This window comes from Corylus avellana, chromosome 11 (assembly GCF_965113065.1).
Source record: "Corylus avellana chromosome 11, dhCorAvel1.hap1.2, whole genome shotgun sequence".
Lineage (NCBI taxonomy): Eukaryota > Viridiplantae > Streptophyta > Magnoliopsida > Fagales > Betulaceae > Corylus > Corylus avellana.
In genome coordinates, this window is record NC_142500.1 from 16,965,726 (window position 1) to 17,087,670 (window position 121,945).

The following is a 121,945-nucleotide window of genomic DNA, read 5'->3' on the forward strand; positions in this document are numbered from 1 at the left end:
ACCACTGTGCAACGCCGCTTTCCTCCTCAAAGCTGATTAGGTTTTTAGATCTAGTTTTGAGAAAACTAGATCTAGCCTCTTCGGTCAGTTTCCCACCATCACGAGTCAACTCACCTCGTTTCTTGGCCTCTCAACTTCCCAACACCACCTCCTCCTGCCAGATTCGACCACCACGTGCCAACGCGTGGATCTCACCTACAGGCGCGTCTGCTCCACGCGCTTGCCAGTGTTTGCCAAACTCCGCTCCCCGGCCGTTACTACTATTTTCTAGTCTTTTTGTTGTTTTCTTGTTGTTCTTATGTACTGTCGTATTTTGTTGTTTTTGTGTTTTGTACGTTACTGTCTCCTAGCTTTTTATTGGTTTGTTTATTTAGTTGAGACTTTTGTAATTGAATTTGTGTTGATTCCTCTCTTTACAACAGTCCTGGTAACGGACTCTAGCAGTGCTTTTATCACTTTAGCCTCTTTCTGGCTGTTGTTGCTGGTTACAAGTGGGGGTTTAGATAGGTTTGTCTTAATCTGTGCCCTTTTGCTTCTAAAACCACCTTGCGCGGCCCCTTGAGAAGACCGGGTCACTTGTTTGTCCCATTTCCTACGTTTTATAATTATTTCCGCACTGCTTTAGTTTGTTTTTGGTCTATTATTGGGGAGCCCACCCTTTTTTCATTTTTAGGATCGTCTCCTCCTTCTTCCTTTCGGATCAGGAGTAAAAATGATCATTCCTTATAACTATTTTCTTATTCAATTAGAAAAAAATTAAAAATTAAAAAAAAATAAGTGAAGACTAATAAAAAGGAAGACACTTTCCTTAAGCTTCCCATGTGATTACTTTGTCGGTCCAAGCACATTCGGTTAACGACGCTATATAAGGGTGAGTCCTTCGAGTGATTGATCGTCAACTAGGGGGCATCGGCACATTAGGCCACCGGCCTCTAAGGATCGGATGCTCTGGATATGTTTGGCAAAGGGCTTAAAAAAGGAAGTTGACCAAAATTGTAGCAGATTTGATTAATGTGAGAAAAAAAATAAGAATGTTTTGTACAAAAAAGTAAAAAAAAAAAAAAATTATTTTGTAATGATTTTTTTAGTTGAATAGTAATAAAAAGTTATTGATATGATGTAAAAAATAAGAATATTGGAGTTGATTTTGAGAATAATTTTTCAGTCTTTGGGTCCGGTCTTGACACTCCTTTGTCAAACACACCCCTTTGCCAATGACAAAAAAAAAGAAAAAAAAAAGGCCTTAGACCTTTTCTCTCAAAATCGACCTCCAACATTATTATTTTTTACTTTACATAAATCACTATATTCATACGAAGTATTCTTAATTTTTTTTTTTTTTTTTTTTCATATTAATCAAATCCATTACGATTTCTACCCACGCCAATAGCAAGCAGAGGGGAAGGTTGCCAAACCCTAAGGGGAGTTTGTCGGTCAAACTCATGCACCCTCGAGATGATGCTCTGTTTGGCTTGTCCGACAAGCAAGTGGGACCCTAATGAACATGAGAGTAAAGTAATAGACTCGATGGGCCCCATTGGTTGAATGGTACTTCAAAGCCATTACATAGAATCCGCAACTAGGACTTACAAACTTTTATATATATATATATTTTTGGATGAATTGGACTTTCAAAGTTGATTCCGATTGTGCTCATATTCTTTATGTTAGTCTTGTTTGAGAAGATAATTCTTCTCAATTTTTTTGTTTTTTCTCTGTTTTAGTTGATTTAATACTAATAACACTTAATTTAACTCAAAATTTTTAACTTTATTCAAAATTTTATATTTTTTAAATAATCAAAACATAATCTTAACTCTTTTTTCTCCTCAATATTTACAACTTTGAATTTAGTTTATAGTAGAATAGAAAAAAATCGCAAACTCAAAGTAGCGGATTAATAAATCTGAGTCCACTTGCAATTTAATAGAGTAAGTACCGATTCTGCCGTAACTGATTTCTCCATCTGAAAAAGAATAAGAATAATAAGAGGCATACAAATGAGTTTATTTCTTTCAAAACTCATCGAGTACAAAACTTAATTTGCTTTTCTGCTAGAGCATCAACAAGAAGAAGTTAACTATCCATGGACCATGGGCGTCCACTCATTAGCCCCTGGCTACACTTCTCGGCAAGGAAGGAATTGCAGTGATAGAAAGTGCAGCATCTCAAGGAATAACGTAGACCGAGGGTTCAGAGCTGTCAGCCATATGTCAGAAACTTTCAAGGTCGTCCAAGGTCGTCTTATGGAAAATGTTAGAATGCAATAAATTTCCCTACAATTTTTCTATCAAATGCTGAGGTGGCAAGCTCACTTATAATATTTTATTATTTATTTTTCAAATAAATTAAAATCGAAGTAAAAATAAAGAAAAGTTAATAAAAAAACTTTAAAAAAATAAAAGGGGTGACTGGCCACCTCAGAATAGCATAGAGGTGGCTTCGGCCACCCCATGGCCTTTAGGGGTGGTTTCGGCCACTCCCAAGGGCCAAACCTACTTTTAAAAAAAATTCTGAGGGGGTGGCTTATGCTATTTTGGGGTGGCTTTTTAGTTTTTTAAGTTTTTTTATTAATTTTTCTTTTGATTTTAATTTATTTAAAAAATAAATAATAAAATATTATAAATAAACTTGCCACCTCAGCATTTATGAGAAAATTATGAGAAATTAATTGCATTCTAGCATTTCCGTCGTCTTATTTCTTTTCAAACAAGAATGCATTAATATAGAAGGATGGGTGCAACAACCGAACAAGTACCCTCGGAAAAGACATTATTAAAGTGTAGTTAAAAACATTAAAAAAATAAAAATAAAAAATGAGAAAATAGCTAGACCAAATAAATGGTCGAGTCAAATGATTTCTTGGCTTGCAGGCTAAGAAATGTTAAAAGTATATATGGCAGAGTCAGGAAGGAGTGCAACTAAGCATTCTAGAGACAATATCAAATCAGCAGCCTTGATATAATCCAAGCAAGGCAAGAGATCCTAGTTGCATACTGAACAGAATTACCAGAATCCTCAAAGGTCCATGCAGCTCATTGTGCAAGCAGATTTAGAAGGAAAGTAATGAAGCTCAGGAATGCCTTGCACACAAGGAGATACTCGCACCATATGAAAAGTGTTAACTAAGTTTCCGGTCACGGAAAGGTTTAAGCAAAAACATACAGAGCAACTAAATAACATAGATTAATGGGAACACAAACAAGGGTTCACATAGAGAAAGGAAGGAGAAGATAGCTAGGTTTAATTTGAATATGCTTCATGTTCTCATTAAATGGATTTTCCTTTTATACATGTGCGCGTTACACGGTCAAAGACCTACAGGGTCATATAATCGGACAACCCCTAGCAGTCCTCCATTATCCAACGTTCAACCTTCTTGGGATCAGCGTCGATTGCGCTTTGCTTAGGCCGTGACACGTGGATCGTTGGAAGCAGGTTCAGCGTGGTCTTTGTAGAAGGTGGGCCCATCACTGCATGTGTGGACATGGCACCCATACCTTATGCAGAATGGGGCTTGCTGATTGGATGTCCTGTTACTGTGCAAGGACGTGTGCCCTGTACAATGTGATCATTACTACTGTCCGGATCAGAGATTTGGTGGGAAGAGCACAGAGTGTCTTAAGGCCTTCTTGTATGGTTTGTTGTATCCAAGAGATGGCTTGCTAACCCGAGTCATACTGGGCTAGGCAGCTTCCAATGTTCGGTAGGGATATGCGTGAAGAGGTTCGGTATCGCGGGCCTTGAGGGTGGATTGGTTAGCTTGACGAACTAGAGGTCTTGACAGTTGTCCCTCTCGCGGGCCTTGAAGCGAACCCAACTTAATCCTTGGCGATGAACCCTTCGTGGGGAGGTGTTACATTTGACAAAGCCTAACTACCAATTTTCTCCCTAACAGAAAGGATCAACTTAATTATATTATTGTATTTGTTACCATGTATTTAGCTTTGTTCATTGTGTATATAAGAACCAATATGATCAGAGACGGAGGGAGGGGGGGACTGGAGTAGGCCATGGTCCCCCCCAAAATAAGGGAAAAAAAAATTTATAAGTAAAAAAAAAAAAAAGTTAAGTTAATTAAGTTTTAATTTTAGTCATTTGACCCCTCTCAAAAAAAAAAATTTGCCATATTTTTAGATTTTTTGGTCATATCCAATAAAAATTTTTGGCCTTATTCTTACTTTTTTTGGGCCATACCCATTAAGTTTTTTTTATTTTTGGCCATTACTTTCAAATGTCTACTTTTTTTTTTCCCTTACTTTCAAATGCTCACTGTATTTTGCCCTAGCGGTAGTCTTTAGTTCATAAAAAAAAAAAAAAAAAAAAAAATTTAATAAAAAAAATGTTAAAGAACCGAAAAAAAATTTTGACTGGCCCCCTCCCATAAAATTTCCTGGCTTCGTCCCTGGATATGATGCAATTGTTCTTTAAGACTTTTGAATAAAACTTCACAAAAGTTTTCAAGAAATGATTTGAAGCAATGCAGTAAATAAGCTTCCTTGAAAAACTCTTACTACAATGGCCGCAAGATAGCTTGGAAATTATCGTAGGGAAGACAACATTGATAACGATTTACCAAACGAGTTGCATATATGATCATGGATGGTTATCTTCTAACCCCCCTCCTAAAGAAAAAGAAAAAAGAAAAAGGGAAATGAAAATGAAAGTGTAAAGAGTGGTTTCATGATCAAAACTTTATGATATGGTCAAATGGCTTTTATCTGTTGAATTTCTTAGCGTAAAATTAACTTACTGTTAACTAGATTTGACTATCTTCTAAGAATCTCTTGGATGTTTGGACTGATGCTCAGTTAAACTTTCCACTAGATGTTCACGCGCGTACATTAAAGATAAGATATACTTTACAAAAGACAATACGTAATGAATGACAACACCAAAATGAAAGCGACATAATTGTTTTTGTTTTCAAGCCAGGAAAAACTTGCTGATATGTATCAGTATATAATTGAAGCCACGTATATTAACATGTGTTAACAAAAAAATTGTCTAAATTCTTGCTTGATCAAACCGCAAAGGATCTTGCATTTTAGAAGAAACTTTTGTGGTCTGTGTTGGATTGATATAATATGTTTTCTTGGTCATCGCTATCCATTAATGTATAGTATAAGAGAAGAAGCAAGAGATCGAGTAGAGAGAGAAAAAGGGATTTCTTCCATAAAGATTAATTAATGGATATCTCGGTGTATGTATGGTCAAAGGTTCTCATTACTCCTAGTCAAACTTTTTTTTTTTTTAAAGTACTCCTAGTCAAACTTAATGCACTCAGGCATTAACTTCTCATTGTCTCTCATGCTGGTTTGGACAACCAACATCCACATGGGTGTCGGGTGGCCAATCTTTCATTATTATTTTTCTATGGAATATAAGAAAAAAGGAATTATAAGGAATTTTTCCATTCATACTAACAAATGGATGATAAAATGGAAAAAACAACCCATTTAGCAACTTAACGTGTTTGAAAGTTGATACATCTAAATTTTTTTTAAGGAGTCGGATATATGATAGAAGCACAAGACCAATATGAAATAAGACGGGTTTTGTTGATAGACAAAATGGTGACCTTCAAGAATAAGGGCTGCATGACCTTAATTCCCCATATTAGCCTCCATAGGAGGAAGCCTTTAGTTGTAGCTGCCAGGATGTTACCATCATAGTCACTCAAAACGGGATCAGCAGTGGAGCAGTGGGGTCTAATTGCCTCATAATTAAATCCAAATTCTGTAGAGAGTGGTTTCAAAACTTGGCTCTATTCCTCAAAACACTTTATTAATCAGAAATTAATTGCCTTTGTTTTACTTCCCTTTCTGATTCACACCTCGAGTCAATTTTTTTTTTTTTTCAGTAAGTCATAAGTGCTCGAGTCAAGTCAAAGCAACCACCTCGAGCGTTCTCCAATTCCAGAATTAATTATTTGATGGTCCACTAATTAATAATATCACATTACCTCTTATTCTTATAGAGGCTAATAATTAATGCTATTTTTTTCTTTTTATTTCCAAATTGTAGGACCCTCCAACAAGACCCAGTAGTAAATTAATTAATATACCTACACCATTTCTATTTTTTTTTTTATTAGCAAGATCAGAATATATGACATCATCATCCTAAGAGTATGATCTACATCACAAATTTAAGACGAAAAATGCGAAGGATTGCAAACACACGATACCATGGTCCATGAATATGTTGTTTTAGTTAAATTAATGTAAGCCCAACCATTTTCTGTTTGGTCTGCAACAGAAATCGTCCTTCGGCTCAATAAAAAAAGCCCAACAACCCTATTTGCCAGGACTCTGAGAAATAGCGCGGGCAAAGCACGAAAGAGACGGATGTCTGACCGATTGAAAGAGTCTGTCTTGAAAACCAAAGTATTGATAGGAATACTAGGGGTTCAAATCCTTCTCCATCCGCGAAGTAATAAGTTTTTCTTGCCAATCATCATTTTGATGCTAATGTGATACTCATGAATTGAATGAACTTTCTTGCCGATCATCATTTTGATGCTAATGTGATACCCATGAATTGAATGAACTTTTATATCTTTTTAAGAAAACATTATTCTTCACACTAAATGATTACATTAGCTTCACACAGGTTGATGTAAATTTTAAGTGGTTAGCACTTTTAATTTTTTGGGTTAAATATTATTCAAATACTTGTAGTTTGCATCAAAATCAAATAGTCACATAAGTTTTTAAAAATATCATAAATGGTACTTGTAATAAGCCAATGAACCCACCTGGTACGTCTGTTAAGATTCCGTTATGTTTTTTAACAGAATGTCACATCATATATTTATTTAAATTTTTTTTTTTTTTTTTAAAAAAAAAAATTGGGGGTGGCTAAACCACCCCATAGGGGGTGCCCAGCCACCCTGTTTGGCCTGAGGGTGGCCAAACCACCCCCAGGGCCCAAGGAAGTGGTTTAGCCACCCCTAGACGACCGGTTTTTGGGTGGTCAAACCACCCCCTAAGCCCAAGGGGTGGCCGAATCACCCGGCCCCTTAGGTCAAATTGGCCGTTTGGGGCCCCCAGGGCCCAAGGGGGTGATTCGGCCACTCCCAAACAACCGGCTTGGGGGTGGCCGAACCACCCCCAGGCCAAACGGGGTGGGCGGCCACTCCCTATGGGGCGGTTCGGCTACCTTAGCATTTTTTTTTAAACGAAAAAAAAAACCAAAATATATATATATATATATATATATATATACATGATGTGTCACCCAAAAATTCAGGTACCATGCCACGTGTAAGGGTGATGTGGCGTTCTGTTAAAAAACTTAACAAAATCTTGACAGATGTATCAAGTAGGTTTATTAGCTTATCACACGTACTATTTGCGATATTTTTGAAAACCTAGGTAATTATTTGATTTTAGTACAAACAACAGATACTGAAGTAGTATTTAACCCTATTTTTTTAAGTGGTTATTATAAAAAATCACTTAAAAACACTTGAAATCAATCCGTGTAAAGTTGTTATAAAAATTTAGTGTAAAGAATAACTAGCATTCCTCTGTCTTTTAACTTTAATTAATGCTTGGTTTTTAGGCTTGAGACTACAATTAAAGATATAGGCATACTGTCCTCCAACATAATTATTTAGATAACGTGACATAATATACATGAGTAGGTGTAATAAAATAAAAAATTTGACCGTAAAATAAGTATTTCCTATATTACATGAAATTGAGAGTGGTGCAGCAATTGATGGACTCCAATACAAATTCTTCGGTAGGTTGCCGACAGAATTGTCGCATGTGGAGATAACTTTCATCAAATTAAAGTTGGTTGATTGTAGATGTCTTGGAAAAAGCTAGTAGTGTCCAACTAGAAGAACACTTATCCTTTATTTTATCTTATCTTGTCAAAATGTGGTTGAAGTATATATAATTACAACCACTAAGTCTTTTCCATTTATGTTATTCCACTAATGTAATAGTTTTTTTTTTTTTTTTTTTTTTTTTTTTTTTTTTTTCAAAAAACACAATGTAAGGGTTCGTTTGGCAAACCCTTTCCCCCCTTTTCTACTGTTCACATAACTTTTCTCCAAAAAAATCAACATTAAAACATTTTCATTTTTTCATTTTTTATTATTATTCACATAAGAAAATTACTACAAAATATATATATATTTTCACTTTTCAATGCAAAAAATCCAAAACTTTATACCACATCAATCCACATCGGCTACGGTATCTGCGGCAAAAAATGGTTTGTCAAATGGACCTAGAGAATTTTTTTTATTTAATGTGTAACTCATTTTTTCTTCAGTTGTGAGAATACATCAACCTTTATTATTTGGCAATGAAACTCTAATTCAACTTAAAAAGGCCACCATGTTAGGTGGGAGAAGAAATTTCTATCATTATTCAGTGAGACTCTCAATTAGCATGAGATTATATATATATATTTTCTTTTGTTTTTTATTGTCCTTCAGAGAGGATTATATTCCACCAGACAAGAGTCAAGACCATCCTTTATCATTTTTCACCCTCTTTTCTTCTTCTTCTTCTTCTTTATTTTATAATAATAATTTTTTTTTATTCATCTCATAAAATATAAGATGTTGCTTTAATAAACTAATATCATAAATACATAAAAATATTTCACAAATTTAATAATAGCCGAAAGAGAAGCAGTGTCTCTTCTTAATATTACCTACGTATATAAACTTTTTTTTTTTTTTAACAAACCTATGTAAATAACTTATGTATGGGAACAAAAGGCCCGGGACTAAAGAAGTAGCCGTTAGAGAGATCCGATGCTCGGTCTAAAACTCACCCACCTCCTCAAACGCTTTCCCTCCTCTCTTCCATTCTCTACAAATTCAACTTCCAACTACCTTAACGGTCACTTCAACTGCTTCCTCTCTAACCAGACCTCAACCCTTCAATCTCTCCTCCACTCCCATGCTCTCATCATCACAAGTGGCAATTCGAACAACCTCTTCCTAGCGTCGAAGCTCGTCTCTCTCTATGCCACTCTCAACGAACCCACTTCTTCCACCAAAGTGTTTCATTCGGTGTGTCCCAAAGACACTTTTCTTTGGAACTCCGTAATCAAATCCCACTTCTCTAATGGCAATTACTCGGAAGCCCTTGATTTTTATCTCCAAATGCGAGCATCTGATACCCCACTTGACCAATTTACCATTCCGATGGTTGTTTCTACGTGCGCCGAGTTGTTGTTGCTAGACCATGGCAAGAACATTCATGGGTCAGCTTTGAAACTCGGGATCTTTGCTGGGAATTCCGCTGTTGGATCTTCGTTTGTGTATATGTATGCCAAGTGTGGTCGGATGGAGGATGCGTCTTTCATGTTTGATGAAATTTGTGTTAGAGATGTGGTTGGTTGGACTGCGCTTGTGATTGGGTATGTGCACAACGGTGAGAGTGAGAAGGGTTTGGAGCGTCTTTGTGAGATGCATAGGACGGGTGGAGATGGGGAGAGACCGACTTTTAGAACATTGGAAGGTGGGTTAGAAGCTTGTGGGAATCTGGGTGGTATAGTAGAAGGTAGATGCTTACACGGTTTAATGGTAAAAACCGGAATTGGGTGCGCACCGGTTGTTCAATCTTCGCTTTTGTCCATGTATTCCAAGTGTGGGACCCCTGTAGAAGCGTACCTTTCCTTTTGTGAAGTAACAGATAAAGATCTTCTCTCGTGGACATCGCTTGTTGGTGTTTATTCGAGATTTGGATTTATGACTGAGTGCTTAAGTTTGTTGTGGGAAATGCTGGAGAGTGGAATACACCCAGATGGAATTGTGATTAGTTCTGTGCTTTTGGGTTTTGGTAATTCCACGAGTATCTCTGAAGGAAAAGCCTTTCATGGATTAATTATAAGGCGACATTATGTATTGGATCTGACAGTTTATAATGCATTATTGTCCATGTACTGCAAGTTTGGACTATTAACTCTTGCAGAGAAGCTCTTTGGTAGAGAACCTGAACCGAACAAAGAGTCTTGGAACACTATGGTTTTTTACTATGGTAAGATAGGACAGGAAGCAAAGTGTATAGAATTGTTTACGGAGATGCTACGTCTCGGCATTGAACCTGATTCAAACAGCTTGGTCTCTGTGGCTTCTGCATGTTCCCAACTGGGAGCAACTTATCTTGGCCTTTCACTTCATTGCTACATAATTAAATGTTCAATGTATGAAAGCATCTTGGTAACCAATTCACTTATAGACATGTATGGAAAAAGTGGCAATTTAAATATTGCATGGAAAATATTTTGTGGGACACAGAAGGAAATTATCTCATGGAATGCATTGATCTCATCTTATACTCATAGTGGGCATTATGCTGAGGCCGTAGCGCTATTTGATAAAATGATTTCAGAAAAATTGAAGCCCAACTCAGAAACATTGGTAACAGTGCTTTTGACTTGTTCTCATCTTGGATCTCTGGAGAAAGGAGAAAGGATTCACCATTATATTAAGGAGAGTGGGATTGAGTTTAATATATGTCTTGCTACTGCATTGGTTGATATGTATGCGAAATGTGGGAAGCTTGAACAAGCTAGAAAGTTGTTCGACACAATGAAAGAGAGGGATATTATATCTTGGAATGTGATGATCTCAGGTTATGGAATGCATGGACATGCAAAATCTGCCATAGAGATATTTCAACAGATGGAGAAATCAAACGTTAAACCAAATGGACTTACCTTCCTTGCTCTTCTCTCAGCTTGTGCGCATGGAGGACTTGTTGAAGAAGGGAAGTGTCTATTTAATAGAATGCAAGAGTATTCCATTGAACCCAACTTGAAGCATTATGCTTGTATGGTAGATCTTCTAGGGAGGTCAGGTAATCTGCAAGAAGCTGAAACATTGGTTCTGTCAATGCCGTTCTCTCCTGATGGTGGGGTGTGGGGAACTTTGTTAAGTGCTTGTAAAACTCACAATGACATTGAGACGGGAGTAAGGGTTGCCAAGTGTGCTATTGAGTCTGACCCAAAGAATGACGGGTACTACATAATGATGTCCAACATGTATAGTTCCGTTGGGAGGTGGGAAGAGGCAGAAAGGGTGAGAGAAATGATGAATGAAAGGAATGTGGTGAAGAGAGTTGGTTGGAGTACACTCTAAGTTAGATGAATTGCTTTTGATTCTTGTTGGGAAATCTCTTTCTTTCCCTTGGACTTGACAATTATAAGGAACTTCGGGATCTAGCTCAATTCTTATGGCCAGTGACAGAAACGGGAATACATTAATCCACATGGACATGAATTTTTCTTTGAACCAAAATCTGGCTATTACTGCTGTTGTACTACTGTGGCTCACAGGTAATCTTCCTATTCACTGTGTTCTAACCCCCAACCACCCCCCTCCACTGGCGCTGTAACAGGCATTTCTATTTCTGTTCCCTATTTAGAGGAACATGGTGTCTTGCAGTCCAAAAGCGAAGATTAGTTTGATCTTTTTGGGTTTGAGTAAAGGGTTATATGTTTGTATTTTTATGTTAGAATCCTGTTTTGTTGTTTGGTATGCTTGGATTGGCTTGAGATGCAAAAGCCTAAATTAGGGGTTCAGATTCATGATCTTCAATTATGTTTTTCTTTGTTGAGACTTGAGGTTTTTGTCTACTTTGAGGGCATTTCAATGTGCTTTCGCACTTGGGGTAAAGGTAGGCGGGAGTGTAACTCTTAAGCTTGCGACATTTTTTCCCTGCTAAATTTTTGTTTGGATTATCATTTTGCAGCTTGATTTTCGTTTCTGTTAGAGAGAGTCTCATTTTTCAACTTGTTATATTCATATGCATCAAATTGTGAGTGGAAAATCTTCAATTTCATGACAAAAATTAATTCTGCGCCCAGGTTTTTTATTTATTTATGCTCTCTATTCTTTGCATTTTGATTTTTGTTTGTTACATGTTAGGACTGTTATGGAGAGGATTTTATGTAGAAACTAGATAAGTTATGTGGCAATTCAAGCAAAAGATCCAACCTCTCGACATTCATACCGTCCACTCCCTACAGTTTTAGTTTTATGTTGTTATCTAGTTATTCTCTTCTCCTGGTGTTACAATCGTCAAATGTTGGAGCTTATGATTAAATTAATAATTCTAACATCTTCTACCATTGTTTCCTATGTAAAGAGATTAGCAAAAGGCAAACTGGACTTGGTTTGTAACTTGTTTTGTGCTGCATTCCTACATAGATAAAAGGTTAGAGCAACCCATGCTCATTATTCTCACTGTAGATAATCTTCATTTTTGTCTCCCAATAGTTGTATCTATGTCAATACTATCATTGTGGCGCTTCATTTCCCCCTTTGATAAGAAAATTGATGGTTATTCTTCATGTGTACATTGCTAATGCATGCCTCTTGTGCTTGTTTTCTTTTTCTATTGTGTTCCTTGATCTAACCATAATCCGATTATCATTGATATCTCTTCTTGCAACGAGCAGTGTTAATATGGAGGAACTCAAAGAGAGACTCAGCGAATTATCGATTGGATTTCATTCTTGCATCCTGTACTTTTTACCAATTGATGATGAGCGGTTGCTCGCCTGTTACCAACCGGCTGGAAAAAGCTTCAAACACCATTCTCAACGCTATAACTTTGAGGTCAGTTTTTTCTGTAGCCCATGTTGTAGCTATGAATTTATTGTTATTGGCAGAATTAACTTTAAGCCCTTTGGTGGAGCATTGTTGGATAATAATGAGAATAGAAATAACGAAGTCACTTGGACTACCATTTCCCGATTATTGTTAGAATACAAGCAAATCTAGAGTCGTTTTCCTTGCCTGTGAAAAGTTTAGAGAGTATATAGAGCTTTGTAGCGTTAGCGTGCCATTTGAAAAGGTGCGGGTACCCTAGAAAGGATGGGGGTGGGGGGTGTCTACTCTTATATATATATGCTTAGGAAAATAGGTATTTAGCCCTAACAGATTGTTTAGACCTGATTTGGCTTAGGTGCTGTAAAAAAAACTTATATATGCTTAGGTAAATAGGTATTTAGCCCTTGTAGATTGTTTAGACTTGATTTGGCTTAGGTGCTGAAAAAAAATTACAGCTCAACTTTTGTATTTTTTCAACAGTCCTTATTTAATTTCAAGTTTTCTATGGGAAAGAGAGTGAGGGTGAAATTAAATATGGACCATATTACATATATATACCACATCAAAGCCGAATTTGGGATCTTGTTGGGTGTTTTTCTCTTGTATACCTCATGTGTACTTGGATTGCATAGTGCATTTTAGTAAATTTGGTTTACCTATCAAAAAATGTAAAGGAAAAAATTGGAAAGATATGTCGAGTATCAACCAATTATGGGTATACAAGGCAATGTAATTTTTAGAGAGAAATCATATTTAGCCCTTAGATTTTCATATGATTTGAATTTAGTTCTTGAGTTTTCAATTTCAAGTATTCTGTCCTTAGGTTTTGCTTAAATTTAAAATAGGTCTCTTTGTCACTTTACCGTCAAAGTTAACGATTTTTCATCTGCCCTATGTTTTATTTGACATGTCATAAACACTTCAATGCAAGTCTATGTTAAAAAGTGTAAAGTCATTTACAAAAAAAAAAAAAAAAGATCTAACAGAGAATTTAAATAAACACAAAACTTGAGAACCTAAAGAACAAACCCACAATAACAAAAAAGACTTTGGTTTCATTGGTGTGGCTTTGCATCGGGGCATTGAGATGGATAGTGACGTGTCAAATGAGACACATGTTGTAGATGACAAACGGTTAATTTTGACGGTAAAGTGAGAGAGTGACCTATTTTAAACATGGGCAAAACCTAAAGACCTTATCTTTGAAATTGAAAACAAAAAGAACTAAATCCAAATTAGATAAAAACCTAAGGACTAAATATAATTTTTATTTATTTAGGATCTAAATTAGGGTTGACTCGAAAAATTTTAAAACTTAAGGCGGCAAATTTAAGTGATGCTTTTTCTTTTATATTTAAATATTAATTAAATAATATTTATTTTAGTTTTGTAATATATTTCATTTGTATTTAAATCAAACTATAAATTTTTGTTCATCTTTCTTTATTTTTATGTCTTGAAAGAGCAAAATAGCAAAAGACATATAAGTTATATTAAAGTTTGAGTTTATGAGGTAATTAATGTTATTATTTCCATTAATTAAAAAATTGTTATTTTTAGGGGTTTTTTTATTTGTCAAGTGCCTTTTAAGGATGTCTTATATCCTTCGGGGCCTTAAGCGGCCACCTTAACTTAAGTTAACTTAAACTACCTAGCTTTTAAGCCGCCCCTAATTTAAAGTAGGGGAACGTGTTCATCCTTATTTAAACATCTAAGCATCCCTAATAGTAGATCTTTACCCTAGCTAATGGCTTTAAAATAAATTTTTTTTAAAAAAAAACTTATACAATTAGGCTAGATATTAGCAAGTAGGCATTAGGATGGGGACCAATCCCTAATAAAAAACAAGTGAAATTTGATCACAGAATTCTGACTTGAAAATCCGGTGATAACTAACAAAGCTACATCACATGTTAATGTCAATCTAACTCTTAGATATTTAAATAAATGTACTCTTGTCAAATTATTATTATTATTTTCTTTTTTCTTTTTTGTTTTTAAGTGATAGCTCAGCTCACTGTCTTTGCTCAGCAATCCTCAACAGTTAGTTAAACCATTACGCAACACTAAATACTGATGCAAAGTTCTTGGCCGTCCTTCGAAAAGGAAAGGGTACAAAACCTGTTCTGGCCTTTCAAATCAACACTTGTCGCTTACAAGCAACAAATATTCCTCTTCAATTGTTTTTATTAGATAATATTCTTCGAGCCTATTTGAGATTGTGTTTGACAAATAGAGTTTTTAAGTCAAAATGAACTTTTGAGCAAAAACTTAAAAGTGTTTTTTTTTTTTTTTTTTTTGTGGCTATTTTTAGGTTTTTTTTACCTTTAAAAGCGTTTTTAATTTTTTTACTAAACGGGTATTTTTTTATTCAAATGGGTTTTTTGAGTATTAAAAACATTTTTAGGCCCATCAAACTCAATCCCAAACAAGCCATTCGTTTATATAGTAATAGTTGGGTAACCATCATGGGTGGTGGTTCACATTAAGGCAATTCTTATGTGATTAAGTAAAAATTAGGATATTTGTTCGACTTTCACAATTAGAATCCTCATGCTTTACTAGTGTAAATTACCTTATGTCCCACTGGGCCGTGATGAGATTGAGTCAGGTTATGACTTAACTGGGTTTGATCGAGTGCCTACAGTTTCCATCATCTAGGTCCCTTTTGTCATTAGTTCCCAAAGAGCAGGCCCTACAATGGTCACGCGTAGATAGAGTAGCCACTTTGGTTGCCTTCTCCTCCTCCCTTTTATTTTTTTATTTTTTTATTTTATTTTATTTTATTTAGACGGGAAATTAAGGACTCTACCATCTTGTAATCAAACTCGAAGATTGGAGTGTTTCATCAATATCGGTAGAAAATCCTTCCTTAAAATAAATGGTAGAAAAACTTCCAAAGGAAAAGCACTCTTAAACAATTTAGGAAAAATATCTCACTCTATTAGCAATAATGCTTACAACTCTTACATAGTTTAGCAAAGTAGTTTCTTCTCCTATATTTATACATGTTGCTATAAAAAATTAATTAGGTAGGATTATTTGAGATCTTTATATCTAATATAGTGTTGGGTCAATTTAACCCTAGAGATAGATTAATTAATCCTCACCCACTGTTGCCTACCAAACACTCACACATGTGGCCAAACCCAAACTTATTGAAAGATGTGCAAAGTAAACTAGTAAAGACAAGCATTAGGATCCTTTTATGCACTAAGAATGCACATGCAATGAATTCACTGTTGATGAATAAGCATTACGTTCACAAAGGGGCTTGAGCATTCAGAAAAGGAACCTCCCCATATTATTATTTTTCAAAAAATATATAAAAAAAAAAACTCAAAATAAGCATGATAAACATCTTTTAGCAAGAAGAGCTTTCTTTTGACCGATCATTGTTCATTATTCGAAGCCTTGATCTCCCATGTTCTTAGGGGTACATATACAGTTCAAGCTAAGGGGGTCAAATTATATTTTTCTGCATCCTTGAATCCTCGCCAAAATTGCTTTGAGATGGTGTCAATCTGTTTGCAAAATGGATTTTGGCAGCAAAAACATGGAGATGGAGATGGAGATGTGAGATTGGAGGTCCTTGACGACTGAGTTTAATTTAATGTCATGTAGATTATTGAGAGATTCCTTCTTGATAATTCTTGAAAGAAAATCAAACACTAGGATGAAGAGGAAGAGGGATAATAGATCTCCCTGCCTTAATCTTCTATTAGGACTAAACTAATCATTTGGAGAGCCATTTATGAATGAGTAAAGAGAAGGAAGTAGTGGTGATGCATTGTTCAATCTAATTTATCCATTTTGGATTAACCCGAGAAGAGAAATGATTTTTAACAAGTAATTCTTCAATTCTTGGACTGTCTCAAAGGTTTCTAGATATGTCAACTCTCGAGCACACTTGGTTGCAAAATTGACCGCTTTCCACTTAGTGTTTCGAAGCATTCCTGACAATTCTCATTTTTCTTTCGGCTTTAAGAATTATGAGTGGCAAAGACCCTCCCTTATAATTTGCTTAGTATTTTAGTTTGTTTCTCTTTCCTTTTTCCCGAAGTTGAATAAAAAAAAAAAAAAATTTTTTTTTTTTTAAATCACTCTATGAAATCAAGTGCCTTCTCTATTTCCAACTTAATTGTAATTAGGCCCATTCCCTATGTTAAGTTTGAAGGTTAAATGATTAGAAATGTTATTATTCACATTTATTTACTATACTTATGTCACATCGGTTAACATGACGTACGTGTTTTCAATGACTTTTCATGTCACCTATATAAAAAAATTATAATCCACGTAAAATAGTAAACTAATATAAAAGGAATTATAAATAAGCATCAAGAGTAACGTTACTCTAAATTATTTAACACAATAATTACAAATTGGTGTAATTATTGATTGAGTTATCAAATCATATCTCACGCGTTGAAAAAAAAAATCATATATGTCTCATTCCATAAATTGGACCACAAAACATATGAGTGTGGCATGTTAGAATTATAGTCATTTATTAGTAAAGATAAAAAAGGTCAACTTGTAATTAACCAAAATTATAATGGAAATAAGGTGGATTTGGTACCAAATTATTATTAAAATCAGAAAAAGAAACTATTATGCTTAATAATAATAATTAAAAATTAATTTAAAAAGTGGAGGGTACTTTTTACCAACTCCTTTTTTGTTTTTTTGTGTTTTCCACATAAACTAATAATAGCCTTTCACAACCCCAAACGTTCTGTCAACCTTCTAATCGTGACCATTCTCTGAGAGTCTGAAGAACATCCTCTCTTCAACTCTTTTCGCCGGATACACCAAACTCCGGTGATCTGAAAAAATGCCGAAGTGCTTCAGCTTCACGGCCACGAGGGATTGGTTGCACCGGCAGTCCTTTTCCAAGGCGGGTCTCAGGTCCACCACCACGGACCTCGGCGACGGCACCGTCATGCACTGCTGGGTCCCCAAGGCGTACAGCCACTCCAAGCCCAATCTCGTCCTCATCCACGGCGTCGGAGCCAACGCAATGTGGCAGTGGGCCGACTTCATCTCCCCTCTGATTCCACACTTCAACGTCTACGTGCCGGACCTGGTCTTCTACGGGGACTCCTACACGGTCCGGCCCGAGCGGTCCGAGGCCTTCCAGGCACGGTGCTTGATGGGCCTGTTGGAGGCCCAGGGGGTGGTGAAGACCGTGAACTTGGCGGGGATCAGCTACGGCGGATTCGTGGCGTACAGCATGGCGGCGCAATTTAGGGAGCGCGTGGAGCGGGTGGTGCTTTGCTGCGCTGGGGTGTGCATGGAGGAGAAGGATATGGATGAGGGGCTTTTCACGGTGAAGAGTGTGGATGAGGCCGTTAGCATTCTGTTGCCGCGGACACCGGAGAAGATGAGGCAGCTCATGCGCCTGACGTTCTTCAAGGTCAACTACAAGGGCGTCCCCTCTTGCTTTCTCAACGATTTCATCCATGTAAGTCGCCCTTTGGTCTCTGCCGAGCTAACATGTTTGATTTGGCGGATAAAACTAAAAAAAAAGAAAAAGATTAGGGGTAAAAGTTTGATTTTAAAAGAGTTATGGGGTATTTTAAAAACAATTTGAGATAGGTGAAAGATCGATGGGACGTAGAATTTGTTTTGAGTTATATTTTTCACATTGGATTTGCGACTTGCCAATTAGGCAATTACCATCTTTTGCATATGGAAAGCCACCTCTAAATGATCTCATTTCAAATCAAATCTTTTCTTACTTTTTGAATTGAAGAATGATATAAACAACACTAGAGTCCTTTCAGACTTTACCTCCATATATCATTACTTTTTTGCCAATATATTGCAGTAATATTTTTCACATTGGATCGAGACTTGCCATCTTTTGTTTGTTTCCCTTTCACCATTAGGACTTGTCTTTTTTGGTTTTAGTTTTCCATCTTTAAGTGATTCTCTTATCTTTAAAATGTTTTCATTCCTTTTTAAAACTTGTTTGGGATTGCGTTTGAGAAATAGAGCTTTTAAATCAAAAAGTATTTTTTGGCAAAAGCTTTATTTTTAAGCTTGTACCAAAAGTGCATTTTTGCTTTTTTTTTTTTTTTTTAGACCTTAAACTTTTAAATTTTTTACCAAACGAGTATTTTTCTTCAAATAGACTTTTTGAGTGTTAAACGTACTTTTAAGCCCCTCAAATGCAATCTCAAACAGACCCTTAAACGTTTGGTTAATGTTATAAGAGAATGGTGGATGTATAGTGAAAGTTAGTTTTTGAATATTAGTAAAATTTCGAATTTCTTTGCTTTATAAAAATGGGCAAAGATTTTCACGGAACTCAATCTATAAAAATGTCATGTATTCATTTTAAAAGTTAATTCATTTTACCTTTTATGCAAACGCCCGAGTGGAGGCCTGTATTCTGTGTGATCGGAAGTCAAACATTGCAATACACAGAAGATGATTTGGATGGTTTGTGATAGAGAGTGGATTTTGGGATGGCTTAAACGTTTATACTCTGTTTGGTTCACACATTCGTTTTGTCTTTGCATTTTTTCCCCGAGTGGTATAATGGTAAGAATTGGCCGAATTGTTCATGTAATATACAGTTTGTTTCTTTGACGGAAATCTAAGATCAATTTGATGGACATAGGTTGATCATATACTTAATATAATTAGTCGTTTCTAGTTCTTAATTGTTTTTTTTCTTCTTCTTGTTGTTGCTGCTGTTGCGTAGCATAAAGTTTATAGCTAGTTTTCGTTGAAACTTGTTTTTGAAATTGTTTGCACTGGCAGATGATGTGTACAGAATACCACCAAGAGAAGAAAGATCTGATTGAAGCATTGCACAAGGATAGAAAATTGTCTGATCTTCCCAAGATAAACCAGGTTTATTTCAGTCTTTCAAGCCTGACCCCGTTTCGGAATAGTTATATACTACATTTTTATTCTACAATTATTTTGCAATGTTGACGGAATAGTCTCAACTAACTATTGGATCAATCATTATTAAAAAAAAAAAAATTAAGAGTTGATTGGAACTGTCACGTCAGTATTATAGAATAGTTGTGAGATAAAAATGTATTACATAGATTACTTATATTTTAAATGCATAATTTCTCCTTAATGCAGCCTGCACTACTAATCTGGGGAGAACAAGACCGGGTATTCCCTCTGGAATTGGCGTACAGATTAGAAAGGTAAATTTGAAGACTTTATTAAGTTGAGGAAAAAATACAAAATTAGTCCCTTTGAGATTAATTTCACCCATTTGCAAATAGCTTCTTGAGGTTAAAAAAGTTGACTTAAACCTCTCTAGGGTAAGCAAAAACGACAAATATGTGAAACCCTAGAGAGCTTTAAGTCAATTTTTTTACCCCAATCAACTATTTGTAATTGGTGAAACTCCGAAAACAGGTTTTTTTTTTTTTTTTTTTTTTTTTGGAACTTTTCAATTTTATTATTCATATTTTGTTTTTGCAAGCGATAAGCAAGAAAATCTTTAGCTATAAAGTTCTTTACAAATTAATGTAACATTTCAATATAACTATAAATTTTCGAATCGATTTATAAATAATTTTGTAGTAAAAGTTGTACCGCTACAAACATTTTTCATTAGGACAAACCTAGACAGTTGGTTTTTAAGGTTTGAATTAGTGATATAATTAATTTGTTCCACTGCACTAAACAGGCATGTGGGTGAGAATGCACAACTAGTAATCATGAAGAATGCAGGACATGCAATCAACATTGAGAAACCCAAAGAGATGGTGAAGCATATCAAGTCCTTCCTCATTCATCCACTTCCTTCAACTACTAAGCAAGTGAACCACAGCAATGGCAGCAATGGCTGCAAGGTGGACTGAAAGCCCTATCTACCAGAAAATATGGAGATAATTCTGGAGATGTATGTAGGTTCTACTTAGATGGCAACATTTAAACCTCTGTTTGATTCTTAAAATTTTAGTTTCAGTTGTCTTGCTTTAAAAACAAAATTAACTCAAAACATGATTTTTTTTTTTTTAAAAAAAAGAAAAAATTAAATAATTAATTTTACCTTTATGTCACATTAATTTCCTTTTTTTTTTTTTGTTAAAAAAAAAAAAAAAAAAACCCAAAATTCATTAACAAATAAAACTTAAGTTTTCTCTCTTAAATACTGATATATATTGAAGGAGTCTTGATTTTAGGGTCTCTAAGAAAACAAAAGATATGATAAGGGTCAGCCCCAAGGGCCCCTAAATCTTCAAGCTCAAGCAAGAAGAAGAGACTATATATCTTTTGCAAAATATATTTCCTAAACTAAATGTGGTTTTTTTTTTTTTAATTAAAAAAAGGTAGGAGGGGTGACCAATTATAGCTACTTTATTCGGGCGTAACCATAGTAATACTTATCTATTGAGAATCAATGACATGAGAGACCTTAGGTTGTGAAAATTGTAGGTGCTCTTATAAACTTGTTTGAGTCATAATCTGACCAATTTTTACTAAAGCTTTAAGTTCATTGTGAGATTTTGTTGACACAGATTTACATGATTCGGCAAGGTGCCTACGTCTACAGGAGAAATTGACTTCATTTAACTATTATTGATTCAGAATTACAACATAACATATTTATAAAAAAAATCTTAATTATACGAACGTATTTTCTCTTTTCAAACGGGAAAGAGGAATATAATAGATGTAGATAGGTGTACATTAGTGCATAAAAGTACAAATTATTGTCCATCACTACTAAGAAAGTTAGCTGATCATCTGATTACACTACATTTGTGAAGGGCAGGTGAGCACTTGGTTTGAAATTTTACATTAAAAATATAAGATATTATAAATTAATTTGGCTGGTCATTATCACGTCCCACATTGCTGACTGATGTGGTACCAATTTGTTGAAGCTGCTCACTAATTTATTGTACGGTTTACAACGTTTTATTGGAAATAATTAATTATGCTAGAAATTGTCTATTATGATGATTAACTAAGTTTTGGCGTTTTGGCGTTTTGGCCATCGCCATTCGAGAGGGACCCAACACCCACTTACTTTCTCTCATTCTTTATTTTAGTTTATTTTTGTCTTTTTAGAGTGCGGTTTACATTTTTTAATCTTATTAAATCTTGGCCAATAAGGAATGCAAGAGGCAAGAAAAACACCATATGGCCCCCAAAAACTCTCAAATGCTGCATTTTTTTTCTCAAGAACTAATCAGTGGAAGAAAATGCTCGAAGTTACTGCTTTTATTACAACTTCTCGTGACAGTTCATATAAAATTATCACTCCAGTTATGATCAGATTTAAATTATTTAGTGATTGATATGATACTGCGCCATGCAAACTTACAAACTGATAAGACAATCACATAAGAGATATGATAGGGGTTCAATTGAACCTCATTCAAGACCCAACTTTTGTGGACATATGTTTTAACTTTGAGAAATGCTAGAATCTAATAAAAACTCTACATTTTGTCATAAAAGTCCACATGGCAAGATGTCATATCATTTTTTTTGGAGAATGGTTGGCTTCATTAAAAAGTCAATCTTTTGGCAATTTTAATCCTAGGCGGCATAACCCATTTTAAAATTAATAGATTTTAAACAATAAATGCAGGAAAATGATAAAGACACAACTTAAACCCAACTTTAGTCCAACTTTTCTCTTAAGTTTTTTTTTTTTTTTTAAAAAAAAAAAACTGTCTGTGGAGGGAAGAGAGAGCCTTAAACTAGAGAGGGAGAAATAACTAGAAGTTTGCCCAAAATTGGGTTTAAGTTGTGGCTGTATCACACCTCATACATTAATAGATTAATTTCTAAAAAAAATGGGTCATGCTACCTAGAATTAAAATGGCCAAAAGATGGACTTTTTAATAAAGCCAAACATTTCTTTTTTTATTTTATTTATTTTTATTTTTTTGTTGTTGTGGAAGGGAAAAAAAAAACAAAAGAAGATGATATGGCATCTTGTCACATAGATTTTTTTGGGTAAAATATGGAGTTTTTATTATATTCTAGCATATCTCTTTGATTTTTGTCTATTTTTTGAAATTTCAATTTTGAGCCTAACACAACTGTTATGTGACTTTGTATCACGTAAATTAAAGTTAGGTCTTAGATAGAGTTGAGTTGAACCCTTATCATATCTCATAACGTAATACTACTATATATATCATGTCAGCTATAATTAAAGTTAATTATTTAATAATTAACGTAATAGATATGAAAGTAAGATAAGGTTTGGCACATTGCAATAGTCCACACCACGTGGATGTGTCACGTTCATGCACAAAGGAGATGCTTGTGCGTTACCTCCTTTATTCCTCTCTTCTTTTTCATGTCATAATTTCAGCCTACTTTACAACTTTCCCATTCCAAAAGGTCCCAAAGTACTCACATTTCAGAGATTTCCACTACAACATAAGAGAGTTACTTACTCCAGCTAAAACCCCCCCACCCTAGCTAGTAGCCTACTCTCTCTTCTCAAGTAAGTAACCACAAAATCAGGCCTGCCAACAATCCAAACCAAATTTCCCCTGCAAAATTACCAAAAACAAATTAATAAGAAATATAGAAATCATATACCCAGATTTTACTTCTTTTTTTTTTTTTTTTTTTTTTTACATATTCTCACAAGGCGAGAAAAATGGGGAAGGAAATTCGAACTAATGATATCTGTTTCATGAAGTCGAGTTCCTAACCGATTGAGCTACTCTTTGAAAACATACCCAAAAATTACTTAAGATCAATACAAAAGTAGGCCTAAGCATTCACGCCTTCTAAAATTGGATGTAAATTTGAGTGAAAATTCTACATATATCCACTTGCTATTTAACAAAAAAAAAATTGAAAAATAATATTTAAATGAAATAATAAAAGTTTACAGCTAAAATAATGAGTGAGAATTGAAAACGTGGATTGCTAAAGTAGAAAAAATGTAATTTTTTTTAAAAGTTAAAATGGAGAATTTTTTTTTGTTGCTAAATATGCCTTTTTTATGCCCAAGAAAAGCTACCCTTTGCATCATCCACACTGGAATATTATATTAATTACCAAAAAGCAAAAGAATGAAGGTATATGGACATATTCCAGCCTGGACAGCAAAAACATACTTGAAATCAAATTGCAGTTTGATTCAAGCGTAAGCATCTACTACTGCACGTACACTGTCACACCTTAATCTTATCTTAAGCCACTGAAAAAAGCAATAATAATTGATGAACAAAAAAGAATCCCTGCAGATTACCTGTTGGCGAAGAAGCAGCGCTCCAAAAGACCCCCTGATTCTGAGTGCTACTATAGCAATCCATGGTTGTATTGTATCCACCCTTGCAAACGCAGACAAACGAATCCCCGGCCTGCGGCGCGTACCCGCACACGCCGCCGCTCATCTCGCAAGTGTTACACTTGGTGTCAATGATGTTGTTATCCAAAACCCCATTGACATACTTCAAGGCCACCCCATACTCCCATTGCGACGGATCAGTAGGGTACTCCCCCATCGACACGACTGACGCGTACCCGTCGCACTTTAGAGCCCTCAAATCCAATTCCCCCTTGCCGTTAAGGTTTGCCGGAGAGTACACACAGCACGTGTTCGTCGGCGGAAACAGTGGCAGGCCGGCCGAGACGACGGCGGGGCAGGTGTAGAGTGAAGCGCAGAGGTGAGAGTAAGAAGGGTCACATAGGGTGAGGGACGATGTTGGGGGTGTGCATGAAATGAGGATGAAAGTTGATGGGCCGAGCTGGAATGGACTGGCCCAGTCAAGGCCCAGGATGGAGGAGCACCGGTGCATGGATAAGCAGGTTGACATGTCATAGGGGGAGATGGTTAGGGTGGAAGTGGTGTAGGATATGGAGGTGATGGGGTATGAGCCTGTGTGGGTGGTGAGGAGGAGCTGTTCTCCGCCGGGTTTGCACGTCACGTAGGGCTGGAACCGTGGCGAGCCGCATCCATCGCCGGTGCCGAAAGGGTACTTGACTTGTAGGGTACCGCAGGTGCTTTGGCATGCAGGGCCTTGGGCTATGGTGAACTGGGGTGTGAAGAGGATGATGAGGAGGAAAAGGTTGAAGAGGATGAAAGATAGAGGATGTTCCATTAGCCTCTCTCTCTGCTTCTCTCTGATATGAGAGTGGATGGTTAAGTATACATGTGTTTTGTGTCTTGGTTACATTTGTAAACACAATTCAATGGATCAAACAAGAAGCAACCAGATATAGTACAACCATTTGCCAAATGACCAAAAGGTTTTTTATTTTTTATTTTTCCCAATTGAGTTAACCTTTTCCTCTCTCAAACCTTTTTGCCCTTGCTATTGGTCTAGTTAATTAGGCAATATCCAAACTTTTTTTTGATGATGTTTTTATTTTTTTATTTTTTATTTTTAAAAGTAACATAAATATGAAAGTAGTTTTAAACATTATGTGTTTGAAATTCTTTGTTAATACTTTTTGCTTTTTCACTAAAAAGTAAAAAAGCTTATCCAAAAAGCGTTATTAAAGATAGCCAATCTTATTAATTAAAGAATTTAAACTTCTCTTACTTTGTCTGAAGAGAGTCTTTCCTGTAGGTTGGGTTTTTAGCTGGCAAGCAAAACCCAGACCTAAATTGGGAATTTTCAAACGAATTGCCTATATATATATATATATACACTATGGTTGGGGTTAAAACACAATTGGTGGGCATTAGATTCTTCATGATAAAGAAGGAATATAACTTTGTCGTATATATTCTCCACAATCTACATTATTTAGTGTGTTTATTACAATTTCTTATTGATCAAATTTCAATCCAATCTCCCACAATCAAACGAGCTAGCGACCTAAAGATGTCTGCAGGTACTCCCGCTGCAGTCCAGTTTACCAATCAAGCTAAGGTCGGTTGTTTCATGTTTCATGTTCTTCTACAAAACAATAAATGACCAATGAAATAAAATGACAAGAAAAACATACATGTTTTATTTGGGAAAGCCTAAAACACACGCTTTACCGTTGAAGCATTTCTTAATCAAGTTGGGGTCATAATAGTGAATGCCAGTCAAAGTCGTCAATATTCAAGTTTCGGTCATCATAGCTGATGTTAGCCAAAGTTGCCAATGTCCAAATTTTGGCTATATAGTAGCCGATGCCAGCCAAAGTTGTTGATGTTCAACTTCTAGTTTCTCTGCAGTGCAATGCTTTCACTACAACAAACATTTAATAGTGGTTGTTGTTTTTACCGTAACAGGCTCTTCACGAAGTTTGTTTGCAAATTGTACCGCTCTGTGCGGCATAGGAAAAGGCCCGGCTTGCTTATGGTTCTTCTAGGACCATTGTCAATCACCATTGCCTATTGTTTGGTCATTTTGGACTAGATCCAGAATTTGTTCCTGTATTTGTACTGCATTTTACCTTTTGGGCGCTGTTGTTGTGGTGCCCTCCCCTTTTGTGTTTGTTTCATCATGTAACCCTCCTTTCCCTTGCTTGATTAAAAAAAAAAAAAAAAAAATCCTAGTTATAGTAGTTGTTGACTAGAGTCACGGGTGTCCAAATTTCGGCCATAATAGCTTATGTTCGAATTTAGGCCACAATAACCATTCTTCAGCCAATTGATGTTCAAAATCAACACTCGTTAATTGATCATTCATCTTGTAGAGGCATGATAAAAATATAAATCCATTATGATAAATGATGATTTGGTTACCTTAAATTAAATGATTTAGTTACCTTAATTTAAGATATTTTTTCTTTAAAAATAAATTATATTTAAAATTATTCAAATAACTTTTAAAGCTCTATAAATAGATTATAGAGCCCTATACACAATCAAAGAAACAAAGAGAAAAAAAATACGACATATAAGGCTTTCATATGTAGATATAAGTCATAAACGGAATCATGTAATTTCTGCATCTTTCTTTTTATGTCTTTCATCTCTTTAGTTTTGGTAATAAAATAATAATAATAATAAAAAATTAAAGCAAGGGCAGAGTAAAATAATAATAAAAAACTAAAACTATCAAAATAAGCATATGTTAATTTAATTTCACACAAATTTAATGGTATATATATTACTATATGAATAAAATAGCTCATTTTCATTTTACTTATTTTATTTGTTTGTTTAAATGATCTGGATAAGTAATTATTTGGCTTTTAAAAACAATTTGCGAAAACCCTAAAAAACCTTTCAAGTTTCTAGAACTGCAGAAAAAATATGAATAAGTTGAGCCGTCCACCTCAGCTCAAATAAGGTATCAACATTTGGCAGGCTGGTCCAAGCAGTCAGATCTGCGAACCCCCGAGAATAAACGAGAAGCGAATCGTGCGGTGGAGAAGCGGCTAGACACCAAAGGATTAGGTCAGGGAAAGCAGGGAATTGTACCTCGAAAGCTACTCAAATACTGTATTATCAAGTAAATGTCGTTCGCCAGTTAGAGCGCTCTAGAGCCTCTCATCCTCTGCAGCGACACTCCACACCAAACCCCGCCTCTCCGTCCCTCTCATCGTCAATACCAGAGCGCGCGCACGCGAGAGAGAGAGCGAAGCGACTGTCTAAGAATTCAACGAAGAAGAGCGAAGCCAAACAGGTTTTTTTTTTTTTTTTTTTTCCCCTCTCGTTTGAGTTAAGAAATGCCCTAAATCTTTCACTTAGTGCGCGCAAAATTCGCAACTGTGTTATTTTTTGTGTTGCTATGATTGTGTTGTTATCAGTCTGCTTGGTCTTGAATTGAGAAAGAATTTGCTGGTTCCATATTGTTATTGTTTTCATTTTGTTTCTTAAATTTTCTTGGTGAGCAGTGAGGATTGGTTTGGTTGTTGTTGTTGTTGTTTAGGTGTGGTCTGGTGTTGGTGGATGTGAAGCCCTAGTGGCTTAGGGTTTTGGCATGGTTTGGTTGGCGATTTTATTTTGGTTTGAAAAAGCCAAAGTAGCATAGGAAAGGCAGTTGCTGCCAGAATGCTAACCAAACAGCACTGTAGTCTTACACCCAAAAACCTTTTAAAAAATTGACATTTGGGGTCTGAAAATTGCCAAAAGAAGTGGGGGATGTTATTATGCATTTGGGTGCCAAATCACTACTTATCTCAAAAGCTTAAACTAATAGGAAATGCTGAATTTAATCATTTAATTAATATTATAATACTCTTTTTAATGTGTAGACTCAAACTCTCTCTTAATAAGTGAAATCTTAATAAGTGAAACCTAACATGTAGAATATTAATTGAAATGGGGGTGATGGCGGAGACAAGGTTTAAACTCAAGAATTTTGCTCTGATACCATGTTAAACCACTATTTATCTCAAAATGTTAAGCTGATAAGAAATGATGAAGTTAATTATTTAATTAATACTTTAACACTCTCCATCAAGTGTGGGGCCAAAAAACATGCATAATATTTTTAATTGAAAATGGAGGTAGATTGTGGGGTCAATGTTCAAACTTAAGATCTTTGTTCTGATAGCAAGCTAAATCACCACTTATCATAAAATATTAAGCTGATAGGTCACTCATTAAGTAAAGCAAATTGCCATTTGGTTGATGTTTCTGTCCTTGCTTAGAAAAATAATATACAATGTTTGGTAAAGTAACGAGAACAAAAAGTATGTTTTTGACGTCGAGGAATAAATATCATTTATTTAATTCTATTTTATATTACTCAATTTTTATGGAAATGTTTCCAAAGCCAAACAAAGTTCTAAGGTTGGCAAACTGCTTGGCTTGTGAAATTCAGTTTGCAATTGTGGCCTTTGGTCCTTTTCTTTAATGGTGAGTTGTGAACGGGGAGTGGGTTAGGTCTTGGGTTTTGTATCTTGCTGAGCTAAAAAGAAAATTCAATGTATTATGTTAACATTTGTTGCTGGTCTGGATATGAAAAAGATATATATTGCAGTTCCTAATGGCGAAATCAAAGGTCACACACTATCTGCTGCCTTGCTACCTCTGATATTTTAGACTTGTCTGGTAATATTAGGCAAAATTGTAGAAGTTTGTGCCTGCACTTACTCGGGAACCAGAGAGACCATCCCTAAAGTTTAGGTTTGGAACTAAATGATTCGTCACTTCTTGCTCGTTTGGAGTAACTTTTTAACCTAGGGGACTCCCACGTACCGTTCTTACCATGTCTAAATGACTAAATGTGGACCAAATGCCAGTGGAAGTCATGTTTTGTTGAAGATGTGTTCAAACATGCCTGGAATTTTGAATTTTTTGATTGAAAGAATTTTGTTACTTACAAGACATTGTAGGACTGTAATTATTACTGTACAACCATTCATCACATTATGTTTTGGCTAATATATTACTCATGTTGATTTGCAATTTCTCCCTTATTGGATTTAGAAAGAGCCAACAATATGTGCCATATGTTAATGGATCATTAAGGGAGCAAACAGAACAAGTCTTTGTGTGTCCAAACTCAAGGGGGTTGTGTTGCATACATGATTATGCTGGGTGTAATATATTCTTTCTTCCTTTTTTGAGTTTAATCCATGAATTCAAATTCTGTTTCTAAAATTAGCTGCTTTCATTAGTGAGTATAATTTCTTTTAATGTATGATATTCACCAAAAAAAAAAAAAAAATCTTTTGGTGTATGATAAACTATATCCTGAATTGTATGTTTTACTTCTGGAAGAAGTCCATCTGGTTTTAACTCATAAATAGTTATTTTCTTAGCCAGCAATATAGATGGCGATTATACCTTCTGGAAGTACATGGGTTGCTCAATGGGGTATTCGCCCTCAATGCATGCTGAGGTCCTATGTCACAAACAAGATCCCTACATCCCGGTATTGGTAAGTATCACTCATATATGTATAAGTTATCATCAATAGATTATTCTTCCTAAATAATTGGATTGTACAAGGATACCTTTCTTACGTTATTTCTTCAAAAGTTAACATGCACTCGAATACTGGTGTGGGTTTTCTTTTCTTTTTGTTTAAATTGATATTAAGCAAGAAAAAAGGTTGGATGTGAGGTTCCCACCACCCAAAAAAGAAAAAAGAAAAAAATAGAGAAGAAGAAGAAATGCACAAACTAATTGTGATAGCAAGTTGTCACATCTCTGAAGTGTGAAGAAAAGACACCCAGCTGAATTGAAGAGCATTTTACCTTGTTGATGAATTGGTGAGACTTTATTACACATTCCTAATTATGCATAGGAACTGTCCCAAATGAGATTCTCCTTGATCGAGTGTTGCTCTCTCAAAGTTATCCTAGGACCTTCACAAAGAGGTCTTCAAATATAGATGAATAACTCCTAGATCGACCATTCAAGATAGCACAAAGGAATGTAATTTAAAGCACGAAATAATTGATGAGGGGTGATTGTCTCGTCTTTGGTTAACACGTAGTAGTTCAGCAAAACTATACCTTCTCATGTCCATCAGGTCCAGGTGGCTTATTGTGACTGGTATATTAAATATTTTGGTGTCTTCTCTGATAATGTATCTGGTCGTGTTTAGATTTGTTTTTGAAACCAAACTATTTTAGTATATGTTAACCAATATTTTCATATATAGTAAACAGTGGAATTGTTTCACGTGTTTATATCAACTACTTTGCAGTACTACAGGCAAGATAAGCTATTTGTCAGCATCAAGTTCAAGCTTATTTTCTCGGGGTTCCTTAAATGTGCTATCATATCCGGGGACATCTCAAAGTTCACATCGTAGTAGGCTAGCTCGTTTCACAGTCAGAGCAGATTCTGTGAGTTTAAGCTTGTCTTTTTTCATTTGCTTTCAAATGATAATTGGGCTAAATGGGTTCTTCAATATTTATTTTTATTATATTAAAAATATGGTATCGGTGTCTCACTTGTTTTCTATTGTGATTAGAATGAATGTCAACAACTATTTTGTCTGTCAGATTAAGGTACTAATATCTATTAATTTACAGGATTACTATTCGGTTCTTGGGGTGTCAAGAAATGCCAGTAAATCTGAAATTAAAAGCGGTATATACACCTTTTACCCTTTTTGGCAGATTGTTCTATGAGCTCCTTTGGTTTTCTATGCTTTCTTTATTAGATACTTATATAAAAAAAAAAAAAAAAAGATGCTGTTTCATCTTTTACAGTGGTTTTACAACTAGTCATTTTATGGCTTTATGATGAACCAAATGCAGAGGCCAATCAGATTAGAATTCTCCATGTTTATTAGCAAAGCAAATGCTTTAATATTATGCTGTGCAACTCATAAGAATCTTATCTGAATCCTTATTTATTTGACTTTTGGTGCTTTGGAATTGTTTATGGATCGCCCCTCCACATAAATTGGGTAATATTTCCGGCTTTATCAGTAGGCTGTATGACACCCCGATCCCATATTAGGAAGATGAGGAGTAGCGCACATAGAGTGAGTGGTTTATAAAGATAGTCAAAAGTGCTAAGTTCCGGATTGCCTAGTTACTAGGTGAAATTGAGCTTTATGAGGGAGAGTTTATAACACTCTGGTCCCATATTGAGTAGTCCACATAGAGTGAGTGCTTTATTAAAGATAGTCATGAATACTAAGTTCAATATTGCCTAGTTATTATGTGAAATTTAGCTTTAGAAGAAATTTTAGGGAAGTTCCAAATTAACTAGTCTTTTTGAGGTCATAGCGCAAATGTGGCTAGCGCTTTTCCTTAGTCGTTGTAGCCAACCAAGGAATTGTTTGCACCCAAGTGGATTTGAACCTTAAACTTGATGAGAATGCCACCAAGACGAAAGCCCTTACAACTTGAGCCAATCTCTTGGGCTTAAATATGATCACATATAAGTATATATACGATCATGATTTTTTTTTTTCTCGGCTGATTATGTTACAAATTACAGTATGACCTGTAGTGGATCACATGCTATGTGTGTAAGCAGATGCTTCATGATTTTAATGATGTGAAGGCATTCCTTTGTAAGCAAGCCTTTCTATAGCGACTAAACTTGTTTGTGAATTTCTGGGGAGCTTTATTAGTGCTTTCAGATTGGAAAAATGTATGTTTGACTGCTGTATGAGATCATTGAAAATCATTGTCTGACACTGCTAAATCAGATATAAATGTTCACATGATTCTCAGAAGCTCATTTTGACATCTTCAACTATTATGATCTGAGTTGATGATGAAAATGCCTGGCTGTGGACCCCAGCATTAAGCCCATTTGCTCTCAAGTTTTATGATGTTTTATTTCATTTGATCATTTACAATTTTTCTCCCTAGTAAATTTTAAATGAAAGCCAAAATAGCACCTGCATCTAGCTTTGGTACCTCAGATGTTTAAGAAGTTAAGATTGTGATTGTGCCATTAATGCACTTGAAATTGTCATCGAGCTTTCTGTATTATGTTGATGAATGGGAACAGTTTAGAACAGGTGTCATTGATTGAGCCTTGGTTGCATAAGTTTCAACTCCATAATGGAAAAACTCCACAATGGATACACTCTAGAAAAGATGTGATAAATTTTAACTTTTGTAGATGGTAAAAATCTTCCGATCCAAATTTTAATATGGTGTCCAAAGACTTACTTATCAAAAAGAAAAAAAGTGTAAAAAAATGACATTTACGAAAAGGGAAAATATTATTTCATTATAAAAATCTATAAATAGGACAGGTGCAGAGAGTATGTGGAAGATTTTGTTGAAATTATTGACGAATTTTCCATCGGAGCTCATAGATACATGAAATATTATTTGGTTTATGATGACCCAAAACTGAAATATATGTTATAGTTTTATATTTTCCTTGATGCTTTGGCTACCAAACTTTAGTGATTTCTGGTGGTTGCCATCACCTGTTTCATTGATTAATGTCATGGTATTCATCATATGCTTTTCACTTTTCAGCTTATCGGAAGCTGGCTAGGAGTTATCATCCAGATGTGAACAAGTGAGTGGATTCTCCCTTTTTCCTTTTCCATAATTTTGATCTCTCTCCCTCTCTCTCTGTCCTGTGGCAATGTTAGTATGCTCGGCAGGGTTTTTTTTGTTATGAGTGAATAGCTTGTTATTTGTAAGAAAAGTATGTGTACATGATCATATTTCATTTGAGAATCTGTTACACATGTTGGTTATTAGATTGTAGATATATATATTACAAGCAAGGGTTTCCAAGGGCTCCCATTTTCCCCCCTTTATGCCACTATGGCATGTTGATAATTGTTACACAATATGAGGGCAGAGCTGATATTTAGGCAAATTCAGTGGGCTAATTTGTTTGCTTTATCTTTCAGAGATTAGTCAAAATGGGGTTTTTTGGGATTTGTACAAATGTGATATAGCCTTATGGTCAAAGCACCAAAATCTATATAAAAATAGATTTTGTTTGAATCTTGCGTTTTTGGAAGCTAGCACATTCTTATATTTTAATGTTCACAGTCCTGCTTTTTTTAGGGTCTGTAAATTTAAATTGAAGGGCCTAGTTGTCTGTAGGTAATGGGAAGTCCATCAGGATTTGGGAAGATTGATGGATCCTTTATGCACTCAGTTATTTTTGTTGTTAGTTACCTTAGGAAGGTAGTTTCCGTGAAATGTTTTTATGTAAAAGAGCTCTCATTTTGCTTTAAAAATTGACCACCATCACCTTATGGTTAGTATTATTCACTAGTATTTTCCATCCAATTTATTGAAACTTTTTCTGAGTTGAGATGTATTGACTGATAACCACAAATAGATAGTAACTTATGGAGGAGCTGGTTACATTCTGGTAACTGATCATGAACCCATTAAACTAAGAAAAACAAAGAATTGTGTCATGTTGCAATCTTAGGATTCGACTTCAACTATTGACTCAATTATGTCAAGACTGGATTCTGCTATCCTGGAAGTTATGTTCTATGAGGGCTTGATAAAAAAAAATAATAATAATTTCAAGTTCTACAATAATAATGATTGGAGAGCATGGGACTTTTACCAAGGTCTGTATATGGATTTTTTCAGGTTTGTCTTCACAGAAGATATAGAAGATAAAACAATAAATTGTAGGAGCTTTTCATAGTCAAATTTTTTCAATGAAGTTTACATTAGGTTGCCATTTAGGTTTGCAGAGTCGCACTGGCTTCATTTTATCCTGATCTATTCAGTTGATATTGCATATTTTTATTGACTTTGTTTGTAACTATCCTATTTTATGCTGCAGAGAGCCTGGGGCAGAACAGAAATTCAAGGACATTAGCAATGCGTATGAGGTAAAAGTACAAATTTGAGATTCATCATTCAGCTGTGGTAGTTAGCCATGATCTGAAGTAATCACTTCTTATATGAATTGACCTGTTTTGCAGGTTCTGTCAGATGATGAGAAAAAATCTCTATATGATAAATATGGAGAAGCTGGACTTAAAGGTGCTGGCATGGGCATGGGGGTAAGTAAATCTCTGATGATATTGAGAAAGAGAAATCTTTTTATCACGTCTTCTACCTTCTCACAGTGGGATAAACTCTATGACAGGATTTCAGCAATCCTTTTGATCTGTTTGAGTCATTATTTGAAGGCATGGGTGGTATGGGTGGCATGGGTGGCATGGGGGGCAGAGCTTCTAGGAATAGAGCGGTTGATGGTCAGGATGAATATTACAATCTTGTCTTAAACTTTAAGGAGGCAGTTTTTGGGGTCGAAAAGGAGATTGAGATAAGCCGACTAGAGAGCTGTGGGACTTGCAATGGTTCAGGTGCTAAACCAGGGACCAAGCCATCCAAATGTAGCACCTGTGGTGGGCAAGGCCAGGTTGTCTCATCAGCAAGAACCCCATTAGGTGTCTTTCAGCAGGTAATGACATGCTCTTCTTGTGGTGGGACTGGGGAACTGTCTACCCCTTGCAACACATGTTCTGGGGATGGCCGGGTAAGAAGGACAAAGCGGATCAGTCTGAAAGTTCCGGCTGGTGTGGACGCTGGCAGCCGTTTAAGGGTCCGAAGTGAAGGTAATGCTGGAAGGCGAGGTGGGTCTCCGGGTGACCTCTTTGTAATTATTGAGGTTATGCCAGACCCTGTACTTAAACGTGATGACACAAACATTTTGTACACCTGCAAGGTATCTTACATTGACGCGATCTTGGGGACTACAATAAAGGTTCCCACGGTGGATGGCATGGTTGATTTGAAGATCCCATCCGGGACGCAACCAAACACGACGCTTGTTATGGCCAAGAAAGGTGTTCCACTTTTGAACAAGAGCAACATGAGGGGTGATCAATTGGTTCGCGTGCAGGTTGAAATCCCAAAAAGATTGAATGCTGACGAGAGAAAGCTCATCGAGGAACTCGCCGATCTAAGCAAGGGCAAGACTGCAACCAGTAGGAGATAGTTGTCTGTGGCATCATTTTGCATCCATCTATTTATTGCTGATCTCAATCAACTATATTCTCCCTTTGTGGTTGAACCCTGATGGACAAAGAGGGGAATTCAGCAGCCCTCGATCAGTTGAACTCTGGACAGGGCAAGCAGGTGTTTGTAGCCGTAGGTAAATTATATTGTGATAAATTTTCCCCACATACTAAATGACAGGAGGTAGAAAAGGAGGTGAAAATTGAGGGTATATCACTCTTTCATAATCTGTATTTAAACATAGAACTTTATTCTTTGAGATTGAACAAAAATTTGAGCTACAATGTAGTCGTTTGTTTTTATTTAAAAATTTTGAGGATCTCTGATGATAATTGTATCACATTTTTATGTTTTAAAAGGTTTTCTTTTCCTAACCTTACCAGGTTTTGGAATTCTGTTTTGGTTGTTGGTAATTGTTCTATTTGGTCTTCTTTTAGGTTACAAAGTAACAGCAATATCATGTGTTCTTCCTTCCCTTAGTCAAGTGGTTGTAGGGTTGCCTCGCTGGGCCTCTTAGCTTACCGCTAACCTCCACATTTTTATTTATGGACTCGGTACTCTTTTAAGCATTCTTTTTTCTGCTAAAAATATTAATCCAACTGATGATGTCAAGTTCTTTCCACAAACATCATTGACTTCACTAAGAAACTGTGACGTATTAAGAGCACTCTCACCAGCTTTTTTAAAGCCTGTTCCTTTTTTTTTTTTTTTTTTTTTTTTTTTTAAATATAGGAAAAATCTAAAACAAGTTACATCAATCTTCACTATCCATTATTTTAATACAAAATATATCTCGAAATTTTGTAAAAAAGGTAAGGGTATATAGGAAAAGAGCATCGAGTAATATTGGGCCCTGTGGGCTTGTTCTTATGGAGGGCCGAAGTGCCTGTGCCAGTAAGAAAAGCCAGCTAAAAATTCCAAGCGGAAAAAGAAAAAAAGTTGTCGTGGGGTGAGAGAGGCTCGAACTCTCGACCTCAGGATAACTCAGAAGCTATGAGACCTACGCGCTAGCCAACTGCGCCACCACCCCTTTGATGAGTTGTTTCATGGCTAAATATATTTAGACCTTATAGTCCTTTCGCATGATTTCTATACCCATTTTAACCATCAGCCCCTCGATAGTTAAAATTTCACATTTGTAATTGAGCTTTTTACCTTTGATATTCAGAAGTATAGTCTAGATTCCGTATGCAGGAGTTAATGGCATGCATTGGCATATATATCTTCACAAAAGGATCGGCAAGAGCGGAATCAGAAATTTTAATGATAAGCCCTTTGATCAAAGTCTTAATTAAGATTCACTTATCTTATTTATTCGGTAGATACGACGAGGAGACACATCGTTAGTTAATTAATATCTCGAGGCATTACATCAACATATATGCATGGTTGACGTCATACCAGGAAACAGAGTTGGGTTCACACCAAGAAGCAAAGTTATAATCTCAACTCAACAAGTTTTATTATAAATCAACTTTCATAATTATTCAATTGGAGTACATAAGCTTTTCAATAGCTAGACACACACTTATTCAGTAAAATAGATAGATAAGATAATGATGCAGCGTGACTTAGTGGGCCGCAGCGAAGAACATTAATAAAACATCGGATATGTATTTCTAGATCTTGATTCTATCAATGATCTAAGAAATCTTCTTGACAAAAGCTAGATACTCTCTAGGTTTTGAAAGAAAAGAGAGGAATAAACTCAACTTTGAGCATTCTCATTAATCAAAATCAATAATAAACAACAACTGCTTTTCTAGAGGCTATAAGCATTTATTTATAGCCTCAAAACTCATAAACCTAATAAAACACGAAGTATAGACTCATAAAACCCTAACCCTAATTTAATAACGAAATAAAGTCGGTTTAAATAAGTAAAATGCAGAAAATAACATAACGTCCCGTGTGCTCTCGATCGCAGGAACAAGGGCGATCGATCGCAGTATCAAAGAAGGGTGCGCTCGATCGCAGTCATAGGGAGTATCGAGCGCAGAACCAGGGACCAGGTGCGCTCGATTGCAGTACCAGACGCCACGACCGTGATCCAATCTGCATCAAATAAGAAGTAGAAAATATAATCGAATGACCACTGCCAACTAACTACTATGACTAGACGTATTGTAAAACAATGAAACATTAAGGCTACATCTGGTATTGCAGTTCTTGGATGAACTCATGCTGGAATGGACTTATTCTCTTGCTTATTTCCTTACACTTCAAATAATTATACTATTTAGTTGCTATATGGAGCATAGAGAGCCTCCTCAATTAACCTTTCAAAACTCTTGTACGATGAACCTCCGATATCAGTGGCTTCCACTGCTTTCTTCTTCCATTCTTCTGCCCTTTGCCTCATCGCCTTCCCCTTATCCCCTTCCATCATTTCTTTAACAAGTGCTTCAATCTCATCACGTTTTACATCTTCGTTGACCTCCATACCAATCTCCCAAGTGGTACAAGCGTACCGACAATTTGTTTGTTGCTCAGCAAAAAATGGCCAGCAAATAATAGGAACACCCCCACATATGCTTTCCACAGTAGAGTTCCATCCACAATGTGTTAGGAAAACCCCTGTTGATGGGTGTGCTAGCACTTGGTCTTGGGGGCACCAATTTGCTAGAAATCCCCTTTCCTTAGTCTCCTCATAAAATTCTTCATTCAAAATTGCTGAATCTCCCATTACCACGTCCGGTCTAACTATCCACAAAAATGGGTGCTTGCTATTTGCAAGCCCCCATGCAAACTCTTTCAAATATTGTTCGGTCATCACGGTAATGCTTCCATAGTTTACGTACACAACAGATCTAGGTTCCTGTTTATTGAGCCATTGGAGACATTTAAAGTCTTCTTTCCATAAGCTTGAACTTAAAGACTTGAGTTGGCTATTAGGCACATGTCGACCTAGTAAAGGAAGGGGACCTATATTGTAAATGCGAGGGAACATGGCTGAAATTTCTTCGAGTACTTCATATATATTCAAACTCATCAAATGTGTTGAAGATGATCGCAGAAGAATTTAAGCAATTTTGTGCTTCTGATCCCAGAGAATCGAACATGATTTCGTTAATATCAGTGGTTCTAATGAAGCTAGGAATGTCCTTGATTCGGATGTTTTCATGCCCGGAATCCAATCGATTGGTGTGTCAAGTGTGCCGTCATCTTTGAAGCTTTCATCTATAATATGTGGTACAAAAAATTATGTTCAGGGAATGGTGTCGAACTCATGCTAAATATTGCAATTTTTACAAACTGAAATCATGTTGATATATGACAAAATTGCATGCATGTCCCAATGTTTTACAATATTGAACACTTTTTCATATCTATTTTCAACATAAATTAATTAACTTGTGAATATTGAAAGCTTACAAGATATGCTTTTACTATGTTTTGGTTGTCAAAATATATATGCTTTCACAGTTTCACTTCTATTATTAGCAGTTGTGGGGTTACAACGACTTTCTTCTCTTCCGCAGGCGAGGAAAAGACGTTTTATATATTCATTAAAAAAATAAAAGAAGAAAAAACGTTTTACTTTAGTCATCAATATATTATTATCTATTCATTTCTAATTATTTTATTTTAACTTTAATCAATAGAAATAATCATACAAAAATAATTTTTTATTTCTATTTATTAAAATTAATCATAAATGAATATATTTATCCTTTTTTAGTCACTTAAAATTTTGAAATAACTAATAATTTAATATGCTATTATAGCAAAAATTTGGGAAAACTTCACTTATAACCCATGAACTATTACACATTTTGAGAAGATCCCTAAAATTTTAAAAATTCTAAATTTCACCTACTGAACTTTCAATTTGATGCAATGTACCCCTCCGTCAAATTTTAAACTTTAAAAGTGATAAAATGACCTCTATATCCCTGATTTATTTATTTATTTATTATTTTTATAAAATTTCAAATTTACCCTTAATTTCAAATTTAAAAAAAAAAAAAAAAATTAAGGGTAATTTGATCTTTTTAGTTATTTCTGTTAGGAGTTAACGGCTGAATCTAACGGAGGGGATCAATTGAATCAAATTGAAAGTTTAGGGAGTTAAATTGAGGGTTTTTGAAATTTGAGGAGATCTTCTCAAAATACGTGGTAGTTTATAGGTCTAAAGTGAAGTTTCCCCTAAAAATTTTGAATTCGAACCTCGATTTTGTTTTTCTATAAGTTCATTTAAGTAAAAGATCCAACTGATCGCGATTTAACAATCAACACAACTAAAACGAACAAAGCAAAACAAAGAACCAAGAGATATATATCTTGTGGTTTTCAATCAAATTTCATACATATATATATATATATATATATATATATACACTAGCTACTTTACGCTCGACAAAGAGAGAAGAATGAGAAATTCATGAATATAAGGAAGCTACATTAATTAGTACATGGACAACCAAAGAAAACAAAAAACAGAAACAAAATCTTCATGCAAGCTTTATAAGTGAACAAAAACAGCCCAAGTAGATATACCTTTGAAAGGAACAATGCCTCTTTTGATGAATTCATTGTAGCTCAGATATCCCATGAACCCACAAGCAGAAGCCGTCCAAAATTGAACCTCCGGGATGCCCAGCTCTTTTCCAGCTTTACTTCCAAAACCCATAACTCCATCCGCAACTATGCAAGTGATTGGAGGCACCTCAGTTGATGAGTTAAGCTTAAGCAGTAGCTCTTTAAAAGGGGCCAAACAAGTCTTTCTTGTGGAATCACATAGGGCTGGGACATCCTGGGTTGCATCACGGTCGGATGGCGGCAACCCGTCTGGTATAGTTTCAAACCGGAAGTCCGGCAGCCCCTTTATGTAGTCGGGTCCTTTGGAGCGGATTAGTCGCATGTGGTTGAACTCGGTGTTGACAAAGGTTATGTGGAAGCCCCTTGAGTGTAGGAGCTTGGCTAATCTCATCATGGGGGTCACATGCCCTTGTGCTGGGTATGGGACACATACTGCATGGGGTTTACAGGCTTCAACTGAACCCATTATCTTCAGCAAATTAAGCTATTCCTAGCTAGCTTTATATATATGAACAAATATCTTGCATCAGCAAAGTTTCAAGGCCTTGTGATTGCTTCCTTTAGGTTTGCTCTATTTATAGATAAAATGCTTCACTATTAACCGTTAGATGGACACTATATATGATGAGATTGCATAGATATCTTCACCACCACTGTCTATAAATTAATTAACAGTGAGCTGAATGATTAATTATTTTGTTTATTAGTTTGTAGGAATATACTCAAACTACTGAGATGGCATTTGGCAAGACAAATCAATGTGCAATTCTAAGAGTCGTTGATTTCCTCAGCAATTGATTATCTTATTATTATTATTATTATTTGTTTGTTTTTTTGCCTTCTCCCTGAAGAATAGGAAAAATGCAGAAAATATATTTATTTAATTTGGATATCGTTTGGATGGAAAAATTACCTTTATTTGGTGTGGATTGAGATTGACTGCAATTTGTTGACTGAATTGTTGTCAGTTTGAGCATCTAATTATGAGAGAAGACTTTAATGAGATTCATTTGCTGTGCAGGTGTCTAGCAGCTACGAGACTCTTTCTCATTAACTGTTCAAATTGACAACAATTTGGCCAGTTGAATTGTAGTCAATCCCCATCCACTCGGTGCAACCCGAGGAAGGCTTTAAAGCTTATATCAAACACTACATTTATCTCTGACACAGTACCATGCAACCTTTGCCACATTGCCCATGCCCTAATTTTAATTGAACTTTTGTTCAAGGACATATTGCCCATACCCAAAACCGTTAGATAGGAACGATATGCATTCATAATAAATCTATGACAAGTCCCTTTCTATATATGTATAAAGGGACTTGTCATAGATTTATTATGAATGCATATCGTTCCTATCTAACGGTTTTGGGTATGGGCAATATGTCCTTGAACAAAAGTTCAATTAAAATTAGGGCATAAGTCCACAAAACAACTTATGTTAAAAGACAAACATTTGAGGAGTAGTATATATAGCCATGTAAATGATGTAATGGTAGATTTACACGTGAGAAGAAGATTGAAAAAGCTATATGTGTATACAATATTTCATGTGAATGGTTAAGTCCCACATTAGACGCGCGACTATCTCTTAGTGGTGTTTATTCATTGGTATCTGTAGCAAGTAATTCTCTTGAGTAATTATTTTGATCATCTCTAATAAATAAGATCTACGTCATTTTGATATCCATTTCTTAATAAAAAATCTGGTACCCTTAGCATTGCTCAACATAATTTTTAATCCACGATTCTTTGACAATTTCTTTTGTTTGATTGTTAAAAAAAAAATGCTACAATGACATACAATTTCAAACAAAAATTTCAGCTTAAACATGTATTTCTCTCCCCGTGCTGTCATTTTGTGGCAAGGTGTCAAAGGAAAGGTTAATTAAAACACTACCAGACGAGTCAAGACAAGTTAAATGATCACGATTTCTCTCTTTTGAAATTAACTATGAGAATAAAATGTTAAAATATTATTGGGTATCTTTGAAAATATAGTCCTGATCGACCAATTATTAGATTATCTTAATATAATTGTATTGGTTTTACGAGTTGTCTTTGGCTTTGGTCACGGGCGAAAGGGTGAGAGGGGAAAAAATGCCCCTCTCGTCTGCCTTAAAGCATCGACCGTCAAAGCATCGATCATCATGCTTTTGGAAGTTATTCTCTGTTGGAAAATGACTTCCAACCAATTCAATATTTGTAATACCGAGAAAATAACAGACAAAAACATATATTACTATCAAGTAATGAGCATTAACAAATGATCTAGTACATCGAGCTTGATGTTGCTGAGGCAGTGGCGGCATTGAAGGCTATTCTTTTTTGTGGTGAGTTAGGCTTTCTTTGGGTGATCTTGAAAGGCGATGCACTTCAAGTGATCTAGGCATTGCGGAAGAAAAGAAAAAATTATAGTCGTTATGGGCATATTATAGAGGAGGCTCTCAAGGCTTTAAATGGCTTGCAATCATGGAAGGTAAACCATGTCAGATGACAATTAAATGGTGTAGCCCATGGCTTGGCAAAAGAAACTTTATCTTTGAGTATGGAAAATGACCTTATTGAGGAAGTTCCCATTTTTATCTTTGATATCATCTCTGTAGAGCATTGTGCTTAAGTTTGTTTATTAATACAATCCGTTCGATTTCTCTCTAAAAAAAGAAAAATGATATTGTAGATCGCATATATAGGAGATGATAATTACTTGCAGAATTACCATTATGTCCTAAGGAAAAAAAAAAGAAGAGAATTCTAGGGAGTGATAATTAAAGTCCCTTTTTTTTTAAAAAAAAAAAAAAATTATTTCCCCACCCCAATTTTTATAGGAGATGACAATCCGTTTAATTAAGAAAATTCTGTTGCTTGCAACTTTTTTTTGTTGTGTTTGGTTACTTATTTCTTCCTCGTTGAATTAAAAAAAAAAATTAGAGATTTTTGAGTATTTGCAAGTTTACTATATATTGATTTATTTTCCTCTTTACTATTAAATAATAAAATTATCTACGTAAACTTTTATATCTAGATTATATTAAAGTATTAATTAAATGATTAAATTTACCTCTTCCTATTAACTTAAGCTTTTGAAACAAGTGGTGTTTTAACATGGTATCAAAACCAAAGGTCGTGAGTTTGAACATTGACTCTATCAATTCACCCCTATTTCAATTAAATATTTCACGTGTTTAACTATTAAATGATTAAATTTACTTCTTTCTATTAGCTTAAGCTTTTTGAACAAGTGGTGATTTAATATCCTTAAATTAATGTGTTGAAATATAAATATATAGATTTCTATTTTATATTTTAATATTGTTTGAAACATATAATATTACTATTTAATATTTTATACTAATTATTTTAAATCTTATCTTTTAACATTGCCCCTTTGAACCAATTTCTTGCTCTGCGACAGGTCTTGATTGCCGGTTGCTTGTTCTTTGTTTTTTTCTTTTCTTTTGACCGACTGTTTGTTCGGCAACCTAGTTTGATTTGGTCTCACCTTCATGTTGTTTATTTCTTCTCAATATTTTTTTATTCATTAAAAAAAAAAAAACACCATAGCTTAATATCAACACGTGCGTTGAATTCTCTACCTTATTTATCATTTAACTCTGACCTTTATCATTTACCTCTATGCACGTATAACAGATGCAGAGGATCCGGTTCCGGCCGGAATAAGACTACGGACTACCACCCGAGTCTGGACAGAATATACTTCGGTTCAGTCTATGATGCCACGTGTTATGTTTTGATTTGTTTTTACATTTTTTATTTCTCTTTTGGTCACTAATTTACGTAAACAAATGCCACGTGTTGTACAGTAGCGCAGACCTTTGACGGTCCTTTTTCATCGAACTAGACTTTCAGGTAAGGGGACAAAGAAAAAGGGGGGATAAAAAATTAATTTTAGAATAGTTATCTTATAAAAACATATTTTTTTTTGGGCTTTTTAAAATTTTCTATTAGGTGCTCTAGAATAGTGAATCAGAGAGGCATGTAGATTCAAGCTAAGGGAAAAAAAAAAAAAAATTACAAATGAGAGAAGGAAGAGAGTAGTGAGAGTTGTAATTTTTTTTTTTTTTAAAGAGAAATGCTATAGGGCAATAAAAAGATCATTTTTGGTTCATAAAAGTCTTAGATGATAAGATACCACAGGCCTCATCCGTAGTTACTGTAGCCCCACCCATTGATGAGGCATGTGGCCTTCTTGTCACTTAGGACTTTTATGGGCAAAAAATAGTCTTTTTATTTCACTATAGCATTTTATTTTTTTTTAGGCCCCATTTACTTCGACGTAAAATGGTTTCTTTCGTAAAATATTTTCAGAAAAGCCATTTTCCCTGAAAATATTTTCCATCGAAAACATTTTACGGCGTTTACCTTGCACAAAGAAAATAATTTTTTTTTTAATATCTTTTTTAATATATATTTTTTTCCAATAAAGTCCCCCGCCGGGACCTGCACGGGACTTGTTCGAGACCCCGCAGGGACCTGCCCGGGACCTACCTGAGACTTGACCAGGACCCACTCGGGACTTGCCCGGGACCTCGCCTGGACCCGCCTAGGACTTGACCGGGACCCACCCAGGACTTGCCCGGGACCCTGCTGGGACTTGACCAGGACCCGCCCGGGACTTGCCCAGGACCCTGCCGGGACCCGCCCAGGACTTGACCGGAACCTAACCGGGACTTGCCCGGGACCCTGCTAGGACTTGACCGGGACTCGCCCAGGACTTGCTCGGGACCTCCCCGGGACTTAACCGGGACCCGACCGGGCAAGTCTCGGGCGGGTCTTGGACAGGTCCGGTCAAGTCTCAGGCGGGGTCCTAGGCAAGTCCTGGGCGGGTCTCGGTCAAGTCTCGGGAGGGTCCCGGTCAAGTCGCGGGAGGGTCCCGGTCAGGTCCCGGGCGGATCCCGGTCAAGTCTCGGGCGGATCCCGGTCAAGTCCCGGGAGGGTCCCGGTCAAGTCCCGGGCAAGTCCTGGTTAGGTCCCGGGTGAGTCCCGAGCAAGTCCCAGTCAAGTCCCGGGCAGGTCCCGTCGGGGTCCCGGGCACGTCCCGGGAGGGTCTCGATCAGGTCCCGGGCGGATCCCAGTCAAGTCTCTGGTAGGTCCCGGGCGGGTCCAGGTCAAGACCCGGGCAGGTCCCAAGCGGGTCCTGGTCAAGTCCCAGGTAGGTCCCGGTTAAGTTTCGGCTGAGTCCCGGGCAAGTCCCGGACAAGTCTCGGTCAGGTCCCGGTCAAGTCTCGTGCAGGTCCCGTCGGGGTCCCGGGCAAGTCTCGGGAGGGTCCCAGGCAGATCTCGGGCGGGTCCCGAGCTGGTCCTGGGCGAGTCCCGGTCAAGTCAGGGGCAACTCCCGGGCGGGTCCCGGGCAAGTCCCGGTTAGGTCTCGGGCGGGTCTTGGTCAAGTCCTGGGGAGGTTCTGGGCAGGTCATCGCAAGGTCCATCGATTTAAGAATGAGATGCTCATAGTCGGAAAATGGTTTACGGTTTTCAAAACCGTAAACCATTTTCTCAAAATTAAAGAAGAATTTTCGGTAAAAAGGAAAATATTTTCCGTAGATCACTATTTTAGGTCGAAGTAAACACCGTAAAATACGAAAATCATTTTCTGGAAACCATTTTACGTCAAAGTAAACGGAGCCTTAAAGTTCTATTTGCTTTTTACTAGAAGTATGGTTGTAATTAAGTTTGAGAAAACAAATTAGCAGCTTTCCATATAGGGCATAATTATTGGGGTACAAAAGATCTTGGACCTCTCAAATGTTTTTGGGATTTGGAAGTGGATACATCCGCCAAGGGTTTGTTCCTAAACACAACAATATTGAAGATTTCATTATTTTGGTCGTATTACAAAATCATACTCCTATAATAGTATGTCACTGATACAGAAAAAAAGAAGTAAAATGTTGCATTTTCAATCAGTCAATTGCAGTCTATACAGAGGTGGTGCAAGTCTAGAGCTGAAAGTGACAATTCCCACCAAAAGGTAAAAAAAAAAAAAAAAAAAAAAAAAACCAAGTTGGAGGAAACAAATTGAAAGGTATTTTCGGTTCTTCGTAAAGAAAGAGGGAGTAAAATTAGAAGAAAAATTTTGAGGGGGGACAAAAACATTATTTTGGGGGGACAAATTTATAAAAATAACATATTTTAAGGGAAATTTTGAAACTTTTGAGGGGACATTTGTGCCCCCACCCATCCAAGTGAGGCTGCCCCTGTTTGTCATGAAAAATAACTTATTTTTCAAAGAGTTGTACTTGTGATTAATCTTCTAATTTCTATTACAATTACAGAATGAACATTTTCGCCTTTTTCGGCCATTAATATTGTTAAAATTAGGCTTTCCACAATAACAAAGTGAAAATGAGTTTCTAACTAATTCTTTGATGTTGTATAGCGAAAGAGAAATTATTGTGAAATTTAGTACATACATATTCAATCATAGACAAATTGCTGTGAAATTTACAGGATTTAAAGGAAATATGGGTTTCATTTTGATAGGTATTTGAGCTAAAAGTTAAAATGTATTATGAAACAATTATTTTGAATATTTTCTAGTAGGATGCTTGCAATTGTTTCTTGTTGATTTCTCTACCATAATCCATATTCCACGTGTGATCCATCCTACTTTTGCTTGATTGAAGCACGTCATACCCTTATAAATAGAATTAGGATAATCTCCATAATATCCTGTTAGTTATATTGGAAGGGTATTTTTGTCTCATCAAAAAATAAAAAGACAAAAATTAATCTTCCAATATAACTAACTAAATATTATCCTATTCAAATAAACTAGAGAATATCATGTTTCTTATAAATAAGGTCATATCACAGATTGTGACAAATACAACAATTTAATATCAGTGTAGCAGTCCCCAAGAGGTAGCTCAATCGGCTAGGGACTACGCCTAATGAAGCGGAGGTCACTAGTTCGAATCTCCCATCTCCCCTCTTGTACGGACATCTAAAATATATATATATATATATATATATATATATATATATATATATATATCAGTGTAGCACGATAGTGGCTTGGGGTTGATTCCCTATAATGCGTACAAGATGCACTCGGGTTAACGGGCTGATTTTAGGCTTAATGTGTGGACCAATGGACCATGTTGGTTTATCAGCCCATAACCCAACATTTTTCAATATTATCTATCATGAATATTAACAGCAAACAGTTTTTTACAATCTTGTGGTTACAAACATTCAATATCTTTTTTGTTTAGGGTTATTCCATTAAGTAATCTAATACTACAGAAAACACTCAAATAATTACTTAAAAGAAAAATAATTTGATGAAATCTAGGAATTACACAACACAATTAAATCTCAGAAAAATAATAACTAATTAATAATTGTGGAAGATAGAATATGACATAGATATAAGACCATGGAAGATATGCTTAAAGCAGTTGTACTTTTTAGTTGCCTTATGGATCATGGAGAGCCTCCTTAATTAACCTTTCAAAATTATTGTAAGATGAACCTTCAATATCAGTAGCTTCTACTGCTTTCTTCTTCCATTCTAGTGCATTTTGCCTCATCACCTTCCCTTTATTCCTTTCCATTACTTCTTCAACAAGTTCTTTAATCTCATCACGTTTTACATCATGATTGACCTCCATGCCAATTCCCCAAGTGGTACAAGCGTACCAACGATTTGTTTGTTGGTCAGCAAAAAATGGCCAGCAAATAACAGGCACACCAAAACATAAGCTTTCCAATGTAGAATTCCACCCACAATGTGTTAAGAAAACCCCTATTGATGGGTGTGCTAACACTTGTTCTTGTGGGCACCAACTCACTAACAATCCCCTATCCTTAGTCTCTTTCACAAAATCTTCAGGTAGAACTGCCGAATCTCCCATTACCACATCGGACCTAACAATCCACAAAAAAGGGTGCTTGCTATTTGCAAGCCCCCATGCAAACTCTTTGAAATGCTTTTCGGTTATCATGGTCACACTTCCATAGTTTACGTACACAACAGATTTGGGTTCCCATTTATCAAGCCATTGGAGACATTCGGAGTCTTCTTTCCATAAGCTTGAACTTAAGGACTTGAGTTGGCTATTAGGCACATGTCGTTCTAGTAAGGAAAGGGGACCTATATTGTAAATGCGAGGGAACATGGCTGAAATTGCTTCTAATACATCATATTCAAACTCATCAAAAGTGTTGAAGATGATCGCAGAAGAATTCAAGCAATTTCGTGCTTCTGATCCCATAAAGTCAAACATTGTTTCATTAGTATCGGTGGTTCTAATGAAGCTAGGCAAGTCCTTGAGCCGAATGTTTTTCATGCCTGGGATCCAGTCGATTGGTGTGTCAAGTGTGCCATCATCTTTGAAGCTTTCATCTGTAACATGTGGTAAAAAAAATACGTTTAGGGAACGTTATCAAACTCATGCTAAATATTACATTTTTTTACAAATTGAAATCGTGTTCATATTTGGCAAAATTGCATGTATGTTGCAATACCTTACAATATTGAACACTCGTTTGTATTTACTTATTTAGTTTAACTGAAAAGGCAAGAGGGGCGATCATAATGACTACTTTAGCTGCACGTGATTATAATAGCACATGTCCACTGGACATCGCTCAATAAAGGCTTAAACGATAGAAACTGTAAGTACTTCTTCAAGATTGAGAGATAACTGAACACTAGCTCTATTGAAGACTTAACAGCACCTAAGCAAATGAACAAGCTAATAACCCTAAGCGCTTCCCATTCTAAGATTCGAACTTGAAATCTAACCCACACCGATACAGCTCGAAATCTATAGACCAAAATTAACCCCCAAACCGTTTGTGGTTTTTATTTTTTATTTAGCTGCAATTATTATATTTCTTGGATATGTCCCCCTGGTAGTTGGTTTCTCTCTCTTAACCATAATATACCTTCTTTTTTTTTTTTTTTTTGGCATAACAATATAACATGATTGATGATTAAAAATAAGATAAATTTAACTTTTGAGAAATCCAACATGTTATGTTGTAAATTTTTTTTTTTTTATAAAATTTATCTGTAAACTTAATTTTTTTTTTTTTTTTTTGGGGGTCAATTCTTATCAGGGAAAGGGAATGGAAGTGGATATGATAGAATCAATAATTCTCACGAAGGAATCCTTACAAGATATGCTTTAGCCATCAAAATATGCTTTTACTTCTTTGAGTAAAATACTTCTGCTTTAGTAAAAGCATATTTTGACATGACCTTCCTCTCCTTCTGGCAGGAAAGAAAAAACCACTATTATTGTCTTTTTCCGGGACATGGTCACATAACTTAGAAGTAATAAGTAATATATATATATATATATATATATATATATATATATATATATATTTTAAAATTTCTATTTATTAAATTTAAAATATTAATAATAAAAAATTAAATTTATCATTTTTATTAAATTAAAACTTTGAAATAACTAATAAATAGAAAAAATCTCAAATTGAAACCTTGTTAATTAATTTATACTATAGTTTCATTTAAGTAAAAAATTTCATGTACCTTTGAAGGGAATAATGCCTCTTTTGATGAGTTCAGTGAAGTTAAGATATCCCATGAAGCCACAAGCAGAAGCAGTCCAAAATTGAACTTCCGGGATGCCTAATTCTTTCCCAACTTCTCTTCCAAATCCTGTAACCCCATCTGAAACTATGCAAGTGATTGGAGGCACTTCATATGAGGAGTTGAGCCTAAGCACAAGCTCTTTAAACGGGGCCAAACAATTCTTTCTTGTGGAATCACATAGGGCCGGGACATCCTGGGTTGCATCACGGTCGGACGGAGGCAACCCGTCCGGTATAGTTTCAAACTGGAAGTCCGGCAACCCCTTTATGTAGTTGGGTCCTTTGGAGCGGATTAATCGCATGTGGTTGAACTTGGTGTTGACAAAGGTTATGTGGAAGCCCCTTGAGTGTAGGAGCTTTGCTAATCTCATCATGGGGGTCACATGCCCTTGCGAAGGGTATGGTACACATACTGCATGGGGTTTTCTGGCTTCATCTGATGAACCCATCTTTAGCAAATTATGCTCTGAGAAGGAATCAAATTTCGAGGGCTTCTGATAGCTTACCTAGATTTATACTATTTATAGAAAAAGTGCTTCACTATAAACCGTTAGATTGGGCACTTTATATGATGAGCTCCCATAAAATATCCTTCGCCACCACTTTCTATATAGAGTGAGCAGGAAATGATATATCCAATCATATATTATTTGGTTAAATAGTTTGTAGCTAGGAATATCCGAGTTGGCATTTGGCAAAACGTACAGTCAATCATGTGTCCCTCTCATATTTAGGCCACATTAACTTTCTAGTCACACCAAGTGTCGTGTTCTCAGCTCTATTGTCTCTTTTTTCTTTTTTATTTGTTGGTTTGTTTCTTTGTATATCCATCATATATTATTTGGTTAAATAGTTTGTAGCTAGGAATATCCGAGTTGGCATTTGGCAAAACGTACAGTCAATCATGTGTCCCTCTCATATTTAGGCCACATTAACTTTCTACTCACACCAAGTGTCGTGTCCTCAGCTCCATTGTCTCTTTTTTCTTTTTTATTTGTTGGTTTGTTTCTTTGTATCTCTCTCTACAATACGTAATATAATAGGGATAAGATCGCATTGAATTCTCCACCTCTATCATTTCACCATGACTTCACTCAAAGCTTTTGTCTGCATTGGAGTAGCCAAGCCACCGAGTTGGAAATTGAATCATTTCAATCATAGCTATTGTTCTTTCACATGCGTGCCTGCACCACACGAGTTTGAAATTGAATCATTTCAATCATTTGTACATTTGATTTTGAATGTCAAAAACATTCATGATGGTGTACCTAACCATGCATGCTGTGTCATATTTAAGTTCCAGTGGCCCTTAAAGATTAATGTATCAAGCAGTCACTTACAAGTTATAATTTTTAGAAGCCAATCTATAATTCAGTTAGGCTCACGAAATTAAGAAGTTATTGGTGTACCCAATTTTGCTGAGCTCATCAGGCCAGCTATTCTAGCGCCCTTAGGTCCAAACACATCCCAAAGTCTTTTCGATGACTAAAGATCACATGATGTTTTGAATAGCTAAAATAGCTGGTATTGTTAGAAATGCTCAAAGTAGCTAGATCACCGACATCCAAGAGGAGGGCGATTTTTTATGGGTTCCAACCAGAATTTTCTAGGTTAGAATCATAATTTTTGTTGCCCTTCGGTCACAATTGTGGATTGAAACGGGTAATGACTGGGAGATGACATCCAATTACATCGGAAAATTGGTCGTTGGATGTCAATTTGGTGTCATTACCTTAAAACTTGGACCAGAAAGTGATATTGAAAGTGCCATATATTGCTAAATAAATGCTTATTTTATCGCGTGTCAATTTATAGGCATAAGAGTAAGTTGGCTAAGAAAAAAACAAAACAAAAAACAAAAAACAAAAACAAAAACTTAACCTCGGGGAAAAGAAAAAACCAAAGATTAGGAGGAAAAAGAAACAAAAGTATGAATGAATTTCCAGTTTGTATAGGGAAAAAATATATGAAATATAGGATCATTGCTAGGAAAATCCACGCAATATTGTACTGATATTGGGCATATTTTCCAATATGATCCATCAGGATACTAATATTACTGAAAATAATCGAGTAATTACTTGAAAGAAATATTATTTGATGATCATCTTAGACATAAGAATTAAATTTAAAAAATAATAACCACTAATTATGCATGAAAGATAGAACATATCAAAAATAGAGCTGAAACCATGATAGTTACCTAGCGCTTAAAATAATTATACTATTTAGTTGCCATATGCACCACAGAGAGTCTCCTTAATTAACATTTCAAAACTCTTGTACGATGAACCTCCAATATCAGTAGTTTCCACTGCTTTCTTTTTCCATTCTAGTGCCTTTTGCTTTATTGCCTTCCCCTTATCTCCTTCCATTACTTCTTTAACAAGTGCTTCAATCTCATCACGTTTTACATTATGGTTGACCTCCATGCCAATTCCCCAGGTGGTACAAGCGTACCGACAATTCATTTGTTGCTCAGCAAAAAATGGCCAGCAAATAACAGGTACGCCAAAACATATGCTTTCCAATGTAGAATTCCATCCACAATGTGTTATGAAAACCCCTATTGATGGGTGTGCTAGCACTTGTTCTTGTGGGCACCAACTCACTAGCAATCCCTTGTCCTTTGTCTCTTCCAAAAAATCTTCAGGCAAATTTGCTGAATCTCCCAATACCACGTCCGGCCTAATTATCCACAAAAATGGGTGTTTGCAATTTGCAAGCCCCCATGCGAACTCTTTCAAATGTTGTTCGGTCATTACGGTAATGCTACCATAGTTTACGTACACAACAGATTTGGGTTCCCTTTTATCAAGCCATTGGAGACATTTAGAGTCTTCTTTCCATAAGCTTGAACTTAGAGACTTGAGTTGGCTATCGGGCACATGCCGACCTAGTAAGGGAAGTGGACCTATAATGTAAATGCGAGGGCATATGGCAGAAAGTGCTTCTAGTACTTCATATTCAAACTCATCAAATGTGTTGAAAATGATCGCAGAAGAATTCAAACAATTCTGTGTTTCTGATCTCACAAAATTGAACATGATTTCATTAATATCAGTGATTCTAATGAAGGTAGGAAGGTCCTTAAGTCGCATGTTTTTCATGCCCGGAATCCAATCGATTGGTGTGTCAAGTGTGCTGTCATCTTTGAAACTTTCGTCTGCAGCACATGGTAGATAAAATTCTGTTTAGGGAATGTCGTCGAACTCAAGCTCAATAATATTGCAATTTTTACAAACTGAAATCGTGTTGATAAATGACAAAATTGCATGCATGCTTGAATGTCTTACAATATTGAACAGTTTTTTCATATCAATTTTCAACATAAATTTAAATCATTAATTATTCCTCAGAAGAAGTTAATTTCTTTTATTTTTTTTATTTTACCTGCAATTACTATATATATTACTGCTTTGTGTCTCTATTATTTGGTTTCTCCTTCAGACTAGACCATACAATATCATCGGCAACGGAGAACGGAACCGGATATGATAGCTAGAATCAACAATTAAACCAATCCTTCGAGATGAATGGTCAGTACGTGGTCACATAACTGTGAAGTAAATCAGTAATTAGTACGAGAAATGTTCATATGAAAACAATTCTTCATTTTTATTTATTAAATTTAAAATATTAGATATAAATAATTAAATTTATTATCTTTTTACTAGCTTAAATTTTTTAAATAACATGATATTATAGTGTAAGTGCAGAATTTGGGATATTTGACTTAATTTATACGATAATTGCATTTAACTAAAAAAAAAAATTCACAGTTGGACCAACTGAGCTCATGATTTAACATTAATTAACACACCCATAACTAACAAAACAAAAACAAAGTGTTGAGGTGTAATAATGTCACTCTACTAATTTGGACGGCTCTTAAAATATGCCTTGCGGGATACAATTTCGAATGTCATAAAAGAATTTAACTTCTTTCACTGGACACCAATTAATTTTTAAATAATATGATTAAAGGCCCGATCCAACACAAGGAATTAACCAAGAGTCATCATGTGGTTTGCAATCAAACAAAGAATTAACCAAGCTACTTTACTCTCCACAAAGTGAGAAAATGCAAAATTCATGAACATGAGGAAGTACATAGACGACGTATGATGTAGAAAGAAAAGAAAAGCAAGTCTTGGAGGAGACAAAGTATGATCTAGATCAAGTAGCTAGTACTGTTTCATTTCATGAAGAAGTTGGGAGAAGACACTGGCTTTCGTACATGTCCGACTAAGGTGTTGCATCACATGTGTCGTTTGAATGAGACTTCATCTGATTAGAATGAGGATAAGACAGTAATTTGTAGGGTGTTCGATCGAGAAAGTGTTCGCTCTGTACAGAGGTCAAAGGGTGTTCGACCGAGAGTAATTTGTAGCTTCCAAGTTATGTTGTATTTTTCATCCCTTTTTTGAGTGTTTAATTCTCTCTTTTCCCTACAAATCATGTGAGTTTTCTTGATTAAATATTTGTAAAAGAATTGTGATTGTTGTTATTGTTAATTGTGCGGCCCATTACACCCATATTACATCAAAGTACCACGAAAGCTTTAGCAAACAAAAAAAGGTAGCCCAACTACATACCTTTGAATGGAATAGTGCCTCTTTTGACGAGTTCATCGAAGCTCAAACTTCCCAGTAAGCAACAAGCTGAAGAAGTCCAAAGTTGAACCTCTGGGATGCCTAACTCTTTTCCAGCTTCACGACCACAACCCATAATCCCATCCGAAACAATACAAGTGACTGGAGGCACTTGATTAGACAATGAGTTAAGCTTAAGCACAAGCTCTTTAAACGGGGCCAAACAATTTTTTCTTGTGGAATCACATAGGGCCGGGATATCCTGGGTTGCATCACGGTCGGACGGCGGCAACCCGTCCGGTATAGTTTCAAACCGGAAATTCGGCAGCCCCTTAATGTAGTCGGGTCCTTTTGACCGGATCAGTCTCATGTGGTTGAACTCGGTGTTGACAAAGGTTATGTAGAAACCCCTTGAGTGTAGGAGCTTGGCTAATCTCATCATGGGGATCACATGCCCTTGTACTGGGAATGGAAGACACACTGCATGGGGTTTTTTGGCTTCAACTGAACCCATGATCGATCTTTATCAAATTAAGCTCTACGACGGAATCAAATCTCAAGGGCTTGGGATAGCTTCCTTCCTTTAGCTTTGCACTATTCTATAGAAAAAAATGGTTCAATATTAGCCATATGTTCGATGGGCAATATAAGTCTATAATGAATGAGGTTGTGTAAATATCTTTCTATAAAAAGTGAACTGTTACTGAGTTGGCAATTGGCAAGACAATGAAATGTACGTCCATCACGTATTTAAGTCACGTTGATTTTCTAATATGTCTTACTAGACGGACCTTTAGTATACCCTCAGTGGGTTGGTTGATGTAACTTTCATGGTCAAGAAGTACTGACAACTCTTGGTTGCTTATAATTAGTACTCCATATATACTCCATGGAATATTGGGTATTAATTGATTCATTTAATAATTTAAGAAAATGAAATTTTGAATCTCTCTCTCAATTATCTCTTATCATTTTTCCCTCAAATGGCATGTATGTTGTGGGCTTGTGTGTTTTGTTCTTTTAACATTCTTGACATTAAGGTTGTACATGCCAATAACCGCATCCGTATCCGCATCATGTGGGTATCAATTTTACGTAACTGCATCCGCTTTCACACATCATACAATTACAAGTCATTATCTGCTCGGTTGTTTCGGTTATTAACCGCAATTCGCATGTTAGGTAATGGCAATTTTGGGCTTAGCCTTTAAAGCCTCCTTTGAGTCTCTAATTAGACTGTAGACAATATTTTCCCTATTGTCTAATCTAATTAGAATGCATTGACCAAGTGATGAAATGTTTGTTTGCTGGGAGCCTAATTATTCTTTATCCCTTTTATTTATTTATTTATATATATTGGGAGTGTAATCTCCCCAAACAAATCACATATTTTGTCCCATAACTCATAAATCTGGACATCAAACCAACAATTTTGTTAAACACAAGTAAGCGCATATATATATATATATATATATATATATATATAAAAAAGTATGCGAATGCAATTAATAACCACATCCACATGTGGTTGGTGGTTTCTGTTAACCACATACGCTATCGATTCTATATAGCACCTGCTGGCTAAAGCCATGATCAAACAATTTTACATTCTTACAGTCATATACAATCAATATCCCATTGGTTTTGGGTCATTCCATTAAGTAATCTAATACTACTGAAAAATAGTCAAATAATTACTTGAAAGTAATATAATTTGATGATCATCTAAGAATTACACAATAGAATTAAATCTTAAAAATAATTACTACAAGTTATGCATGGAAGATAGAACATGTCATAGACATAGCGGTAACCATATATATATGGTACCTATGCTTAAAAGAGTTATACTATTCAGTTGCTATATATATGGACCATGGAAAGCCACCTCAATTAATCTTTCAAAACTGTTGTAGGATGAACCTCCAATATCAGTAGCTTCCACTACTTTCTTTTTCCATTCAAGTGCCTTTTGCTTCATTGCCTTCCCCTTATACATACCCTTCCATCACTTCTTTGACAAGTGCTTCAATCTCATCACATTTTACATCTTGGTTGACCTCCATGCCAATTATTTCTCAAGTGATACAAGCGTACCGACAATTCGGTTGTTGGTCAGCAAAAAATGGCCAACAAATAACAGGCACACCAAAACATATGCTTTCTAATGTAGAGTTTCATCCACAGTATGTTACGAAAACCCCTATTGATGGGTGTGCTAGCACTTGTTTTTGTGGACACCAACTCACTAGCAATCCCCTATATATCCTTAGTCTCTTCCAAAAAAGCTTTTGGCAAATTTGCTGAATCTCCCAATACCACGTCTAGCCTAACTATCCACAAAAATGGGTGCTTGCAATTTGCAAGTCCCCATGCGAACTCTTTCAAATGTTGTTTGGTCATTACGGTAATGGTGCCATAGTTTACACACACAATAGATTTGGATTCCCATTTATCAAGCCATGGGAGAAATTTGAAGTCTTCTTTCCATAAGTTTGAACTTAAGGACTTGAGTTGGCTATCGGGCACATGTTAGCCTAGTAAGGGAAGTGAACCTATAATGTAAATGCGAGGGAATATGGCAGAAATTGCTTTTAGTACTTCGTATTCACACTCATCAAAGGTGTTGAAAATGATCGCAAAAGAATTCAAGCAATTCTATGTTTCTGATCTCACAAAATCGAACAAGATGTCATTAGTATCGGTGATTCTTATGAAGGTAGGAAGGTCCTTAAGCTGCATGTTTTTCATGCCCAGAATCCAGTCGATTGGTGTGTCAAGTGTGCCGTCATCTTTGAAGCTTTCGTTTGTAGGACATGGTAGATAAAATTATATTTAGGGAATGTCGAACTCAAGCTCAATAATATTGCAATTTTTACAAACTGAAATTGTGTTGATATATGACAAAATTACATGCATGTCCCAATGTCTTGCAATATTTTTGTTTTTGAAGTGAATCTTTCATATTCATTCATTGAAAAAAGATCAAGAGCATAAAGTTCTGATAAATCATAGCCAAAGTTATGAGGTTACAGTGTCATAGAGACAAACATAAAAATCTTACAATCAAGTCCTATCTATGGCTTCAATATTCGCTAACTCATGTACAAACTTCAGTTATAGAACATATATGTTCCATGCAGACTTAATCTAATATATAGGTAGCCCATATTCTTAACTTTAATTTTCTCTGCCATGGGAGTAAAGCTCTCCCATCGAAACAAATCCTCCTTGACTCAAAGGCCAGGATAAAAGCCTTCACCCCAAAAATCGCTCATGAAAGTAGATTTAAGGAGAAGTTAAACCCTTATTCAAAAAATAACAAAAACACAATAAAAAAGCCAGCAAACAGTTACAATAGCTGGGGTGACGGAGGCAAAGCACACTGGCCGGCACGTGGTAGACGAGAAGGAGCCGTTTTACGCCGATGGGCAGCTGAGGAGCCGGGGAGCATGGTGGGCCAGCGTGTGGCTAAGCGAGACCAATTCAGGAGACTAGATCTAAATTTGAAAAAACTAGATTTAAAGCCCAACCGATTCCAAGGAGATGAAGAGCGGCGCAACACGGTGGAGGGCGGATGGAGCTAGTGCAGCATAAGCAAAGGGATGGCTGGAGCAATTGGATTGGTCGGAAAAACCAAAAAAATAAACTGAAAAAAAAAAGAAAAAAAGAAAAAAAAAAAAAGAAAAAAAAAAAACAAGAAGGGAAAGGGGAGGAAAGAAGAGAGGAGTAGGGGAGAGGAAATGAGGTTTTTTCTCTCTAGGGCCGGCTATTCACAACAGCTAAAAAAAGTTAAATCAACACTTATTCAGCGAAGAAGTATCTATATAGTGTTTCATCACATTCTCATTCAAACGAGAATCAATCCGCCCGGACGAGGTAGCGGCCGATCATTTTTATTTCTTCTTTTAGTAGGGTTTACCTTTTTATTTATTTATTATTATTAATAAGTAGTATGACTGAAGATGCTAGCTAGATCACTTACATACGATAGAAGAGCTTCTATATTTGGAAGGTGATTTTTGATTGGATCCAAACATAATTTTCGTGGTTAGAGTTGTAGTTTTTGTTGTTCTTAAGTCACAATTAATTGTGGACTGAATTGTCGTTGTGACGGGTCGTGACTGGGAGATGACATCCAACTACATCGGAAAATTGGTTGTTGGATGTCAATTTGGTGTCATTACTCAAAACTTGGACCAGAAAGTGACATTGAAAGTGTCATATATTGCTTAATTTATCAGTGTCAATGTATACGTGCCTTTTATAGGCATAACTAAGTGTCGGACCAAGAATTTTGGTTTAGGGGGGCAAGATTAAAATAAATAAATTTTGAAAAAAAATATTGATTAAAAATATTAAAAATATAATTAACAAAATTCGTAAATAATTTAACTATTGTTTAAAACATATAAACGTAACTTTTAATTTATATTTTCATGCCTAAGCTATAAGCATAAAAAAAAACGTAAATTAGTTTTCAAATAATGTATTTTTCAAAAAATTATTTATGTATATTATTATAATTAAGGGTGAAAAGGCGGTTGCGGTTAGCAGTTATTGGTTAGAACCGCTAACCGTAACCACCTACGCGGTTAGTGAATTTCACTAACCGCCTCCGCTAACGGTTAACAGTTATTTAAACGGCTAACGGTTTTTTAATGATTTTTTTTATTTTTTTATTTTTTTAGAAATTTGAGCTTGGCTTGGCTCACCAAGTAGAATTCCCCGTGCAAGCTCGGCTCACCAAGTTTCATTTAAGTAAAAAATTTCACGTACCTTTGAAGGGAATAATGCCTCTTTTGATGAGTTCACTGAAGTTAAGATATCCCATGAAGCCACAAGCAGAAGTAGTCCAAAATTGAACCTCCAGGATGCCTAATTCTTTCCCAACTTCTCTTCCAAATCCCATAACCCCATCTGAAACTATAAATGCAAGTGATTGGAGGCACGTCATATGAGGAGTTAAGCCTAAGCACAAGCTCTTTAAACGGGGCCAAACAATTCTTTCTTGGGAATCACATAGGGCCGGGACATCCTGGGTTGCATCACGGTCGGACGACGGCAACCCGTCCGGTATAGTTTCAAACCGGAAGTCCGACAACCCCTTTATGTAATCGCATGTGGTTGAACTCGGTGTTGACAAAGGTTATGTGGAAGCCCCTTGAGTGTAGGAGCTTTGCTAATCTCATCATGGGGGTCACATGCCCTTGCGAAGGGTATGGTACAGATACTGCATGGGGTTTTCTGGCTTCATCTGATGAACCCATCTTTAGCAAATTATGCTCTGAGAAGGAATCACATGCCCTCTTTCTCTCTTGGGCCAATCTTCTAAAGCTTCAATTATGGGCCGAAAGCTAAGGTCTTTTTTCGTTTAGTTTTGGCCCGTAGTTGTCCTTTTTCTTTCTTCTTATAAATTTCCATCTTGGGCTTGCGCTTGTAGATAGATCAATGAATCTTGCCGTTGGATTTAAGGGCTTGTTGCCGGCTTGACGAGGAGGACCTGGAACAACTGGATTTAAGGCTAAGGTTGTTCACTATGTTTAGGAGAGAATATGTTTTCTGTTTTCTATATGTTTCCTCACTTAACATAGCCAATATTTCAATTGAAAAAAAAAAAAAAAAAATTCTACTTATTGGGCTGCATCTTTCCTATACTAAATTTCTTCTTTTCACCTCTATACTAATTATTACACTCATTTTTTTCTTCACCAAACATAAACAGTGCCGTGGCAATAGATGTTGTTTGCCAAACACACATGATTGGTGGTCACTTGTTAATTGATTGCCACTAGAGGAAATGCAAATTAATTGAGGTGTCCCTACTAGTAGCCATATCGAGTACTTGTGCATGCTTTTGTATATTTTTATTGAGAACCATCCTAGCCGGGAAGCCAAAAATTCCATATGTAAACTTTTGCAACATTTTCACTTAGGGCCCGTTTGTGAGTGCGATTTTAATAAGTGCGATTTTAAAAATTGCGTTTTTAAAATCGCACAGGCGTTTGGTAAAACATGCTAAAAAGTACTTTTTTTTATCAAATGAGTGTTTGGATAACATTAGCATATAATTGCGGTTTTATGACCAAATTACCAATAAGGATATTTCTTTATAACAATAAAATAACTAATATTGTCTATAAGCCTCCATTTTTAACACCTATGCAAACAAAAGTATGACTTATAATTTGACATTAACTTTGAGTTTCCTACTTAGGCAATTATATATTGCTATATTACTTGTTTCTATATGCTTTTTTGTTTTTGTATTTTTTTTTTCTTGAAACATATTCCAAACAGACATATAATAAAAAATACAAGAACAATCCATCAAAATAAACTAATACTGTTTATCAAATTTAATTGTTACATAATTCACCAATAATTTAAATTAGTACTTGATAAATCACCAAAAAAACTTAAAGGACATTAAAAATTAGCCTAAAACATAAATAACAACGCACTGTTTACAACCCACAAACGGATCGGGCTATATTGTCACAAACCACTTTCATCTCCTCGTCATGTATATTGTCAATGTTTTCCTGACTGTTACTCCTTACATCATCATCATCATCATTATCGAAGTTATCTTTATCCCACTTAAACCCCTTATCCTTTCTGTCATGTATTCTAATAAAATTATGAAGGACCGCGGTAGCAACCACAATGAGCATTTGGTTGTTAATATCATAAGATGGCATTTGCCTTAAAATATGCCACCTATTCTTCCACACACCAAAAGTTCGCTCTATAACACTTCTAAGTGATGAGTGAACATAGTTAAACCTCTCCTCTATCCCATTTCCTCGACCAGCTCGTCGAAAATCGGGAAGGTGATATCTCTCCCCTTTGTAAGGTGTCAAGTACCCTTTCATTAAGGGGTATCTAGCATCAACTAAATAATATTTTCCTACACACGATAATAATAACCATATATGAGATGTACATAAACAATATGCATTCATAATCAATAAGATTAAAAAAAATACTATACCTGGTGGTGGTTTAGGAAAGTTTGCAGATGGTTTACGAATAGCATCTAAAAAAATACGTGTATCATGTGCCGCACCTTCCCATCCTACCATAATAAATGTGAAAAGTAAATCAAAATTACATGCCGCCATCACATTTTGAGTTGGTGTTCCTTTCCTTCCAATGTATGGAATTTTCTTATCCTCTCTAACTACAATTGGGATATGTGTTCCATCAATGGCACCGACACAGTCCTAAAATACACATGTCATTAAATTTTAGATACTTATTAAGCTACTTTAACAAAATGTAAGCACACATTGAGCAATATTGATAAACAAATAAAATAAGTACCTTAAAATGTGGCCAATACAATGGATTGTGCCGAATTTTTTTGGGAACTTCACTGAAGGTGGGATCAGAAGGTTTGATGAGATCCATTGCCATTAGGTTAAGCGCTTTCAGAACTGTATGAAAATGTCTATGTATAGTCTCACCAGAATGTTGGAACCTTTCTTGAACCATTCTATTACATGATCCTTGTGCTAGAATAAACAAACATATACCTACTGACTCTTCTAGTCTAATATGCCTCGTGTGCTGAAGTCCATATGTATGTTGCAGAACATTACATAATTGAAAGAAAATACGTGGTTTCATTCTAAACATATCATGACATATAGTCTCATTTCCAGTCATCATATGTATCAACCACCTATATCCAGTTTCTTTAGAATTTCTACAAGGTTGTTTATCAATGTATTTAATGGCATACGTCACTACTGCACGACATCCAGCAAAAACAAGATGGTAAAATTCATCATCACTATTTTCATCATCATCATTCTCATCATTATCATGAAAATGATCATCATTACCATAATCCATATAATCATCATAGTCCATGTGAGTGATACCTAAAAAATATTAACAATTAATAAGATAAAACACATAAAACTATCTTTTAAAGAAATTGTTCAACAATCACATTTATCAAATTTGCATTATTCAAATATAAAATAACATAAGTCATATCAAGTGGATAAACTAAAATTACATTGCCCAAATGTAATAATAATAATAAAAAAAAAACACATAGTTCAAACATCCCAACACCGAAAATAACAAGTGTCTTATTGCAAATTTATCCACTTGCTAATCAAGTAAAGAAATGGCGGTTGTCTATCAATTTCGCTTCATCTTTTAGAAACCTAAGTTACAAATGTGGTTTTTCCAACACAGCGAACACCTCTCTCTTTTCTTTATTCTGAAAGATATGTGCTGCCATACGATGGAAATCAGAACCCTCCTCAACACCATCCAAGGTGCACACACGCTTCAAGACATCACGAATACTATTACTTGAATTTGCTTGACTTGTGGCCTTTAACTCAACAGCATTATTTATTTTGCTGAGCTCGTGTAGCAGCTTTGACACAGTTCCTGCTTTCTTTCCTTTACTTTGCATGACAGTACCTACTCGCTTCTTTCTCATTTCTTGGGGAGGCTGTGTAGGATTAGGTGGTTGTGTAGGATTATGTGGCTCTGTAGGTTTAGCTGTTTGTGTAGAATTAGATGGCTGTGTAGGATTAGGTGTCTGTGTAAGACTAAGTGTCTCAATATCATCATGATTGTATTGAGGACTCAACTCACTAGACGAGTCATCTGACACCTCCACAGGAGTCTCAAAATTTGTAGGTTAACAACCTGAAGAGGGAGTCCATGCACTTTCTCCAGTAGCCGCAGTGTCTCTGAACATTATGTCTAATAAATGAAGGTTATCTAAACCTTTTTCCCGGAATTTTGAAGCCTCAGGAACCTCCTACATAATTAAAATACTTATATTAATAACTAAAAATACAAACTATTACTAAAAAAATCATATTAATTGATGATGAGAGACACACCTTTAACTTCCTTTCCCACCATTCATTCGTTGCAACTATTGTTCCTTTGGTTGCGTCCCATCCTAATCCAGTTTCACTTCCTTTCAATTTGTTCCAAGCAATCCAATCTTTTTTCAATGTGTCCCACTTATTCTTGAACTTACGATATTCCCATGACTTACCGGTCTTATTTCTAAATGCTACCTCAATATTCTTCCAACCATGTTTTGTAAAGTGGGTATTTGGTTGATTACCTTGAAACACCTCATCCACACAGAGTTCACAAAAGATTGTAGTAAATTGTGATGTCCAAAGAGCTCTAGCATCTAAGTTACTTTGTTTTGATTCAGGTTTAGGATTGGATATCGTATTTTGTTTATCCATCTACAAAATTATAATTTTAGAAATCTAGTAAGACACTAATATATTAACCATCTCATATACCAATAAAAGCAAAAAGAATTATTAACATAAAAGTATAGCATTCAACTATATATAAACCATCAAAGCTTTATTTTAGTCTTTACTTTTGTCATTTTTTAGCTTTACGTTGCCACAAGTTTCTTTAATATATAAATAATGTTTGAATTTATCCTTCACTATATTTCATATATGGACATGTGGAGTTGATGCTAATATTGAAACGAAACAGCACTAAAAAAAAAAAATTAAAAAGTCAATATTTTAAATTGTTACTGTGCAATGCACAGTAACGGATCACTGTGCACTGCACAATAATCAGTGCACAATAATCCAGAAAAATACTCCGGTCTCTATGTGCACTGCACAATAAAAAAATTAAAATAAAAAAAATCACAAAATTTCACTGTTTATTACCCATTATATATATATCACAAACTAGCAATACCCATTAAAAATAACACCGAGAGATGGAGAGAGAGGTCCCTCCATTTATACATAGAAAAAATAGACGGTATATATATATATCACAAACTGGCAATACCCTTTTTTTTTTTTTTGTGGGATGTGTGTAACACCGAGAGATGGAGAGAGAGGTTCCTCCATTTATACACAGAAAAAGTAGACGGTATATATATATATATATCACAAACTGGCAATACCCAATATCACAAACTGGCAATACCCATGTATATATATATTTTTGTGGGATGTGTGTTGTATGTGAATTTTGACAGAATTATTTGCATATCACAAACTGGCAATACCCTTTTTTTTTTGTGGGATGCGTGTAACACTAAGAGATGGAGAGAGAGGTCCCTCCATTTATACATAGAAAAAATAGACGGTATATATATATATATATATATATATATATATATATCACAAACTGACAATACCCATTTTTTTTTTTTTTTTTTGTGGGATGTGTGTTGTATGTGAATTTTGACAGAATTATTTGCTCCATCTCTGTTTGTTTGGTGGGAAAAATAGAGAAGAGAATGCAACACATATATAAAAAGGCACAGTAATCATACAAACCACATATATAAACAGTGGAAAGTTTTACAAAAGTAAATAAGTTATATACAGAGGAAGAAAATATTAAGGTGAGATTATTACCTGGTAGAGGGGCGGAGAGATGAACAACAGCGACGCACACTGCTACTGGGCGGAGAAAGGATGAACGAGACAGAGAAAGAAAAAAAAAAGAGAAAAAAGGGTTTTAATATATTTTAGGTGGGTATTCTTGGTATTTTTTTCATTCCCGCTCAAAAAAAGGTAACTATTGCGCCAAATATCTTTTTTTTAGAAATCGCGATTTTGTTTTAAATTCGCACTTTTTCAAAAAAGCACCATCTAATCAGCTTATGAAAATCGCAGATTTTTTTGCGATTTTAAAATTTACGTTTTTAAAATCGCAATCCCAAACACCCTAAAATTGCGATTTGGTTTAAAATCTCAGATTATTTTTTTGAAATCACACTCCCTAACGCACCCTTACTCTTGTAAGATATTTTGTATTCCATCTTGAATTTAAGTTTTTGATTCCAGCTTCTCAATTGTTTTAATTTAAGCTCTTTAATTTCATTATATTATTGTCATTACCGCCTCATGGCTGGTTATATATATATATATATACGTTTTTTGTTTTTTACTTTTTGACACATCACCAATTTGGTGACGTGTCGATATTGGCACGTCATTAATTAGTGACATGTCAACATTCTACACATCACTAAATCCCAGTAGTACCTCCTAAATTTTTGACATGTCACTCACGTCACTAATGACACATCACCATCCCATTAGTGAAGTTTTGGGGCCTTAAAATGTCACTAATGGGGAGTCATTAAAATTTTATTTTATTTTTTGCAATGGTATTAGCTTAAATTTTAAAAAAGTGATTTAACATTGTGACAACAAGTGTCATAACCACTCTAGTTGTGTGAGTAAAACTTGTGACACATTACAAGGAAATAAACAATTGGGTCTTTTAGTTTTATTAAGCGGTAAATACTAAATACCCCATTGGGGTTTTACTTAATTTTTTTTATCCCCCTTAAGGTTTATTTTGTATCACAAGAGGTTCTTCTGGTTTTGATAAAAGACTAAATTCGTTCTTTTGTCCATTGACCGTTAGTTGACCTAACGGAACTCTACGTGGACTAATTGGAAGCTGACATTTAGCATAAGTGGCCACATCTTCAGTAATGACATAGTACCTAATTAAATTATTTATTTAAAAAAAAATTAAAAAAATATATTTTTTCACTGAAAAAAAAAAAAAAAAAAAAATGGGTGTTGGCCGAAACCACCCCAGTGGGTACTGGAGGTGGCTCGGCCACCCCCATGGAGCCAAGGGGGTGGCCGAAACCACCCCCAATGGGTACTGGGGGTGGCCGTACCTTGGCTCCAAGGGGATGGCCGAAACCACCCCCAAATCACCATTCGGGGTGGGCGAGCCACCCCCACATATATATATATATATATATATATATATATATATATATAATGAAAAAATATATATATTTTTTAATTTTAATTTAAAAAAAAAAAAATTTAATTAGGTGCAACAACATCACTGATGACGTGACTACTTATGCCAAATGTCAGCTTCTAATTGGTCAACGTGAAGTTCCGTTAGGTCAACTAACGGTTAATGGACGGAAGAACGAATTTTGTCTTTTATCAAAACTAGAAGGACCTCTTGTTTGTAATACAAAATAAACTCTTAGGGGAAAAAAAATTAAGTGAAACCCCAGGGGAGGTATTTAGTATTTACACCTTTTATTAATTAATGAGGTTATTGGCATATTTTTTTTTTTTTTGGTTAATAACTTTTTTGAAACCTGGGTTTTAATATTTTTATTTTTTTCTTCTTAGGTTTTAAAATATGACAAAACTAGTACCTCAGATTTTAAAAAAGTACCGAATCAGCACTTCCAGTTTGAAAAATTCAATGGGGGTGGCTGAACCACCCCCAGGGGGTGGTGGCCGGCCACCCCCAGTTTGACCTTCTCAGCCACCCCCTTTTTAGCCCTTGGGGTGGTTCGGCCACCCCCAGACCAGCCGTAGGAGCCACCCCTAAGGTCAGATTGGGAGTGGCCAGCCACCCCCAGGGGGTGGTTTGGTCATCCCTAGGGAGTGGTTCGGCCACCCCCATAGAATTTTTCAAACTGAAGGTGGTGATTCGGTATTTTTTCAAAATCTGAGGTACTCGTTTTGTCTTTTTTAAAACTTAGGGGGAAAAAAATAAAAACATTAAAACCCAGGTACCAAAAAAGTTATTAACCATTTTTTTTAATCATATTGGGAAAGGGTTAGAAGTGATCAAAATACTGAAAAGGGTTGCGTTCCCCTACAATAGACCAAAACATAGAAATAAACAGGTAACCAGAACAAAGTAGGAAATTCGCCAAATAATTTATGGGTGTCAATACGGTGCAGCGGTTATTGCTAATAACCGCTAACCATAACCGCCTTAGCGTTTAGTAGATTTCACTTACCGTAACCGCTAACCGCTGGTTAGCGGTTAGTGAAATAGGCAACCGCTCGCTAACCGTTTTTTCAAAATTGGGCTTTTTTTTAGGCTTTTTTTATTAGTGTAGCATTTTTTACCTTCATTTGTTTTTTGTATTTTTTGTGTCTTCTTAGGCCCAATTGTTATAAAAAGAGCCCATATTGAAAAATCAAAAATATTTGACCCCAAATTTACATTTACTTGTACTTTAAAAAAATTTCTTAAATATTAAATCATAACTGGTTCACTTTAAAAAAAAAAAAAAAAAAAAAAAAACACACACATACACACACACATATATATATTCAACACAACATATAAAAAAAGTTCAACACAACATTTAAAAGAAGTTCAAATAAAACATATCATATACATGATTATATGTCATATTATATATGATTATTTGTATTATTTGTTATTATATAATCATTTGATTTAATGATCAATTCATCATGTGATATAATTATATCAATTATAGTGATAATATTACTAAAATTAGAATGATAAGACATTAATACTTCAATTGTGTTTATAAGTAACTAATTGTTTAATTCAATGTCAATTACTTAATTTGATATTATACGAATTACATTATCATTGTACATTAATAATATGATTCACTTGAATAAAGTATTTGAATTGTCATTTAATCATATGATTAAGTATTGATATTATACATTTATATTATTCATATGCATATATGTATAATTATAATTTATAACATATATAGACTTATAAGTTTAAAACATACATTGGAACTAAATCTCTAGGTACTTAATTGTTGTATTAGTATAAATTGGTATACTTATGACTTATGTCATATTATATATGTATACTTTGTTATTATATAATCATATAAATTAGAATGATAATATATTAATACTTCAATTGTGGTTATAAGTAACACATTATTGAATCTAATGCAAATTACTTAATTTGATATTATACGAATTATATTATCATTGTACGTTAATAATATGATTAACTTGAATAAAGTATTTGAATTGTCATTGAATCATATGATTAAGTATTAATCTTATACATTTATATTATTCATATGCATATATGTATAATTATAATTTATAACATATATAGACTTATAAGTTTATAACATACATTAGAACTAAGTCTCTAGATACTTAATTGTTGTATTAGTATGAATTGGTATACTTATGAGTTATGTCATATTATATATATATAATTTGTTAGTATATAATCAAATGATTTAATGATTAATTGATCATGTGATATAATCATATAAATTATAGTGATAATATATTAACACTCAAATTGTGATTTAACTATCTAAAAAAAAATTGTGATTTAACGATCAAATGATTATGTTATATGTATAAATATTATTATAATTATAATTATAAAAATATATTATATAAAAAGATGCTTAGCGGTTAGCGGTTACGGTTAGTAAACCCAATAACCTCTAACCGCTAGGCGGTTAATGGTTAATACGATTAAGCGGTTAGCAGTTAGTGGTCATAGCGGTTAGCAGTTAGTGGTCATAGCGGTTAGCAGTTACGGTTAGTAAACCCAATAACCTCTAACCGCTAGACAGTTATAGCGGTTAGGCGGGTAATGGTTAATACGGTTAAGCGGTTAGCAGTTAGTGGTCATAGCGGTTAGCGGGCAGTTTCTAACCGCCCACATTGACACCCTTAAAATAATTAGCCTAGTCCTCTCCAAAGGACCGCATAAAGCGGTTTTAAAAGTAAAAGAAGTGCATGAAGAGTCATAAATCTCATGAGGTTTACAAACCCTAATTACAAGTGTAAGAACCCCATGAGGCAGTGGCGGATCCAGAAATTCATTCTATCGGGGGCGTCAATAAAATATAATAATAAAATAATTTTTTTTTTCTCTTTATATATTATATTTTTATTGTATTATGGTAAATATAATTAAAAAAAAAAAAGAAGAAGAAGAAATTATATCACAATATATGTATCACAAAAAGCATATTTATTCGACTTCATAAATATATGTTAATTTGATATATCAGTTACCATGTAAGCACTAGTACAAAAGTAAAGGGAAAATACAAAATACAAAGGGCCTAAAATTGCATTCTACGCGGCCTTAGAGCAACAAAATCATCAAGTATCAAATCTGAATCAAAGCTTTTAGTAATTTCCCTTTCAATGTAGACAAGTAAACTATCTCCAAGAAACTCATCTTCCATTTTGTTACGAAGTCTTGTTTTGACAATTTTCATTGCTGAAAATGCTCGTTCGGTAGTTGCTGTAGACACCGGAAGAGTCAAAACAAGACTAATCAATCTATCAATAAGATAATATGTATCTGATTTTCCGGCCTCTATCAATCCTCGACATAATTCCGCAATGGGAAGACAATTTTTGTAGTTTCGGATGATTAAGCATATCAACTTCAAAATGCTTCAACTGAAATCTCAAAATAATGCTTGACAAAATCCCAAAATATATAAAACACACCTTACAAAAAAAATAACAATATTGTTTTTATTAGAATAAGATAAACAAAATGATGAAAATAAGAGATATATCACAATTAAAATGCTCCATAAATTTCGGTCAATCATATTAGAGTTTGCATACTGCCCAATTAAAAAAGAAATATGCATCTACAATGGAAGCGCCCCACTACAATCTATAAAATGAATAAATAAATAATAAAGTTTTTGAATTGGGGAAAGAAAAAAACAAGCAGTATTTTGAATCTTTACCATTCTTTGATTCTTTAATTTTTATTTTTTTGTGAGTCATTCTTTAATTCTTAGTTATGAATTAATGAATTATGACAAATTTGACCAATGACCATGTACAAAGAACAAACACAATGAAGGCAATGAAGGCTGTGGGGACCGTGGGTCTTGGACTCTTGTGCTGCTGTGCACAGCCTCTGCAGCAAGCAACAAACAAACTAAAAAGTATTCTATTCTTCCACTTTCTTCTTTCTTTTTCACTTTTCTAAGCGCTACCAACCAAATATATTTATATCCCCTAGGAACTGCATATATTTACAAACAATAAAGGCATAAAGCAAGCTAGCAACTGTTAAGAGGAGAATACTCACAGAGACTACAGAGTCGTCACTCTCCCACTCTCGATCTCAGACTCTCAGATCTGGACAGCCACAGCCAGGAGTAGGACTGGTTATTTGTCGCTAATCGGTGAGCAAGTGAGTGAGTGCTGCACAGTCCACGGTTATTAGCCTATTACAGTGCAAGAGCAGAGGTTTTGTTTTTGATTTTGGAGGGAATAACAATCCCCACACTTCAATGGAATTGGATTTCTCAAGTTGGTGATTTGTTTCGACAGCCGGCAAGTCTGAAAAGTGAAAACGAAACGCTCTTGAGCCGCAGGATAGGTTGGAGTCGGGAAGAGGGGTTAGGGATTTAGGATATAGATTATTATTATTATTTTTTTTGTCTTCTTTCTTTTGTTTAGTGTATTGCCTTGCTGGACCGCTGGTGTTGAAGAGTTGAGTTTTGAGAATTTTTTTTTATTTTTTTAAGGTGGTAAAAATATTTTGCAGGGCAGTAAGGATTTTGAAATTTCTTACCAGGGGTGTCCTTCAACTATCGACTTAAAATTACTTGTTTTTTTTTTTTATTTTTTTTATTTTTTTTATTTTAACCTGGGGCGCCCGCCCCTGGGTCGCCCCCCTTTCTCTCCGCCACTGCCATGTGGTCCAAACCTATTTGCGCTCCCAGCAAAGAACACCTCCCGAAGGAAGCCAATATAGGGAAGCCACTAGTCAGGGAAGGGAGTACTGTCTCCGGAAGCACTAGTCTCCGCTACAAAATTAAGCTGTAATCCAGGTGGAGACTAAAACCCATAAATCCCAAACAAAACAACAGGAAATACATGGAAACAAAAGAAAACATAGAAAAATAAATACAACAAGCGGAAATACAACAAAAAACCAAGCAAGTGGCGGTGAAAAAGGTGGAGGAGCGGTCGAAGGGGTGCACTATCCTGGGGAAGCGAAACACGCACCGGCGCGTGAGGTCCACACTCACGCTCTGGCACATGCAGTACTTGCAGCAGATCAGATGGTGGTGGTAAAGAGTTGGGATGACGGTGGTGGCAGTGGAGGAGCGGCAGGAGGAGGCTACTGCCCAGGACATGAGGAACACGCTCCGGTGCATGAAATTAAGAGCTAAAGTCTTATTTTGTATATTAATAAGAGGCTAGACCCAAAATCAGTCAAATTAAGGGTAGAGTTAGGGTTTAAAACTCTATAAAATTCTCATTGTCTTTAAATTGTGTGACTCAATCTCTTACCTTTCCGCTTTCCTCTGTCGTGCATTAACTTCTTTAGGGGCCGGAGGTGGTGTGGACCGATGATGTTTTTAGTTCCTTTCAAGAGTCTCACGGCAAGGAAACCAGATTTGTCTTTGTCACCGACAAGTACTGGTTTGCTCTTAAATATCCTTTAAATTTGACTTATAATGCACGGCCTAGACTTTTTGATTAGTATTTGAAAAGCAATTGTTAGCTTCATGGAAATAAACTGAGTGTGGAAATTGGAAATTTGCTTACAAAAGCAATAGAAGTTCTTTCCCCGCAAGAGTTAAATTAATAGTTGGGGCCAAAGTGGAAGAACGTGCCTATTACGATCCATGGGCACGTCTATATCTATTTAATCAAGGAAGAATTGTAGCAAATATATATATATATATATATATATATTGGCCATATTTGATTACACAATTGAAGAAAAATTGCAAGCTTTTCTTAATGTCACTCTTTAATTGTATGCTAATATGGCAAATTGGAAGTTGTATTTCCTTCATCTATCTAAATTGTGTTTATGTTGTTTTTTATTTTTCTAAGTGCTTGGGACATCTCTCATGGTCCAAATTTCATTTTGTTTTATCTAAAATTGTAAATACATGGCAACATATATACAATTAGATCTGTAAAATCTATTTTGTATCATGAAATAATTTTTCTCCATTTTAAATGAAATGAATTAGGACAAGTTTAAATCTAATGTCATAGTAACTACTCATATTTATGAGATCTTTTCAATATATGACATAAAAAAAATAACTAATAAAAACTCTATATTCCAATAGGGTACTTGCTCAAACTAAGACAATCTCAAATTTGGCTGGTTATGGATGGTGAAATTATTTATAGTAAATACTAGATTATATACGTGAAACACTATTGAAGAAACATACAAGTCATAAGGAGAAGTTACGTGGCAAAAGAGAACCCACTATTAGGGTTGAAGTCACTAGCCCTCAACTGGACGTCAGCCCTAGAGATTATTCAAAAATACAAAAGATAATACTAGCATACATGGCCTCAAGGTCCAACATTTTTATTTACTGGATGCTACCAGAATGCCAATTTGTTCTAGTTGCTTGTGAGCTCGCTAATGGTCATTGTGTCCATTGGGTAGGAATTGCAAGCTTGGGTTCGAGCTGACAATTTTTGTGCCACAAAATGCATGGTGGGTCGTGACTCTGGCGTGTCACTCATGCAATATAAGGCCATTGTCACCACAAATGCCACATCATGCGCAATTTGGCCAGTTGGTTGTGGGAGTCTTTGGTCTAGCACATCTTTCAAAAGAAATTCTGCACTGTCTGAAATTGGAGTTGCTTTTGTTGATTTGGATGATGACAAGAAAGATAGGAGCTCCCTAGGGTGCCTACCCATCATAACTTCTAATGCCACCACTCCAAAGCTATAAATGTCGCATTTATCCGTAACTCGCATCGTGAATGCGAGCTCTGCGTATCCATAAAACAAAATCGACATCCGTATAAGGATAAGATAAACAATTCCTAATATGAGAAACTCTTTCTTCTTTGAAGGGTTTCTCCTACTCCACTAAATAAGGATCCCCTGAAATTTCTTTTCTGGATTCTAAGGAATTCAAGAGGGAATTTCAGGGACCCGATCCTACTCCATTACTCAAACAGCTACCTTTCTTTTAAAAACTATTTTCATAATTATTAAAGTCTATCCTAAAACAAAAATCTAGAAACTAGATTGTTAGCTTACCTGGAGCCATGTAGCCATAAGACCCAGCAATTGTTGTCCAGTTAGTTGTATTTGAACTCAACAATCTAGCAATGCCAAAATCTGAGAGCTGCGGTTCGAACTCTCACTCCAGCAAGATGTTGTTCACCGTTATGTCTCGGTGCACAATTGGAGGAGAACAATCATGGTGCAAGTAAGCAATTGCATGAGCCACACCTTGCACGATCTTCACCCTTCTACCCCAATCCAGTTCTGCATTCCCTTCCACCCCATACAGTACATTTCCCAAACTGCCTTTCTCCACATATTCATAAACCAAGTACATGCACCACCGACTGGCACGGAACCCATAAAGCTTAATGATATTGCGGTGCCTAACTTCTGTCAACATGTGAATCTCATTCTCAAAACTCTTATGATTGGCAACTAAGATGCTACTGGATTGTGACATGTTAAATCTTTTAATTGCAACAATTTGACCTGTCGGCAATGCTGCTTTGTAAACGCTTCCAAATCCTCCTTTTCCAATACAATAATTCTCATGGAAGTTTTCAGTGGCCTTCACGATATCCCCGAATGTAAATTTACCCTCTCTTCCCCATATCAGTGACTCGTCCTTCTCCTCACACTCTAAAATTGTTTTATTTTCTTCAACCAGGAGTTTGGTCTTCTGGTTTAGGAGTCCAGCAACAATGGTTGCAAGCAGTACTAATAGACCGCAGACAGGAATGAGGACAGCTAATAGAGTCGGATTATAATGCTTTTTCTTTCTGGAACAAAGAGTTTGTCCTTCTGCATCTCCACACAAACCAGAGTTTCCAACATAAGCTTTTGCAGGTGCATCTTTGAAAATGGTACTACTTGGGACTGGACCTGTTAAAATGTTGTAGGAAAAATCGATGGAGCTGTTGTTTAGACAAACCATGCGGGAAAATGATGATGGGATTTCCCCTGAAAGTTGGTTATGTGACACATTAATACTCTTCAATTTTGAAAGCTTTGCAAGGCTTTCAGGAATATTTCCTGAGAGTTTATTGCTGCTGAGGTCCAACAATGACTGCAATTCCTTTAAGTTACCAAGCTCGGATGGTATTTCACCTAACAGGTTGTTGTTGCTCAAGTCCAAGCTCAATAATTTACCACAATTCCCAGGTTCCTTTGGTATGTCCCTAGTCAAACTGTTTGTAGACAAATCAAGATAGCCAAGCCCACTCAAACTGCCTAGACTCTGAGGAATCTCTCCTGTCAACTGATTCCTGCTCAGATTGAGCTTGTACAGTCGGCTTAGATTTCCAGGTACAGTTGGAATTTCCCCAGACAATTTGTTGGAGCCCAGATTCAAACTTTGTAGTTGTGTCAACTTTCCAAGCTCGACTGGGATTTTTCCAGAAAGCCGGTTTCTGTCCATCTCCAAATTGGTGAGAGATTCACATTCTGCCCATTCCACTGAGATTTGACCAACAAATTGATTGTCACTAAGTGAAATGAAACTAAGATTTGAATGAACTCCAAATACATATGTAATGTTTCCACTGAATCGGTTCCCATCAAACCGTACTCTCTTTAGTTGTGAGCATTTTCTCAAGCACTCTGGCAATGACCCCGTGAAGTTGTTGCTATTCACTGTGAAACTTTTAAGACCAAAGCTATTGCACAATTCAGGTGGCAATTCTCCATAGAATTTGTTGTGGGAAAAGCCAACATCGGTCAGAGGACTATACTTCCCAAAGTCACTCGGAATAGTGCCAAAGAATTTATTGTACATAAGAGTAATTATCCTTAAATTACCGAGCCGAGAAATGGTGTCTGGCAACTCACCTTCAAGTTGGTTATTGCCGATTTCAAGTTGTTGCAGAGATCCCATATTTCCAATCTCCGGTGGGATTGTACTATTAACATTGTTGGAGAAAAGTATTAAGGCTTGAAGGTTTGTGAGCTTCCCAATCTCGGATGGAATTGAGCCATTGAGATTGTTGGAGAAAAGTTGTAAGACTTGAAGGTTTGTGAGGTTCCAAACTGTCTGAGGAATTGGACCAGAAAGTTGGTTGTTTGAAAGTTCTAAGTGCAACAATTCTTTCAAGTTCCCAATCTCGGACGGAATTGAGCCAGAAAGCTGATTATAATACATATAAAGATAATTGAGCTTTGTCAATAGGCCTATTTCCAGTGGAATTTCTCCAGTGAATGAATTTTCAGACAAGTCCAAGAGCTTGAGGTTTGTACAAAACCCAAACTCATAAGGAATTGTAGAGTTCAAGCTATTCATGAATAGGTCGAGTCTCGAGAGGCCTTTGAGCTTGCCTATTGAAGAAGGAATTCTCCCTTCCAATGAATTGTTGAACAATCCTATAGTTTGAAGATTGAATAATACTCCAATATCCTCAGGAATTAGACCACTGAACTGGTTATCTCCTAGATGAAGATATTTGAGCTTGGAAAGGTGTGATATCTTTGGTGGTATTGTTCCATTGAACTTATTGTAGGACAAATCCAAGAAGGTCAAGTTATGACAATCAAGTATAAACCCTGGGAACCCTGAAGTGAGTCCATAGTTGTTATAAAAGGAAAGGTTGGTCAACAAAGGCATGGCCGAAAACTTAGACCAGTCAGAATTTAGTAAGAGGTTTGATCCAAGGTCTAAGTAGTGTACCTTTTGAAGATTGGTGATCTGATATGGGATTTTCCCATCGAGATGGTTGTCGAGAAGACTCACGTATTGCAGTTCCGTTAGCCGGCCTATCTCCGACGGTATTGGCCCGGTGAGATAGTTGTGGCTGAGGTCGAAGCGGGTGAGGTTAAGGAATGGAGTGAAGTTGAAGTGGGCTAGTGTTCCACTGAGATTTGCACCTGAGACGGTTATCTCGGAGACTGTTCCAGTTGCGTCACAGACAATGCTTGTCCAATTACAAAGGTTGTTGAGGTTGGCAAGAGACCATAAAGTGAGAGGAGAACGAGGGGGAAGAGCGAAGAGGGTGGTTTTCCATTTGACAAGAGCTTCTGCTTGTGCTTCTGGTGATGCTGTGATTTGCAATGAAAGTATGGAGAGCATGACAACGTGAAGGAAAAGAAGAGGAGGCTCGGTCTTTGCTGCCATGCCTGCCTTTGGACTTTTCACGTTTCATTGGTTTTCTTATTCAATCTATTGAAGCAGAGAGTGATGGTAGAACATAAGACACGTCGCCTGCTCTTAAATATCCTTTGAATTTGACATGCAAATTACAAAATAGGGTTACATGTATGAAAGGACATGTTTAGCTGGATAGCACTCAACTTTCAAGGAAAATAATTTCAGTATCTTTATTTGACCCTATTTTTATCAAAAGTAGGCTCACATGTATGAAAAGACATGTTGAGATGGACTTTCACGTTTAATGCTAGCTAGACTTTTTGGTTTGGGGGTCATGATTGAGAGCACGCCCAGCGTGCTTCACCAGGCTAAATTTTTTTTTTTTTTTTTTTTCAAAAAAATTAAAATAATAAAATAATAATTAAAAAAAAATCACGGCCGGCGTGCTCTATATCTTTACCCTTTGGTTAATATTTGAAAAGCAATTAATTGCTTCAGTGTGGAGCTTGGAAAAATTTACTTTCAAAAGCAATAAAAGTCCTTTCGACGTCAGAGTGGATTCACATTGGATTAGATTAGCTAAAGGTTATTTTGATTAGTCCAATAAATTTGGGTGAAAATTTATTTAAATGTCGTTTGTTATTTTAGCAAACAAATTGTTGAGTTGCTACCGTCTTCATCAAATTCGATGAGGATTGTACACTCACCAAATGTAATATATATATAATATATTTATTTTATAAATATTTCACACTATTAATGTTACAATTCTAATCAACTATGAGTGTAAACCGCACTATATAATTGGTTCGCTTTCCGTTTGTTAAAGGCTTTAGAGGTTTTAGTGGAAATATATTTTTTTGATGTAAAAAAATATATATAAGATTTTTTTTTTTTTGGAAAAATGAAAAAGTTATGGATGTTTTGTATGAAAAAGTGAAAAAAAAAAAATTTTTGTAATGATTTTTTTATTTTATTTTAACAATAATAAAAAATAATTGGTGTAATGTAAAAAATAAGAATGTTGAGAAAATGAAAAAATTAGATAATAGTATCAAGTCTCAAAGGCCTTTGCCAAACAAAGCCTAGGAGTTGTTTGTTATCAATTTGTGAAATAATAATAATAATAATAATAATAATAATAATTAGTATAGAAAAGTAAAAAAATGGTATTGAAAAGTGAAAAAAATTTTGTTTTGTAATGATTTTTTTATTTGAAAAATAATAAAAAAAATAAATGATATGATATAAACAGTGAACCATGTTATATAAAAAGTGAGAATATTTTGATGTTGATTTTTTTACCAAAAAAGTGAATAGTATTTAGGAGATAAGGAAGGGAGAGAAAGTTATTAATGAACACAACTTTTTTCTTGGAATAGACTATTGTTGAATGTGCAAAGGACATGGAAGAATTGACCACTTGCAACTTTTTTCTTGGAATAGACTATTGAACACTTAAGACATCGATTATTTTGACATAAAATGATTTTTAGAAAATATATATTTATATTTTTTGGTATTTGGTGTGATGGAGAGTAATAGTCAACATAAAATATTATTTGTTTGATCTAAAAAGTTTCTTTAATTTCGTAAAATAGTTTTCATTGTTTAACATCATAAACCATAAACAATTTTTTGGGTGTTTGGTTCAATAAGAGAGAGTTGTCAATTCCTTATAAAAATGTCCAAGATCTTGTCTACAGGTAATGTGAGACTATTTCTCAACACCTTCCCTCATGTGTAGACTAATTTTTTCTTGGTCCTTGTCACGGAATAAGTAGTGTGGGCTCTCATTTGTCTTGTGGTAGGCTTTAATACCATGATGAAATTTGTGGGCCTAACTTATCTCATAAAATCGGTTCAATAAGAGAGGATTGCCCATTCCTTATAAACATGTCCAAGATCTTGTCCACAGGCAATGTGGGACCATTTCTCAACACATTCCCTGATGTGCAGGGATATTTTTCCTAGTCCTTGTCACAGGATAAGTAGTGTGGGCCCCCATTTGTCTTGTTGTAGGCTCTAATACCATAAAAAAATTTGTGGGGCTAACTCATCTCATAAAACCGGTTCAATAGGAGATAGTTGCCCATTTTTTATATACAAGCCTAAAATCTTGTCCACGGACAATGTGAGACTATTTCTCAACACCAACTACATAAAAAAATTGGTCGTTGGATGTCAATTTAGTGTCATTGCGTTAAAACTTGGACCAGTAAGTGATGTGTCATTGTGTTGTGTCCATATCAAACCTCTTATTAAAAAGTTCATCTTTTGGCCATTTTAATCCTAGGTGGCATGGCTCATTTTAAAATTAATAGATTTTAAACAATAAATTAATATATTTCTGAAAAATAAGGCATGCCACCTATGATTAAAAAGGCCAAAAGATGGACTTCATAATGAAGCCAAGCATTTCTCTTTTTTCTTTTTTTTTTTTTTTTTTTTTTTTTTTTTTTGTGGAGGGAAAAAGATAGAACAAAAAGAAAATGATGTGGCATCTTGCCACATGAACTTTTATGGATAAAATATGAAGTTTTTATTAGATTTTAGCATATATATAGTGATATTATGAGAATATATTAGCATTGATTGTAATTGATAAAATCAAATATTCTGATTTGATTTTATCTATCATACCATTTTGTATTATCTCTCATCCCTATAAGTAGTGACCATTTGTATTATAAAATTATTCATTGAATAAAAGCATAATGTAGCCCTTAGGGCTTTATCTGTGGATGTAGGTCATAGACCGAACCACGTAAAATTCTTGTGTCTTATTATATTATTCTGTAATTTATCATTTGATTATGAATTTCTTCATCGTATCAGAGCTTCAGGCTAACGCCAGATTTCGATCCTATGGAATTTTACTTTTACTTTATTTTCTTTCTTTTTCTCTTCTCATCGTTTTGTGTCTTTCGATTTTATTTGATTTGATTTTTTTTTTTCTCTCTCTTCTCATAGTTTTTGTGTTTGTTCCTCAAATATATCAAAGAACAAATCGTTCTATGAGTGTCTATATTTCCCTTTTTAATTCTAGTTTCTTTTATCCTGACTCGGTCTTTTTCGATGGAGCAAAAAAAAAAAAAAAAACCAGATTTTCTTTTGGCATTCTCCTTTGCTACCCCACGTGAAAAGCAGTGCAGACCCACATGTGTGTCATTTGTATTATTTTCTTTTGGGTTTGTTATGGATTTGAGTTTTGTGCGTTGTCTAGAAGACGGAGCTTCTTTGAATTTGCCAAGATCTGCAGAATCTTCTCTGGAATCCTAGTCGCCGGAGACTTCTCCACCGACCTCGTTTGAGTCGTCTCCTTTAGCCTCCGGTATTAAACGACGTCTTCTCGGGAGAATCCACTTGTTTTCATCCTTCTCTGATCATCGTGGGCTCATAGTAAGTCGACTAAGGTGCCAAAAAAACACAAAAAGTTAGCCTCGGGGGAAAAGAAAAGGCCAAAGATTAGAAGGAAAAAGAAAGAAAAGTATGAATGAATTTCCAGTTTGTATTGGAAAAAAAAAATGAAATATAGGATCATTGCTAGAAAAATTCATGCAATATTGTACTGATATTGGGCATATTTTCCAATATGATCCATCAGGATACAAATATTACTGAAAACAATCGAGTAAGTACTTGAAAGAAATATAATTTGATGATCATCTTAGAATTACATAATAGAATTAAATTTAAAAATAAAAATCACTAATTATGCATGAAAGATAGAACATATCATAGATAGAGCTGAAACCATGGTATCATAGATAGAGCTGAAACCATGGTATATAGCTACGTAGCACTTAAAATAATTATACTATTTAATTGCCATATGGACCATAGAGAACCTCCTTAATTAACTTTTCAAAATTCTTGAAAGATGAACCTCCAATATCAGTAGTTTCCACTGCTTTCTTTTTCCATTCTAGTGCCTTTTGCTTCATTGCCTTCCCCTTATTTCCATCCATTCCTTCTTTAATAAGTGCTTCAATCTCATCACGTTTTACATTATGGTTGACCTCCGTTCCAATCCCCCAGGTGGTACAAGCATACCGACAATTCATTTGTTGCTCAGTAAAAAATGGCCAGCAAATAATTGGCACACCAAAACTTATGCTTTCCAATGTAGAGTTCCATCCACAATGTGTTATGAAAACCCCTATTGATGGGTGTGCTAGCACTTATTCTTGTGGGCACCAACTCACTAGCAATCCCCTATCCTTAGTCTCTTCCAAAAAATCTTTAGGCAAATTTGCCGGAGCTCCCAATACCACGTCCGGCCTAACTATCCACAAAAATGGGTGCTTGCTATTTGCAAGCCCCCTTGCAAACTCTTTCAAATGTTGTTCAGTCATCATAGCCGCACTGCCATAGTTTATGTACACAATAGATTTGGGTTCCCTTTTATCAAGCCATTGGAGACATTTCAAGTCTTCTTTCCATAAGCTTGAACTTAAGAACTTGAGTTGCCTATCGGGCACATGTCGGCCTAGTAAGGGAAGTGGACGTATAATGAAAATGTGAGGGCATATGGCAGAAATTGCTTCTAGTACTTCGTATTCAAACTCATCAAATGTGTTGAAAACGATTGCAGAAGAATTCAAGCAATTCTGTGTTTCTGATCTCACAAAATCGAACATGATTTCATTAGTATCAGTGATTCTAATGAATGTAGGAATGTCCTTAAGCCGCATGTTTTTCATGCCCGGAATCCAGTCAATTGGTGTGTCAAGTGTGCCATCATCTTTGAAGCTTTCATCTGCAGCACATGGTAGATGAAATTATGTTTAGGGAATGTTGTCGAACTCAAGCTCAATAATATTGCAATTTTTACAAACTGAAATCGTGTTGATAAATGACAAAATTGAATGCATGTCCCAATGTCTTACAATATTGAACACTTTTTCATATCAATTTTTAACATAAATTTAAGTCATTAATTATTCCTCAGAAGAAGTTAATTTCTTTTATTTTTTATTTTACCTGCAATTACTATATATATTATTGCCTTGTGTCGCTATTATTTGGTTTCTCCTTCAGAGTAGACCATACATATAATCAGCAACGGAGAATGGAACCGGATATGATAGAATCAACAATTAAACCAATCCTTACAAGACACGTGGCATTGATATCGTTTAATTATCAAATTAATAAATTTTCATATTTTGGCAGGACTGTTCTCTGCAACTACTAGTATTGTGGCAACTACTAGTATTGTGGGGGACATGCATGGTCAGTGGTCACATAACAGTGACCTAACAAGTACAAGAAATGTTCATATGAAAATAATTCTGCATTTCTATTTATTAAATTTAAAATATTATATATATATATATATATATATATATATAAAACTAAATTTATTATTTTTTTACTAGCTTAGTTTTTTTAAATAACATGATATAAAAGTGAAAGTGCAGAATTTGGGATTGACTTTATACGATAATTGCATTTAACTAAAAAGAAATTCACGTTTGGACCAACTGAGATCATGATTTGACAATTATTAACACATCCATAACCAACAAAACAAAACAAAGAATTAACCAAGAGGCATCATGTGGTTTGCAATCAAACAAAGAATTAAGCAAGCTACTTTACTCTCCACAAAGAGAGAAAATGCTAAATTCATGAACATGAGGAAGTACATAGCTTGTGGCTTCATGACATGTGTCGTTGGAATGAGATTTCATCTGATTCGAAATGAGGACATGATAATAGTGTTCGCTCAGTATAGAGGTCAAAGGGCATCCGACCGAAAAAGTAATATGTAGTGTGTCATTGCATTCTCGTTCGAACGAGAATTAATCCGTCCAAACGAGATTGCATTTGATAATTTTTACTTCGTTTTTCAATAGAGTTTAGTTTATGACTCTTTTCTCTCTATACAAACTAAATAAGAACCGCTTAACTTCCAAGTTATGATTTATTTTCATCAGTTTTCAATAAGAAACTCTTTGAGTGTTTCTCTATTTTTCCCACAAATCATGTGAGTTTTCTTGATTAATTTTTTTTTTTTCCTAATTGAATAATGAAGGGATTACAGGAAAAAATCATTTTCACTCCTGATCCGAAAGGAAGAAGGAGGGGACGATCCTAAAAAGGAAAAAGGGGTAGGCTCTCCAACAATAGACCAAAAACAAACTAAAGCAGTGCGAAAATAATTACAAAACGTAGGAAATTGGTCAAACAAGTGACCCGGTCCCCTCAAGCGGCCGGGCAAGGCGGTTTCATAAGCAAAAGGGGCATAGATTAAGGCGAACCTATCTGAACCCCCACTTGTAACTAGCAACAACCGCCGGAAGGAGACTGAAGCGACAAAAGCATTGTTAGAGTTCGAAACCAGGACTGTTGTAAAGCGAAGAACCAACACAAATTCAGTTACAAAAGTCTCCACTAAAGAAACAAACCACTAAAAAACTAAGAGACAGTAACCCACAAAACACAAAAGCAACAAAATACGACAGTACATAAGAACAACAAGAAAGCAACAAAAAGAACAGAAAATAGTAGCAACGGCTGGGGAGCGGAGTTTGGCGAACGCTTGCAGGCGCGTGGCGCAGACGCACCAGAAGGTGAGATCCATGCGCTGGCACATGGTGGTTGGATCTGGCCGGAGGAGGTGGCGTTGAGAAGTTGAGAGGCCAAGAAACGATGTGAGTTGACGCGTGATGGTGGGAAACTGACCGAAGAGGCTAGATCTAGTTTTCTCAAAACTAAATCTAAAAATCCAACTAGTTTTGAGGAGGTGAGCGGCGTTGCACAGTGGTGAATGGACGGCGACGGAGTGGAGGCTGATCGGAGAGGATGAAGGAGGCCTAAGCTCCTGGTCTGGTCGGAGTGCACAACAACAAAAACAACAGGAAAAAACAACAAAACTATGAAATATAAACAGAAAAGAGGGAGTAGGATGGAGAAAAACTCCATATCTTCTCCCCGGAAAAACCTCACTAAGGAGGCGGCTGCTCTCACCAAGGAGATGAAAGAAGAAAAAAACCTAGGTTTTTAAAATTTTTCTAGAGAGAGGTTAGAGCCTCTCTCTCTACCTTTCGATATGTGGTTTTGTTATATCGACTCGTTTTCTTGATTAATTTGTAAAAGAATTGATATCATTGTTATTGTTAATTGTGCGACCCATTACAACCATATTGCTACAAAATACCACGCAAGCTTTAGTAAACAAAAATAGGTAGCCCAACTACATAACTTTGAACGGAATAGTGCCTCTTTCGATGAGTTCATCGAAGCTCAGACATCCCATGAAGCCACAAGCTGAAGAAGTCCAAAGTTGAACCTCAGGGATGCCTAACTCTTTTCCAGCTTCACGACCACAACCCATAACCCCATCCGAAACAATACAAGTGACTGCAGGCATTTGATCAGACGATGAGTTAAGCTTAATCACAAGCTCTTTAAATGGGGCAAAGCAATTCTTTCTTGTGGAATCAAATAGGGTAGGAACATCTTGGGTAGCATCACGGTCGGATGGCGGCAACCCATCTGGTATAGTTTCAAACCGGAAATCCGGCAGCCCCTTTATGTAGTCGGGTCCTTTGGACCCGATTAGTGGCATGTGGTTGAACTTGGTGTTGACAAAGGTTATGTGGAAGCCCCTTGAGTGCAGGAGCTAGCTTGGCTAATCTCATCGTGGGGGTGACATGCGCTTGTGCTAGGAATGGAAGACACACTGCATGGGGTTTTCTGGCTTCAACTGAATCCATGATCTTTAGCAAATTAAGCTCTACGATGGAATCAAATCTCAAGGGCTTTTTGTGATAGCTTCCTTTAGCTTTGTACTGTTATTGAAAAAATGCTTCAATATTAGCCATATGTTAGATGGGCACTGTGATGATCAGGTTGCGTAAATATCTTTCCATAAAAAGTGAACACTTACTGAGTTGGCATTTTGCAAGACAAATCAAATGTCCCTCGCATATTTAGGTCACGTTAATTTTCTAATATCGATCTGTCTTAATTACTAGATGGGCCCTTAGTATATACCCTTAGTGGTTTGGTTGGTCTATTGGTAATGTAATTTCATGGTCAAGAGTTGTAGTACTTCTTGATTCACAACTCTAGGTTGCTTATAAAGTACTCCTTATATACTCCATGGAATGGGTATTAAATGATTCGTTTAATAATTTAAGAAAATGAAATTTTGAATCTCTCTCTCAATTATCTCTTATAAATCACATGTGTTATCCATTCTATATAGCACCTGCCGGCTAAAGCCATGATCAACAATTTTCCATTCTTACCGTTATATACGTTCAATCACTACAAGAAATCTACTCATCAGGGGCGACTTATTAGTGGCGACTGTGAAGTCGACACTAATGCTTACCTATTAGAGTCGATTTTTGAAAGTCGCCCCTAATAGGTGAGTATTAGCGTCCACCTTGAAGTGGACGCTAATAGTCGACCCAAAAGATAAATATTAGTGTCCACTTTACAATGGATGCTAATAAGTCGACACTAATATACTAGCGGGAATTATACCAGAGGCAAAAAAATTATTAGAGGCGACAGTATAACTATTAGCGTCCACTCTTAGTCGACGCTGATAATTTAGTATTAGCGTCCACCAGTAGTGGACACTAATAGTCAAATATATAAATAAAAAAAAAAAAATTAATTGTCCTCAATAGCGTCCACTTTCAAAGTGGACACTGATGATGGAGCATTAGCGTCCACAAAGTTGATACTAAAAGCTCTTATAAAAAAATAAAAAACAAATTAAACTAAAAGCTCAACAGCATCCACCAAAAGTGGACGCTGTTGATAGTGGACGCTAATAATTAAGTATTTTAGTGGACGCTAATGGTATTGTAAAAAAATAAAAAACAAATTAAACTAAAAGCTCAACAGCGTCCACCAAAAGTGGACGCTGTTGATAATCATTAGCATTCACTCTCATAGTGGACGCTAATAATTAAGTATTAGAGTGGACGCTAATGGTCTTGTAAAAAATAAAAAAACAAATTAAACAAAAAGCTTAACAGCGTCCACCAAAAGTGGACACTGTTGATAATCATTAGTGTCCACTCTCATAGTGGACGCTAACAGTCTTGTAAAAAAATAAAGAAAAAAAATTAAACTAAAAGCTCAACAGCGTCCACCAAAAGTGGACGCTAATGATACATCATTAGCGTCCACTCTCATAGTAGACGCTAATCCTCTTGTAAAAAATAAAAAAATAAAAAACAAATAAAAGTTGAAGATTATAGGTTCAATTGAACATCTAAAAATGATAAAATGTCCTTTATACCCTCAAAACTTTTAGAAAATTATAAATTTTCTCTTAATTTGAAATTAAAATTAATTTTAAAAAATGAAAAAATAAATTAATTTCAATTTATTGTAGTCATGCAACAAACTTGACACAAATTGAAGATTCGATTTAACATCCAATCAATCCTAGTGAATTAGTTCGATTGATCGTGATAAGATCAAATGATCGATCAAACTTGATACAAATTGAAGGTTCGATCAAACATCTGATCGATCCTAGTGAATTAGTTTAATTTATTGCGATAGGATCAAGTGCCGATCAAAATTGAAACAATTGAAATTAAAGGTTCGTTCAAACATCCGTTTGATCTTAGTGCATTTGTTCGACCGATCATGATAGAATCAAATGATCGATCAAACTTGAAACAATTGAAATTGAAGGTTTGATCGAATATCCGATCAATTATAATGAATTATTTCGATTGATCGTGATAAGATCAAATGATTGAAACAATTGAAATTGAATGTTTGATCAAACATCCGATTGGTCCTAGCTAGTGCATTTGTTCGATCGATCGTGATAAGATCAAATGATCGATCGTAAAAAAAATAAATATTTATTTTTTTCTTTTAAATATAACAAATTTTCCTATTAAATTAAAACGCTTAGAATTTTTTTTTTTTTTTTTTTTATTATAAACTACAAGCCACCACCCATTGAAGCAAGAAATGGACTATTCAAATATTAGGTGCTTAATTATTCTAAAAATTTTGTAAGTATAATTAAAAAAAAATCCTAAATAGCGGCGACCAATTTTGTTACCGCTGATTATGCTCAATTTTTGCGCCAACAAGTGGCGCGTGCGGTGTCTGAAATTTTCGAACCAAAAATTTCAGACACCGTGTTTTTTTCCCCAAACCCTCAAAATCACCAAAATCCCTCAAATTTCTGAAATTTCTGCCTCTCCCTCTCACTCACCTCCCTCATCACTCTCACTCTCACTCTCGATCTCTCTCTCTCTCTCCCTCACTACGGCGCTCGTCTCTCTCTCCGACAGCTCTCTCTCCGGCGCACCTCTCTCTGGTACGTACTCGATCTCTCTCCACTCTCAAATCTCCCTCACTTGTTCATTCTGGGACACTCTATGAAAAGGATAGACAAACATTGTTATTTAGGCCATATAAATAAATTTTAAGACGACAATTATTTGTTGATTGCTCAATACCGATTATTTAGGTCATATAAATCTTTTTTTTTCCAGCTGGGGCTTGGGGTTTGGGGTTTGAAAGAAGATATATATGCTTTGAAACGTTTACAAGGTTTGGGGTTTGGGTTTTCGTTTAGGTAATATGGGATGTTCAGAATTCTCGGGCTTTAGTTACATTTTTGGGTAGTTTTGCATTGAATTTGTGGGTTTTGTGCGCTGGGATTGTGTATTTGTGTTTAGAATTCAATTGGGTTTTGTGTTTTGAGTGGCTGTGATGAAAATTTGAGTTTCTGGTTCGGTGTGTTTTTTTTTCCCTAAAGTTTAAGTTTTGGTGGTTTGTGCTGGTGTTATAGAGGAGAGAATGCAACTGGATTTTAGAAGTTTAGCCTGAATTCCTGGGTTTTGGTCAATCTTTTTTGTTTGTTTTGATTGAATTTGTGAGTTTGGGTTTAAAATTCAACTGGTTTTTTGAGTGATTGTGTTGAATTTTTTTAGCTTTTTGGCTGAAGTTTGTTTTGGTGGTGTGACAGTGGAGAAGATGCATTTCTAACTTCTTCTCTCTTTTTTTTATTTTTTTTTTATTTTTTATGTGGGATGCTGTGCTGGCTTTAGAATAAGTTGGGTCTTATGTGTTTTGGTCATCTATTGTGGATACGGTTTGTTGTCTAGTTATTAAAGTTTTAGTGGTATAATGGTGGTGTCGTACATAATTTTGATACTGTGATATTGTGGATTTGGTGTTGCAGAAAAATATCTTGAGCAAAATGGCCATTAGGAAACCTGGTTTAATTGCTTTATTTGATGTGGATGGGACCCTTACTGCTCCAAGAAAGGTACCGATTTTCTTCTCTAATTCATTTTGTTTGTTAATTTTGTTCCATTGTATTGTTTATATTATTATGGTCACAGCAGCATAGGATATATGTAAGCAAGTTGTTATTTCTTAGATTTATTGCATGGAAGTAACATTTCCATGTATCCGCTTGAAATTGTCTTTGATGCATCTTTTTCCACTCAAATGCTAGGTGGTCACTCCAAAGCTGTTAGAATTCATGCGGGAACTTCGAAAGGTAATTGCTTAGCTATAAGAGGGGATTTTATGGGACTCTTTCTTGTATTCTCTTTTACCAACACTCAGAAGGCATTTGATGAGAGATATTTCTGGCTGCAGGTTGTGACAGTTGGAGTCGTGGGAGGATCTGACCTTATTAAAATATCAAAGCAGCTTGGGAAGACAGGTTTGCTCTATCTAGCTCTTAGTCATTGGCTCATAAGAGAAAGTGAAATTAGCTAGGAACCCAAAATCTGTTTGATTATTCCATTTGTTTCAACATGATCTAAAAATATACTTTGGTTCTTAGCTTTCAAATGTATTTTTCATGTGAATATTCGTCATGAACCTTGACAATCAAGCATTATATTTTCTATGGATTATAAATGAGTTTCAAGTCTAACCTTTATAAGCATTATCTGATTGGTTTTCAATAGTTCTCAAAATCAGGGCCAAATGCAGTTGTCTACTTCACAATTTTTCATATGTACATGACTATACTATTAAGTGTCTCTTTTCTCTTTGCAGTTATTGATGACTACGGTTATGTATTTTCTGAGAATGGTCTTGTGGCTCATAAAGATGGGAAGCTTACTGACACCCAGGTACTGTTTACAGCATAAACCCAGAATACAAAGAAAGCAGTAACATTTGAAACTGATGTTTATAAATTTAGATATCCACAAGAGACTTGAGCTAGAAGTGTCAAGATGGTTTTATTTAACTTGGTATGCTAAGCTTCAAAAAGCAATTGATGCTTGTATACTAGTCCTTTGCTGACCTTTAACCCTTCCCATTGACTTGTAATTTACTCAGAAAAAAAGAGTCCTTTGCTGACCCACTGTGTACATCCCCCATGGAAGTGTTTGTTATTCTGGACAATTATGTATCACCTCCTGGTCATTTTGTTATTCCACATTACCTAAGTTTGAAAATGCCTTTGGGTTGGTTTTGGCCTTTAAGGTGCTTGCCAACTATAAATTGTTTCCTTGGGAGTTGTAACAAAACTTTATTATCTTTTGCATCCTTGTTTCTTAGTTTGATATATATTACCTTGATGGGTTTTGTTTCTTCATTTGTCCAGAGCTTAAAGACATTTCTTGGAGAAAAGAAACTCAAGGTAATGACCTTCCTGTGTTCAATAAACAAACTGTTCAGTTTCTTATTTGGAAAATGCCCAATGTTTTATACTCTTAGGATACCTAGGATGGGTCTCTTGCACTTGTCCTTACATTCTCAGGGACTAGAACAGTTAATTTCTCCCATACATGCTTGCTTGCATGCAAAGAACTCTTCAACAATGACTAGAGGCATGTTATTAGTTGTTCTTCTGCGAGCCTATAGTAATAATTGATAGTGAGAATGGCTATGGGTGTAGGTTATAGAGTTGTATGGTAGACTAAAACTCTGTACAAAACATTTTCTAGCATACTATATTTATCAATTCCTTGTCCTGATGGATTGAAAATGTGCAGGAATTTATCAATTTTACACTCCATTATATTGCTGACTTGGATATCCCTATAAAAAGGTTAGTGTTATGAAAGCCTAAATATGTTCGTGTATGTATTTTAAGCTTGGTAAGATTTCCTTTTTATATATGTTTTTAGGGGAACATTTATAGAGTTCTGAAGTGGCATGGTCAATGTATCACCAAGGGGGAGAAACTGCAGCCAAGAAGAAAGGGATGAATTTGAAAAGTATGACAAGGTAAAGAATCTTTGGTTCTTTTTGTTTCCCCCCCAAAATATCAAATTCTAAATTATTCTGTTATCATAGAATAACTTTTATGCGTTTGGGTATGTAATGTGGAAAAACACATGAAAATGTTGTTTCAGGTTCTCAACATTCGCCCGAAAATGGTTTCTGTGCTTCGTGAGAAGTTTGCTCACCTTAACCTGACATTTTCAATAGGAGGGCAAATAAGTTTTGATGTGAGTTGTACTTAAAGATTATACTTTATCTTCATTATGTTGTGATGAGTCTTGATTTGGCAGTAAATCAGAAGGCAAGTGGAAGTGCCATTGAATCTAATTTAGGTGCATAATTCTTGTAACAGGTTTTCCCTCAAGGTTGGGACAAGACATACTGCTTGAGATACCTGGATGATTTTCATGAGATCCATTTCTTTGGTGACAAAACTTACAAGGTTAGCCCTTTAGTCTCATCATTTATCTCTTTTGATTATTCTGATAAGTGATTTTGTTGCTTTTCAATATGGAGTTATGGTTCGATCCTGTTATATTGGACAAATTACTCCTTAGTCTCTCATAAGAGAGATGTAGATATACATCCTGCATGACATAGGGGTTCACGCATTTTATTTCTTATTTTTGCATATACAGAAATCCTGTAATTCAAAATGTTGATAATCTTTTTATGAAACTTGGTGGTATTTTCATACTTCAGCCTTTAAATTTTGGTCGATCAACTCTTTTTGGCATTTAGATATATATATTTTGCTGCAAGTACTTGGCCACCTACAATTTTAGCCTCGAAATCGACCAGTAGTGTTTTCATACCTATTATTTACCGTGCTTCACTTTATTCTTCCTTTGTTCATACTAATGGAAGAGTTTTGGTTTTTTGTTCATACTAATGGAAGAGTTCATTTAAATATATCTCAGGTAATTTCAGTTTGCAGTTAACATACATAATTTTGTTGGGTTTGAAATACTGTCCAATTTGAAAAATTAGTTGTTTTCTTAGTCGATGACCCTATACAACTTGTACAATAGGGACTTTCCAAATAACCCTACCATTCATGACCCAATTCACATCAAAAAGGGAAAAAATAACACATCATATCTACAGGCACTGTATGAAATAGCTTCAATTTATGTTGATAAATGCTAGTGCATAAGCATGTAATTGTGGGATTCGAGTTTGTCAACTAAATTGCTACATCGAAAATAAATCACCCATTACTGCTCGTCCTCTATTTTCAGCACAATTATGTATTGCATCAATGCTATTCTATGATTCACACTTACATGTCACCCTGTTAATGTAAGAGTTGTTTGAGTGTGTACTGGTGCTTGTTTAGCAAACCTGCTGATACAAACAACTAAAGAGGTCTCTGAAAATAGGCATTTACTTTGATACCCATTCTGTTAATCTGATATTAATTCTATCAATTCAAATTCATTGCATTTCTTTGGTCTTTGGATTATAACTGTGTTGTGAATATTCTTTGTTCCTTAACTTGCTTGCTTGATCACAGGTTGCTAGTCTTAGAGGATCTATAAATTGCTTTCAAGAGCAAGCAAGTTGCAAAGTTAAAGTTCCTTCGGTGGCAGTACCATACAAGCTTTCTCAGCCTTTTACCCTGAAAATGTGTCCTAGTCCACTTAAGGTTGGTTCTCAGAAAGGACTATTTCAAACCCAACAAAACAATGTTTTCTTAGTTGTTATCTCAGGTAATTTCAGTTTGCAGTTAAAGATAAAGATTCACTTTATCTTTATTAAGGTTTTGGACATTGTGAATTGTAACGTTCATATTTCTCTTATTGGCAGACTGAATTTTTGTATTTGTAATCATTTCATTTTAGATTTTTCAATTTGATAAGCAATATGCATGGCTAGAAACTTTTCGTTGTCTTTTTGGTATTCTTTTGTCATGACTTTTTTATTGTTTCTTTTCATTAGGATCATTTATATATATTTTGAATGACCTCATCTTTTAAAATTGCTTTTTTTTTTTTTTTTTTTTTTTTTTATTTTTTATTTATAAAAAAAATAATAATAATAAAACATTATTAGGGTCAAATTGACCCTAATAATGTTTTATTTTTTTTAAGAATGTCAAACCCATTTAATGGACGCTAATAGTACAACCATCAGCGTCCACTTTAGTTTAGACGCTGATGGTTATTTTTTTTATTTTTTTTTTGGATCATTAGCATCCACCTTAATGGACGCTAATAGTCAACCATCAGCGTCCACTCTACTTTGGATGCTGATGGTTGTTTTTTTTTTTTTTTTTTTTTTTTTTTTAATAACCATTAGCGTCCACTTTGAGTGGACGCTGATAGTGGAGCACTAGTGTCGACTTTGTCTTCGTTGACTCCAGCTTCAGCGACAAAAATCCACGACTTTTAGCGTCCACATTGTCGATGCTAAAAGTAATCATTAGCGTTCACTTATAAGTGGACGCAGATAATCACAAAGTTGATCATTAAGGTTGGACGATTAGCGTCCAACCTATTAGCGTCCAAAAGTCGACGTTGTTGTTAACAGTGTCCACTTTAGGACTTTTAGCGTTCAAATAATGTTGCTCCTAAAGACTTAATTTCTTATAGTGAATATCCCATGTGTTTTGAGTCATTCCATTAAGTAATCTGATACTACTGGAAAATAGTCTAATAATTACTTGAAAGTAATATAATTTGATGATCATCTAAGAATTACACAATAGAATTAAGTCTTAAAAATAATAACAAGTTATGCATGGAAGATAGAACATATCATAGATATAGCGGTAACCAACTAACCATGGTACCTATGCTTAACAGAGTTATGCTATCCAGTTGCTATGTATATGGACCATGGAAAGCCTCAATTAATCTTTCAAAACTCTTGTAAGATGAACCTCCAATATCAGTAGCTACCACTGCTTTCTTTTTCCATTCAAATGTCTTTTGCCTCATTTCCTTCCCCTTATCTCCTTCCATCACTTCTTTAACAAGTGCTTCAATCTCATCACGTTTTACATTATGGTTGACCTCTGTCCCAATCCCCCAGGTGGTACAAGCATACCGACAATTCGTTTGTTGGTCAGCAAAAAATGGCCAGCAAATAACAGGCACACCAAAACATATGCTTTCCAATGTAGAGTTCCATCCACAATGTGTTACGAAAACACCTATTGATGGGTGTGCTAACACTTGTTCTTGTGGGCACCAACTCGCTAGCAATCCCCTCTCCTTAGTCTCTTCCAAAAAATCTTCAGGCAAATTTGCTGAATCTCCCAATATCATGTCCGGCCTAACTATCCACAAAAATGGGTGCTTGCAATTTGCAAGCCCCCATGCGAACTCTTTCAAATGTTGTTCGGTCATTACAGTAGTGCTACCATAGTTTACGTACACAACAGATTTGGATTCCTTTTTATCAAGCCATTGGAGACATTTGAAGTCTTCTTTCCATAAGCTTAAACTTAAGGACTTGAGTTGGCTATCGGGTACATGTTGACCTAATAAGGGAAGGGGACCCACATTGTAAATGCAAGGGAACAGGGCTGAAATTGCTTCTAATACTTCACTTTCAAGCTCATCAAATGTGTTGAAGATGATCGTAGAAGAATTCAAGCAATTTTGTATTTCTGATCTCGTAAAGTCGAAGAAGATGTCATTAGTATCAGTAGTTCTAATAAAGCTAGGGAGGTCCTTCAGTCGCATGTTTTTCATGCCTGGGATCCAATCGATCGGTGTGTCAAGTGTGCCGTCATCTTCGAAGCTTTTGTCTGTAGCACTTAGTAGATAAAATTATATTTGGAGAATGTTGTCGAACTCAAGCTCAATAATGTTGCAAATTTTACAAACTGAAATTGTGTTGATATATGACAAAATTACATGCATGTCCCAATATCTTGCAATATTAAACACTTTTTCATATCAATTTTAAACATAAATTTAACTTGTGAATATCATTAATTATTCATTGCTTTGGGAGAAATGGCTTTTGAAATCCACAACATAATCAACAATGCTCATTCTCATCTCTCTAATTTTGAATTCTTGATTCTCTTATTTTTTATTTTACCTGAAATTACTATATTATTGTTATGTGTCGCTAGAGTAATGCTATAAGATTAGAGCTCTTTTAAATGTGATATAACTTTTAAAATTATCATTGAATTTAAAATAATCATTATTAAATTGTTCATATATTAATAGTTTTAAAAATTACATCAAATTTAAAAAAAAAAAAAACATTTAACTTGTTAGCTATTATTTGGTTTCTCTTTCAGTCTCGGTCCCAAAACATATCATCACAATTAACTGAGAATGAAACCGGATATGATAGAATCAACAATTAAACGAATCGCTACAAGACACATGGCACTGTTATTGTTTAGTTATCAAATTATCATATTTTGACAGGACTTTCCTCTCTTCTGACCGGGGAAGAGCAACGACTTGTATTGTCTATTTTTGGGGGACATAATTTTGATGTAATTAATAATTAAGTATGAGAAATGTTCATATGAAAATAATTATTTATTTCTATTTATTAAATTTAAAATATTAGATATAAATAATTAAATTTACTATTTTTTCACTAGCTTAATTTTTTTTAAAAAATTATATTACATTACAGTAAAAAAGTGCAGAATTTGGGCTTGACTTACATTTAAATAAACAAAATTTTATGTTTGAACAAGAATTAATGGTAATTTTATGTTTGGACACTATATAGTATCTATAGTGTTTCATAACATTCTCATTCGATCAAGAATTAATCAGTCCGAACAGATCGCGGCCGATCATTTTTATTTTTTATTTAGTAGGGTTTACTACTATTTTCTCTTTACAAGCTAAATAAGGATGGCTTAACTTTCAGGTTATGACGTACGTGTTTTCATTTGTTTTCAATAAATAAATAATAAAAAAACTCCCCAAAATTTGGTTTTTTCTCTACTTTTCCTACAAATAATCGAGTTTTCTTAATTTGTAAAGAATTGTGATTCCCATTATTGTTAATTTTGAGATCCATTACACCCATATTGCATCAAATTAAGTAGTACACAAGCTTTAGCAAACAAAAATAGCCCAATCACATACGTACCTTTGAATGGAATAGTGCCTCTTTTGATGAGTTCACCGAAAGTCAAGCCTGCCATGAAGCCACAAGCTGCAGCAGGCCAAAATTCAACCCCCGGGATGCCTAGTTCTTTTCCAGCTTGACGACCAAAACCCATAAAAACATCCGAAACAATGCAAGTGACTTGAGGCACATGAGACGTTGTGTTAAGCTTAATCACAAGCTCTTTAAACGGGGCCAAACAATTCTTTCTTGTGGAATCACATAGGGCCGGGACATCTTGTGTTGCATCATGGTCGGACAGCGGCAACCCATCCGGTATAGTTTCAAAGCGGAAATCCGGCAGCCCCTTTATGTAGTCGGGTCCTTTGGACCGGATTAGTCGCACGTGGTTGAACTCGGTGTTGACAAAGGTTATGTGGAAGCCCCTTGAGTGTAGGAGCTTGGCTAATCTCATCATGGGGATGACATGCCCTTGTGCTGGGAATGGAAGACACACTGCATGGGGTTTTCTGGCTTCAGCTGAATCCATGATCTTTAGCAAATTAAGCTCTACGATGGAATCAAATCTCAAGGGCTTTTTGTGATAGCTTCCTTTAGCTTTGTACTATTATAGACAAAATGCTTCAATATTAGCCATATGTTAGATGGGCCCTGTGATGATCAAGTTGCGTAAATATCTTTCCATAAAAAGTGAACAGTTTGTCAGTTTCTGAGTTGGCATTTTGCAAGACAAATCAAATGTCCCGTGGACCACTGCTATCGCTAAGTCATCAGAGGAGCATTTACAAAAAGCAGATTTTCACGTGGCTTTGTTCTCTTCTGGCAGATTTTCACATGGCTTTGTTCTCTGTTTGGTAATGGGGATGAGGTTGGTCTAAATACTGTTCATCACCATTTTCTAAAAAAATCAACATCAAAACATTCTAACTTTTTCACTTTTAATATCAAATCATTCACTTTTTATTATTATTCAAATAAAAAAATCACTACAAAACAAAACTTTTTCAATTTTTTATACCACTTTTTCATTTTTTTTACACCAAACATTCTTACTTTTTTTCACATCAATCTACATCAACTACAATATTTAGGCCATCCCATTTGCCAAACACCCCCTTAAAAAAATGAAAAAGTGGTATGAAAAAGTGAAAAAGTTTTGTTTTGTAATAATTTTTTTATTTGAATAATAATAAAAAGTGAATGATTTAATATTAAAAGTGAAAAAGTTAGAATGTTTTGATGTTGATTTTTTTGGAAAATTGTAATGAACAGTATTTAGGCCAACCTCATCCCCATTACCAAACAGAGAACAAAGCCATGTGAAAATCTGCCAGAAGAGAACAAAGCCACGTGAAAATCTGCTTTTTGTAAATGCTCCTCTGATGACTTAGCGATAGCAGTGGTCCTTCTAACATTTCCATGATTTTGATGTAATAAGGACGAGATTGTGTTTGGTTTTTTCCTTTGCTAGCTGGATACTTTTTTCTGCTTTCCTTTTCTCTTTTTCTATTGACAGACCTATTCCTCCCCATTATTGATGGCCGTGTTATACTCAACTGACTTCTTTTTGTCCTGTTGTTTAAACCTACAGGAAATCGGGTGGAGTTAAGAATATTTTGAAGAACAACAAAGGGATTCCCTGAATCGGGTGGAGTTGAAGACTATTTTGAGGATCATACCTGTGTATGTGGAATTGAGATTTCCGGCTGCCAACCAAGCGTCGGACACCTCTTTCCTTTCTTTTCTTTTCTTCTTCTTATTCTTCTTTTCTTTTCTTTTTTTCTTTTTTTTTTTTGGATTAAATACTTCAGACCCTCCTTGGGGTTTCACAACTTTATTTTTTCTCTCTTGAGGTTTCATATTTATCACAGAAGGTCCCTGTGATTTTGATAATAGACCAAGTTAATCCTCCGTCAATTGACTTAACAAAATTCTACGTGGACCAATCAAATAGTGACACGTAGTACCTACTTAAAATTTTTTTTTGTAAAAAAAAAAATTAAAAAAAAAGTATTTTCGAAAAAAAAAAAAAAAACAAAAAAAATTGGGGGTGGCTCTCTTGGCTCCAAGGGCCACCCCCTTGGGCCAAAACCACCCCAAGTGGGTATTGGGGGTGGCTCCCTTGGTGCCCAAGGGGGTGGCCCCATCCGGCCAGATGGGGGTGGCCGGCCACCCCCATGGCCAAAGGGGGTGGCCGAGTCACCCCCAAATGGCCAAGGGGGTGGCCGAGTACTGGGGGTGGTTTCGACCACCCCCAGTGGGTACTGGGGGTGGCCAAGCCGCTCCCAATTTTTTTATTTTTTATTTTCGAAAATATTGTTTTTTTTAATTAAAAAAAAAAAAATTAAGTAGGTGCCACGTGTCAACATTTGATTGGTCTACATGGAATTCTGTTAAGTCAACTAACGGTCAACTGGCAGAGGACTAACTTGGTCTATTATCAAAACTATAGGGACTTCCTGTGATAAAAATAAAACCCCAGGGGGAAAAATAAAGTTGTGAAACTTCAGGGGCGTCTGAAGTATTTAACCTTTTTTTTAAAAAAAAAAAAAAATTTGAAGAAGAGAGATATTAAAGGGAAATTCAAATTTGAGGTATTAGCACTAAATTTATAATGATAAAATCCCTTTTAAATGATGTCATCCCTAAAGGGTTAACCTTCCACCCCTAGGTTTTAGTTTTAAATCCAAAAATAAATTTTGAGGCATTAGAAACTAAATATTAACTCATAAAAATTTAACAAAAAAAAAAAAAACAAATCTAGCAGGACTAGGAAGAGAAAGATTTTTCTACAATTTTTATTTTAATAAAGCTACATCAGACTTTGGCAGACATTTGTCTGACTCTTGGCAGCCTAATAGCAAGACTCCTGTCTGTGTTCCCTGCTTTGGAGATTTTGGTAAGGTTAAAAGGTTTACAGACGGTTACAACCCCTTTTCGCCCCCTGTTGGTCTGTAATTTGTTTCATTTACATAACTTTGCCTACTTTAACCGTTTTTTTTTTTTTTTTTTGGTTGAATCAATTACTTTGATGGACAAAGTTTTCCTCCAAACTAGGTTGGAGGAAATTCCTCCAACCTAGTCTCTAAAATTGACATGTGTCTTCAAACATGTGCATCTCACATGGTTTTTTTAATACCCTAATTTTCACAAACCATAGTTAACTCCACCGTTAGTTTCTCTCTCTCTTGTTCTCTCTCTCCAAAAAGAGGGCAGGTTCTAAATTTCAGCAAACAATTGATAATAATAACTCTACTATGCATTTTAGAAAGCAATTGATGTGCAAAAAAAAATTCTTAAACTTCAATTGCCATTCATGCATTTCAACAAACACGTTCATACAACACTTTTTTGTTAAAAAAAAGAAAAAGAAAAAAAAGAACTCTCAAATCCTCTTCGGGTAAATTTCTCTCAATACAAACAACAACGGTATAAAATCATCCCCACACTTCCCCTGCAACCATGATTCTTCTTGCTTATCATAGTGGCGAATCTCCATCTAGATCTAGTCACAGAATCTCAAAAATTGATCACAGAAACCATATTTGAGAGATGGGTTGACGTCGATTGCTCCTTCAGATTGGTCAAATCTGAAAAGTCGGCAAATGAAGACGTTGAGGCTTCGAGGACGCGAGGGCAATGAAGACATTGAGGCTTCGACGACACGAGGGTTGATGAAGGAGTGCCGTGCTCTTCTGTTGCAAAGACAGCTTGGTCTCGTGCAGGAGGGGAAGGAGAGAAGAACATGAGAGAGAGAGAGAGAGAGAGAGAGCGTGAGAGACAGAAACTAACGGTGGAGAGTTTGTGGAAATTAGGGTATTAAAAAAAACATGTGAGAAGCACATGTTTGAAGACACATGTCAATTTTAGAGACTAGGTTGGAGGAATTTCCTCCAACCTAGTTTGGAGGAAAACTTTGTCCTTTTTTTTTTTTCTTTTCTTTTTCCTCCCCCAAGTTCCAACACACCGTAGTGTGCACGTATAGTACCCTGCAATTTTTTTTTTCCCTTCTCTCTCTGCACTCTAGCTTCTAGCTATCTTCTTCATTTTAATTTTTTTTTTTTTTTTAATTCCCGACGTGCTGAAACTAGCACGTCAGAAATTTCTGACGTGCTAGTTTCAGCACGTCAGGAAGCTGTAAAAAAAAAAAATTGAAATATATATAATATAAACATATATTTTTTTATAGATTGCTGACATGCTAAAAATGGCACGTCAAAAATTTATGACGTGCCATTTTTAGCACGTCAGAAACCTGATATATTAAAAAAAAAAAATTGAATTTAAATTTCCTGACGTGTCAAATATTGACACGTCAGGAAATACTGACGTGTTGAATGTAACACGTCAATAAATATTGATGTGTCAAATTCAACACGTGAAAAAAAAAAAAAAATTGTTGATGTATCAGTTTTGGCACGTCAACATTTACTGACGTAGCAAAAAAATGGTACTGTTTGCCACGTCTAAAAATGACATTTTTTTTGTAGTGGTTGTTCTTAAGTCACAATTAATTGTGGACTGAATTGTCGTTGTGACGGGTCGTGACTGGGAGATGACATCCAACTACATCGGAAAATTGGTTGTTGGATGTCAATTTGGTGTCATTACTCAAAACTTGGACCAGAAAGTGACATTGAAAGTGTCATATATTGCTTAATTTATCAGTGTCAATGTATACGTGCCTTTTATAGGCATAACTAAGTGTCGGACCAAGAATTTTGGTTTAGGGGGCAAGATTAAAATAAATAAATTTTGAAAAAAAATATTGATTAAAAATATTAAAAATATAATTAACAAAATTCGTAAATAATTTAACTATTGTTTAAAACATATAAACGTAACTTTTAATTTATATTTTCATGCCTAAGCTATAAGCATAAAAAAACGTAAATTAGTTCTCAAATAATGTATTTTTCAAAAAATTATTTATGTATATTATTATAATTAGGGGTGAAAAGGCGGTTACGGTTAGCGGTTATTGGTTAGAACCGCTAACCGTAACCACCTAGGCGGTTAGTGAATTTCACTAACCGCCTCCGCTAACGGTTAGCAGTTATTTAAACGGCTAACGGTTTTTTAATGATTTTTTTTTTTTTTTAAGAAATTTGAGCTTAGCTTGGCTCACCAAGTAGAATTTCCGTGGCTCACCAAGTAGAATTTCCGTGTAAGCTCGGCTCACCAAGTTTCATTTAAGTAAAAAATTTCACGTACCTTTAAAGGGAATAATGCCTCTTTTGATGAGTTCACTGAAGTTAAGATATTCCATGAAGCCACAAGCAGAAGCAATCCAAAATTGAACCTCCGGGATGCCTAATTCTTTCCCAACTTCTCTTCCAAATCCCATAACCCCATCTGAAACTATAAATGCAAGTGATTGGAGGCACGTCATATGAGGAGTTAAGCCTAAGCACAAGCTCTTTAAACGGTGCCAAACAATTCTTTCTTGGGAATCACATAGGGCCGGGACATCCTGGGTTGCATCACGGTCGGACGACGGCAACCCGTCCGGTATAGTTTCAAACCGGAAGTCCGACAACCCCTTTATGTAATCACATGTGGTTGAACTCGGTGTTGACAAAGGTTATGTGGAAGCCCCTTGAGTGTAGGAGCTTTGCTAATCTCATCATGGGGGTCACATGCCCTTGCGAAGGGTATGGTACACATACTGCATGGGGTTTTCTGGCTTCATCTGATGAACCCATCTTTAGCAAATTATGCTCTGAGAAGGAATCACATGCCCTCTTTCTCTCTTGGGCCAATCCTCTAAAGCTTCAATTATGGGCCGAAAGCTAAGGTCTTTTTTCGTTTCGTTTTGGCCCGTAGTTGTCCTTTTTCTTTCTTCTTATAAATTTCCATCTTGGGCTTGCGCTTGTAGATAGATCAATGAATCTTGCCGTTGGATTTAAGGGCTTGTTGCCGGCTTGACGAGGAGGACCTGGAACAACTGGATTTAAGGCTAAGGTTGTTCACTATGTTTAGGAGGGAATATGTTTTCTGTTTTCTATATGTTTCCTCACTTAACATAGCCAATATTTCAATTGAAAAAAAAAAAAAAAAAAAAAAAAAACTACCTATTGGGCTGCATCTTTCCTATACTAAATTTCTTCTTTTCACCTCTATACTAATTATTACACTCATTTTTTTCCTCACCAAACTTAAACAGTGCCGTGGCAATAGATGTTGTTTGCCAAACACACATGATTGGTGGTCACTTGTTAATTGATTGCCACTAGAGGAAATGCAAATTAATTGAGGTGTCCCTACTAGCAGCCATATCGAGTACTTGTGCATGCTTTATTTCCAGGAACCATCCTGGCCGGGAAGCCAAAAATTCCATATGTAAACTTTTGCAACATTTCAACTTAGTCAAAAGTCAGATTGCGAGCAGCCATAGAAAAAAAAGTAATATGAGACTCTTTAGCTCATATTGTTAATAAAGAAAAGCCAGTGTCAAGGGGGAAAAAAAGGTTCATAAACAAATAATGGGATGTGATTGACTAGAGGGGAAATGGGTTAGGAAGTCGTGTACTTTCTGAGAAGGAAAGGGAGGGAATAGGTAGAAGAAAAAGTCTTTGGGTAGATTGAAGAGATTAACGTATTAGAAGTGTTTTTAATGAAATCATAATATAATATATAGGGATATTTCTCATGATCCAAATACTTTTTCAAACAAAAATAAAAAAGCATTATATAACAAACGCGCATATTTGTATACATGCGGCCTCAAGGTCCAACATTTTCATTTACTAGATTCTACCAGAATGGGGGGAAAAATTTTGCACAATACATTCTAGACCTCGCTACAGCTCTACATCCTAATCAGAGCGCACCCTACAATGCCAATTTGTTCTATTTCTTAACGCTTGTGAGCTTGTTAAATTCTAGTGGTCATCGTGTTGATCGGGTAGGAATTGCAAGCATGGATTCGAGCTGATAGTTCTTGTGCCACAAAATGCATGGTAGGTCGTGGCTCTGACGTGTCACTCACACATTGTAAGGCTATAGTCACCACAAATGCCAACTCTTGCGCGATTTGGCCTGTGGGTAGTGGTAGTCCTTGGTCCAGAACATCCTTTAGAGGAAATTTTGTACTGTCTAAAATTAGCGTTATTGTTGATTTGGATGATGACAGAGAAGATAGGAGCTTCCTTGTGTGTCTTCCCATCATAACTTTTAATGCCCCTACACCAAAGCTATAAACATCACATTTATCCGTTATCCTCATCATGAATGCGAGTTCTGCACATCCATAAAACAAAATCAACATCCGTTTAATGATAAAATATTAGCTTGAAAACTCATACATTGGCTACAAGATAAGATAAACACTTCCTAATATGAGAAGCCTATTCTTCTATCAAGGGAACTTTTTTTAGGCATTAAATTGTACTATATATATATATATATATATATATATATATATATATATATATATATATATATATATATACAAAACAAAAAATTGTACTTTTTTAAGGTTTTAATAATTAATATATAAAGGAAAGTAGTCAGTCCATCCTAAGACAAGTACCTTAAATGAGCAGTATAAGCCTGCAAAGACTAGAATATTGTTAGCTTACCTGGAGCCATGTAACCATAAGACCCAGCAATTGTTGTTGTTTTTGAACTCTGACTCCAACAATATGTTGTTCACAGTTATGTCTCGGTGCACAACTGGAGGAGTGCAGTCATGGTGCAAGTATGCAATTGCATGAGCCACGCCTTGCACGATTTTCAGCCTTTTTCTCCAGTCCAGTTTTGCTTTCCCTCCCACCCTATACAATACATTTCCCAAACTGCCTTTCTCCACATATTCATAAACCAAGTACATGCACCACCGAGTGGCACGGAACCCATAAAGCTTAATGATATTGTGGTGTCTAACTTCTGTCAATATGCAAATCTCATTCTTAAAACTCTTGTGATTGGCAACTAAGATGCCACTGGATTGTAACATGTTAAATCTTTTAACTGCAACAATTTGACCTGTCGGCAATGCTGCTTTGTAAACGCTTCCAAACCCTCCTTTTCCAATACAATAATTCTCCTGGAAGTTTTCAGTGGCCTTCATGATATCCCTGAATGTGAATTTATCGTCTCTTCCCCATATTAGTGACTCGGCCTTCTCCTCACACTCTAAAATTGCTCTGCTTTCTTCTTCCAGGAGTTTGGTCTTCCGGTAACATATTATGAGTCCACCAACAATGGCTGCAGGTAGTACTAATAGGCCGCAAATAGGAATGAGGACAACTAATAGAGACGTATTAGAATGCTTTTTCATTCTGGAATATTGTGTAACAAGGAGTTAGTCCTTTTGCATCTCCACACAAACCTGAGTTTCTAGCATAAGCTGTTGCAGGTGCATCTTTGAAAACAGAACTAGTTGGGATCGGACCTGTTAAATTGTTGTAGGAAAAATCGATAGAGATGTTGTTTAGACTAACCATACGGGAAAATGATGATGGAAATTCTCCTGAAAGTTGGTTATGTGATAGATTAAGACTCTTCAATGATGAAAGCCTTGCAAGGTCTTGAGGAATATTTCCTGAGAGTCTATTGCTACTAAGGTCCACCATGTGCACGTAGTCGTTTGTCAAGTTTTTGTTCAATAAGCTTTCACAATTCTCAGGTACAGTTGAGCTTGTACAGCTGACTAGATTATGAGGAATCTCTCCTGTCAAATGGTTCCTGCTCAAACTAAGTGAGAATAGCAGCCTTAGATTTCCAAGTACAGTTGGAATTTCCTCGGACAATTCGTTGGAGGCCAGATATAAAGCATGCAGTTGAGTCAACTTTCCAAGCTCTACTGGAATTGGACCAAAGAGCTGGTTTTCTAAAAGGCCTAATGCCTCCAAATCATTCAAGTTCCCAATCTCAGGAGGAATTGAGCCAGAAAGGCTATTATTAAACAGAGAAAGAATTACGAGATTTGTCAATATGCCTATTTCCGATGGAATTTCCCCGGATAATTCGTTAGAGCCCAGCTCTAAATCCTGCAGTTGAGTCAACTTTCCAAGCTCTATTGGAATTGGACCAGAGAGCTGGTTTTCTGAAAGGTCTAATTACTCCAAATCTTTCAAGTTCCCAATCTCGGGAGGAATTGAGCCAGAAAGGCTATTATTAAACAAAAAAAGAATTAGGAGATTTGTCAATAGGCCTATTTCAGGTGGAATTTCCCCGGACAATTCATTGGAGGCCAGCTGTAAAGCCTGCAGTTAAGTCAACTTTCCAAGCTCTACTGGAATCGTTCCAAAGAGCTGGTTTTCAGACAGATAAAGATATTGGAGCTTTGTCAATATGCCTATTTCCGGTGGAATTTCTCCCGTGAATGAATTTCTCTACAGGGACAAGATGGTGAGGTTTGTACAAAACCCAAGCTCAGAAGGAATTGTAGAATTCAAGCTATTTATTCCTAGAGAGAGTCTCGAGAGGTCCTTGAGCTGGCCTATTGAAGAAGGAATTCTCCATTCCAATGAATTGTTGTACAAGCTTATAGTTCGAAGATTGAACAATACTCCAATATCCTCAGGAATAAGGCCATTGAAATGGTTTTGTCCAGATGAAGATCTTTGAGCTTGAAATTGTGGGAAATTTTTGGTGACAATGGTCCTTGGAATGAATTATCAGTAAGAATAATGTATTTAAGATTGCTCAGATTGGTAAATAAAGATTCTAGTATTGTTCCATTGAACTTATTATGGGACAAATCCATGAAGGTCAAGTTGTGACAATCAAGTATAAATCCTAGGAACTTTGAAGTGATCAGTCCATAATTGTCATTAAAAGGCAAGTTGGGTCAACAAAGGCATGGCAGAAAACTTAGACCAATCAGGATTTAGTAAGAGGTTTGATCAAGGTCTAAGTAACATACCTTTTGAAGATTGGTAATCTGATATGGGATTTTTCCATCGAGATAGTTGTGGAGAAGACTCACGTATTGAAGCTTCGTTAGCGGGCCTATCTCCGACGGTATTGGCCTAATGAGGTTGTTGTGGTTGAGGTCGAAGCGGGTGAGGTTAAGGAATGGAGTGAAGTTGAAGTGGGCCAGTGTTCCAATGAGCTTTGGCAGTGTTCCATTGAGGTTTATCTCAGATACTGTTCCGGTTGGGTCACAAACAATGCTTGTCCAGTTGCAAAGGTTGTTGAGGATGGTGTGGGACCATGAAGTGAGAGGAGGGGGAGGGGTGTTTTTCCATTTGACAAGTGCTTCTGCTTGTGTTTCTGGTGATGCTGTGATTTGCAATGAAAGTATGGAGAGCAAGACAATAACGTGAAGGAAAAGAAGAGGAGGCTTGGGATTTGCTGCCATGCCTGCCTTTGGACTTTTACGTGTCATGTTTTTTTATGATTGAAGCAGAGAGTGAAAGACAGCCAGGGAGTGTAAGAAAAATAAATAATAGATGGTAGAACATACATTCTCTCTTAGGCTAGCTTTCTAAGATGAGCAGTAATTTAATGTAGTCCCTTTTCAGTCTCACGGCAAGGAAACCAGGTTTGTCTTTGTCACCAACAGGTCGCTTGCACTTCCTTTGAAGTTGACTATCAAAATAGACTGTCAACTGTCAAGGTTCATAATGCACATAGACTTTTTGGTTACATTTGAAAAGCAATTAGTGGATTCACATTGGATTAGATCAGCTAAAGGTTATTTTAATTAGTCTTGTAATAAATTTGAGTGAAAAATTATTTACATCTCTTTAGTTATTTTAGCAAAAAAATTGTTTTTTTTTTTTTTTAGGAAAATTCATTATGATTCCATTGATAGTATAGTCAAGAGCATATGAGTTCTTTACAATCACAGAATAAAATAGTTCTGAAAGATCATAGCTGAAACTAAAAAATTACATGTCATAGAGGTCAAAAAGATATAGATCTTAACTTGAAATCTTATTTATGATGTCAAACATTTGCAAACCTTGCCCACAAGCAAAAAAATTGTTGAGTTCCTACCGTGTTCATCAAATTCGATGAGGATTGTACATTTACCAAATGTAATATATATGAGTAATTAATGTTATATACTATATTTTTATTTTATAAATACCTCACAATATTAATGTGACAATTCTAATCAACTACAGAGTGTAAACTGTACTATATGAACGGATAATATCATTATTTTCACTATCATTATCCTTGATCTAAGATCAACATGTAATGTCTCCAAGAGGTAGTTCAATCGGCTGGAACCACACTTAATGAAGTGGAGGTCACTAGTTCGAATCTCCTTCCCTCCTCTTGTGCGGACATGTCAAAAAAAAAAAAAAAAAGATCAACATGTAATTTTCTTGGTTAGAATCATGATTTTGAAAACGATCTTAATGACATCCAATAAAAGAGTGTTTTTAATATTTTGAAGGGTGATTTTTCATCGTGTCCGAACTTTTTTTATTTTTTATTTTATGTCAATTTAGTGTCATAATCACCTTAAACTTCAACCAGCAAGTTGAGGTGAATAACTGAAAAATTTATTGTAGCCACAACTGTTCACAGTTGAGACGACGGAGATTTTTTAAATATTACGACTACGTAACGTATGCCAAATGTTTATTTTATTAGAAAAAAATGAATAATTAATTTAGAATTTTTTTATAATTCCTCATAAAGCACAATTCTTTATAATTCTTTATATAACACAAAATGAATTTTAATTTTTTTTTTCTTTCTTCTTTAAAATTCAAGCAACATGTCACTAATTTTATTTTATTTTTCATTTTTTCTTTTTTCCTTAAAGGAACTCATGAATAAAAAAAAAAATTAAAAATTTAATTAGCGACGTGTTACAGATTCGGCTTCCATGTTGTAAACCAAACTCCCGTATAGATGCCCGGCAAGTTACTCATTAATTACACTAACACCAACCCAAGAAAAACAAAAAACAAACGGAAATTAATTCCGTTAACTCCCTCCCATCCCATCTTCTCTCTCTTTTTTTTTTTTTTTTTTTTGACCTTATAGTCTGCTGTGAGGTTCCTCTGAATCATCATTATCAAAATCAGAGACTGGCTCTAGGGCTTAGCTCTTTACTTTGTTTTAAAATCACTTTCTGATTGTGCGGCTCTCGATTGCGAGCATAAGGACTAAATGTAGTCCTGGCGGTTACAGAAGAAGAGGATTGCTCAATTTTGGAAAAAGCACTGCCTGAGGCTTGCCTGACGGATGAAGCATTGCCTGATGGACTTCCAGTATAAGGTGGACGCCTCAAACCCTTATTTCGAAGGCCTCCTGTCAACATCTTCGCCGGTACTTGAATTTCTTATAAGAAGAACTTTGAATATTTCAAAAATCTTAGCCATTTCTCTGTTTTGTGCCCTTGTTTTTGTAGTTTGATGTTTAATTTTAAAGTAAAAGCTTTTGGCATTTGGTTATTCATTTGAAAATCTGCATTGTTAGGGTGTTTCAAATTTTTAGTTTGACATTTCTTTTGCTTTTTTTTTGCTTCCTGTTTGTTGGTTACTAATTTTGTGTTCTTTTGGCGTGAAGGAAAAATATCTTGTGTAAGAAATCTGCATATTTCTAGCCTATTTTGGGTAGTAGATTCTGGAATTCTAAAGAATATCTGTTGGGTGATTGAAATAACATTGCTATGATCCACTTTTCTGCTGTGTCTATTTTAGTTTTACATGATATTGAGAATTTCAAGTTTTGCCTTTGATATCTTGCTTTAAGTGTATGTTTTGTGTTTGTTAAATGCACGCTCAATCATTTCTTGTAATATGTAAGATTGCTACTTTACATTTTCAAAGTTTTCTCTCACTCGCATTTTTCTTTTTTGGGCTTGCAGATTTTCTGAAAAGATAGCATGGAGGACAAGTGTGCAATTAAGAAAGATGTTTCTGAAGTATTACGTTATCATTAGAACTAATTCTTTTTCATGTTGCTTTTTCTCAAATTCAGTCTTACTAATCGTAATTTATGGCTTGTGCAGTTGATAGGCAATACACCAATGGTATATATCAACAATATTGTTGATGGTTGTGTAGCCTGTATCGCTGCGAAGCTTGAGATGATGGAACCCTGTTCTTGTGGTAAAGACAGGCAAAAATAACTCGTTATTCTTTTATATTGATTGTGTTTTGCTTAATATTAGAGTGATCTAGCAACTAAAGGATTTCCTCGAGAATCTTTGGTTCAGACTAATACATTTGCATAAAATTTCCCATATCTACATTTTTTTTTACAGATTGTTCATACAAATTTAACTTTGCCTCTCTTGTTCTAGAAGAACTGCAACCCATCCCACCCTACACATAAAATTGTCTTTGTGATGGAAGCTATGTGCTCTTGTCTGTTATACAAGTTCCATTACACATCCTATATACATTTTAATTACACTCTATGCTGATGTTAACCCTCATTATCATTGCCTGTTTTTCCTTTTCCTTTAAGGAAATCAAGTTGATTATATTAAATGGATATTGTCAAATTGCTAGATATGTTGCCATATAATTGAACCGTTAACTAACATAGCTTCATTCCTGATATGCTTGAATGAAGCCAAAAGACTGTCCTCATTGAGCACACTAGTGGTAACACTAGCATTAGATTGGCATTTATCGCAAAAGGGCATTAAAGAGTTGATTTGTTTAAGTTTTTGACCAAGGAATTTATTTATTTTTTTAAGTCCTAGAGGGTTGTTTGTTTTAAGTTTAAGCTGCTGCAATAAAGCTGGCTAAGAGGCCAGAAAATACTGGAAAACTGATTGTTGTAAGTCTTAAGTGCCTTCTTCAAATTGAAATAGAATCTTCCCCCTTCCACACTTTGAGTAGAAAAAACTTCTTGTGGTGGCATGGATATGAGTTTGATTACATTGGTAGTTGGAGAAGTTTTTTTAATGTACTCATCATGTTGTACTTTCAGAGAAGGAGAACTTGTGTCTATATACACTTCCAAATGTGACATGGGAAGTTATTCTACCCGTTGAGAAAGTGCCTCTAGAGCTTCATGAGCCACGATTAGGTATTAACTTTGCTAGGGATGGGATGCAAGAAAAGGACTGCATATCACTGGTTGCATTTCATAGTGATTATTGGTTGCTTGCTGTTGCATTCTATTTTGGTGCACGCCTTGGAATTGAACCATGGACATTCGGCCAAAGGCTTGGAGATGCTATCTTGACAAAGTGTAGATTGAATGTACAATTATTAGAATGCTTTGTTAGTAGCTGTAATGTTTGTAAATGTTATTTTCTCTCAAAAGTGCGGTTGCATTTTATTCCATTGTAAAAATTCGGTTAGATCAAAATTAGATCAAAGCATTATTCAAAAGAAAGTGCAAAACAAACTAGATCAAATTGTTAGTAACTAATTGTAATTTTTAAAATCACAATTAGATCAAAATCTTATAATTCCATAGAATAAAAGCTCTACCCATGTTGCAATCTATCCCAAATTACAAAAAGAGCTCTACACTGACATCTTCAATCTTTTTGCTCAACTCAAAATAGTTTTCCAATGCTATATTGTATGCTTCTTCACATTCAACTGCTCGACTGATAAGCTTGACATACATGGGGCATAAAGACTTATATCGATTTGTGACTTCTAAATTGGTGTCTATTATTATTTCATGTCCATTGAAGTCTTGTACAACCTCATTCCTTGTATCTTTTGTCCATCTCTTAAGGATGTACTTCTCTGGAAGTACCTTGATATTCATAACATCAAGTATTTTTAAAGCATGGCCACACAAAATTTCTCATCTCTCAAAATTTCTGCAACTACATGAGATATTGTTTTCTAAAGATTTCCAAATGACTCTGCGATCTTGAGGCTTATCATAAAATGACACTATTTATTCATGAGATGAGTTTCTTTCGATATGCTCCTTAACACAAGCTCTTTGGAACTCTTCGTATTGCTTTTGAAACTTCAAAAATGGTTGAGAAGTATAAATCTTTGCTGCTTGTACTAACATAGGTGATAAGATCTTAATTTTTTGTAACTTTTGTCTTAAGTTATACTCCGCCAACAATTCCTTGTAGCGCTTATTATTCAGTAATCTTTCAAAATGTGTGAAGAACTTTACAATACCATAATCTGACCGTAAATAATTCTTCAAGCTAACGTTCAAACTTTCACTTATTTGTGTAGAATTTATTCCTGCAGAAAAAGACATATTGACATATGCTTTAGCCCATTTCTCTTTCACTTTAAATAAACGTTGTAGCCAAGAATTGTCATGTACATTGTACTTATGAAGTATAGCATCCCAAGCAGTGAGCAAATCCTCTTCCTCTTCCCAAACTTTAAAACATGCATTGAGATCGATCACTTCTATGCCCATTCTCATCTCTTAATAAATGGCTAATATGTTTCAAAGCATTTTGCATTAAATGTCACTTACACAATGATGGTAAGTATTAGGCATCACCAATGAGATAGCATTTGCTATTGCAGGATCTTGATCAGTAAAGATTGTATTTGGCATTTTCCTCGACATTGCTTCAAAGAAAGACTAAAACCCACAAAACCCAAGCTAAACAACAGGAAATACATGGAAACAAAGGAAAACATAGAAAAATAAATAGAACAATCAGAAATACAACAAAAAACCAAGCAAGTGGCGGTGAAGAAGGTGGAGGAGCGGCCGGAGGGGTGTACTGTCCAGGGGAAGGGAAACACGCACCGGCGGGTGACTTCCACGCTCAGGCGCGTGGAGCTCATGCTCCGGCACGTGCAGTACTGGCAACAGATCAGATGGTGGTGGTAAAGAGTTGGGATGACGGTGGTGACTGTGGAGGAGCGGCAGGAGGAGGCTACTGCCCAGGACATGAGGAACACACTTCGGCGCTTGAAATTAAGAGTTAAAGTCTTATTTCGTATATTAATAAGAGGCTGGACCCAAAATCAGTCAAATTAAGGGTAGAGTTAGGGTTTAAAACTCTATCAAATTCTCATTGTCTTTAAATTGTGTGACTCAATCTCTTTTCTTTCCACTTTCCTCTATCGTGCATTAACTTCTTTAGGAGCCGGAGTGGTGTGGACCGATGATATTTTTAGTTCCTTTCATGAGTCTCACTGCAAGGAAACCAGGTTTGTCTTTGTCACCGACAAGTACTGGTTTGCTCTTAAATATCCTTTAAATTTGACTTATAGTGCACGGCCTAGACTTTTTGATTAGTATTTGAAAAGCAATTGTTAGCTTCATGGAAATAAACCGAGTGTGGAAATTGGAAATTTGCTTACAAAAGCAACAGAAGTTCTTTCCACGCAAGAGTTAAATTAATGGTTGGGGCCAAAGTGGAAGAACGTGCCTGTTACGATCCATGGGCACGTCTATATCTATTTAATCAAGAAAGAATTGTAGCAAATATATATATATATATATATATTAATTGGCCATATTTGATAACACCATTGAAGAAAAATTGCAAGCTTTTCTTAATGTCACTCTTTAATTGTATGCTAATATGGCAAATTGGAAGTTATACTTCCTTCATCTATCTAAATTATGTTTATGTTGTTTTTTTATTTTTCTACGTGGTTGGGACATCTCTTATGGTCCAAATTTCATTTTGTTGTATCTAAAATTGTAAGTACATGGCAACATATATACAATTAGATCTATGAAATCTATTTTGTATCATGAAATAATTTTTCACCATTTTAAATAAAATGAATAGGACAAGTTTAAATCTAATGTCATAGTAACTACTCCTATTTATAAGATCTTTTCAATATATGACTTAAAAAAATAACTAATAAAAACTCTATATTCCAATAAGGTACTTGCTCAAACTAAGACAATCTCAAATTTGGCTGATTATGGATGGTGAAATTATTTATAGTAAATACTAGATTATATACATGAAACACTATGGAAGAAACATACAAGTCGTAAGGAGAAGTTACATGGCAAAAGAGAACCCACTATTAGGGTTGAAGTCACTAGCCCTCAACTGGACATCAGCCCTAGAGATTATTCAAAAATACAAAAGATAATACTAGCATACATGGCCTCAAGGTCCAACATTTTTATTTATTGGATGCTACCAGAATGCCAATTTGTTCTATTTGCTTGTGAGCTCGCTAATGGTCATCATGTCCATTGGGTAGGAATTGCAAGCTTGGGTTCGAGCTGACAATTTTTGTGCTACAAAATGCATGGTGGGTCGTGACTCTGGCGTGTCACTCACGCAATGTAAGGCCATTGTCACCACAAATGCCACATCATGCGCAATTTGGCCGGTTGGTTGTGGGAGTCTTTGGTCTAGCACATCCTTTAGAAGAAATTCTGCATTGTCTGAAATTGGAGTTGCTTTTGTTGATTTGGATGATGACATGAAAGATAAGAGCTCCCTTGGGTGCCTACCCATCATAACTTCTAATGCCACCACTCCAAAGCTATAAACGTCACATTTATCCGTAACTCGCATCGTGAATGCGAGCTCTGCGCATCCATAAAACAAAATCAACATCCGTATAAGGATAAGATAAACACTTCCTAATATGAGAAACTCTTTCTTCTTTGAAGGGTTTCTCATACTCCAATAAATAAGGATCCCCTAAAATTTCTTTTCTGAATTCTAAGGAATTCAAGAGGGAATTTCAGGGACCCGATCCTACTCCATTACTCAAACAACTACCTTTTCTTTTAAAAACTATTTTCATAATTATTATAGTCTATCTTAAAACAAAAATCTAGAAACTAGATTGTCAGCTTACCTGGAGCCATGTAGCCATAAGACCCAGCAATTGTTGTCCAGTTAGTTGTATTTGAACTCAACAATCTAGCAATGCCAAAATCTGAGAGCCGCGGTTCGAACTTTGACTCCAGCAAGATGTTGTTCACCGTTATGTCTCGGTGCACAATTGAAGGAGAACAATCATGGTGCAAGTAAGCAATTGCATGAGCCACACCTTGCACGATGTTCACCCTTCTACCCCAATCAAGTTCTGCTTTCCCTTCCACCCCATACAATACATTTCCCAAACTGCCTTTCTCCACATATTCGTAAACCAAGTACATGCACCACTGAGTGGCCTGGAACCCATAAAGCTTAATGATATTGCGGTGCCTAACTTCTGTCAACATGCGAATTTCATTCTCAAAACTCTTGTGATTGGCAACTAAGATGTCACTGGATTGTGACATGTTAAATTTTTTAACTGCAACAATTTGACTTGTCGGCAATGCTGCTTTGTAAACGCTTCCAAATCCTCCTTTTCCAATACAATAATTCTCATGGAAGTTTTCAGTGGCCTTTACGATATCCCCGAATGTAAATTTACCCTCTCTTCCCCATATCAGTGACTCGGCCTTCTCCTCACACTCTAAAATTGTTTTGTTTTCTTCAACCAGGAGTTTGGTCTTTCGGTAACGTATTAGGAGTCTAGCAACAATGGTTGCAAGCAGTACTAATAGATTGCAGATAGGAATGAGGATAGCTAATAGAGTCGGATTATAATGCTTTTTCTTTCTAGAACAAAGAGTTAGTCCTTCTGTATCTCCACACAAACCAGAGTTGCCAACATAAGCTTTTGCAGGTGCATCTTTGAAAATGGTACTGTTTGGGACTGGACCAGTTAAATTGTTGTAGGAAAAGTCAATGGCGCTGCTGTTTAGACTAACCATGCGGGAAAATGATGATGGGATTTCCCCTGAAAGTTGGTTATGTGACACATTAACACTCTCCAATTTTGAAAGCTTTGCAAGGTTTTCAGAAATATTTCCTGAGAGTTTATTGCTGCTGAGGTCCAACAATGACTGCAATTCCATTAAGTTACCAAGCTCGGATGGTATTTCACCTATTAGGTTGTTGTTGCTCAAGTCCAAGCTCAATAATTTACCACAATTCCCAAGATCCTTTGGTATGTTCATAGTCAAACTGTTTGTAGACAAATCAAGATCACCAAGCTCACTCAAATTGCCTAGACTTCTAGGAATCTCTCCTGTCAACTGGTTCTTGCTCAGATTGAGCTCGTACAGTCGGCTTAGATTTCCAAGTACAGTTGGAATTTCCCCAAACAATTCGTTGGAGCCCAGATTTAAACGTTGTAGTCGTGTCAACTTTCCAAGCTCGACTGGGATTTTTCCAGAAATCCGGTTTCTGTCCATTTGCAAATTGGTGAGAGATTCAGATTCTGCCAATTCCACTGAGATTTGACCAACAAATTGATTGTCACTAAGAGAAATGAAACTAAGATTTGGATGAACTCCAAATGCATATGTAATGTTTCCACTGAATCGGTTCCCATCAAACCGTACTCTCTTTAGTTGTGAGCATTTTCTTAAGCACTCTGGCAATGACCCCGTGAAGTTGTTGTTATTCATCGTGAAACTTTCAAGAGCAAAGCTGCTGCACAATTCAGGTGGCAATTCTCCATAGAATTTGTTGTGGGAAAAGCCAACATGGATCAGAGGACTATACTTCCCAAAGTCACTCGGAATAGTGCCAAAGAATTTATTGTACAAAAGAATAATTGTCTTTAAATTACGGAGCCTAGAAATGGTGTCTGGCAACTCACCTTCAAGTTGGTTAGTGCCGAGTTCAAGATGTTGCAGAGATCCCATATTTCCAATCTCTGGTGGGATTGTGCCACTGAGATTATTGGTGTAAAGTAGTAAGACTTGAAGGTTTGTGAGCTTCCCAATCTCGGATGGAATTGAGCCATTGAGATTGTTGTAGAAAAGGTGTAAGACTTGAAGGTTTGTGAGGTTCCCAATCTCGGATGGAATTGAGCCAGAAAGCTGATTAGCATGCAGATAAAGATAATTAAGCTTGGAAAGGTGTGATATGTTTGGTGGTATTGTTCCATTGAACTTATTGTAGGACAAATCCAAGAAGGTCAAGTTGTGACAACCAAGTATAAACTCTGGGAACTCTGAAGTGAGTCCATAGTTGTAATAAAAGGAAAGGTTGGTCAACAAAGGCATGGCCGAAAACTTAGACCAGTCAGGATTCAGTAAGAGGTTTGATCCAAGGTCTAAGTAGCGTACCTTTTGAAGATTGGTAATCTGATATGGGATTTTCCCATCGAGATGGTTGTCGAGAAGACTCACGTACTGCAGTTTCGTTAGCCGGCCTATCTCCGACGGTATTGGCCCGGTGAGATAGTTGTGGCTGAGGTCAAAGCGGGTGAGGTTAAGGAATGGAGCGAAGTTGAAGTGGGCTAGTGTTCCATTGAGATTTGCACTTGAGACGGTTATCTCGGAGACGGTTCCGGTTGAGTCGCAGACAATGCTTGTCCAATTACAAAGGTTGTTGAGGTTGGCAAGAGACCATGAAGTGAGAGGAGAGCTAGGGGGAAGAGCGAAGAGAGTGTTTTTCCACTTGACAAGAGCTTCTGCTTGTGCTTCTGGTGATGCTGTGATTTGCAATAAAAGTATGGAGAGCAAGACAACGTGAAGGAAAAGAAGAGGAGGCTTGGGATTTGCTGCCATGCCTGCCTTTGGACTTTCCCGTTTCATTGGTTTTTTAATTCAATCTGTTGAAGCAGAGAGTGATGGTAGAAATAAGATACGTCGCCTGCTCTTAAATATCCTTTGAATTTGACATACAAATTACAAAATAGGATCATATGTATGAAAGGACATGTTTTGCGGGATGGCACTCAAATTTCAAGGAAAATAATTTCAGTATCTTTATGTGACCCTATTTTTATCAAAAGGAGTATTGATTGGCAGCACGCGTCGTGCGTGGCACGCCCACGCACGACAGTGCAAATTTTTTTTTTTTTTTTTTTTTTTTTGTTAAAAAAAAATTTTTGCACGCGGCGTGCCATTACCCTATCAAAAGTAGGGTCACATGTATGAAAGGACATGTTTAGATGGACTTTCACGTTTAATGCTAGCTAGACTTTTTGGTTAATATTTGAAAAGCAATTAATTGCTTCAGTGTGGAACTTGGAAAAATTTGCTTTCAAAAGCAATAAAAGTCCTTTCGACGTCAGAGTGGATTCACATTGGATTAGATTAGCTAAAGGTTATTTTGATTAGTCTAATAAATTTGGGTGAAAATTTATTTAAATATCGTTAGTTATTTTAGCAAACAAATTGTTGAGTTCCTACGGTCTTCATCAAATTTGATGAGGATTGTACACTCACCTAATGTAATATATATATATATATATATATATATAAAATGTTATATATTATATTTTTATTTTATAAATATTTCACAATATTAATGTTACAATTCTAATCAACTACACTGTAAACAGATAATACCCTTATTTTTACTATCAGTATCCTCGATCTAAGATCAACATGTAATTTTCTTGGTTAGAATCATGATTTTGAAAACGATCTCAATGACATCCAATAAAAGAGTGTTTTTTTTTTTGGAGGGTGATTTTTGATCGTGTTCGATCCCTTTTTTTTTTTTTTTTTTTTTTTTTGTAGTTGTTAGAATCATAATTTTTGTTGTTCTTTGAGGCACAGTTGTGGATTTAATTTTTCTTGGAGTACTTTTCTTATAATTATTTATAAAACACGGTTTGATGGATCTAGAAGCTAACTTGGTGCTCGTGCCGTGCCTCTATCGTCAATTCTATCAGCTCTTTTCACTTATCAGTTTCATTTTATGTTGAAGATAATTCGACAATAATAAAAAAACATAAGACCAAATTCCAGCAGAGAAATATTTTCTCCCAATTATGTTTGAGAAATTTTTTTAATTCAGTTATTAAATTCATATCTTGTAACTTTAAAAATGAAAATTATATCTTGTGATTCACTCACAAATTTTTAGTAGGAGTAACAAAGCATGTGAGAGGTAAGAACATGTCAATTTAATAACACCAATTAAAAAAAAAAAAAAAAGAACTTTATCCAGAAATTGGAAATTTGCTTACGAAGCAATAGAGAGTTCTTTCCACGTAGGTAGGACTTATAATTTATAATTAATGGTTGGGGACAAAAGTGAAAGAACGTGCCTCTTACGATCCATGGACTCGTCTATTTCTATTTAGTCAAGAAAGAATTGTAGCAAATATATTAATTGCGAAGACTTGATAGTCAATGAGTTTGTGGAAAAATTGAGTGAAATGTCGGAACCACGTGATGTTTGCACGGACTAGACTTTTTGGTTAGCATTTGAAAAGCAATTAATTATTAGCTTCATGGAAATAAACTCATAGTGTGGAAATTGGAAATTTGCTTACAAAAGCAACAGAGAGTTCTTTCCAAATTGACATAGAACTTATAATTTATAGGGTTAAATACTAAACACTTCATCAGGTTTTACAATTTTTTTTTTTTTTTTTAGGGTTTAATTTTTATCATAAAAAGTTCTTGTAATTTTGATAATAGACCAAATTAATTTTTCTATCAGTTGATCGTTAGTTGATTTAACGAAATTTCACGTAAACCAATCAGATGTTGACACGTGACACCTACTTAATTTTTAATTTTTTTTTAAATTAAAAAAATAATGTATTTTTTTTTTTTAGAAAAAAAAAATGCAAAAAAAAAATTGGGGGTGGCCTTGGCCATTCCGAACCATCCCCTTTGGCAATGGGGGTGGGTTTTGGCCACCCCCTTGGGCACCAACGGGGTGGCCGAGCCACCCCCAATTTTTTTTTCATTTCTTTTTTTTTTAAAAAATATATATAATTGCCACGTGTCAACATTTGATTGGTCCACGTGGAATTCTGTTAAGTCAACTAATGGTCAACTGACCGAAGAACTAATTTGGTTTATTATCAAAACTACAAAGACCTCCTGTGATAAAAATCAAACCCTAAAAAAAAAAAATAAAAAAAAAAATTATAAAATTTTAAAGAGTATTTAATATTTAACCCTAATTTATAATTAATGGTTGGGGAGTGGGGACCAAAGTGGAAGAACATGCCCCTTACAATCCATGGACTCGTCTATTTCTAGTTAGTCAAGAAAGAATTGTATCAAATATATTAATTGCGAAGACTTGATAGTCTATGAGTTTGTGGAAAAATTGAATGAAATGTTGGAACCACGTGATGTTTGCACGGACTAGACTTTTTGGCTGCATTTGAAAAGCAATTAATTATTAGCTTCATGGAAATAAACTCATACCGTGGAAATTGGAAATTTGATTACAAAAGCAACAGAGAGTTCTTTCCACGTAGGACTTATAATTTATAATTAATGGTTGGGGGCCAAAGTGGAAGAACGTGCCTCTTACGATCATGGACTCGTCTATTTTTTATATTTTATTTTATATTTTTTTTTAAAAATAAGAATGCGTTCTCATTGATATAAACTTACGAGAGTGAAATACTTCATCCTAACAATATTGTTGATACAATCAGAAATGGTAAATAACCACTGATGGTTTACATCATTTTTTATCGCCATCTTTGAAAGAGCATGAGTTGCTTTATTGCCGACAAGTGATTATTTAAAAAAAAAAAAAAAAAAACTGTGGGTTAAAATTTTAAAATCAAAACACGTGTTTCTTTCAAACTATTCTCTTTCTCTCCCTTTCTCAATCTCAACTGCCATCAAACATTGTTTATCCCACGTTATCTAATATCTAATCTAAACTAATATAGGCTCCATTTACTTTAACGTAAAATAGTTTTCAAAAAATGATTTTTGCATTTTATGGTGTTTATTGCGACATAAAATAGTGGTCAACAAAAAATATCTTCCTTTTGACTAAAAATTCTTCTTTAATTTTCGAAAAATGGTTTAAAGTTTTGAAAACCGTAAACCATTTTTCGACTATGAGTATCTCATTCTCAAATCAATGGACCCCATCCAGGACCTCGTCGGGATTTGCCTGGAACCTGCCTGGGACTCACCCAGGACCTGCTCTGGACCCCTGCCAGGACCTGACCGGACTTGAATGGGACCCACCTGGACCTGCTCAGGACCCACCCAAGACTTGACTGGTACCCACTCGAGACTCGACCGACACCTGCCCGGGACCCCAACTAGACTTGCCTGGGACCCACCCAGGACTTTACTGGGACCTACCCTGGACCTGACTAGGACCCACCCGGGACTTGACCGGGACCCTCCTGAGGCTTGCATGGGACTTGCTCGGGACTTGACCAAGACCTGACCGGACCTTCCTAGGATTCGCTGGTTCCGACGAGGACCCAAACAAGTCCCAGCCGGGTCCCGGTCAAGTTCCTGACGTGTCCCAAGCAAGTCTCGGGAGGGTCTCGGTCAAGTCCTGGGTAGGTCCCAGGCAGGTTCCGGTGGGGTCCTTGGCAAGTCTCGGGAGGGTCTTGGTCAAGTCCCGGGTAGGTCCCAAGCAGGTTCCGGTGGGGTCCCTGGCAAGTCCCAGGCAGGTCTTGGGAGTAGGTCTTAATCAAGTCCCGGGACACTGTCGGGACTTGCCCAGGACTCGAGCAGGGACTTGATCGGGATCCGCCCGGGACTTTACTGAGAGATAACGAGACCTTCCCGGGACCTGACTGGGACCCGCCTGGGACTTGATTAGGACCCGCCCGGGACGCATTGGAAAACATTTTCCTTGAAAATGATTTCTTAGAAAACATTTTCCGGTATTTGGCATATACAAAAAATCAGGCAGGTCCCGGTTGTCGAAAAACATTTTCAGCAGAAAACATTTTTCGGTTTTTGGTGTGTACGCAAAATCATATTAAACACTAAATTACGAAAATGTCCCTATCGGGTCTTGGGCGAGTCCTACTAGGGTCTGGGCGGGTCCTAGGTGAGTCACAGTGGGGTCCTTGTGAGACTCGGTTCGAACACCTCTAAGACTTGGTCAGGACATTTTTGTAATTTAGAGTTTAATATGATTGAGTGAAAAAATATTTATATAAAAAAATTAAAAAAAAAAATTGATTTTCCGTGCGCGTGCTAAACGCCGTAAAATGTTTTCGGTAGAAAATATTTTGAGGGAAAATGACTTCCCTGAAAATATTTTCCGATAGAAACCATTTTACGTTGAAATAAATGGAGCCATAATCTAAGAGAGCCCCTACTATCAGGTTATGGTGTAAACCGGCCCTTTTACAGTATCTAATCGCCATGTGACACATCATCAATTTAAGAAAAATGCAAAAAATGAAAGTGAGAACAACCACACCAAATCAGAGAAAAAAAAACAATAGTTGGTCTGGCCTGGACGCACAGCGTGGGTTCGACGAGACCCACTGTAATGCCCCGATAAAAACAACTGCTTTTATTAAGGGATTTTCTACTACTAAGAAGGTTTTATAATAAAAACTCAGTAACAAAGAGCCTAAGACTATATCCAAACAAAATCCCCTTTGAAAACTAAGTCTAAAAGACCTAAACCCTATGAGTGGACGTACGCTAGGGTTGCCGGACGTACACCTCTGTCTTCAATGCGGACATACGCGGGAGGACCACCGGACGTAAGCTCTTCAAAAAGTACACGGATGTACGTGGACCACACGGGCATACGCCACTTTTTGGAATATCCCTTGGTTAATATCTGGACGTATGCTACACTCTTTGAACCGCTGTGTAAATAGTACCGGACGTATGCTAGGGTTGGTAGAAGTCTGCTACTTTTTTGGAGAGTAGGTAGCACCCCTTACCTATAAATACCCCACCCCCCTTCGCTATTTCTCACCCATTTCACCTAGAGGCCACCTTTGTGAGTTTTGTGAGAGTTTAGAGGAATTTGGAAAGAAGGTGGGAAGCCCGTGTTCTTAACAAATTTCGAGGTAACCCCTTGCCCATTCTTGTTCCCTATTCATATTATTATTGTTTTTCTACATGTTCTAAGTTTTAAAAGCACCATGTTAAAGTTCTTGCATTATTTCTTACAAAGCCTACAACGTTTTCAAAAAGAGTTTGAAAGAGCCTTCAATTTTATGATGATTGGGTTTTCTTAGGTTAGTGCTGTCCCGAGGGACTTACAATACAGTGCCGGTGTCCCGACCATTGTACATTATTGTATATAACACTAGCGGCACGATTGAGTCTGACCACGGGTGGCCCACATCACTAATGATGTTCGTTCTGTAGTAACCTAGCCATTTGAGAATGGCTGCACCGGGTCACGAAACCATTAGATCCAAAGCCCACATAACACACATTTGACCATAAAATAAAGTCTATATAGTAAACTCATGGCCATTATACCGCACGTACTAGTGTACCATGTCATACAATGCATCTTATTAACCAGTTCAAAATACAGTTACCAAGTACTTACCAAAAAGTAGTCATGCTCATATCATACTTGTGGTCAGTTAGCTGACATATTCTACGTTTTTAAGGAAAAAGTTCGTGAGTATTTACTTATATCGTACGCTCGCTTGAATCCTCCGACATTGCTAAATCCTGCTATAACGGAACATAAAGCACCGTTATACATAATGCTAGAGGACTCTTAAGAGTAAAATGCTAGGTTAACTTGATGTAAGGGATTATTGGGTCCTAGGTTGCACAAAACGAGCTAAGGCGGAGTTCTGCCCTTCTGACCGTACGTTCGCGTCTGAGAGCGTACGTCTGGTCAGAGAGTAGGCATTTCAGCCAAAAGCTCTCTAACAGGGTTTTAAGGCCTTCATGCGATCTAAGGGCTACCATAATTCCTTTTAAGCTATAAAACTTAAAAAAGTAAAAAACATATTCCAAAGGATGGCAAATTTAAAATAAATAATAATAAAAAAATCCATTGTATAAGAAAAAAATTAAAAAATTAATTTTTTTTTTTTTGGTTATAAATTTTTTTATTTTTATTTTTATTTTATTTTTATTTTTTAAAATAAAATTTTCTGTTTAAAAAAAATTAACAATTTTCGTTTTAGAAAATTAAAATTTTTGTTTCTAGAACAATTTTTTTTTTTTTTTTTTTTTTTTAAATTTATTTTAAAGAAAAAATCATTTTTTAAAACAAATTAAAATTTTTTTCGTTTATTATTATTATTATTTTTTTAAAAAAATCTTTCTTGTTAAATTAAAATTTTCGTTTTTAAAAATTTATTTTTTGAATTTATAGGAGTATTTTTGTCTTTTTATTAGCGTTAGGGGAACATTGATAATATTTTAATAGTTTAAAAAATATTATCACAATTAAAAATTTAAAGATATATTATTAATTAGATAGTATTTAATGGAGATACGTGAACTTTACTCTCGCATTTGATTAACTTTGTAATAAACAATGATAGGGGAGATTTTTTTTTATTTTTTATTTTTATTTTTGGTAAGTGGAGGACTTCTTTCCTGCATATCCTTTTCACAGGGGTAGTGGAGGACTTCTTTTTGGGGTAGTGGAGGACTTCTCTTTTGTCTATCAATTAATGAAGGAAAACTGGATGACCATTAATTTCCACAGGGGAAGTGGAGGACTTCTTTCGTAAAAGTCATGTCCAATACGATTATTGCAGTAAAAGATAATTTCAAGAAATGAGTGATAACTTAAGGAGACCAATGCCATTCACGTTTATTCTATTCCCATACCAACACAACTCGTCAAACAAGGGAATGAAATGTGTGTATATAATTGGTTCGCTTTCCGTTTGTTAAAGGCTTTAGAGGTTTTAGTGGAAATATATTTTTTGGACGTAAAAATATATATATATATATATAAGATTTTTTTTTTTTTGGTAAAAATTTTTTGTTTTGTAATGATTTCTTTTTTTAAAAAAATTTTAACAGTAATAAAAAGTGATTGGTATAATGTAAAAAATAAGAATGTTGAGAAAATGAAAAAGTTAGATAATAGTATCAAGTCTCAAAGGCTTTTGCCAAATGAAGCCTAGGAGTTGTTTGTTATCAATTTGTGAAAAAAAATAAAAAAATAAAAAAAATAAAAAGAGTAATAATTAGTATAGAAAAGTAAAAAAATGGTATTGAAAAGTGAAAAAATTTTATTTTGTAATATTTTTTTTATTTGAATAGTAGTAAAAAATAAATGATATGATATAAAAAGTGAATCATGTTATATAAAAAGTGAAAATGTTTTGATATAGATCTTGTTAACAAAAAAAAAGTGAATAGTATTTAGGGGATGGGAAGGGAGAGAAAGTTGTTAACAAACAACCCTGAACTCTAATTGTTGAATGTGCAAAGGACATGGAAGAATAGACCACTTGCAACTTTTTTCTTGGAATAGACTATTGAATACTTATATTTTGACATAAAATGATTTTTAGAAAATTTTTATTTATTTTTTAATATTTTTGGGTGTTTGGTGCGATGGAGAGTAATAGTCAATATAAAAAATATTCGTTTGATCTAAAAAATTTATTTAATTTTCGTAAAATAGTTTTCATTTTTTAACACCATAAACCATTTTCGAGTTTGAGTTTCTTATTCTCAAATATACGGACCTAGCCCGAGACGTCTCTGAGACTTAGATGGGCC

General features: G+C 35.6%; 11 protein-coding genes and 5 pseudogenes across 13 annotated transcripts; 4 read left to right on the plus strand and 12 right to left on the minus strand.

Annotated features, from left to right (window-relative positions):
* Positions 1 to 8,782: 8,782 nt before the first annotated feature.
* Positions 8,783 to 12,194, plus strand: LOC132165484 (Pentatricopeptide repeat (PPR) superfamily protein). The gene is made up of 2 exons (XM_059576071.2): positions 8,783 to 11,313; positions 12,126 to 12,194. The coding sequence occupies exon 1, from the start codon at positions 8,783 to 8,785 to the stop codon at positions 11,114 to 11,116; it is 2,334 nt and encodes a 777-aa protein (XP_059432054.2). The 3' UTR covers positions 11,117 to 11,313; positions 12,126 to 12,194.
* A 5,144-nt stretch (positions 12,195 to 17,338) lies between these two features.
* On the plus strand, positions 17,339 to 20,537 carry LOC132165491 (uncharacterized). Its single transcript, XM_059576082.2, has 4 exons — positions 17,339 to 18,059; positions 19,367 to 19,459; positions 19,703 to 19,770; positions 20,262 to 20,537. Exons 1-4 carry the CDS (start codon positions 17,430 to 17,432, stop codon positions 20,434 to 20,436), a joined length of 966 nt encoding a protein of 321 aa, XP_059432065.1. The 5' UTR covers positions 17,339 to 17,429; the 3' UTR covers positions 20,437 to 20,537.
* Positions 20,538 to 22,795: 2,258 nt separating this feature from the next.
* Positions 22,796 to 24,727, minus strand: LOC132165493 (uncharacterized). The gene is made up of 2 exons (XM_059576083.2): positions 23,808 to 24,727; positions 22,796 to 23,097 (listed from the first exon to the last, which is right to left on the minus strand). Exons 1-2 carry the CDS (start codon positions 24,658 to 24,660, stop codon positions 23,045 to 23,047), a joined length of 906 nt encoding a protein of 301 aa, XP_059432066.2. The 5' UTR covers positions 24,661 to 24,727; the 3' UTR covers positions 22,796 to 23,044.
* Positions 24,728 to 26,963: 2,236 nt separating this feature from the next.
* On the plus strand, positions 26,964 to 35,233 carry LOC132165490 (chaperone protein dnaJ A6, chloroplastic). 2 transcript variants are annotated; one of them, XM_059576079.2, is made up of 8 exons: positions 26,964 to 27,129; positions 29,216 to 29,334; positions 30,109 to 30,250; positions 30,440 to 30,497; positions 32,363 to 32,405; positions 33,654 to 33,702; positions 33,796 to 33,876; positions 33,963 to 35,233. In XM_059576079.2, exons 2-8 carry the CDS (start codon positions 29,228 to 29,230, stop codon positions 34,815 to 34,817), a joined length of 1,335 nt encoding a protein of 444 aa, XP_059432062.1. In that variant the 5' UTR covers positions 26,964 to 27,129; positions 29,216 to 29,227; the 3' UTR covers positions 34,818 to 35,233. The 2 variants fall into 2 exon arrangements, with proteins under 2 accessions (XP_059432062.1, XP_059432063.1); XM_059576080.2 differs by having other exon boundaries at positions 29,220 to 29,334.
* Positions 35,234 to 37,076: 1,843 nt separating this feature from the next.
* Positions 37,077 to 39,848, minus strand: LOC132165886 (linamarin synthase 2-like). Its single transcript, XM_088511627.1, is given in 4 exon segments — positions 37,077 to 37,814; positions 37,816 to 37,958; positions 37,961 to 38,017; positions 39,338 to 39,848. Coding segments are annotated over 4 exon segments (1,446 nt in total). The 5' UTR covers positions 39,846 to 39,848.
* Positions 39,849 to 46,711: 6,863 nt separating this feature from the next.
* LOC132165489 (linamarin synthase 2) lies at positions 46,712 to 49,571 on the minus strand. The gene is made up of 2 exons (XM_059576078.2): positions 48,907 to 49,571; positions 46,712 to 47,748 (listed from the first exon to the last, which is right to left on the minus strand). Exons 1-2 carry the CDS (start codon positions 49,415 to 49,417, stop codon positions 46,820 to 46,822), a joined length of 1,440 nt encoding a protein of 479 aa, XP_059432061.2. The 5' UTR covers positions 49,418 to 49,571; the 3' UTR covers positions 46,712 to 46,819.
* A 1,547-nt stretch (positions 49,572 to 51,118) lies between these two features.
* On the minus strand, positions 51,119 to 54,149 carry LOC132165488 (linamarin synthase 1-like). Its single transcript, XM_059576077.2, has 2 exons — positions 53,567 to 54,149; positions 51,119 to 52,134 (listed from the first exon to the last, which is right to left on the minus strand). The coding sequence occupies exons 1-2, from the start codon at positions 54,075 to 54,077 to the stop codon at positions 51,197 to 51,199; spliced, it is 1,449 nt and encodes a 482-aa protein (XP_059432060.2). The 5' UTR covers positions 54,078 to 54,149; the 3' UTR covers positions 51,119 to 51,196.
* Positions 54,150 to 55,424: 1,275 nt separating this feature from the next.
* Positions 55,425 to 59,106, minus strand: LOC132165883 (linamarin synthase 1 pseudogene; annotated as a pseudogene).
* A 2,591-nt stretch (positions 59,107 to 61,697) lies between these two features.
* LOC148583167 (L10-interacting MYB domain-containing protein-like) lies at positions 61,698 to 62,808 on the minus strand (annotated as a pseudogene).
* An 8,748-nt stretch (positions 62,809 to 71,556) lies between these two features.
* LOC132165310 (uncharacterized) lies at positions 71,557 to 75,473 on the minus strand. Its single transcript, XM_088511624.1, has 2 exons — positions 72,388 to 75,473; positions 71,557 to 72,113 (listed from the first exon to the last, which is right to left on the minus strand). Exon 1 carries the CDS (start codon positions 75,458 to 75,460, stop codon positions 72,491 to 72,493), a length of 2,970 nt encoding a protein of 989 aa, XP_088367750.1. The 5' UTR covers positions 75,461 to 75,473; the 3' UTR covers positions 71,557 to 72,113; positions 72,388 to 72,490.
* On the minus strand, positions 71,734 to 72,397 carry LOC132166740 (MDIS1-interacting receptor like kinase 2-like). Its single transcript, XM_088511597.1, has 2 exons — positions 72,388 to 72,397; positions 71,734 to 72,113 (listed from the first exon to the last, which is right to left on the minus strand). The coding sequence occupies exons 1-2, from the start codon at positions 72,395 to 72,397 to the stop codon at positions 71,734 to 71,736; spliced, it is 390 nt and encodes a 129-aa protein (XP_088367723.1).
* A 3,784-nt stretch (positions 75,474 to 79,257) lies between the features above and the next one.
* On the minus strand, positions 79,258 to 83,215 carry LOC132166265 (linamarin synthase 2-like; annotated as a pseudogene).
* A 2,309-nt stretch (positions 83,216 to 85,524) lies between these two features.
* LOC132166725 (phosphomannomutase-like) lies at positions 85,525 to 90,529 on the plus strand (annotated as a pseudogene). Its single transcript, XR_015909424.1, has 12 exons — positions 85,525 to 85,754; positions 86,491 to 86,534; positions 86,625 to 86,711; positions 86,904 to 86,948; positions 87,050 to 87,116; positions 87,458 to 87,534; positions 88,014 to 88,049; positions 88,405 to 88,460; positions 88,540 to 88,639; positions 88,768 to 88,863; positions 88,989 to 89,078; positions 90,153 to 90,529. The product of XR_015909424.1 is annotated as a phosphomannomutase-like (transcript).
* Positions 90,530 to 91,286: 757 nt separating this feature from the next.
* LOC132166724 (linamarin synthase 2) lies at positions 91,287 to 94,297 on the minus strand. The gene is made up of 2 exons (XM_059577596.2): positions 93,719 to 94,297; positions 91,287 to 92,393 (listed from the first exon to the last, which is right to left on the minus strand). Exons 1-2 carry the CDS (start codon positions 94,224 to 94,226, stop codon positions 91,462 to 91,464), a joined length of 1,440 nt encoding a protein of 479 aa, XP_059433579.2. The 5' UTR covers positions 94,227 to 94,297; the 3' UTR covers positions 91,287 to 91,461.
* Positions 94,298 to 100,574: 6,277 nt separating this feature from the next.
* On the minus strand, positions 100,575 to 104,009 carry LOC148583168 (uncharacterized; annotated as a pseudogene).
* Positions 104,010 to 110,519: 6,510 nt separating this feature from the next.
* Positions 110,520 to 114,112, minus strand: LOC132165309 (uncharacterized). The gene is made up of 2 exons (XM_059575810.2): positions 111,367 to 114,112; positions 110,520 to 111,091 (listed from the first exon to the last, which is right to left on the minus strand). Exons 1-2 carry the CDS (start codon positions 114,110 to 114,112, stop codon positions 110,712 to 110,714), a joined length of 3,126 nt encoding a protein of 1,041 aa, XP_059431793.2. The 3' UTR covers positions 110,520 to 110,711.
* Between the last annotated feature and the right edge of the window lie 7,833 nt (positions 114,113 to 121,945).

Bases quoted from the DNA above. Each gene is read 5' to 3' on its own strand.
- LOC132165484 (XM_059576071.2), top strand. From the start codon at position 8,783: ATGCTCGGTCTAAAACTCACCCACCTCCTCAAACGCTTTCCCTCCTCT.
- LOC132165491 (XM_059576082.2), top strand. From the start codon at position 17,430: ATGCCGAAGTGCTTCAGCTTCACGGCCACGAGGGATTGGTTGCACCGG. The intron at 18,060-19,366 runs GTAAGTCGCCCT...TTGCACTGGCAG, and splicing joins TTCTCAACGATTTCATCCAT to ATGATGTGTACAGAATACCA. The intron at 19,460-19,702 runs GTTTATTTCAGT...TCCTTAATGCAG, and splicing joins ATCTTCCCAAGATAAACCAG to CCTGCACTACTAATCTGGGG.
- LOC132165493 (XM_059576083.2), bottom strand. From the start codon at position 24,660: ATGGAACATCCTCTATCTTTCATCCTCTTCAACCTTTTCCTCCTCATC. The intron at 23,098-23,807 runs GTAATCTGCAGG...GTAATTTTGCAG, and splicing joins CGCTGCTTCTTCGCCAACAG to GGGAAATTTGGTTTGGATTG.
- LOC132165490 (XM_059576079.2), top strand. From the start codon at position 29,228: ATGGCGATTATACCTTCTGGAAGTACATGGGTTGCTCAATGGGGTATT. The intron at 33,703-33,795 runs GTAAAAGTACAA...CCTGTTTTGCAG, and splicing joins ACATTAGCAATGCGTATGAG to GTTCTGTCAGATGATGAGAA. The intron at 33,877-33,962 runs GTAAGTAAATCT...ACTCTATGACAG, and splicing joins GTGCTGGCATGGGCATGGGG to GATTTCAGCAATCCTTTTGA.
- LOC132165489 (XM_059576078.2), bottom strand. From the start codon at position 49,417: ATGGGTTCATCAGATGAAGCCAGAAAACCCCATGCAGTATGTGTACCA. The intron at 47,749-48,906 runs GTACATGAAATT...CACATGTTACAG, and splicing joins AGGCATTATTCCCTTCAAAG to ATGAAAGCTTCAAAGATGAT.
- LOC132165488 (XM_059576077.2), bottom strand. From the start codon at position 54,077: ATGGGTTCAGTTGAAGCCAAAAAACCCCATGCAGTGTGTCTTCCATTC. The intron at 52,135-53,566 runs GTATGTAGTTGG...CATGTGCTGCAG, and splicing joins AGGCACTATTCCATTCAAAG to ACGAAAGTTTCAAAGATGAC.
- LOC132165310 (XM_088511624.1), bottom strand. From the start codon at position 75,460: ATGGCAGCAAAGACCGAGCCTCCTCTTCTTTTCCTTCACGTTGTCATG.
- LOC132166724 (XM_059577596.2), bottom strand. From the start codon at position 94,226: ATGGATTCAGCTGAAGCCAGAAAACCCCATGCAGTGTGTCTTCCATTC. The intron at 92,394-93,718 runs GTACGTATGTGA...TAAGTGCTACAG, and splicing joins AGGCACTATTCCATTCAAAG to ACAAAAGCTTCGAAGATGAC.
- LOC132165309 (XM_059575810.2), bottom strand. From the start codon at position 114,112: ATGAAACGGGAAAGTCCAAAGGCAGGCATGGCAGCAAATCCCAAGCCT. The intron at 111,092-111,366 runs GTAAGCTGACAA...ATGGATGCGCAG, and splicing joins TTATGGCTACATGGCTCCAG to AGCTCGCATTCACGATGCGA.